The sequence below is a fragment of the Nymphaea colorata genome, chromosome 4 (assembly GCF_008831285.2).
Source record: "Nymphaea colorata isolate Beijing-Zhang1983 chromosome 4, ASM883128v2, whole genome shotgun sequence".
Taxonomy (NCBI): Eukaryota; Viridiplantae; Streptophyta; class Magnoliopsida; order Nymphaeales; family Nymphaeaceae; genus Nymphaea; species Nymphaea colorata.
In genome coordinates this window covers 3,810,336-3,954,514 of record NC_045141.1, presented here as the reverse complement: position 1 = coordinate 3,954,514, position 144,179 = coordinate 3,810,336, and the positions used below count along the sequence as shown (strand labels likewise).

General features: G+C 38.8%; 4 protein-coding genes and 2 long non-coding RNA genes across 10 annotated transcripts; 2 read left to right on the top strand and 4 right to left on the bottom strand.

Moving 5' to 3' along the window:
* The first annotated feature begins 32,066 nt into the window (after positions 1–32,066).
* Positions 32,067–32,631, top strand: LOC126410037 (uncharacterized). Its single transcript, XR_007573284.1, has 2 exons — positions 32,067–32,207; positions 32,330–32,631. It is a non-coding gene; the product is annotated as an uncharacterized LOC126410037 (long non-coding RNA).
* A 14,848-nt stretch (positions 32,632–47,479) lies between these two features.
* Positions 47,480–71,608, bottom strand: LOC116252724 (uncharacterized). 2 transcript variants are annotated; one of them, XM_031627199.2, is made up of 8 exons: positions 69,634–71,608; positions 67,488–67,767; positions 66,161–66,202; positions 55,927–56,061; positions 55,158–55,390; positions 52,991–53,027; positions 48,260–48,317; positions 47,480–47,969 (listed from the first exon to the last, which is right to left on the bottom strand). In XM_031627199.2, the coding sequence occupies exons 2-8, from the start codon at positions 67,602–67,604 to the stop codon at positions 47,890–47,892; spliced, it is 702 nt and encodes a 233-aa protein (XP_031483059.1). In that variant the 5' UTR covers positions 67,605–67,767; positions 69,634–71,608; the 3' UTR covers positions 47,480–47,889. The 2 variants fall into 2 exon arrangements, with proteins under 2 accessions (XP_031483059.1, XP_031483058.1); XM_031627198.2 differs by lacking the exon at positions 69,634–71,608 and having other exon boundaries at positions 67,488–68,270.
* Positions 71,609–71,921: 313 nt separating this feature from the next.
* On the bottom strand, positions 71,922–128,335 carry LOC116252725 (uncharacterized). Its single transcript, XR_004172287.2, has 3 exons — positions 128,048–128,335; positions 127,632–127,745; positions 71,922–72,139 (listed from the first exon to the last, which is right to left on the bottom strand). It is a non-coding gene; the product is annotated as an uncharacterized LOC116252725 (long non-coding RNA).
* Positions 77,262–88,249, top strand: LOC116252722 (putative pentatricopeptide repeat-containing protein At3g25060, mitochondrial). 4 transcript variants are annotated; one of them, XM_050077665.1, is made up of 3 exons: positions 77,262–77,275; positions 84,649–84,797; positions 85,112–88,249. In XM_050077665.1, exon 3 carries the CDS (start codon positions 85,273–85,275, stop codon positions 87,409–87,411), a length of 2,139 nt encoding a protein of 712 aa, XP_049933622.1. In that variant the 5' UTR covers positions 77,262–77,275; positions 84,649–84,797; positions 85,112–85,272; the 3' UTR covers positions 87,412–88,249. The 4 variants fall into 4 exon arrangements, with proteins under 4 accessions (XP_049933622.1, XP_031483054.1, XP_031483056.1 ...); XM_031627194.2 differs by lacking the exon at positions 77,262–77,275 and adding an exon at positions 83,912–84,329; XM_031627196.2 differs by lacking the exon at positions 77,262–77,275 and adding an exon at positions 83,912–84,329 and having other exon boundaries at positions 85,096–88,249.
* LOC116252723 (peroxidase P7-like) lies at positions 96,489–98,155 on the bottom strand. The gene is made up of 4 exons (XM_031627197.2): positions 97,922–98,155; positions 97,582–97,773; positions 97,299–97,464; positions 96,489–97,175 (listed from the first exon to the last, which is right to left on the bottom strand). Exons 1-4 carry the CDS (start codon positions 98,132–98,134, stop codon positions 96,784–96,786), a joined length of 963 nt encoding a protein of 320 aa, XP_031483057.1. The 5' UTR covers positions 98,135–98,155; the 3' UTR covers positions 96,489–96,783.
* Positions 128,336–141,844: 13,509 nt separating the features above from the next.
* Positions 141,845–143,391, bottom strand: LOC116252210 (peroxidase P7-like). Its single transcript, XM_031626330.2, has 4 exons — positions 143,153–143,391; positions 142,860–143,051; positions 142,575–142,740; positions 141,845–142,492 (listed from the first exon to the last, which is right to left on the bottom strand). The coding sequence occupies exons 1-4, from the start codon at positions 143,363–143,365 to the stop codon at positions 142,101–142,103; spliced, it is 963 nt and encodes a 320-aa protein (XP_031482190.1). The 5' UTR covers positions 143,366–143,391; the 3' UTR covers positions 141,845–142,100.
* Positions 143,392–144,179: the final 788 nt, after the last annotated feature.

Below are 144,179 nucleotides of genomic sequence, written 5' to 3'. Positions count from 1 at the left end.
AATGAGTATCTCTCCGTGGAATTCACACATCCATGAATGAAGTGTGAATGAGAATGATGCTTTATTTCTGAATTGCATGTGGTTATTGAATGTGGTATTGCGGCCTTTGTGTGTGGCCTTTGTATGTTGAGGTATAGGTGAGGGCTCCTTGATAAGTTATGTGAATGTGTGTCCTACCACAACATGATAGTAAATTGTTTCATAGTTAAAGTAAATGAGAAGAATGCGATTGTGAATGAAATGACATGTTTAAGCATGCCTTGCATGTGATCTAAAATTATGTGACTGTGGCCATTGAGTGGCCTTTGCATGTCGTGCCCTGACATGACATGATGATAGACTGTTCTGATGTTTGCTCATATATTTGAGTCTTACCTAAGAGGGTTTGGACTTTTCCTGGCTTGTTGCCATACTACGAAGGCTAAGCCTTCAGTTGTTTCTTTTTTCAGGTTTTGGCGGACCCGTGGTAGCAGGTTGAGCAGATGGCTTGACTAACGTCCTACTGGGGAGGTTTTGGGTCAATTGTAGCGCCGCCGCGTCTTGTTTTGGTTTTATTGATGCCTTATTTTTGTCAGGCATCAATGTTGTGAGTTGGGCATTTTTGTCATTGTACAGATGAACTGAAATTCTTATTTAATGGAAAGCTTGCCTATTGTTTTGCATTGCTTGGCTCATCTCTTTTGAAATTGTTGTGTAGTCGCACCTCGATGCTTGATGTTTTTTTTAAAAAAAAAATGTTTGAGTGTCAAAAGATTGGGGTGTGACACACCCTCACTGTCTTCTTCTCAGGGCAGACCTCTAATTTCCCCTTCTTTTTGTGGATTCTCATCATAGCTATTGTCGTTTGCATGGATTGCAGCTAGGGGAGTCTATCTTCCCCCTCTTACCAGCAAGGCGAGTGGTTAGCGACAACAACAAGCAATCTTGGGCATTGGCACTTGATCGAACCCTTGAGGTGGCTGCCTAGATCATCACAGCAGTCTAGACTCTTGATTTGGGCTGAGCAAGGCGTAATTGAGCCTATTTTCTTGTATATTTTCCTTTGGAACACGTATAATTATTGTTAAAGCATGCTAGAAGGTAGAAGTGATGATTTGAAATGCATGTTAGTGACTTTGCTTTTTGGGAAAAGTGCAGGATTATGTTGGAGAAGCGTTGATTCATGTATTTATTGATCTCTTAGGCTCGAGGTGTTGATTTTTGAAGCAATAGGGAAGGATGGTAGGGATTGTGATGTTGTGGAGAAGATTTTAGAACCGCCTTATTGAGCACGTGGCTCACGCTTTTGTGAGCGGGCGTATCTTGGAGTTATTTGGGAAAGTGTACCTAAGTTGGATGTGACAATGGGGTTGACGCCTAGACTACAGAAAGCATTAAAGAATGTGTTAAGGATGGACTGAGCGAAGCATTGAGTTTTCGGGTCTCGTGGCAACGTCAAGAAGTTAGGAGGAGGCCTATTGGAGGGCTTGTAGGTCGACACTACCCGTCGACACCCTCTTGAGGCGATGATATGTGCCTCAATGATTTTGTTTTAGCTTGGTTTGGATTGATAAGATAATTAGCAGAGATCTTACCTTTTTCTTTGTCTGCAGGTACACCGGGCACGTCCCATCGACCTTGAGCGACCATATTCGAAGCTCGAGGCATTTTGGAGAGTTTTCTGGACGCGTGGCAGGTATGGCGGCATTCCAGGCAAATCCCTGCCTGGGGCCAAGTTGTGAATGTGTGTTCCTAAGATCGTGGGATCCTAGGATTGTGATGTGAATTGATTGATTGTTTTTGTTAATGAATATATGTATGCCTGCATATGATTGTTTTGAAAGGCTATTAGAAGATTGTTTTGAAAATATTACGTATTTGCATGTGCATGCTAAAACTGATAACTGCTTATGACAGATGAGGCGGGGTATCGAGTCGAGTGTCTCCTCGACCCCAATTGTGCATTAGAAAGCATCCTAGAATGATAACTGCATAGGACAGCTACGAGCCCATCACAGATCGAGACTACTCTCTGTGGTTTGGCTAAGTTTTTCAAAGATGCGATTACTGTGATAATGAATGTGAATGTTGCATTTGTTGAATACACATTGTCGTGGGCAATGATGCAAATGATTGAACAGAGGGTAGTTGTAGCGATATTGTTGAGACAGCTAGCCAAAACTGTTGTTATGTGTAGCCCTCGTGTGGAGGCAATTGGAGGTGTGGGTTCTGTCACATCCCGGCCTCTCATGAGGTTGGTTCACTTCACGAGTGGACTCACACCTCCAATTGCCTCCACACGAGGGCTACACATAACAACAACAGTTTTGGCTAGCTGTCTCAACAATATGGGTACAACTACCATCTGTTCAATCATTTGCATCATTGCCTGCGGCAATGTGTATTCAATAAACACAACATTCACATTCATTATCACAGTAATCACATCTTTGAAAAACTTAGCCAAACCATAGAGAGTAGTCTCGATCTGTGATGGGCTCATAGCTGTCCTATGCAGTTATCATTCTAGGATGCTTTCTAATGCACAATTGGGGTCGAGGAGACACTCGACTCGATACCCCACCTCATTTGTCCTAAACAGTTATCAATTCTAGCATGCACATGCAAATGCGTGATATTTCAAATCAGACTTATAATAGCTTTTCAAAACACATCATATCAAATATCAAACCATTTGTCTGCATACACACATTCATTAACCAAACAATCAATCAATCAATCACATCACAATCCTAGGATCCTACGATCCTAGGAACACACATTCACACAGCGCCCTAGGCAAGGATTTGCCTCGAATGCTGCCATACCTATCACGTGTCCAGAAAAATCTTCAAAATGCCTCGAGCTTCAAAACTGGTAGCTCAAGGTCGACGGGACGTGCCCAGTGTACCTGCAAACATACACAAGTGGTAAATGACTAAACTCTACACTAGTTTAGATTCACAATCAAAACGATTATAGAACAAAATCGTTGAGGCATGCCATTGCCTCAAGAGGGTATCGATGGGTAGTGTCGACCTACAAGCCCTCCAATAGGCATCCTCTAACTTCTTGACGTTGCCATGAGACCCCAAAACTCATTGCTTCGCTGAGTCCATCCTTAACACATTCTTAAATACTTTCTGTATTCTAGGCGTCAACCCCATTGTCAACGTGGGGACCCTCTTGCGCGTGGAGATCGGGTCCGGGTCTGGACCCGCTCCAACCCGACCTGAAACATGAAACGAGCGTTACAGGGTGAGAGCGCGTGAGAGAAGAGGGAGAGGGCAGGTGCTGATAGAGGGAAACAGGCAGAGAAGAGAGAGCACAAGAGAGGCGAGAGGGTGCCAAGAAGGAAAGCCAGAGAGGGGGAAAATGGGGGAGATGGCGAGGAGGAGACAGAAGGAACGGGAAGGAGCTCGAGCAAAGAAGGAGAGGAAAAAGGGAATCGTGCGAGCAGAGGGAGGGCACTGGCGGAGAGGAAAGGAGGCTGCGCAGGAGGGACAGGGAGGGGAGAGGAAAACAAAGAGGGTGAGAGAAAGAACTTACTCACGAGCTGCCGCCGTCCTCGTCGCCGCTGCACCACCTCCGTCTTCTTCTTCTTCTCTGTGCTGGCACGGGAGACCACCAGGAGGAAGACAAGGGGAATAGGGAAAGGCGAGGGAGAAGGAAAAACGAGGGAGGAGAGGGTGGTGTCGGGCTCCTGTCGCACGTGGAGTTCGAGTTCGGGTCCGGGTCTAGACCCAGACCCGACCCGTCCTGCAAATGCGGAGCGTTACAGTAGGCACTCAAGCAAGGGAGCAAACAGCAACCCGCAGACAGGCCAATCACGGGACACAAAAGATATCGCCAATCCAGCATGGTCAGTGGCAGACTTCAGCAGCATTAAAGGTTGGAACACGGACAAAGGAGGACCAAGCCTAGATGAGCCAGTGGAATACAACCCCAAGCCGAGTCCGTCTAGGATCGAGTCTTAAGTAGCATCATGTCTTATTTACTCCTAGTCAGTTTAGCGCCAATCGTCTTTAAGTCGAGTTGAGTCCTTAGACAATCCGCCTAGGTAGCGTCTTCCTATTTCGGTTCGGGTCAGCATTTAGATTAGTCGGTCTGGTTTGCTTAATTGGAGTCGGGTCACATGTTCGTTCGGGTCTCGGATCACTGTTTGATCCGGTTGCACTTTACTATTTAAACTCTTGTACACCCCATTTGTGGGATTATGCTTTGTTAATGAAATAGAATTTGGAGTTTATCTCTCTTCCCCACCCGCGTGGTGTGTACTTCCTCGCCATGGAGGCATGTAATCCCCGCCGTGGAGACGTGTAATCCCCGCCATGTAGGCATGTAATTCCCCGCCATGAAGGTGGTGTATGAAGCTCTTAGCCCGTGTGATTCTGGCCGAGAAGAAGAAGAGGAAATCGACGTAGGTGGTGGTTGCCGAAGAATCACTATTGAAGCCGACGACCTACGCATCTTTCCCCGATGCGTGAGCAAGCTCTCCACGGTGCAGCCCCCTTGAACACTAAGGTGGTTAGAGGCTGGTTGAGTCTCAGAAGGACGTGGAGAAGAGTGGGCTGTGGTTATTCCCAGTTAGTATCCGCGTGACGACAATCCGGCGGCGTGAGAACAAGGTTGGTACCGATAAACTCTCCCGGTTCCATCCCTCTCGCTGTTCTTAGACTAGGTTGAAACCGACCCTAGTAGGCTGGTTTTCTCCCCGGGCACATCGGGAAGAAGGTTGGCCGGAAAGGAATGTAGATTCCGAGTCTTGGCGGGCTTAGTGAAGTTCAGCCCTAGTAGGTTGCTCTCTGATTCAGGGAGTGAGTGATCGGAAAGGCCTGGCTAAGCAATAGCTAGCCAGTTCACGTACGGAGCTAAACCAAGTGGTTAGTGGCGATCGCCGCTGGTAGACGGCCAGTAGCAGTTGCAACGGACTCTTGGCGGAGCCAAGCGTTGAGCCACGGTGCCGTGGGAGTTCTCATTCAAATCTGAGAGCGGCGCCGAAGTGAAGAGGGGATGAGCCATAACCAGCAGCCTAGTAAGAATCGCCCGGACACAAGTTGTCCAACGGGCCAAGCTGGGCCGAGACCGACCACAGACTATGGCGTATCTGAGTGGCCAGAAATCACCCATTCGGCGGCTGGAAGACTGGCCGTTGCTCCTTTTCTGGTGGTCACCCAACAGCCACTCGCCAGTTCCAAAACTTCCCCTGGCGAGTTATTTCGGCACTAAAGGAGGGCAAGTCCAAGAAGGGCAGATTCATCCTTTTTTCGGGCATTTAACACCTTGGTGCGGATGAGGAGGACATTAACTCCTGGGGTTCGTTCCCGAGCTCCTCGGTTCACTGCAGGGAACTTTCACTCTCCAACCATTCATCTCAACCGTCCCCTCCACCATGTGTCATCATCGTGCCCTTCGAGTTCCAAGCGAGCAATTTAAGGTGAGTCTTTAATTCTCCTCGCTAATCTCTCCCTTCTTCTTCGCAATACCCTCTCTTAGCCATTAATCCCTTCCTCCTCATCCGAGCCAGAGTATTAACTCCTAGCTTAGCCCCCTCGCCTTGGAGTCTCGTAGCTAGGTTCCCTCCAAGGCTAGTAAGTGTCGGCTGCGTATAACCCCGTGGCCATTGTCCCAGCCAACCTCCCTACACCACCAACATCAGCCAGGCGGGCCAACACCAAACTCCATCATCTTCCCCGGCCATGCGGGCCGAATACCGTAGGTGTCCTCACCACCGTTTGCAACTCTCCATCGCGGCCTCTCCGCACCCATTGCCGAACCTTCGTCACAGACATCTCGGCGACCTCGGCCAGGTGGGCCGACTCCGTCGCCACCACGCCACCATCGTCAACACTGCACCAAGGCCAATCGTGGCCCATAGCGGTAGCGGCCACCCTAGGCGCAACGTGCTTGCCCCTTCGGTGCACTCGACCCGGTGGGTCGAGCTTCTCGGATCGTTCTCCAGCGTCACCCTCGGCCAAGCAGGCCGAATCTCTTGAGGCGCCATTGGCAGCATCCTCGGACAGGCGGGCCGAGCCTTCGCAGCAGCAGCATCGTCCTCGGCCAGGCAGGTTGAGCCACAACGGCGTCAGTGCTACCCTCGGCCAGGAGGGCCGTGCTCCATCTCCAGCAGCTTCCGCCCCCGTCACCCTTCACCGTGGTAGACTACCCTCCTCATCCGGTAGTCTACGATTCTGTAAGTTTGTTTGGGTCAAGTCTTGTGAGTCGTGAGTGGATCCCATGTCCCTCGTAGTCGTGTCAGCCTTCCCTCCTAGTGCTTGTAGTAGGTCTAAAACCGGGATTGGGTTAACCGTACCTGTATCCTCGTCCCAGGGTAGAGTCAAGCCGGGGTTTCTGTCCGGCGGGTTATTTACTTTGTTGTTGTTTTTAGTGTCTTGAGTCTTAGGATTCGGTCCGTAGGCTACCCTGAGTGATCTTGGGTAGAGGATTCGGCTTAGGGCAGCGGTTCCACCGGCTTTAGGGTCTGGGTCCTCAACATATCTCTTGGTCGTGACATTCTGGCCAGCCAACTGATGGGTTGCAGCTACTATCCATACCCTCTACGAGGTGAGTTGGTGCGTCATCCCTGGGTTGTATGCCCTTTGCTGACCAAGGCAGGTGGAGCTGATAGAGCCTTGAGTAGGTTCACATCACTAGGCTCCTCGTTAACTTGTAAATTTGTGATAAAGTCATGCACAAGTAAGATTTTGGCTCTCAAAGTTATGTATTGGATGGGGAATGTCAGATCTTAGACTATTTTTTTTGCAGTTGGTTATATTATTGTTATTGTGCATCAGTAGTATGCATGGATAATTGTAAAGCCTAAAAAAGCTTATGGTAAACCTAGCTGATCAGCTAAGCTAGCCAGTTGTAGGTGACCTACCATTTGAAAGTGCGTAGAATGCTGCCTAAGATGCCTAGATGCTTAGTAGCCTATGCATTTCAGTTGACAAACTAAGTTTTGTCCATGTAACATGGGTATGAGAATCTGAGATAACTGATAAGGCTCTAGTACCTGCATTGATGCACCAAAACCACAACGCAGACACATGACAGTACATTTTGGATTGGGTTTAGGTTAGACCCAATCCAAAGCAAGTAACCTTTATCTTAACAAGAAGTTGTCGGTGGCCAATGTCCGTTTCCTCTCCCCTTTCAACCCTTCCACTAAGTTATAGATCCTTCAGTGAGACACAATTACAAGCAAGCAGCTTTGGTGTCTATCACAATAGCTTTGGTGGACCAACCAGAGAGATGGAGAGAGAGACCTGATGTAAATTTTGTATTATTTAACGATCTTTAGTTTTGTATTATTTTGTCAGTCTTTCTGTGACTGTATATAATCATGTATATGTTTATATATGTGACTGTATATAATAATATTTTGGTTGCATTTTATTAGCTTTTACATTTTTATTTTTTTATCTTTTTTCATTTAGAGCGCTTAGTCCAGCCTAGGCATGCCTAAGCTCTAGGGTCTACTCATTGCCTTGGCTCCATCTAGTTCTCTAGTGACATACACTGAGGCACTTGAGAATGTAGCACCCGCAACACCTATGAGAAGGCCAAGCATGAAGGCAGTTGGCAAAGACTTGGAATAATGGGCTGGACATTAGATGTTGAATTGGGCCAATGATGGAATGGCCATTTGATAGCAAGTTAGTGACTTAGCAGGTTGGCATGGCCTGGTGCTAAGGGCTTGGCCATGCTACATTGAGGTATGATTCATGATAGCATGTGGTGTAGCAGATGAAACTCATAACTTGGCTTGTGGGGACTGAAGATGGGTGACCAAGTGGGAATATGAAACCTGCGCATATGCACAAACTTGTTGGCAATTGAAGGCCAATGATGAGTAGAGACCATAGTCACAGAAAACACGTTTTTTCCAAAAAGAAAAAACGTGAAAAATTAAATGGCCGCCTAAAACTTAGAAAAAACATGGTTTTTTAAAAAAAACGTTAAAAACGAAAAAAGCACATTTTTAATGCGTTTTTTCGTGTTTTTTTCACTTTTTTTTAATGCCAAACAATTTTTTTTCATTTTCTATTTTTTATTTGTTGCAAATCTACTTATCTTGTGATGTTTGTGTTATTAGTTTCTCACTTATTTTATTTTCCCCCCATTTTTAGTATTTTAAAAATTTTAAAAATTTACCATATTTTCCCCTTTTTTTCACTTTTTTCAAGCTCTCCGTATTATACCCGAGAAAAACCTCGCTTTTTAAAACTCCGAGGCGTTATTTGTGACTAGAGACAACTCAGCCAATGCTTAGCACTCGGCTCCTAAAGAGATGGACTGAAGGGTACGTATTGGCTGGTAGTTGAGCAGCACAAAATGGTAATTAGCCATATCAAACAAAGAGGAACAAGGTTTCCGGCATTTGCTTGTGGCGCCAACGGCTGAATGAAGTTGCAGCCAGAGGAGGTACATACACTATGTAACTACTTTATGACTGCCTAGGTCCTATTTATGGTCGACATGGACATTTATGTGGCAGATTTTGGAGTGTGTATACATGTATTATGTTCTTTATATTTCTATTACTGATTTTTCAAAGCCCTAGCCTGGGTTGCCTAAGTGTGGAGATGGGGTTGTGCATTAAGTTCACTGAAATTTTGTTGGCTGTGTACTTGAAACCTTTTTTGGCTTTGAAGGGAACATCAGCTGCTAAGCTTGCGTTAGGTTCTGGAGAGCCTTAGACTACGTGGATGCTTATAAATAACCTAAAGGTTCCCATGACAGTACCAGTGCTTGGCAGACCTAATGTTGTGGACATGTTCATATGAGCTACAACCTCTCTTCCTCTTTAGATAGTTCTTTACAGATAGTGCTGTATATACCTCAATATGTTTCGTAAAGCTCGGTTTTTGCTTGAAATTTGTTAATTTCCTTTATTGGTGATTCTTTTGTATCTATGCATTTTTTAGATTTTATTGATTAATGTTATGCGGTTAGTCAAGGTGTGCAAAGTCAAAACTTCTGTAGGTGAATTGTGATTTAGGAGAATAGGGTGTTTCTGGTTCTTGCATACCGTCAAATTCATAAGCTTAGCTTAATAGTTTGGGGTCTTATGACTGTGTGTCAGCTAAAAAGTTTGTTTCAGGTGGTTAAGTTTTTCCATATTGTTGGTTGTAGAACCATTTTTCCCCGTTTTCGTTGACAGTGTAATTCATGAAAATGTCCTGCAGCGGCTCATTGTCTTTGATTTTGAATAGTTCTTTTTCCTGCTGTCTCGTACTGATATGCTATTATTTGCAGATTTATCTTCTCAATTTTCAGATTTTCTATGCACTCTTTTCTGCAATTGTTGGCTTCTTGCTTGGGGCAAGTGATGGTCTAGAGAGGTATGCTGTTCATCTAATTATCTTAGTGTGGCAGTGTTTAGCTTTTTGCTTGGAAATCATGAGTTTTGCTTGGTTTTTTGAGATATTGTTGCTCTAGGTTGATATTTTTACACCAAGTTATTTTATGTGTCTGAAATAATTAATTTATAAGAGTATGGTGTGCTTGCTTTATTAATTTTCCTTCTAGATTGATAATCTGCTGTTCCTTCAACATTTTCACTTTCTGGTTTCAGATTCATTCTGTTGATGCTGTTCATGAGCTTTTTGAGCAGTTTCCTGAAGCTTTCGTGAAGTATCTTCATGTGCCAACCAAAGAGTAAGTGCTCATTGCTCAGTCTTCACATTTAAATTCATGTTTCATTGCATGACCAACCTTCTTTTCTGCATGTTAGTGCCTAGTCTTCCTTTGCTTACCAAAATACTGTTTGTGGCAGGAGTCCTTTTTATGCTTCCAATCAGGTGAGTCGACCGTTGTATTTGGAGCGTTGTGATTACGTATTCTTCTAATTGAATTTATGCAATCTTTGCTGTTATATTTAACACTTTTTATGAATAAAGATGGAATGTCTTATGATTCCACATGTAATATGCTTCAATTTTTCCACTTGGTGTGTTAGACTTATCCTTTATTTTGTGTATATAATTGAATTGTCTGGGATGCTTAGGAGTTTTCTTTATTGCATGTTACTTGAAGACATCAACCATGCTTTTATAAGGGTATTGAGAGCTTTGTTGGTAGCTATGTGATACGTGGAGATGCCTTGAAGGGTTTCACATCCATAATGAGCTGGCTGGACTCAGGTTATACTTTATGCTTGGAGCCTATTTTGATATATATATATATATATATATATATATATATATATATATATATATACATAGCAATTTGTATTCTGTTTTAATTGCAAGTGTCTTTATTGTATTGTTGAGAGCTAGAGATGCATTTAGGTCATCTTATTTAACTCTTTTTTTTGGAAGACTCAAATATCTTTTAGTGTTCATTTCCTTAGAAAATGTTGTGCAGGTCTCACTTTTTTTGGAAAGACATTTAATAGTAAATATCATTTGGAAGAGAGGACTTCATATCATCTTACTAATACTTTTCTAGAAACTTGAGTATCTTGGAATGGGAGTTTCACTCACTCTTTCTTGGTCATCACAGAGAGAGAGGGAGAGAGAGACCATCATGCTTAATTAGCAAAACATCTAACTAATTTCTACTTTGGAAACTTAAATTTCTTTTCCCCATGTATCTGTGTGGCTAAATACAATTAATTGAGAATACATGTTAATCGGCAAGGGTGCTCCGAGGGTGTATAATTGTGTATATATAAAATATATTTATTATATATATATATATATAAATGTGTGTATTCATAATATATATAATTTTAGATTGTTTCTTAGCTTAATCTATCCTTTCTTTTTACTTTTATTACTATACAGAAAGAAAGAAAGGGACAGGGAGACGAAAAAAAATGGAAAATATTTTGAACTTGCATAAGAAAGGACACAAGGACACGGTGTTAAGATTGTACAAATTGGAGCGGGTCTACAGACCCGATCCATCTTGCCCATATACCTAAACATAATGGGCGGTGGCATACTTGTAAATACTTGTTGTTTTCTGTATTTACTTGTAGCATACATTAAGTTATATTGATGACAAGGAGGAAGGGCACGGTTGCTGCCCTCTTTTCTTCTCTCTCTATATTGCACATGCAGTCACCTCCTCTTCTTCTCTTCTCACATCTACAAAGGATTCAATCCAGTGGTTTGACGTAATATCTCAAAATCCTAGATGGTATCAGAGCCAGGTTGTTGCCACTGAGATTGTCCGGTAAGAAGACTCATTCTCTGCCCTAATTTATGTTTTCTGCCCTAACCCTAAAATCTCTGCCCTAATTTCTGCTTTTCTGCCCTAACCCTAAAATCTTTGACCTAACCCTAAAATCCCTTGATCTTTGCCCTACCCTAAAACCTCTGCCCTAATTTCTGCCCTAATTTCTGTTTTTCTGCCCTAACCCTAAGATCCTTGATCTCTGCCCTTATTCTTGACGTCTGCCCTAATCTAAAATTCTGTTTTTCTGGTTGCTATCATCTACCCTAGTATCTACTGTAAGCCTTCATCCTTATACGTTTAGCCTCAAAATCAACCATGGACCTCACAACCGCAATTCTTCCATATTGTCGTCCAGTTTCCTCTCTCAACTCATCTCCCAAAAGCTGAATCACATCAACTATTTGACTTGGAAACGTCAAATAGTCCCTTTCATCAACTATTTGACTTGGAAACGTCTCTATGTTCATCTCAATGGCACCACACCTGCACCACCCGAATGGATCATGCGAGAGGTGAAGAATGCTGCAGGGCAAATTCAAGAATCCATTGCTGAAATTAATCCTGAATATGAAACGTGGATGGCACATGATCAATCCCTCGTAGCATACATCACCTCCACATTGTCAGAAGAAGTTCTGGCGGAAGTTGATGATGATCTTTCAGCATTGGAGTTGTGGAATGTACTCGTTACCATGTACTCTCAAGTATTAGAAGCAAGATTTCTACAACTGAAGAGGCAATTTCAATATATCAATTGAGGAACACGTTCAATTTTAGAATACATACACGAAATAAAAAATGTCAGTGACCAACTTGCAATCATCGGGCACCCAGTCAGTGACAAGGACAAGGTACAACAGACTTTGAGTGGTTTGGGGTTAGATTTTGATGTTTTTTGCACTGCTTTAGAGGTATTACCTGTTCTTCCCTCTTTTGAAGACCTGAAAACAAAATTGATTCAACATGAAGCAAGTCGTATACAACGACAAGAATTATTTCCTTCTGGCAGTACAATGTGTTAGTCACCAGGACCCATGCTTTGCAAGTAAGCCGTCCTAGGGTTTGGAACTCACAGGCAGGCATAGGGAGAGGTATTCTTCCAACGCCAAATACAAATGCTCAGGCAAATGTAAAAAGAAGGATACCTACTTGCTTTTATTGCAATAAGAGATGTCATGTGAAGTTAGAATGTTGGCATAACCCTCAAAACAAGGGAAAACAAGTTAGGCGTGACAATAAGGCAGTAGGGTCAGCTGTATTGAACACGCTTCAACATCAAACATTCCTACTGATGTGCAACAGATTTTAATGACAGTCTTGTCTAAAGTCAATATTAAGTAAAATGAAGAAGGACAATGGTATGTGGATTATGGTGTTGTAGCCCATGTGACTAGTGACACAGGTAAGCTTTCTAGTGCTCTCCCTTATTTAGCTAAAGGCTCAGTTGTCACAGGAGATGGTTTCCATCACAAAATATCACATATTGGAAATGCACACATATCCATGGCTCATTCCTCCATACCTTTAAAGAATGTTCTTGTTGTAAACATCAAGAAAAATATCATTTCTATGTCAAAGCTTATTGACGATACTCATTCCTCTGTTGAGTTTACTCCTTCTTCTGTTTATGTCAAGGATGCTCGAACCAAGAAGACATTCGCTAAGGGTGTTTGCAAAGGAGACATGTACATCATTGAAGAAGCTCCAAAGGTATCCAAGTCTTGTCTTTGAGATTCATCTTTTCCCAGTCATAGTGAAGTCAATATAGCAGAGTATGATAAGCCATCCATTTGGCATGGTCATTTAGCACATTGTAACCAGTCTTTCATTCAAAGTCTTGTTGCAGACGGACTATTACAAAAGTCTAGTCTAAGTCCAGTAAATGAGTCTAGCATGTGCTCAAGCTGTCATATTTGTAAGAGCCAATGTTGTCCCTTTTCAGTCAATAAATAAGCGAGCTTCAAAGTTTTTTGATACCATATATTCTGATGTTTGGGGGCCTGCCCTTATTTCTTCTTCTTCCAGGAGTAGATATTATGTTGTTTTTATTGATTCTTATTCCCGTTACACTTGGATTCATTTCATGAAAATAAAATCATAGGTTTTCTGCTTGTTCACTCAATTCCATGCCTTGGTCCAAAACAAATACTCTAGTAATATCATGCATTTCCAATATGATGGTGGTGGTGAGTTCATTTCAAATGATTTTACTGAGTATTTACTAAATCATGGGATCACTAGACAGATTTCTTGTCCACACACATACCACAACAGAATAGCATTGCTGAAAGAAAACATAGACATATAGTTGAAAGTGCACTAAGTATGATGCATGACACAGATCTGCCCATGAATTCATGGACTGAAGCTTTTCATACTGTTGTTCATGTCATTAATCGACTGCCATTGTCTCTACTTGAAGGAAAATCACCTTTCTTTATTTTACACCAAGAACAACCAAATTATAATGAATTACGTGTTTTTGGGTGTGTCTGTTACGTACATGTTGATGTTTTCTTGAGAAATAAGTTTCAAGATCGAGCTGTTATGTGCAGATTTGTGGGTTATGTAGAAATTATAAGGGCTATAGATGTTACAATCCAAAGACTGGGCGTGTGTATATTTCACGACATGTTGTTTTTGATGAGCTTAGTTTGAAGGATTTAAAGGAGCCACATGCAACACTTAATGTAAGAGATGATGTATATGATTCATGGCTGAATGCTGAAATATTAGGCCAAGGGGCTGATACATTCCATGCACAAAGTGACAGAATTATTGATAAGTTCGAGACAACCACAGATACTTAGTTGGACAGCACAGCTTCACCTACTCAGACCAACAACATGTCTTCACCTACTTTGTTCTCAGGAGTAGTGTATACTCGACGATCAATTCCAACAACTGCTCTAGAAACTGTTACTGCTTGTCCATGTAGATCGGAACGTGTGTGGCACCCTATTTTATAGATGGGTAGGTTATGATAATTTCTCTTTGGATTTTCAGCTTGTTATGGCAGAATTGAGCAAAAAAGTGGAGCCAAAATGCTATGAACATGCATGCAAAAGCAAATATTGGGTGGAGGCCATGAACGAAGAAATGGCTGCCTTGAATGAATGTCAAACTTGGGAGATTGTTCCTCGTTCAGATGGTAAGAATTTAGTGGGCTCAAAATGGGTTTACAAACTCAAGTACAAACCCGATGGCAGCATTGATAGATATAAGGCTCGTCTTGTAGCTCGAGGCTTCACTCAGCGGTATGGGGAAGATTACGATGAGACTTTCAGTCCAGTCATCAAGATGGGAATGATCCGTGTTATCATCTCTCTTGCAGTCTCACATGGATGGACTTTATATCAGTTGGATGTTAAAAATGCTTTCCTTCATGGCTTTCTAAAGGAAAAGGTATACATGGAACAACCCCCAGGTTATGCTACCAATGATCCAACTCAGTGGGTGCGCAAATTACAAAAATCATTGTATGGGCTTAAGCAAGCATCTTGCTCATGGTTCAATAGATTTTCTTTTCATATACAGCAGGCTGGTTTTCTCCGAAGTTCACTTGATCATTCCTTATTCATATATCATGCGGGTGAAGTTACCACTTGACTACTCATATATGTAGATGACATAGTTCTTACTGAAAATTCTTCATGTCATATATCTCATGTTAAGGAGGTATTGAAACAAGAATTCAAGATGAAGGATCTCAACGAACTACGGTATTTCTTGGGTGTTGAGCTTGACAGAAAAAGTGACAAATTAACTCTTATGCAGCATAAATATACTCTTAATATTTTGGATAGAGCATGTATGACAAATTGCAAGCCCATAAATACTCCTAGTGTTCTCAACACAAAATTGAATGTCTTTGATAAGAGTGCTGCATACTCAAATCCTAGTTTCTATCGGAGTATAGTTGGCATGCTACAATATCTCACCTTTACACGTCCAGACATAGTGTATGCAATGAATCAAGTATCTCAGTTTATGCATGCACCCATAGAAGGGCATATGGATGCTACCGAACGCATTTTGCGTTACCTTAAGGCTACTCTTGGGGATGGACTCATTTACACAAGACAGTCAACTATTTTGAATGGACATAACATTTTCACCTAAATTGATGCAGATTGGGCAGGTGATCCAAACGATAGATGATCAGTTTCAGGTTATTGTCTCTTCCTCGATTCCAATCTTATTTGTTGGAGTAGCAGGAAACAACGTGCAGTTGCCAGATCCAGCACTGAGGCAGAATATAGGGCAATGGCTGCAGGCACAGTTGAAGCCTCATGGTTACGTCATCTGCTTGGGGAACTCTCCCTTCCCATTGCTCAGTCATCTTTATTCTGTGACAATCAAAGTGCGATCAAGATTGCTTTCAATCCTGTTCTACATAATCGCACTAAGCATATAGAGATTGATCAACACTTCATTCGTCAAAAGGTCGAGGAAGCCGAGATTGTTCCTACTTATATAGCCACGTCTCAACAAGTGGCTGATCTTTTTACCAAGGGGATCACAGGGCACCATTTCTGGGAATTGAAGAACAAGTTGTGCATGATCAAACCTCTTGCACAACTTGAGGGGGGCTGTTAAGATTGTACAAATAGGATCGGGTCTACCTAAACATAATGGGAAGTGGCATACTTGTAAATACTTGTTGTTTTCTGTATTTACTTGTAGCATACATTAGGTTATATTAATGACAAGGAGGAAGGGACACGGTTGCTGCCCTCTTTTCTTCTCTCTCTCTATTGCACGTGCAGTCACCTCCTCTTCTTCTCTTCTTGCATCTACAAAGGATTCAATCCAGTGGTTTGGCGTAATATCTCAAAATCATACACACGGTTGGGGTGCGTGTTGGAGCTGCACCAGCACCAGCGTCGTGTTGACATGGGTGCGGCCTCTTTTTTGAAGAGTCTGTCTGACATGGCATCTAATTAATTTCTCTTTTGAAAATAAAATTTTCTTCCTCACATAGCTGCGAGGTAAGCTATAAGCCTATATATAAATGGGAGTATATATATATATATATATATACATATATATATACATACATATATGCACTGACCTGTACCCACACCCAAGTCTCTTGACAATGCTCTGGACTGGTGGCCCCATCCGCACATGCGTAACATGAGTTGGTAGGGAAATACACAGGTGAACTCTAGAATGGATCTTGGATTTGTGAAATGTGGAAAAGATGATTACATATTATACTTACATAAATTCAGAGTAGAGTCGGATTTCTGGGTGCAGGTTCTCTTTTTTTCATTTTAAACTGTCCATGTCTTTCAAGATATCATGTGTGGACCCACCTTGAAATCTAATTAAATATAGGACATGCTTGCATCTATGAAATACTAATATGATATCTACCTTATTAAGGTTGTACGGGTATTAAACATGCCCTTTCAGGTGTTTATGTATTGTAAGTGTTGGGCACATGCGTTTGAGTTTCTCTCTATGAATTTTTGGTGAATTATTTGTCACCTGATTGGATCAGAGTCATTACCTGAATCTGATTTCAGGAAAATCGAGTCTCACCTAACTGAAGACAAGGAACTTTACCTTACCCTCTTCCTTTTTTATGATTTATCTGTCATCTACTATTCTCTGGGTTTGTATCATTCAGTTGTAGAATTGTTTGTGTTTGATGCATGTGGTCTACAATTATGATATGTGTTATGCTGTCCAAGCAGAAATGAATGTTTCTTGATGATTTTAAGTTTTTAACATTTGAATCATGACCTCTCTTTTGCGTTTTCTGTAGCACCTAAAATCACATAGTCCTGTCTAGTCATGAGGTGAAGTCTACTGCCTGGATTCCACCTAATGTGTTTGGCTGTATAGCATTTTAACTGGAAGGCTTGTGATCTGTGACACAGTATATAGTCGCTGTTTGTACACAATGGCCACCTCAGGCTTTACAGTTGCATCAGTTTTGATTCATGTATCTGAATATGCATGTTGTTTACTGTGATTTGTATATGTGTTGGCTTCATCACATGCACATATTATTTATCCTTGCATTTATGTACTCATCTCTGTGGGGTTGCATTTATTATAATGATGTATCTGAATGGAACAGCCATGGACAATGGCATGTGATTCTTTAAATCTGCATATTTTCAGGTGATTCATTCTTCTTTTCATTCTAGTTTCAATTTTATAGTTAATGGCTAATGATACAGGCTTTACAGTTGCATCAGTTTTGATTCATGTATCTGAATATGCATGTTGTTTACTGTGATTTGTATATGTGTTGGTTTCATCACATGCACATATTATTTATCCTTGCATTTATGTACTCATCTCTGTGGGGTTGCATTTATTATAATGATGTATCTGAATGGAACAGCCATGGACGATGGCATGTGATTCTTTAAATCTGCATATTTTCAGGTGATTCATTCTTCTTTTCATTCTAGTTTCAATTTTATAGTTAATGGCTAATGATATTTGGTGTAGGACTATATTTAGAGAGACAAGGCATATTATGCCAAGTTTGCTCCATTTTGGAATGAGATTGTGAAAACCTTGTAGGAGGAAGACTATATCGCTAATTTGTCAGTACCTAGTTATCCTTTTGCTTATACATATTATCTTGCTATTGTGTGTCAACCTTTGGTTTAGGCTAGCGATGTACTCTGGATAAGGCTGAAGCCTGATGGTTTTGTTATTTAATCAAAAGCCTTTTTCGTTGAGTTATGTAAATCAAATTATAACGAATCCTAGAGAAGAAATTTGTTTAGAAACATAAGGGAGGAACCAGTTCTTGACTAATTGAACGAGTGTTAATGTATAGTAAATCTGCAAGGCCCGACATTAATTTTATGATGTCCATTTATCCCGCGCCCAATTATGAATGAGGACTGGCCTGCATGAAGCTAGAATCGCTGGTCAGCCATATGGCGGTAAATTCATTTCCGGGCCCTGTACACTATGTCACATGAGTGCGGGGTGCCGATGCAAGTGCGAGTGTCAGTGCGACGTATCCCAAAAAATTTGGGTGCGAGGGTGCGGCGAGGGTGTATATATATATAAATGTATGTATTCATAATATATATAATTGTAGCTTTTTTCTTAGCTTAATCTGTACTTTCTTTTTACTTTTATTACTATACATAAAGAAAGAAAGGGATAGGGAGAAGAAAAAAAAGTGAAAACTATTTTGAACTTGCATAAAAAAAGATGTGGTTGGGGTGCGTGTTGGAGCTGCACCAGCACCAGCGTCGTGTCGACAGGGGTGTGGCCCCTTTTTTGAAGAGTCTGTGTGACATAGCTTGTACACACTGTCCTTCACACTGGGAGCTGGCCATGCCTAAAGTCATTACCTTCACCGCAACGTTGGCTTGCCAAACTCATGGTGTGTGACTTTGTAGTAGAATACAAGAAGGGGCCGGACAATACCGCAACCGATTCACTATCACGGGTGGGCGAAAACTTGATGACATTATCCGTGATTAGCACAAACCTATGGGAAAGGATTGCACTTGAGCAAGACTTGGTTGAGAATCTTAGATTGCTGAAAGCAACATTGAAACAAAAGGCAGATTCTATCCCACATTATTTGGTTAAGGGCAGCATTCTATGTCGAAAGGGTAAGGCAGTCATACCATAACAGTCCGAGCATACCCGAGAGCTAATACAACACTTCCATGACACCGTGACAGTTGGGCCTGAAGGAGTGGCCAAGACTCTAGCACGAGTCAAAAGCCAATTCTGGTGGGAAGGCATGAAGACTGAGATACGAGCCTATATTCAGGGCACTTATGTCCATTGCCTATTCCGCAACATCCATGGGTTGATATATCCATGGACTTTATAGAGACTCTACCTAGGGCTGAAGGCAAAGAAGTGGTTATGGTTGTGGTTAAATAGGCTAACAAAATATAGCCATTTTGCCTCTCTTCCTCGTCATTACAATGGACCGATAGTGGCCAAGGTTTATCAAGATTATGTGGGAAAATTGCATGGTATACCTCATACCATAGTATGCGATCGTGACTCTATTTTTTTGAGTAATTTTGGGAAGGAGTTGATGAGGCTGGTTGGAACGAAGATTCACTACAGCACTGCCCATCATCCTCAAACGGATGGGCAAAGTGAAGTTGTTAATAGGACATTGGAAACGTACTTGCGATGCTTCACGGGAGAAAGTCCAACGACTTGGGTTAGACCTCTTGCTTGGGCTGAATGGTCCTACAATTCCAGCACTCACTTATTGGGATCAGTCCATATGAGGCTCTCTATGGGTATCCACCTCCTTCCATACCACACTATGAGGAAGGCACGGCGAGTGATGATATGGTTGACTGTGAATTACGCAACCGAAATGAAATTGTGGACTCTTCGGAAGAACATGGCTAAAGTTCAAAACCGAATGAGTCAAGTCTACAATAAGGGTCGGAAAGATAGAGAATTTTCAGTCGGCGACTATGGTTGGCTGAAAAGATTGGCTATGAGGCAACGTTCACTCATGGGTCAGCCCTATTCCAAATTGTTACCAAAATACTATGGACCCTTCAAGGTAATCCAACGGATAGGGAAAGCTGCTTATATGCTAGCCTTACCGGCTGAGGCAAAGGTACACCCAGTCTTCCATGTGCCAAGACTGAAACCACATTATGGAAACTTACCGAATCAAATTGAGGACATGACAGGGCAGCAACCAGTTCCCCAGCGAATATTACGCGACAGACAGGTAGAGCATGGAGGCCAACAAAGATCAGAGGTGCTGGTGGAATGGGAGGGACAAGACAGAGGAACTCCATGGGAAGTATTAGAGGAATTAGTACAACGTTTTCCTCATGTACGAGCTTGGGGACAAGCTCAGTTCGAGGAGGGTGAAGTTGATGCACACCCAACGGGAACGCGGACAGAAGCATAGGGGCTATCGCAGAGTAGGGGTATTATGCGTATGTATAGCCGACGACGCCAAGGGATAAGCACACAATGGGCCAGCAGCCAGCAGATTAGGGACGAAGATCAGAGATGGACGGTTCGGGCTGAAGAAGACTGCGTCAACTGAAAGGAGCTGAGTCGGACTGGGCTCAACATGGTGTGCGTCAGGATTAGGTTTAGCTAGCAAGAGCTCAGGCTAACCTGAGCACGTCGTGGCTGGGTTCAAGCCCAGACCAAGTCATTGTAAGTGTTTTCTATTTTGTTGAGTCATTACAGGTTTTGTACTTGTCTCAGTTCGAGACAGCGGGTGGCACCCGAGACAGTCCTGTAGTATATAAACTGGAGACTACGCCAAAGATTATATCTTTTGAAATTGAATCAATGAAAAGACCCCTTTTCTCTCCCATGTGGAGTGTTTGAGCTGCTTAGGTGTGGTGCCAAAAGCTTGGCCAGCGGACGAAACCTCGCTGGAAAAGAAGAACGACTGTAGGACCAGAGGAGAGGAACTGGGAACTCTACCGAAAATGCAGGCAACGAATCTTGAGCAGATGTGCGATTCTGACCAAGGTGCAGATGTCTTCCATCACCGGGACATCTAGAGGCTAGGGCGGAGGACTGTGAGCTTGGTGGAGGAGCGTGGACGCCGATCACCGAGAGCCTCTCAGATCTGCTGCACGACAGCCGGAGGAACATCTTCAGCCAGTAAGAATCCTAACTCCGTGGAGATTCTACCGCGAGATCTTCCTGTTACCCGATCAGAAGTGGAGATTCTACCGCGAGATCTTCCTGTTAATGAGTTAGCAACTGGAAACGAATTTGGAGCTGGTTTTTGGGACGCCTAATCCTCGAGTACTTTGCTTCATTCATACCAATTTTCACTATTTTAGAAGCTTTGGATGCGAAGATATGAATTTTTTAAGGAGATCGACTTCTGATCTGAGCTTGAGCATCTGAGACAAGCTGTTTTAGACAGAAATAAGCGCAACTTTCAGTTCAACGAGCTAGCTGTTGGAATTGACTTTGGAGCTGGGTTTTGGAGCATCTATCCCTCCATATTTCAGCTTCCTCTAGACCAATTTTCATGATTTTAGGAGATCTGGACGAGGAGATATGATTTTTTGAAAGAGCACTGTTCTGGAAGCTGGCTTCACACCTGTGAGAGCGATTCTCGCCAGTTTCCCCAATTTCTATCTTAGATTTGGGTGAAACCAGAGATTTGGGTGAAACCGTGCATTCTCCATGACCTTGAATCGTGATTAATTGCAAGATATGCATTTGCTTTATTGGCTGGTTCATTTGCAACATCAGATCCATTGATGTAAGTCGCCGCTGCAACCTGTTCTTGAGCTGGACCTGCATTTTTGAAGAGCACTGTGCCGGCGCTGAACAGGACACCTGTTTTCCCCTAATTCATCACTTAACAGGGGTTCAATCGATCCTTGGTGACGCTCCTAAACCTTATGAGTTCTCTCGTTATCATTGTACCATTGCCTACAGTGATTGCTGTGCTTCTGTAAGCTGCTGTCACAGAACTGAACAAGCGAGGAGAGACTGATCAGCAAGAAGACATGAGCTGCTGTGGAGCTGATCATTGAAGGGACGAGCGCTGGCGTCTATCCAGTGTCTGCTACCAGACTGATCAGTAGGAAGACGTGAGCTGTTGTGGAGCTGATCATTGAAGGGACGAGCGCTGGCGTCTATCCAATGTCTGCTACCTCCTAGTTCACTCAAAATAGGGGTTTCTACTGTAATCCAGTGAAGTGGAGAACTTACTAGTTTCCTGTGATTTGATGTGACTGTGATCTGTTGTATTTCCTTGCGAGCTGAGGTGCTTCGGAGAGGAGGACTCAACTGGAGATCACCATCTTGCTGTGCGCAAGATCTGAGCCTGTGGAGAAGTGCTGAATACCAAGGATTGTATTGGCCTTCTTCCTCGGTGAATGCTAGACTAGCTCCAGCAAGGTACATCCGAACCCCCTTATAGTTGCGTGGGAGGGTGCATTCTATTTCCAGCCAACCTTTGTGTTTGTAGTTGTAGGGAATTCTCTAAAGCTCGTTTAGCCGAGGACACATTCCCAAGCTGCTGGACTTACCTAGGGCAAAGGGTGTGGATTGCTCGTTCTACGAATTGCATGAATGGTTTGGCATGGATGAATGATTGTTGAGTGAGGGAGAGTTCAAAATTGTATCGAGAATGCTTGTAAAGCCTCACATCCCCACTCTTGATTGTAGTAGGTTGAAAATTTGGGAGGGACATTCCACTTGTATTTCGGTCCTAAGGGATATATTCAGTCGGGGTTGTGTCCGACTTGGGATCGAATTTTGTATTCCCTATTCCTTTAACCTCCTTCGGCTTGTTAGTTCCCAATAGATCTTGGGAAGCGACTGCATCTTGGTGAGATTTGAGCAGCTACAAGGGCAGGGCGCATTAGTCACTTCTGTCAAAAATAAGTCAGTGCCATAATTCTCATTAAAATATGTTCAACTAACAGAAAATATGTTGAAATGCAGTACATAAGGATGTGTGGATCTGGATGGCATGTGGCTATGAATTTAGACTGGATCCAGTTAGATCAAAGTCAATGGCATCTGCTTAGCACTGGCACTTCTGATTGACATTAAAGAACTGTATAAAAGAAATAATGCTGATAGGGTCTACTTTTTATCTCTAAAATCGAAATGTTGCTTTCTATTTTGCATCTCATATTTGATACAACAAAAAGGATCTCATTTTTTTTCTTCCTGAGAACAGTAGGAAAGCTGACCTTTCTCAACTCTGGTTTCTTCCTGTATGAAGTTAAAAAATCAATAGCATTTCTGACAAAGGAATAAACAGTATGATACCTATAGCCTGCTTATTTTGAGATGTTTGAGTCACTGAAGTCAATTCCAGTAACAAAGAATGCTTACACTGAACTTGGGATCTCACTCTTGGCTTCCTAGTCTCCATTTCAGCAATACATCTATCTATACGTTTAATACTTTAAGATTATATTATTAGTAACCTATGTGTGCATTGTGGGTAAAAATCGCTGAACAGATTTGAATATCTGCATGTCCAACTCCTGTATTTTGCATGGGATTCTAATCCTTCTTCTTCTTTCTTCTGGTCATATGACAGCTGGTGATCAACCTGAGGCCTTTCTGCCAGAGGTATTAGAAGAATGGGTACCATTCTTCTCAAACAAACTACTGGTTCTCATTGCAATCCTTTCAAGTTATAGTTATGTAAATTTGATTGTTTCCACCATGGTTGTTCTTTTCTCTGAGCATGTCTACTTGTGTTAATAAATGTTGATCTCTTGAATGTGATGCTTACTCTTTCTTAGGCATTGTCTTTATAAGTGAAAATTAGCTAGTTGATCATAGTACTGGTTTTTTGTGTTGGATGTAGGAATTTTGCAAATATGCATATAATAATTACCTTGCGAAAACAATGAAGAAATTTTCTTTTCCTTTCTGTTACTTGTTTTTGTGAAATGCAGTCTATCATCAGTTATCTGATTATGCTTTCTCTGAGAGGAATGTCTTAAAGAAGTGTGGCAAAAACAAGAACCTGTAACCTTTTTATTTGAATGCAGCTGTGTAACTTAGTTGGAAAAGGTATAAATGTACCGATGTGACACATTTTTAAAAGGTTCGGATGCTAAAAAACAAGGACTCATGTCGTCTCATTAAAATTCATCCAGATTGTCTAGCCACTTATTGATGTTCTGGGATGATGGTCAATGTCTAACTCTGGTTGCATTGTGTATCTTATTGTTCAACATGCAATTGTGTGCATTTAAGCAAATTCCAAAAAGGATTATCTTTTTTTCTTCATACTTGCAAGACTGATTTGTGATATTTTGCATTCTGACCTGAGATCAATCACTTCCTTGTATTATTATGTGTGTTGACGGATCTTATGTTTTGGGTCTGGGTCTGACCCGATCCAGTATGTCCTTATTAGGGCATACTTATATCTTTGTAACCCTAATCTTAAGAGTGAATGAAAAATCTTAAGAGAGAGAGAGTCTGGTGGCTAGTGGGCGCCAGTTCCTCCTCATCCGTGGTTTTTTTCCTCTTGTTGGGGGTTTTTTCCACGTTACATCGTGTTCATCTTTTCTTGTCTCCCTCTATTTCGTGTTTCAACATGGTATCAGAGCCGTGAAGTTCCGGCATTACTCGTTGGTTATTTGTCTTTGTTCGTGTTGGAGGAGGGATTGCCTGGCACTGTTCATAGCCCGACGGAGTCCTTCCCACGCCCGACACTGTTCATCGCCCAACGCACGACCGGGCACTGTTCACTGTTCATCGCCCGACACACGTGCCCGCAGCCTCGCCCGTCGCCTGTGCTCGACGTACGCCTCCATCCAGCGCTGCCCGATGCCTGTGCCTCCGTCCGGCGACCCTCGTCGAGTTTCTTTCCGGTGCCAGACGCACGACGTCTGCCCCCTGCCTCCACCCAGCGCCGCCCGACGCATCTGCTTCCGCCTCATCCAGCGTCACCCGACGCGTCTGCCTCTGCCTCTGCCTCACCCAGCGCCACCCGATGCATCTGCCTCTGCCTTTGTCAGGCTCCGGCGATCCTCCGTCTGGTTCCAGCGACCTGGTTCCGGCCACCTGGTTCCATTGACTGCTCCTTGTCCGCTGTCACTGCTGGCTGCTCCTGTCCAGCGACCTGTTTCCGCTGGCTGCTCCCTGTCCGCTGCTTCCTATCGCTGGTGAGGCACAGGTCGCTGCACTTTGCCCGCTGACTGCCCAGGCTGCCTGACCCTGCCTGTTGTTCCGCTGCTGCGATTCCCTGCTTTTTTTTTTGCTCTCTTTGTCGCGCCAGTCGGTCATTATGGCAGCCTCTTCCTCGTCGACCGTCAGTCAAACTGAACTCGGGGTTGTTAGAACTGAGAATGTTCCCATGCAGGTTATTAATCTTCGCCTCACAAAGGAGAACTATTTCTCGTGGTCACCTGCTATGACTATGGGGATTGCTGGCCGCGATCGAATGGCCTATATCGATGGGAGCAACCCTGAACCAGCAAGAACAAGTGGTGTGTGGCGCACTTGGTTCCTTGAGGATAATCAAGTGAAAACTTGGATTGTCAACTCCGTCTCCGCCGAGATTCAGCCCCTTATCCATCGGAAGAAGACTGCAAGAGACATGTGGGTGGTCCTAGAGCAAATGTATGGCCAAAATAAAATGGCAATTCATACTTACCAAATAATGAAGACTGTCTATGGTCTTCGACAAGGGAACTTCTGTTGTAGATTACTATGGGGCTCTGAAAGCCAAGTGGGAAGAGCTTGACTATCATTCTGATATTCCTTGGCATTGTCCCCAAGATCAGGCGCTTCATGTCGCCCAGGAATGGCAAAATAGGGTGTTTCTTTTTTTGGCTGGTTTAAATTATGAGTTTGAAGGTGTTAGAAGCCAGATTCTGAATTCAGGAGAGGTGTCCAGTATTGAGGATGTGTACTCATGTATTGAAAAGGAAGAACAGAGAAGGTTGGTTACAAATGAAGGCAAGAGGGATCTTGTGCCCTATCATGAGAGATCCGCTCTTGTGAGTCGTGGTCCTGGAGGCCCGACTAGACCTCTTCGCAGATGCACCCACTGCAAGAAGACGGGTCACACCGTGGATTATTGTTGGGATCTTCATCCAGAGAAGAAAGGAAACAAAGCGAGGTCCTCTATTGGGAAGACACCTGTGTCTGAGGTGTCCAAATCTAGTGGAGAAAAACTCTCTATTTAAGCTTATCAGCTTCGTGAACTGAGGGCCTACTTGGGCCGGCTCGATGTCAGCCAGGCCGAGACATCAGAGGAGACTAAGGCTAATCATGCTCTTGCAGTTGTTGGCGATAAAGGTAACCCTTCTGTGGGGGAATGGATTGTGGATAGTAGTGCTACTCACCACATGACAGGTAATCCAAAATTGTTTCATGAGTATAATTTATCTTCGGGTAGGGAACGTGTTTCTCTCGCAGATGGTTCCTCTACCTGTGTGGCAGGTGAAGGGACTCTGTCCCTGTTGGACAAATTTCATGTGCGGGGCGCATTACATGTCCCCCAGTTTCCCTTAAATCTCTTGTCAATCAGTAGACTTACTAAAGAATTGAATTGTGAACTCATTTTTTCTGCCAATCGCTATGTTTTGCAGGACTTGGTGACAGGGAAGAGGATTGAGATTGGTTTGGCCTCTGATGGCTTATATCATCTTCCCATACGTGTGGCTACGGCTCTTATGACAGCGATCCGCAAGACAGATAAACGAAGAGAAGATTGTCTTCAGTCCTTCTTGTACTGGCATGAACGTTTTGGGCATTTACCTTTTGGGATTTTGAAACAGTTGTTTCCCGACTTGTGTTCTTCCTTGGACTTGTCTTCCATTTCTTGTGATGTTTGTCAGTTTGCCAAACATGTGGGGGCTTCTTACCCTATTTCTACTAGTTGTGTTAATGAATCTTTTTCCTTGATTCACTCGGATGTATGGGGGCCTTCGAGAATTCATACCCGTCAAGGTTTTCAATATTTTATCACTTTCATTGATGATTTCTCTCGTGCTACCTTTGTGTACTTGTTAAAAGATCGCAGTGAGGTCCCTCATATCATCGAGACTTTCATTATTCTTGTGCATACCCAATATGGTGCAACTATTAAAACATTTCGGTCTGATAATGCCCGTGAATATATGTGTCAGTCCATTGAGGAGTTTCTTCGACAAAGGGGGATTGTTCATGAGACGTCTTGTAGTTACACCCCCCCAGAATAGGGTGGCTGAAAGGAAAAATCGTCAGCTTCTTAATGTCACCAGGGCTCTGATGTTTCAGAGAAATCTTCCCAAACATTATTGGGGTGATGCAATTCTTACTAGTGCATATCTCATCAACCGCATGCCTAGTCGTGTTCTGAATGGTAGGACTCCCCACTCGTTGCTGCCTGGCAGTCGTCCACCATTTCTTCTCCCTCCTCGTGTTTTTGGTTGTGTGTGCTTTATCCATAATCACAGTCCAAATGTAAAGAAACTTGATCCCAGGTCTATCAAAGGTGTGCTTGTTGGGTACTGTCCTACTCAGAAAGGGTACAGATGTATTGACCCATCACTGGTCGAGTTTATGTTACGAGGGATGTTACTTTCTTGGAACATGCCTCTTACTTCAGTGAGAATTCTCTTCAGGGGAGCAGTCTGCGGTTAGGGAAGAGTATTCTCAAAGACAGGAACTTCAATTTACAGATTTTTTGGACTACAGGAAAGCAGAATCTCTCACTGTGGTTGATGTGCCTGAGAAGGAGCAAGGGTGTGACACTGGAATTGAGAAGGAAGGCCATCGGTTGTTTGGACAGGTCTACTCTAGACGAGGTACTCGGACAGAGGAGGTGACTTGTGATGCTAGATCTACTTTCAATCCCAATGTCACTCCTTCCCTGGATGAACCAAGTCCTACTGTGGAGACTCAAGATGAGGTTGAAAAGAAGAATGAAGACCTTTCCATTGCCCTGAGGAAGGGTGTCAGGTCATGTACTCAACACCCTATTGGTAATTTTGTGTCTTATTCCAGACTTGGCAAGGATTACAAGTGTTTTATTTCTTCTCTTTCTTTGGCTATGATCCCCAGGACCATTGTTGAAGCTCAAAGTGATTCCAAGTGGGCTGATGCAATGAAAGAAGAAGTGGATGCCTTGAGAAGAAATATGACATGGGAAGTGGTGAAGATTCCTGAGGCTGCTCTCTTAGTTGGATCCAAATGGGTATATACCATCAAGTACAAACCAGATGGAAGTGTTGAAAGATATAAAGCTCGTCTTGTAGCCAAGGGGTTTAGCCAGAAATATGGAATTGATTACTTGGAGACTTTTGCTTCCGTTGCGAAAATGAAGACAGTTAGAGTTGTTATATCCCTAGCTGTGATGAAGGAGTGGAAGATGTACCAATTAGATGTTAAGAATGCCTTCTCAATGGTGACCTTGAAGAAGAAGTTTATATGCGTATGCCTCCAGGATATGAAGAACCAGAGAAATGTTGCAAGCTAAAAAAGGCCTTATATGGCCTCAAGCAATCACCCAGAGCATGGTTCGAACGACTGAGACGAGTAATGCTACATCATGGGTACAAACAAGGAAACGGAGATCACACTCTCTTACTTGTTTATGTGGATGACATGATTGTCACAGGAAATGATGAGGAGGAGATCATCAAGCTAAAAGGGTTACTAGCTACAGAATTTGATTTCAAAGATCTTGGCAAGTTGAGGTATTTTCTTGGTATTGGGATTGCTAGGTCTAGTACTGGCCTTGTACTAAACCAAAGGAAATACACGTTAGATCTGCTGGAAGAGACTGGTAAATTGGGGTGTAGACCTGCTTCTACCCCATTTGACACTGGGCACAAGTTGAGTCTTAGAGATGGAGAGCCACTCTGTGAAGAAGACAAGGGAAGATTTCAGCGTCTGGTTGGAAAGTTGATCTATCTTACCCTAACGAGACCAGATATTACTTTTGTGGTGAATGTATTGAGTCAATTCATGCATGCACCAACTGATGCACATCTGAAGTCTGTGGACAGAGTACTATGTTACTTGAAGAAAAATCCTGGTAAGGGACTCTTGTATGTAAAACAAGAGACTGTGGAGATCGAGGGTTATTCTGATGCAGACTGGGCAGGTTGTGGTTATACCAGACGGTCTACTACGGGGTACTGTGTTTACTTGGGAGGAAATCTTGTCGTATGGAGGAGCAAGAGACAGTATGTTTGTTCTAGATCTAGTGCAGAGGCAGAATATAGGGTCGTTGCTATAGGAGTGTCAGAGTTACTTTGGTTAAAAATATTGCTGACTGACATTGGTATAGAGATTAAAGGACCTATGAAGATGTATTGTGACAACAAGTCTGCAATCAACTTAGCCAACAATCCTGTTCTACACGACAGAACAAAGCATGTTGAAATTGATCGTCACTTCATTCGTGAAAGGATTGATACGAAAGAGTTGATCTTACCTTACATGAAGTCTGAAGACCAAACAGCTGATGTTCTGACGAAAGCTCTTCCTTCAGCTTCATTTGAGAGGAATGTATCCAAGTTGGGCATGTTTGATATGTATGCCAACTTGAGGGGGAGTGTTGACGGATCTTATGTTTTGGGTCTGGGTCTGACCCAATTCAGTATGTCCTTATTAGGGCATACTTATATCTTTGTAACCCTAATCTTAAGAGTGAATGAAAAATCTTAAGAGAGAGAGAGTCTGGTGGCTAGTGGGTGCCAGTTCCTCCTCATCCGTGGTTTTTTTCCTCTTGTTGGGGTTTTTTCCACGTTACATCGTGTTCATCTTTTCTTGTCTCCCTCTATTTCGTGTTTCAACAATGTGTAATTGAAATTTATTTAGTTTCTTAAACTTTCAACTTTCAAGCCTCTTAAGTGCTTATATGTCTGTCATTCACTGTTTAATAAGGAGTAATTCACTGCATGTATTCAATAATTATTATGATGTTATATGAAGGTTTTGTGTACACAGATGTACATTTTATCGTATATATGCATGTTAGCTAATTTGTATCTATAGGTGTACCATTGTTTTTCTTTGTTGATTCCTTTTTCTGTACTGTTTCTTTATTTTTTGCTTTTTCTGTTTTCTATGTCAGCCATTAAATGGTGTCTGGAGCTATTAATTGGCTAGCCGCACAGCTTGAAGTCCTGTGGTTGGGACTAGCTCAACAACTATGTCACATGTGTGCAGGGTCTGAGTGTGTCGATGGGGTAAATGTGTGTGTGTGTGTGTGTATATATATATATATATAGTTAAATAATTATTTCGTAGTTTTATTTTTACAATGTTTTCTTTCCTAAAATTTAGGCAACCTTCTTTTAAAAAATAAATACCCTGGTCATCATTTTAGAGGTTTTTTTTTAAAGAAGCACTAATACTTTTAAAAATGATGCACCCTATCAGTACTTGTGGCAGGGTGTCTTGTTGGTGTATCTATTAAAAGAGAGACACCTCTGAACTCTTCTTTTTAAGGGCAACAATAATGTGAGAAATGATATATATATATATATATATATATATAAAGAGAGAGAGAGAGAGAATGGTGGTCTGGGTGCAGCAGACTGCATCGAACACGTGTTGACTGCATCTAGTGCCCAGTTGGGGTTGCACTTGTGGTTGCATATGCTCGCCCGTCTCTTTAACATGGTGCAGGGGCCATTTCAAAACACCCATGTGACTTAGCTCCACAGCTAGCACCTTTCCCATATATTGAGGCTGAGCCTTTGTATTCTAACTTTCTAAGCTTTTGTAGTTTGATTTTCTTTTAATGGTTTTTCGTCTCTGTTACTTTGGGAGCTTTGTTTTTAGAGCTTGAAGTAGCTCCTGTGTTTCTTGATTATTGAGATCCAACTTTTCATTCTAGGTATGTGTTGAATCTAGTTTCCATCTTCTGCTACTGTTTCATTACAAATGCATCAGTCATATTTCTATGTAACACATTTTTAGACCGATCATGCATGTGCAAACTTTAGGGCATCCTATGATGTATCATTACACACCTCATTTTTGTTGGACAAAGAGATGATAAGTGTAGGATGAGGATTTAGCAACTACATATTTTTCTTTCTATGGGCTTATGTTTCAAAAGATAAGGGAAACGGAATGATGGACAAACTTATTCATTGTTCTTCTCTCTTTAGTTTTTGATTGATTTTTTTGTTTTAATCTATGATTCTATACTGTTAAACTAGCAAGCTTTGGTTGCTAGTCCACCAACTAGTCCCTGGCCTCCAAATTGCCAGTGCATAGATTGAGGACTTGTTGGTTGACTTGGACATTCTTCTTCTTTCTTCCTTCCTCTCTCTCTCTCTCTCTCTCTCTCTTTCTCCCTCTCTTTCTCTCACTATGTGTGTGTGTGTAGCCTCCTCCTCCTTCTGGTTATTATTATTATGATTACTATTACTAATCAACTGTCAAAATTTTCTTATATAATACCTTTTGATCAGTCTGTGATCTACAACTATCAGTTGTCTTGGGAAGCAGATATTGTGTCACTGTGTGCATTTATAGTTTTTCTTTATTGATTTGGCACATGCCTGTGTATCTATTTGGTTTTGTTATCATCAGTTCAAATTTCCCAATACTCACTCTCACACACACATAGAGAGAGAAAGGTTCGTTTTGATGAATTATAATATTTTGCCTTATGTTACTTTTGGCACACCAAATATTGTGTTTCTACACCTTATTGATTTTATTTTAGTAAACCAACTAATCCCGATTAGTCATGACTAGTGTTTTTAAGCCCCTTGACTGACTGTGTCTGACTCACGAATTTTGACATCTTAGGTTTTAATAACTTCAACAAAATGTGGTCATACTATGTTACACTGATTCTGGTTGTGAGTGCATCTTCAAGGAAAAAAAATACATCAAGACTTTCATTATCTTCTTAACACAGTTTTTTGTATTTATGTTTCTTTGCTGTCTTACAGGCCTTGATATTCAAACATGTTGTCTCATTATCTGCTTTGACTTGCCATCAACAGTGGCCAGCTATATACAATCCAGAGGTCGTGCTCGCAAAGTAGAGAGGTAAATCTCCATTTGTTTTCTTCCTGCGGGATCCAAGTGTTCTTACATGGAACTCAGGGCATGTCTGAATGTTGGAATAAATGGTCTGAGACAAACCTTCTGTCTTGAGCATCCCCTCCACATTTTGACATGGAAACACCCTTCACCATCTCCTCTGATTTTTCTTTTATGGCTCGTCTGACACTGCACCCTCTTCCAGAATTTCTGTCACACTCTTAAGGGTGCAAAGAAAAGCGATAACAAAAGGTCATGGGATATGCTGTTTGAGACTTTTCTTACTGCTATTAAAACATATCCTTAATTTTCTCTTTTCTGTTGTATTAAGTCTCTTTTTCTTGTGGCTTACATTATAAATTTTGTCATCTGATGTAGGAACAATATCCATGAGCTAAATCTGGTCAATGATTTCATTTCTGTGAAAAACGTATGGACAATGAAATTTTGAGCAGGACATCTGATGAGACTTTTGATGCCACAGATGATTCAATTTATAAAGTCGAAAAGACTGGTGCTTCCATTAGTACTGCATGCAGTGTGTCTTTACCGCATCACTATTGTTCAAGACTCCCACATGATGAGTATGGGTTTGCTTTTTTCTTTTTTAAATTCCTCCATGTTTTCTTATCTAGGTATGTGCAAGCTTATCTGTCTGAAGATCCTTATTTAGCTTCTCAGGCTCTCTTTTTCCTGGTATGTGCAGATACTTTAATCCTGCCCCAGAGTTCATGATTTGGATGGTGTCACTTGTCATGTGGTTCTCCCTTCCAATGCCCCATTCATTGTGTTGAGGGGCCATCATGTGCTTCAAAAGAGGATGCAAAAAGAGCCGCTTCTCTTCTAGCATGCAAGAAGCTGTATGAGTTAGGTTCCCTGATGGACCATCTTTTGCCAACGCAAAAGGAGGAGATTGAAATATTTTGAGAAAATCCACATGATAAGCTTGTGAATTCTAGGGGTACAGGTTTTTTTTATGTCCATTAAGCTCTTTATCTTGTTACTTTAGTTGGTTCTTTTGAATGACCATGATGCTACATGTAGATGACTTTTCCAGAGCAAAGCTTCATGAAACAGTAGTACCTGCTGCACTTCAAATGGACTGGAGGGGATCTGCTTCTCATCTCACATTTCATTTTTATCATATTCCTAAGCGAAGGGATCGGTGCTACAGAAGATTTGGTCTCTTTTTCGCACTTCCTCTTCCCAAAGAAGCTGAAGATATGCAAGTAAGGTCCCCATACATCCGAATGCACTAATTCAAAGGTGCTTTTGCAACAAAATTTTTATTTCCAAAAGGTAAAACCTTAATTTTGGCTCTAATACAATCATCACAAGAGATCATTTCGTTGCATTTATCCTCCAAAAAAGGATACAAGACATTTTTCCTACTCTTGAATCCCAAGTCTTTGATGCCAAATTTGAATGTCACTTTTCTTGACTACAATGCAAGCAGGGTTGGAAAGATCCAAATAATCCACATAGTAGAGATCATTTTTCCTAGAACCTTCCCCAATCGTTCTCTTGGAAAGATGGTCCTGTATCAAAAATTTATTTTATGAGAAGACAATATCACATCCATGATTGGTTATTTGAGAAACCGACAAGAGATTTAAGTTAAGTTTGTGAATAAATCTAACTTTTGGTATTTTGAAAACTTTAGAATTAAAATTTTGATCAATATTTCCAACACATTTGGTTTCAAGAGGAGTTCCATCGACGGTTTCAACAAAAGGGCATGATTCTTCTTTAGTGCATTCGGCAAGTAATGAACTACAAGGGGTCATATGAAATGAAGCTCCGGAATCAAGTATTCAAGAGTACTTACTTGATGATGTAGATGCTACTGTTGCACCGAAAGTTGGAGAAGCCCCTCCTCCTTTGAAAAGTGGTTGAAGAGCATCAATAAGCTTTGGTTGAAGAGCACTTACAAGCTTGTCTAGGTCAAATCGATTGTTTTCTTCATACATTGTCCCAGCCGTACTTGTCTTTCTATCAAACTTCCTCAATTTAGGACATTTAGGTTTAGTATGTCCTTCTTCTTGACAATGAAAACATATGATCTTCTTGTTGCCTTTATCCTCCTAATTTCGATTAAAGTGAGGAGGCCTATAAGTTCTCATATGAACGCCGGGTCTTGAGGTAGCAACAACACTTTCACTCTTTTCTTTAGAAAAGTTGAGTTTATTTTCTTCCATTTGAAGCTCCGCTATAGCTTCAATCATTGATCACACTTTATGTCTATGGAGTAAGGAAGTTTTGACTTCATCATATTTCGGTCTAAGACCAAGAATGAATTTATAAAATTTTTCCCTTTGGATTTGTTTTTTCCTTACTTCAATGTCTCTTGGTTCATACCATTCAGGTTCAAATAGGCCAAGTTCGTCCCATAATTGTTCCATTTCTCCAACATACTCCTTAAGAGACTTATCTCCTTGTTGGAGACTTGCAACCTTCATTTGAATATTGCATATGTAGGCCACATCTTTCATAGTGTGGGTTTTCTTGAGGAATTCCCAAGCTTCATGAGCAAAATTATGCTTTGCTATTTGGCTCATAGTAATAGTATTGACACAAGCAATAATCCATGTGATAATCTTGTGATGTTCTATCTTCCACTCTTCCCATTTTCTTTCATATTCATTCATAACCTTATTTTTTTCGACTTCATCTAGTTCTTGGGCTTTTCTATCTATGGTTTGGTTAGGACTAATTGTGGTTCACTTTTAGAACCATCAACAAGTCCCCATAAACTTTTACTTCTAATGAAATGTTCAATAGTTTTTGCCCAAGAAACATAATTTGATGAAGTACGTTTAGGGAGAGGAGTAGAAGAAGTTATGTCATCCATAATGTGTACCTTGTAAGATGAAGTTGATGTAGCCACAAGAGTAGTGTCAAAATAGCTCTCAACATTGGTAAAAATCCACGAAATCAGCCACCACAAAACAGCAAAAAGGTAGCTCCAAAAATATGAAGAGCTTGTTGCCACAGGGAAGATATTACTAAGAAAACAATCACAACTTTGACAGCCACGAAAGCTTTGATAAGATGTGTTCAATCCCGTTACGTTGATCACTTTAACAGTATCTCTTTGAGTTAAATCGCAGCTAGCTCTGATACCATGTAAATCAGGCCCAAACTTGTCAAGACAAAATGCTTCAAGAGAAACACTCTTGAAGCTTCCAATAACTTCAATAAGTAACACACACAAAGAACCTCAAACTTGAGGAGAAGAAGAATGTATTAATCTTGACAAAGTATACAAAAAGAGGCTAAAAAACCACACATAAACAAGGGTCCCAAGTGCCCTATTTATACAAGAAATAAAGAAGAAAGGAGAAAGAGGAAGTGGCTGTTGGAGCTCCCAACGGCTAGAAATCTAGCCGTTGGGAACTCCCAACAGCTATTTTCGTTGTTAAATAAAAAGGAAAAAAGTTCATAAAAAGGCACGAAAAATAAAGGAAAAATAAATAAAAATAAATACAATAAGTCCTATGTATACATACATGTTTTGATATATACAAATCATACATGAAACTGCTAGGAGTTTAAGATATATGATAGTAGATATCAAAACATGTATGTATACTTACATTACAAATTCTAACAGCAGCGACTGTTGTGTTGAAGGAAGGTTCACCCATTGCATTCCAATGGGTAGACAACCCACGGTCTTCTCTAGCAATGTCGTAAAATGCAATAAGGTGAGGCTAGGCGTGGAGCCTATCTTGAGGTGAGGTGAGGCGTTAATTGAAGCGTAAGCTTTATGGACAAATTTTTGAATTATATAATATTTATAAAAATGACAACAAAACTGAAAAAAATGACTACAATACTAAGCATATCAATAAAGAACAATACACAACATATTACAAACTTAATGCAAAACAACTATTTAAAAAACACATAAAAATAAAAAAATGTCTACCACAATGCATCAATAATTTCCATGTCTTAACATGATAACCATAGTAAATAGAAGACAAGCAGCTCTTCAAAATGAAACTGTTAATCAAGAAATAAAGAAAAAAAAAAAAATGAAAATGAAAAAAAGCTTCCACAAAAAAATAAAAAAAAAAATTGTATAATATAAAATTCCTGTTCTTATTTATTAGATAAAAAAACAATAATAAGACTCGATAAATGATTGAACATAGATGTCTATCATAAACAGAAACATGAACTAAGAACGTAAAAAAAAAATAAAAGTAAACACAAAATGTGTAGAACAGTAAAGTGAGTAAATAGAGAACGAACACGAATGTAACGTGGAAAACCCCTCAACTAGAGGGAAAAAACCACGGGTGAGGAGGACCGGTGCCCACAAGCAACCAGACACTCTCTCTCTTAAAGATTTCATTAACCCTAAAAAGAGGGCTTACAAGGGTATAAATAGAACCCAACAACAAAGCGGATCGAGTCCAGACCCAGACCCGAAACAACCGAACCCGTCAACACTCCTCCTCAAGTTGGGCATACAGATCAAACATGCCCAACTTGGATACATTTCTCTCAAATAAGTAGAAGACAAGGCTTTGGTCAGAACATCAGTTGTCTGATCTTCAGATTTCATGTAAGGAAGAACAAGTTCTTTAGCATTAATTCTATCTCGAATGAAATGACGGTCAATCTCAACATGTTTTGTTTTGTCATGTAACACGGTGTTGTTGGTCAAGTTGATTGCTGATTTGTTATCGCAATACATCTTCATTGGTCTTTCACTCTTTATACCAATATCGGTCAACAATACTTTCAACCACAGTAGCTCAGAAACTCCCATAGCAACTGCTCTGTATTTTGCTTTAGCACTGGAACGAGAGCAAACGCCTTGTCTCTTACTCCTCCATGCTACGAGATTCCCACCCAAATAGATATAGTAGCCTGAGGTGGACTTCCTAGTGTTAATACAACATGCCCAGTCTGCATTTGAGTAACCTTCAATCCAAGAGTGTCTTGCTTAACATATAGGAGACCCTTGCCATGATTCCTCTTCAAGTAGCACAAGATCATGTCGACAGCCTTCAAGTGAGCATCCGTGGGAGCATGCATGAATTGACTCACCACATTCACAGCAAAGGTAATATCAAGTCTAGTGAGAGTAAGATAAATCAACTTCCCAACTAGACGTTGATATCTTCCCTTGGCTCTTCACAGAGAGGCTTCCCATTGTAAGACTCAGCTTGTGCCCAGCATCAAGAGGAGTAGAGGCAGGTCTACACCCCAGTTTTTCGATCTCCTTTAACAAATCTAGAGTGTAGTTCCATTGATTTAGCACAAGGCTAGTACCAGACCTAGCAATTCAATGCAAGGAAATATTTAGCTTACCAAGGTCCTTGAGATCGAACTCGATTGCCAACAGTTTCTTTAACTTAGTTATTTCATCTTCATCATCACATGTGACAATCATATCATCAACATATACCGAGCAACTTTTTGCTCATTTCTCTTCACAAAGAGTGTATGATCTTCATTCCTTGATGATATCCATTACAAGTCTAAGTCGTTCAAATCATGCTCGAGGGGATTGTTTCAGCCCATACAGAGCTTTCCTTAGCTTGCAACATTTTCCAGGTTTCTCATATCCTAGAGGCATACACTTATACACTTCTCTTGAAGGTCTCCATTGAGAAAGCGTTCTTGACATCAAGTTGGTACATCTTCCAGTCTTTATCACTGCTAAGGAGATAATGACTCTGACAGTCTTCATCTTCGCACCAGGGGCAAAGGTCTCCAAGTAGTCAATTCCATATTTCTGACTAAACCCTTTGGCAACAAGTCGAGCTTTATGTCTACTACACTCCCATCTGGCTTATATTCAATGGTATAAACCCACTTGGATCCTACTAGATGAGCGCTTCAGGAATCTTTACCACCTCCCATGTCTGTTTCATTCAAGGCTTCCATCTCTTCTTGCATAGCATAAGTCCACTTGGATCACACGGAGCCTCAGCAACAGTCGTGGGAATCACAGCCAAAGAAAGATATGAAACAAAACAATTGTATTCCTTGCTCAATCTACAATATGACATGAAGTTACCAATAGGGTGTTGAGTACATGACCTGACACCCTTTTTGAGAGCAATGAGTAATTCTTCACTTTAGCTTCTGCCTAAGTACCTTCAACTGACATCTCTTGAGCACGACTTGGGTCATCCAAGGAAGGAGTAGCATTAGGATTGGGAGTAAGATTTTTGTCATCAGAAGGCGTCACTCATCAGTGGGTCCTACCACAGGCAACCTTCGCCTAGAGTAAACCTGCCCAAACAAACGGTCATGTCCCTCCTTATCCACAGTTGTACATTCATTACCCTTATTGTGCTCTAGAGGGTTAGTAACTTTAATATCTTCTTTCTTGTATTCCAAAAAATCTGTAATTGAATTTCTTCGATTGAGAGAATACTCTTCTCTCATTGTAGACCTCTTCCCCTGAAGAGAATTCTCACCAAAATGGAAAGCATGTTCCAGGAAGGTGACATCTTTGGTAAATAGGCACGACCAGTGGAAGGGTCACGACACTTATATCCTTTTTGAGTGGGGGAATAACCTAGAAAAACGCCCTTAATCAACATTGGATCAAGCTTTTTTAATATTAGGAGTAGGACTGTGATTGTAAATAAAACATACACAACCAAAAACACTAGGTGGAAGAGAGAAAAGTTACGATTCCTCGGTAACATAGAATGAGGCATCTGCCCATTCAACACGACTAGGCATATAGTTAATTAGATAGGCACTGGTCAACACAACATCCCCCCAATACTGTTTTGGAACATGACGTTAAAAAAGAAGAGTTGAGTTATATTCAATAACTGATGATTCATGCAGCAACTCCATTTTGAGGAGACAGAAGTCTCATGAACAATTTTCCTTTTTTGAAAGGAGCTATCAACAGACTGACACATATATTCATGAGCATTATCAGACCGAAAGGTCTTAATAGAGGCTCCATATTGAGTTTCCACATAAGCAATAAAAGTCTCTATGACATTAGGTACTTCACTAGTCTTTTAACAAGTAAACAATGGTGTTCCGAGAACAATCATCTATAAAGGTGATAAAATACTGAAAATCGTGACAAGAAGGAATTCTCGAAGGCCCCCACACATCAGAATGAATCAAGACTGTTACATGAAATGAGATGGGAGAAGAGAAGAGGCGAGAAAGGGAGAGAGAAAACTGAAAAACGTATTCCATTAGTCTCCCCTATTCTCACGTTAAATGAGAAGTAGGGTAAGTTAACAAATTACAAGAATATTCCATTACTAGAACATTTATTTGTAAAGAGTTGTTCCTAAAACTCTTAAATATTCAAAACACCACCTAACACAAATATTATTCAACAATACTTTTAAATATTCAAAACACCACCACCCAACACAAATATTATTCAACACTCCCCCTCAAGCTGGAGCATAGATGTTAATCATGCTCAGCTTGTCACAACATTTAGAAAACTCTGCAATAGGCAAGACTTTAGTGAAGATATCACGGCTTAATCTTCAGAGGCTACATGTATAGTGGAGATGATTCCTTTTTGAACCATATCACGAATGTAATGGCAATCTACTTCAATGTTTTTGTCCTCTTATGAAATACATGATTATTGGCAATGTAGGTGGCAGCCATGTTATCACAAAACATCTTCATAGGTATAGGAGTAGAAATACCAAGACTCTCAAGTAAGGATCTAGACCATGTCATTTCAGCCATTGTTTGAGCCATAGCTCGATATTCAGACTCCGCACTAGACCTAGAAACAACATTCTGCTTATTGCTTCTCCAAGATATGAGATTTCCTCCCACAAACACACAAAACCCTGTGGTAGACTTCCTGTCATCAACTGAGCCTGCATAATCTGCATCGCTGTAAGCTTCAACATTAAGAGATGTACCTTTTCTAAAGAAAAGGTCTTTGCCAGGTGATGACTTCAAATACTTGACAATTAGCATAGCTGCATCTCAATGTGATTTTTTTTTGTTTTTCCATGAATTGACTTAATTTTCCCACAGAAAGCTAATATCTGGTCGAGTTACTATCACATAAATAAGCTTACCAATCAACGATCTGTAGGCTTGTGAAGCTATCTCTTATGAGTCATCATCATAAAGATGTACCCTTGGGTTCATAGGAAGAGTTGCAGGTTTAGCTCCTAGCATCCCTGTGTCCTTTAAAAGATCAAGAACATACTTCCTTTGTGATAACACCACTCCTTCCTTACTACGAGCAACTTCAATGCCAAGGAAGTACCGCAGCTGGCCAAGATCTTTGGTAACAAAGTGTTTTTGTAGAAATTTCTTTGTTTGAGCTACTTCCTGCTCACATTCACCTATCCAAACAATATCATCAACGTACACCACTAACACAACTATACATCTTGATCCTTTCTTGATAAACAACGAATGGTCTAGCTGAAAACTCTTCAACCCACATTCTAACACAACATCTGAGAATTTGTGAAACCAAGCACGAGGACTTTGTTTCAAGCCATATATATCTTTCTTCAACCTACACATCTTACCATACTTTCCTTCACGTTCAAAACCAGGAGGCTGCTGCATAAACTGTCTCATCAAGGTCCCCATACAAGAAAGCATTTTTGACATCCAACTGATACAATGGTCAATTATAATGTACAACAACGGACACAATAAGACATATGGTACACATCCTGGCCATAGGAGAAAAAGTCTCAAAGAAATCGACACCATATGTTTGAGTATACCCTTTTGCGACATGACGAGCTTTGTAGCATTCCACTGAGCCATTGGATAAGTACTTTGTGGTAAAAACCCATTTGGAGCCCACGACATCACAACCAGAAGGGGGATCGACTAATTCCCATGTCCCTCGTTGCAGTAGTGTCTCCATCTCATCCTGCATAGCTTGTCACCATTTCAGGTCAAGTAATGCATGTTGGTGACTAGAAGGAATGAATGCACTGACAAGGCTAACACAAATTGCTGTAAGCTACCACCAATATTGTCAGAGAAACAAATTGAAATATGAGATGCAGAGTACACTATCGTTTGCCTTTGGTAAGGCAATCAGTAAGTCCAAAGATATTTCAGAAGCATCTTGTGGAGGAGAAACAGTGAGGTTAGGTATACTTACATCCTAGAAGCAATTGGTGGGCTGTCATGAGCATAAGCACGTCAGCGGGTGTATACCAGTGGGGGATCATGGAATCTATTGACACTGGGAGGTGAACCAGTAATACACGGAATAGACTGCAGGGGAATTGGTGGTATAGGTAAAGGAATAGACATCGACTTGTCTGATAGTGATGGAGTAGAGTTGAAATAAGGACATGGCTCACAGAATGTAACATCCGCATTGATGTACTGCTTATGAGTATGGGGGTCAAAACAAATATAACCCTTTTGGTGTTTTGGATAACCAATGAAAATACATTTAATTGATTGTGCACCAAGTTTATCCCTATTAGGACCAAGGATGTGAAAAAAGCAAGTACACCCAAAGACTTTGGGTGGAAGGGAAAATAAGGGTCTATCTGGATAGAGAACTTGAATAGGAATTTGATTGCCAATGGATGCGATGGAAGACGGTTAATTAGGTAACATGCAGTGAGTATGACATCACTCTAAAATTGGGCCAGAACACAACTATGTATCATGAGGGTACGAGCCATGTCTAGTAGCTGATGATGTTTATGTTCAGCAATACCATTTTGTTGAGAAGTGTGAAGACAAGTAAATTGAGGGCAAATTCCATATTTGGTGTAAAATTACAACAATGTATTGGATTTAAACTCACAAGCATTATTAGTGCGAATGTTTTTGACAATGGAACCAAACTGAGTCTTTATTTCAATAATGAAATTTTGAAGAATACAAATATCTTCAGACCTCTCTTTTAACAAAAACACCCAACTAAGGTGAGAAAAATCGTCAACAATAACAAGGTAATACCTAAACTTGGCCCGACTTACAACCCGGCTAGCCCCCAAACATCAACATGAATGAGATCAATTATTGCATGACTCAACAGACTAATACGGGAAGGAAAACTACTTCTAGTGTGTTTACCCAATTGACAGGCCTCACACTGGAATGACTCAGACACAGAAATATTAGGGAGGCACCACGAAACTTGGAAATGAAGGATGGCTTAGTCTGAGATGCCACTGATATGGGGTAGGCTTAGATAGGCCATATATGCCACACCCTCCACTGGTCCCGACTGAAGGTCAACTCCCTTGTGCTCATGGCTGCCATCAATCGTCTTTCCATTTTGCAAGTCCTAAAAAATCATGAACTAGGATCAAATATGGCTCTACATTGCAAATCCTTTGTCAACTGAGTAACGACAGAAGGTTAGCAGGTTCTGGAGCATATAAAACATTGGAAAGAGATATAAACTAGAGAGTTTTACATCTCCAACTCCCATAATAGGAGAAAGTTTCCCATTGGCAAGTCTAACATGTTGAGGTTGTACAAAACGATACAATAAGGTAAATGAGTGAGGCTGACTGCAGAAATGTTTCGAAGCCCCAGAATCAATAATTCACACAGTACGTGGTTCATGGGAAGTACTATCAACAGACAAAGAAGAATCCACCACAACCGAGGATGCAGTAGCAGACGTCGAGGCAGGGAGAGGTCGCTGAGCCATAAGCTGATCATACTCTACCTTGCTCATAGTCACCATGGAGCTATCAATAGTCGTCAAGGAAGGAGTCTCTTCAAGTGGTGTAGTAGCTCGGGCAGACCCTACAAGAAACTGAGAAATGAATCTCCCTCTGCCACCTGAGGTACTGAATCCTTTTTCATGGGAACTAGGAGCTGGACGACCATGTTTGTCCCAACATCTATCTTCTAAATGTCCCAATTTGCCACAATATGTACACTGAAATCTCCCTCTGCCTCCTACACCACGACCTGAGCCTCTTCCCCTTGTAGCATGTCCACGTCCTCCAGACACTGCTAAGGCAGCAACAGGAGACTCACTCTGGAGCTGAGAGAGAGATACAACCAATCTACTGAGTCTATTATATGCAACAGCAGGATCTAGAATTTCTGCATCAGTAAGCATCTGAACTTTAGCTACCTCATATTTAGGGGACAGACCAGCCAAAAACTTTGCCACCATCGTCTGCTCAAAATGAGTTTTGTAACACGCTTGACATGGAGGTGGAAGAGCTTTCAATCGTTCATACGCTGCTTTAACTGAAGCAAAATATTGAGATAATTCTAAGTCTTCGCTACAGTTTGAGTAACTCCTCCTCAACTTGTAAAATTTTTGACACATTCTTGTCATGAGAGTAAGTCTGTCTCAAGAATGTCCATGTGTTTCACAGTCGTGTAATAAGCAAGTGTCGGAGCAATATCAGATTGCACACTGTTCATAATTCAATAAATAAAAATACTGTTATCTTCTTTTCATGTGGTATATTTTCCTGTTTTAACACTTGGTTCATCTTCTTTAATGATATGGTCTTTCCGATGTCCTACTACAGACATCATGAACATACGCGACCAAATTTCATAGTTGTGGCCATCTAATTTCACAGTAGAACTATAGAAGAATGGATTCCCAACAACTTTGTATTCATTATGAGACTCAACCTTAGGGCTGTCTGTCATATTAGACTGCTGTCCAAGGTCCATCGTTAAACACAAAACAAACAGAACTACGCCAACTGGTTGGAATATGCAGCAGTAAACCAATATGCAGATAATAAAGAACTTTATGCTGTAATAAAAATTTACTTCATAATGTAGAGGGCTGATTCACGGCAGACAAGAAACTAGTCATAACAGATATGCTGCAGCAGATAATAAAGAACTCTTCTGCTAGAAAAAATAAAATATCACTTCATAACATAGAAGGCTGATTCACGGCAAACAGGAAACAACGGATATTGCTCCATTTAACTCCACATGTAAATCATGACTGGTTGGTACCATATATCAGACTTAACATCCACGTCAAGCCACTACTTGAGGGCTGATCACACATTCCACAGACATGATCAGATGTTTCTAACACTTACTGTTGTTCCACGCGTAGCAGGGAGCCACTATATATTCGACCAAATATCCAAACTTAGCATGAAGTCTGCAACCACGTCCACTTCAACGAGGCATCAATCTAGGGTTTTAATCTTTTGTTGAGAAAACCTTAGATTGAGCCCAATATGCACGACCCAACAGTTGTATCCACAAAACCCACAATAAGAACAGACGCAGAGGATGGGCAGGATGAGATGGAGAGAAATAGAAATAGGTGTCGGTCCCAAGAAGGGTTGGGCTTTGATACCATGGTACGTGAAGTGAGATGGGAGAAGAGAAGAGGTCGAGAAAGGGAGAGAGAAAACTGAAAAACGTATTCAATTAGTCTGCCCTATTCTCACGTTAAATGAGAATTGGGGTAAGATAACAAATTACAAGAATAGTCCACTACTAGAACATTTATTTGTAAAGAGTTGTTCCTAAAACTCTTAAATATTCAAAACACCACCTAACACAAATATTATTCAACAATACTTTTAAATATTCAAAACACCACCTAACACAAATATCATTCAACAAAGGCAAACATCTCATTAGAACGATGGATAGACAGAGGGTATGAAACCCTAACATGTTTAATCAGGTGACAGACATCACAAGACACCATAATCATATCTAACGTAGAACATAAATCAGGAAACAACTGTCTAAAAGTTTCAAAAGAAAGGTGTCCAAGGCGTTCATGCCAACGCAGAACCAACTGAAGGGAGTCATCTCTACTCTTCTTTGTTTTGCTGACTGTCATCATGAGAGCTGTAGCAACATGCATGGGTAAACGATATAGCCCCTCAGAAACCAAACTAATCCCAATCCTCTTCCCTGTCACTAAGTTCTACAGAACATAGCGATCAGCAGAAAAAATAAGTTCGCAATTCAACTCTTTCGTAATCTTGCTAACCAAAAAGGTTCATGGGAAGATGAGGAACATGCCATAAAAACGGCCCGGGCTGGCCCATCCCCAACTTTTAATATATTTTAATATGTTTTTCTTATAAATAATATATATAATATAAAGATATTTTTAATCTTTTTTATTCAAGTTTGGGCCAGGCCCGGGTGGTTCCATGCCTTGGTCAGACCCAATCTATGATGGTTGGGCCCCAGCCCAGGCCATCAAAATAGGGCTTGGCCCAGCCCAGCTTGGCATGATGCGTAGTCCGATGCCCAACCCTATTCGGGAGCCCTTTTTGAGAATAAGAGAACAACAATGTAACATAAAATGATGACGTAGCACTATTCTTTCTGGAGCTTCGGTTGGTGCAAGAAGAAGGATGGAATGGATGCAACGCGTCGATTAAAGTCAGGTTTTACTGACACATGAATGCTGGCATCGATAATGTTTAAGTGGGGAGATAAGTTTCAATGACGCAAGTAAAGTCACGCATCGGTAAAACTAGATCAATACATGTACTTTTTTACCAACTGCCACAACTATAATATATATATAACATTTAAGCTTTTAAAAACACATAAAAAAAAACTGTTTCTAATGAGTTTAATTAGGAACGGTCATAAACCATTTTCTACTAGTAATTAGGAACACCACTTTTATGAATGCCTTAGAAATGATCATTCAAGTATTCTTAATTATTTTTAGGAATCGCTACATATGCTTTTAGAAACAGCTTAAGGCCATACTTAGAAGTACCATCCAACCTTTTGTAATTTTTAGTCATCCAACAACATCCAATATCTACATTTCAATTCACACAATATATAATTATATATTTGGATGGCTAAAAATTACAAAATATATGACGTAAAACAAATTGTTATAGAAAGATGGTGACGGTTTATGGTATGTCAACAGTACATACATGGTGCTTTTAACAACCGTTTATGGTGCTTGAACAATGGACTTTTAATTTTTAGTCATCCAGCAATTTTTGATATCAAAATAGATTTGAATCCTCCTCTTTCTCTCTCTCACGCGCTATATATATATAAACACTCCACTATTTATGGTGGTCTAGTGCCATTGCGCGGTTTGATAAGATTCTGACTTGTTTTTGTAAACAAAAAATTGATTAATTCATGAAAATTTGAAAGGCCTACATATAAAAAAAGTGATCAACATTTGACCCATTCATTGATTTTAGAAAGAAATCAAGAGTATGAAATTATTTTAAATTTAAATATTTTGGATGTCAAAAAATCCAATTTGTGTTTCAATAATGATTTTTAACCCATAAACTTGAGCCTTTTGACCTTGATGTTGGAGGACGTTAAAAAAACGTCTCAAATTTGGCCGAACTAATGAGATGGGAAGAGATAGCTGACTGCATGTTTTACGAAAATGCAAGGGCTATCAAAATATTTAATACAAAGTAAATGGAAAAGAAAAGTCAATGCTGTTATGCACCTGATAATTGTCAAATGGTTAGAATTAAAAAAATTCGATCACTAAAAGGACCGTAAATTATTGCTATATTAAAATCAGCGCACCAATGTTCATTGCCAGATAAGTTTTTTAAATTTTGCGATGCTAAAACTGTTGTAAATGGTGCATTCCGTGGATAGAAACCATGGCCAATGATTTGCCATTGTGGAAGACATTTTTTGCGATACTTTTTAGCGTCACAAAACTTAAGCCTAAGTTTACGAACATAATTATGGAGCTTTTCATACAGACGATCGTTAACCGCATAAACTTCGGAAATCAAACTGGTCTTCTGCCTAGCAAGTATATATGAGATAGCTTTTTGCTGAAGCACGAAACAATGCATGGCTCTCCTTGAAAAAGAAGAAGGTGGTGTATGATTGATTTGACGTTAGCAATGCATATGACAGAATTAATTGGGAGTTTCTCTTCAATTCACTTAATCATCTTGAATTCTGTGATGAATGGATCAAGTGAGTGCATACATACACGACCCGAGTATCTCTTATATTACTCATTAATAGTGGGGAATTTTTCCCCAAGCAACGACTAGGACAAGGGATCCCCTATCATATAGTGATAATGAAGATATGCAACTAGAGTACTTATGCCTATTTTAACATAAGTCTTGTTTCATTACCCAACACTGGTGGCAAATGTCCCAGCTTCCTCCATTTTCTATGCAGACAATGTCATACTACTTTCTGGATGCAACCCAAGAACGATTTGAAATTTGAAGAACTAAACATGTGCAGTATTAACTATCAATGTGGAGAAAAGCTTAGCATATGGATTCAGTCAAATGGGTGTAGATATGGCCAGAATTGCGCTAGATATGGAATGGTAAATTAAAACCTTCCTACAACTTGGGTTGCCATTATAGATAGTTGATCTATTGAAAAGTAAATGTGCGTGAATAATTAATAAGATGGAAAATTGTTGACAATGCCCAGTTCAGCAATCATGCGGTCAGTAGCAAGAGAGGTGGAGAAACTGATACAGGTACATAAGTTAGTCAGGTTGGAAGAAACTATATCAAAGCGATTGCCAGGGTGACAACAGGTTAAAGTTAATGCACTTAACTAGGTGTTCATTCACCATTAATTGAGTGAGCAGCGCAAGACCAGCCTGGTGGAAACTGCCCTTCTGCAGTGCAATCTACAGAGCTGGAAAACTCAGATGACGAGCTTATAGACAAATGCGGCTACGAGTTTTTTGAAAATAAAGGCTTCTCCCGAACATGTTTCATGGGAAAGGCCATCAAGTTCATATAGTTAGCATGACCGATCAACAGCGCCAAGTTGACGGGTTATCATAGATTCGATGCACCTAGGGCCTTACTGCAAGGGCAGTGATGTGCTTCCCTCAGGATCAGTCAATGTACAATTTTGCGACGAGAGTTTTTTCCTTGGATTCTCCAACAGAAGGAGAAAAGGGGAGGGGGAACAATTGTAAATTCACATAAATTTATTATAAATGAAAAGAAAAATAACCATAGCTCATCATCTCACTTATGCTACTTTCAATGGCCAACATATACTAGCTCAGCCAAAGCACCACATTCCGTGGTAGCAAATGCAGCTGAAGCATGACAGCAGCAGGTTGCATCTTTTGAAATCTCTGCTCTACCATCATGAAATCAAAGCTTAGGAAAATATGGGCTCTATGTACTCTCTTCTTTATGTACATCAACAACAGTATTGTGGGTCATCCTTTCGCCCCCTTGAAGATCAGGGCCACTTCAAGAATTGATAAATACAAAAAAAACGAGGCATAACCTTTGAACAGAGCCATGCCCCTCTTACAACATGGGGTAAATACAGTGGGTTCAACTGGTGGTCCTCTTAGAATTAGTTTCTCTTATTCTTTCTTTCCAACTTGATGGCTTCATAAGACGTCAGTACTTCCTTGAACTTTTCCTCGGCAGCCTCTGTAGCGAAAACACAAAAAGTGACTCAGCCAGTTAATGATCAACCAGGAAACGTATGCATTTTGCCATCACATCCCTTAGGCACGTTAAATGCAACCTGTATACTAAGACATATTCTGCAACTAATAAAGTTATTTCTCATGCACAAGAAGAGGTGGTCAGAATCACAAATTTATGTCCCAACCAGTAGCAAGCTTCTATTGTTCTAGATCCATTGGGCATGGTTAACCAAATTGAGAGCAAACAAGGACTACTGATAAAGATGACTCCATTTACGTGTTTGGACCAACCTTTGTTATTCTGGTTTTGATCAGGATGGTACTCCTTGGCTTTTTCTCTGAATGCAGTCTGCAATTATATAAGAAAAGAATTAGAATCTAAAGGAATCAAGTTCATAGTGAAATAAATGTAAAACTAAAATCAAAACATTATTTCAGTGAAAGCTACTCAACAGAAAAAGAGATCATAGAATGTTTTTAAGTAATAAAAGATCGCCTAAAATAAAAAGATGCATAACTATGACGCCTTATGAAAGTTCAAGATAAATAGAAATAGATCATTGGCAAGGTGAAGAAGCAAACAACATCAAACCACCATAGGAGAAGCATAAAAAAAGATTCTTCCCTTAGTAATGAAATAAAGAACTCTTTGAAAGGACAACAATCATATCATAACATAAACATAGTGAGGACCCAGTCCAGCTAGGTTCAAAGGGTATGACCATCACCAGCTAACCAGGATAACATTTTCTTTGTAATCACCAATACCATTCCCGTTCTGAGAAAAACCTTGGAAATTTACAGACGAAGAAACCAACAAAGTTTAACAAAATATTGAAAAAGACAAAATATGAAGCACATAGTTAAAAACTCAAAAATATTAAAGGGATTTTTTTTCCAAGAAACACTTGTGAAGCATCTTGAGATTCTTAAATTTATCCTACTGAAGAATGAAAGGTACTAGGACCATCCAAGTCTCTCTCTCTCTCTCTCTCTCTCTCTCTCTCTCTCTCTCTCTGCCACAGACACACACACACAGACATGCATGTACACGAAGACAAGTTTCTTATTCTCTCTCTCCACACACACACACACACACACACACAAAAACGAACGTTCACATTCTTTGGATTAACTGTCTCAAAGAGCTTATTTTAGTTTTCATAAATAAGATTTTACTGTTTAGTGCCCTTTTCATTTGTCCCATTCTTCAATTTTAAACAAAGGAGGAGAACCCACATCCATCAATTTTTCAAAAAATTGAGAAGTACTTATCCTTTTCATGTGTTCAATTGTATACATGCACATCTTCATATTGTTTTCTAATTTTGAGAAATGCCAAAAATATAGCCATTTTTCTTAAAAAAATGCAAAAAAAAATGAAAATTACAATATTTAAAAAACCGAAAATAAAATATCACATTTCTTCCATTTTCTGAGAGAATTGTTTCCTCATATATTTTAAATGTTTAGATTTCTTTTAACATTTTAGTAGTATTTTGAATTCTTATCAATGTTTTTGTAAGAAATATAGTGTAAAAGACAAAAGTTTCATAGAAGTTTTCTACTTTTTTACATTTTGAATATTTTGAATTTTTGAGATTTTCCTTCCTGAGAAAAAGCACATTTTCTGGATTGTTACCTGAGAATGGCCGTTCTGGTATAAAACCCAAGAACCGTATGTATGACAACTAACAATGATTTTGATAGAATTTCGTGTGAATTTAGATTAGTTACATGTCTATCTCAAGGTACCTTTTGTTTAACGTTTTTAATTGGCCCAACACTATACAACATCGATGAGAAATTAAGTACAGACTTGGGTGGGTTTTATTATTATTTGATACTTGCAGAAAATGATTCAGCTATAGGCACAGAGTTAACCAGTTCAGCATTGGTATCATTTTAGGATAGTGAAAACATTAGCAGCTGGTGCTTAGATGGTGGCAGGATGGCAATATTTTCAGTGCCTTGGAGATATTAGTGATTGTGAATTTCTACCCATGTCGATGAATCAGAAACTACCCATGCCTCAAGGAATCCAGGTTATGTCCACACGAAGGGAATGAAGGAAGTTCAGGAATCAGCAAATACCAATGCCCCATCAGGCTATGCCCACGTGAAGAAGTGTAGGGATATGAAAATTTCCATGGACGGAACAACTCAAAATCAGCATCGTCATTGATATGCTGTAACATAGGTATGAGGCTCAGTGCATCAGGGAATAGTTACCATTGTATCCTTGGGAATTTCTCATCGAAGTTTCTCAGGAGCATTTTGTAAAATCTTGGGAAGAACTCAGAAGTTCTAAACTTGAAAAGTTAAATATAACAGAAAACTATAAAAAGAATAAGTTTTACATTTTTTTTATTTTTTGCAACAACTCAAATTAACATAATAATTTACATAATTTCACACATGTTAAAAAAGCCTTTTCAAAGAAGTTAAATATTGTGATATTATAACAAAAGTATCATGATTTGACAGGGTTATATATTTTTTGGTGATGCTCTGAAAATATCTTCTTTTATTATCATTCGTTTAAAAAATGTTGAAGGTATCATGACATTTTTAAAATATGGTGGATATGGGTGCCGACGCCTCACGTGTTGAAATTAGGAGTGATCCCATGAAGATGCAACAAAAATGTTGAGAACGAACACGAGTGAATGAAAAACCCAGAAGTCTCATCAACTTCAAGAAAGTAAACAGTTCATGTAAGACTAGGTTTCCTGTTCATATCTTGGTTCACTTCTGTGTTCTGTAACACAGGCCTTCCGGTTTTGGAAGGCCGATGAACCCATGTCGACATGGCCGGATATAGATGCAGGTCTGGACACGGCCCAGAGATGGCTTTGACCATATCAAGTGCGGTCAACACATATGAGGCCGTATCCAAATCCTATCAAAACTGACCAGGTCCAATTTGGTCCAGAAATTGGGTGTTAGTTAACTGCTTATATATGCAGGAGGATGCTTGCCCTCAACCAAAGTTGAAGGTTCTCAGTGGACAGCTCCTGTGCTTTGCAACCCTCCGACATTTCCTGCATCCGTTGACTTTTTATAGTGTTTTCTCCCACAATATATCATCCAGTGTGCTTTGCAACCCTCCCTCAATTTCTGGCATCCGATGACTTTTTCTAGTGTTTTCTCCCTTGGATCTTTTCTCTTCAGCAGCACCCATTTTTACCCTCCTATCTATCGTGGGTTTTTTTATGCTCCCCAGGACAATACTCTATCATCTCTCCCTCTATCTATTTTGCTTCCTTTTCTGCTCTACAATGAGAGACAGTCCATTTCCTTCTCAGTTTAACTCAGTTGTCTCCCCTGTTCTTAGCTTCTCCATGTAACGTTTAGTTTTTCTGTTGGCATGCAGTGATATGATTATGTCATCAGTTTGCCTTTAATATGCATGCATGACCATTGCTTAGAAAACAATGTTATCGTAGTCGTTCTTAATTTATTTTTTTCCATCTGAAGTTATCATTCTAAGACCCTTACCGTCAATGTTGCATTGTTCTTCCTGTCTGCTAATTCTTTTTCTATGATGTAAAAAAGTTTGTCTTGTGCAGCCTTTGTAGTTTATATTTTCTTGATGTTTTGCTTTGCATTTTCTTTAGTGTGGCTGTTTTCAGTCCTATTTCCATGGTAAAATAGACTGTGTATGCATGTCAATGCCATTAAACGATTCTAGTTCTGGGTGTTTCTAGATTATGCCATGTATATAATGTGTGTATGTTCTTGCTATGGTGCTAGCTTCATATTGTTGCTTTTGAATTCTGAAATCTTCCTGTTTTTCTCCCAATGGAACTTTATAATTATCCTAGATAAGCAACAATGAGGTTCAGCATATGTGGCTGCAGCAACGCAGTTCAGCATATGTGGCTGCAGCAACGCAGTTCTATTTTGCAAGTACACTTCCTCCCAATATAGCTAGAACCTAGAAGTCCTTATTGGAAAGATATGGTGACAATTTTGACTATTAGCAATTTGGCTGGTCATGTGCCCCTAGTTAAGAGAAGTTGAGAATAGTAGTCCTTGCAGAAGAGAAAGAAAAGAATGAGAACTTATTAAAGAAAACGACAATTTTCATGAAAACAATATGGAGTCTCTACTATTTCCGATGGACAGACTGGTATACAAGAACAACAATTCATAAATTTTATTGTACATTCGTTTAATGGGCCAATTCTTTTGAAGTGTATTGATGCATTTGGGAAGTATAAAGATATTTAGCATTTGAAGGAGTTCTTCCAGTTTGCAGTCCTGCAAGGATGAGTTTGGCAAGTGATCCCAAGTATAGTCATATCTTCTACTCATTATGTGGTGCATAGCTTAAATCTAACATTCAAAAGTATTTGCAACCCATCAAAAGAAGTTGCCAATACATATAATTTCTGTTCATCAAATGAAGAGATTGAGTAAGATGTCAGGAACATCAGAAAACCATTAAATTTTGTCATAAACTATCAATATGCTCATTTTATTTTCAATAAGTATTTTAATTTGAAGCTATTGAAGGTTAGATTCGTTCTGCCTCTATCATTGAAATGATGAAAAGAATTAAGCAAGTCAAGCATGCATGGATCATGGATGTTGATGTTGACCAACAATGATTGCCTCTAAAATATTTTAATAATTCTTTCATGTTTGGTTTATTTTTATACATTTTTTCCTTTACTTTTAAAAAAACTTTAAATATTTTTGGACGATTTAAAATTGATTCAGCCAAATCAGTGAAGCGGCTGATTCACCAAATCGGCAGCTCTGCTGATTCAGTTATAATAACACAAACTTTTTATATTATCACTACATGATGATTCAAATAATTTCAGCACTTGTTCTTCATCTTTCATTTTTCAACCACTTAAAATACAAGCAATAAAAATTACAAGGCGAAAGTCTAAAAGTTGTAAGTTTTTTCATCCATCAATAAGACAATAAAATAAGGCAGCATAAAGAACACTCACTCCCATAAAAAAGGCATCCAAGTAAAAATACAGAAGAAATGAGCTTAAATACCTTAATCTCCTCCTCTGTGTAAGGCTTTGCCCTAAACCTGCAGACACAAAAATAATCAGGCTAATCTCCTAAATAAGATGCTCTCTCTTCATCTCTCTCTATCAGGCCCCAAACCCTGAACCTCATACTAGTAATTTACATTAGTCACCACTTAGCTATGGGGAAGCAGGTCTATCATAAATAAGATGCAAAACAAGGAAAAAACAACCAAAAATTAAAACCACATGTGCAATGTTTCTTTTTGTTTAAGAATAGGGATCCAAACCTCAACAGAGAAAATTTAAATAAAAATCTAATATCCAAATGAAGTAGCAATAATATAAAATTTGTGATCTATAAATAATCAATAAATGCATGAGTATCTGGAGATGCAAACTAACATTAAAGGTGCAGACAAATATAAAGCTATAAACATGTATTTGGTAAGGTTGCCAATGATGCAAGAGATTACACAACTAAGCAACCAGAGTTCCATAAAAGGCACATTGGTGAAGAGATTGTGCAGCCATCAGCTCAAGTGTAGGACTCTGCATGGCCCGATTCTCAAAAAGGACCAGTGAGCCCAGTTGAGTTAGTGTCGGGCCCATTACCTGGCCTGTTAATAACAGGGCTGGACCCAGGGTTTACCAGGTACCAGGCCCAAAAAACTGCCCACTACCTGATCCGATACCTTTTTTTAAAAAATGCTTTAGAGGCTTATGCCCAGTGCAGTGCACATGGTATACCAAAAGTCACATTTTATTTTTTATTGATTACTTAAGTGCAGTACAAAATTTTAGTCCTATATCTAAAATCTTTTAGAAAAGCCACCTAAGCAACACTTATAAGAAGGGGTCAGTCTATGGGATGAACATTGAAAAACAAAAACAAAAAAGATTATTAGGCCCCATCAGGCCGACTGCAGCACCCAGGCCTGGCCCATTCGGGTCGAGTACCAGACTAACCTGGCCCATTAGATACTTGGCTCGATGCCAGCCAGATCAAATTCGGCTTTACACACATCTGTGATTGAACAAGGAGCCAAAATGCTCCCACTCCTTCCTCTTCAATATAGGCTAAACAACATGTTCATTGTTTAGCCCCACATTGAAGAGGAAGGAATGGGGAGCTTAGCTTTAAGAAGCTATCAAAAGCGATGAGGAGGCATAGTTAATAATCCAATATCTTATACGTAAATCATGTGGCTACAAAATATTAAATTAATTTTTATTTACCTGATAAAATTATTTTTATTAATAACAATATATATGGGCAGGTGCGGGACATAAGATACAACCTGCTACTCATTTAATATTAAGGCAGGCCCGGATTGGGTCCAAATCAATATTGTGGATTTTGCAATCACAAATTAAAAGTTAGATCCAATCTGATTTGGTTGTGCATGGTATAGTCATTTCTTCATCTGTGTTCAAATCCAATATGTGAACATTTGATAAATTGAGTGGGAAAGGGTGCATCTTATTTGAATCCAATCAATTTGACACCCCTAACTAAGAGTAGGGTGTGAAGGTACAGGTAGTCATTGCATACCTCGCTCCACCTGAACCAAGTGCTAGAGTATTGGAATGGAAAACAATGTCCAAGTATTTACTTGGGGCAACCTAAACCTGATACGAGAAATATATTGACTCGATTGGTAGATACTTTTCTTTGGATATTCAACTTGACTCAATTGGCCCAAGAACGTTATATGTACTTTTAACGTAAAATATATGTCAGAATGCCCTTAGCATTACTTGGTCTAGGTTTGGGGTCATTTCTTAAATCAATCTGGATGAATACCGAAAAATCCAACCATTTGTTATCTAAGCAGAAATGAAAATCCTTGGGTCCAACACATACCTTATCCATCAGCAAACTAACTGGGAGCCTGGGAGGGATGAACATGCATGACCAACTGTTAGACTTTCTAATGTGAAAAGATACAAAGAGTAGAAGGGCTTAAAGAAAAAAATTATTGCCTATTAGATCTATAGGTAAGCAGTCACAAAAGAAGCCAAAGCTGCGAACCTTATCCTGGGATATTTTGAACTCATGTATGCACCAGAGCAGTAACTACCATTATATGAGAAACCACATGAATAGCCAATGCCAAAACCAAAAGGCAAAGGAGATACATGGCCAACTTCCAACCAATTGAAAACTTTTAAAGTCCACAAATGAGTACCTATCAAGGCCCAAAATAGAGTAATGGTGTGACAATGCATGAATTCCACTTTCCCTGCGAGCAGCTCCTGAATTGGTTCTTTGGTGTTTGTAGGTCGTGTCAGTCTTCCAATACCAATCATCCCGCTGAAATTGTTGATAAGCCCCTGGGCCACTATCTTTCCAGCTCTCATAGCTTCTCTTATATTTATTTCTTTCTCGATTGAAAACACTTTGCATTCGTCTTATTCTTTCCTGTCACAAGTTTGAGGAGTGAGGTGAATGTGAAAATTTTCAAACGCAGCAGTTCCTATTAACCTTCAAAGCTCTCTCCATCTCCTTCTCACAGTTTTCCGATCATAATATTTCCACGAAACAATATATGCTTTACACACAAATGCTCACATACACAACTATATATGCCTAATCACATCCTGAACAGTAAACACATCCAGCACACCCTCCTTGGCAATAGAAATAGTCATATTCAAATAACTCTTTTCCTACATAGAAATCCAAAAGAGAAGCCAATCCAGATTCCAAGTGGGAGAACAGGCAACTAGAAACCAAGCCATCAACCATGTCTAGTCACCAAAATAAAAAGCACATGCTGCAAAGTTAAGTATGTAAAGGCTCTTGATGTAAAAAAGTGTAACATAAAGAAGAAACCAGAAGTAGAGCACTTGTGAAGTACATGGATGCAGCAAAAAGCACTTGAAATACAACAGATGCAAATGGCAGGGAGTAATATGCTGAATGAAAGAAATTAATAGGTAGGGAATATTCCTAACCACTCTTTCCATTTCATCTTCATACTCTTCTTGCATGCGGCGGCTAGTTTTTTTCCAAGCTTCTTCTCTGAAACTTCTAGGACTGAAGCCACTAATAGCACTCCGCCATGATTCATATAAAGGCGACCTGCTCAGCTTTTCACAAGCAAGTCGGAAAGTAAAATGTCAATCACATAGCTATTTAATTACACATACATAAAGCAAGACAAAGATATTATTTACTGTTTCATGCGGTCCACCGGATTCATGACATTCTGCTTATTCATTAGCCTTTTGAGTGCAATAGAGTAAAGAAAACAAAGAAGACACTTGGTTTCACAAACATGCCACATGCAAAAGCTACTCAAATTTTCTCAAGCAAGTATTATAGAATAAGGAAAAAAATATATATATATAATGATGCAATGCTTCTGAAATTGTAAAAATGTGGCAACTAGATTTGCATAGCAGCTAAGTTCCAAACAAGAGAAATGAGATCACAAGAAAAGCTACCTGAATTCCATTTAATATATGATATCCACCAACATCCTTAAAACTTTACACTAATCCACATTATAGAGCTATCCGATAATATCATCAAAAGGTATCACAAAATCTCCAAAATATCATAAAAAAATGTACATAACCTTATAAGGTCACAAAAATATTGTAATAAGATCAATTTCCAATTTATAAAGCTACTGAGATTTTTCAAGGAAAACAACATTTGAAAAAGAAAATCCAAAGAAGCTTCCTGAAGCATTGCCAAGAATGATATTGGCAACTATGGCAAGGCAATAATTGCTAGAACCAAGCAAGAATCTAAGGTACATGCTTCTGGCCCTTGTTCAACTCATGGAAGTGATTTCTTATGAAGATGACCATAGAGTTCTATCATTGGTCAAATTAGGCTTATACAATGTGGTGTGAACAGTTACACCAAGCTTTGCCTGACTATTCTCTAGTCCTCCCCACACATAGGATGTAACAAAGGACTCCAAAGAATTTATGTATTTAATATTTGAACCATGTATTAATATCTGGAATAACGGCCTGCCTAGTCCCATTTAGTTAAATTTCTTTCATTTAAATAGTCTCCCTCCATACACATAGGATGCCACAAGGGATTATGAAAATTTATATATTTCATACTTGAACCAAGTATTCATATCAGGAATCACAACCCCCAAGTTTCATTTAGTTGGATTGATTTCACAAAATAGCCTCACTGTTGCAGCGATAAGATCTGTTAGAATGCTATCGATCCTCATTTTGGCGTCTGAGGCTTAAAATAAAGTTCCTCTCTCTGTTAGGCAATCTCCCCTCTGATCGCAGATCCCTTTTCATTTTTCTGACATACTCCTCTCTATCGATCCCCCCTCTGATGCCCTATCCATCTCCGACAACGTGCTTTCCACCTATCCCTTCCTCTGATGACCATCCATTGTGGTAGTTCTTTAACTTTTTCTTTAACTAGCTATGTAAATGTAAATGTAAATGTGTGCTTTCTGGTTACTGTTTATATGTGGTATTCCTTTTACTTTTCCTCTCTCCCTCTTTTGCTGTTTGTTTCTATTCCAGTATGATTATTTTAAAGCTTAGACAGTGGCTACTCATGGAAAGAGTAGTGTGATAACTTTTGCTTCCTATGCCATGGCAGAGGGTCATTGAGGAATCATGGTCTCAATAGCACTAAGTCATCTAGATTCTCAGATGGGGAAAAGTCTTTGAGCTTCATTCTTTTACTACTGATTACTGAAAATATCCACAAGGTGGGTGTGAAGTTGATACAAGGCACACACAGTCTTGTGGCTGTACACAACCAACAGAGGGCGTGGGCTTTGATTTGTTATGGCATACAAGTAGCGCTACTGGGAATAGGGGAAAGCAGCAGTTTTCTATAATAAAATCAAACTACTTGAACAGAAATTATGATAGACATGGCAAGAAAAATTTCAGATAGCAAAAAGGGAAATTGACTTTTTGGGTGTGATATTAAAAGAAGGAAAAATTATGATGCAGGAACATGCCTTGAAGAATGTAGAACGATTCTCAAATGAATTGAAAGATAAAATTCAATGTCAGAGATTTCTTGGGTGCATGAATTATGTTAGAAACTATATTCAAAGGTTATCAAAAAAGACCCAAGACATCAGAAAGGTAACAAATAAAGTAACATATCAATGGAGCAAAAAAGTCACAAAAGCTGTGATAAAACTAAAAAAAGAATGTCAATGCCAGCCTGATCTCAAAACAGCCTTTTCAGGACCATTCGTGTTGTTGACAGATCCTCAAATGATACATAGGAAGCTGATCTGATAAAAAAAATAGGAGATAAAAAAAGGTGTGCTTTAATGCAAGAGGACAATTCAAACAAAATGAGCTCTCCTACTGGCCCGCATAAAAGGAGATTCTTGCAGTAATCTGAGGGTTGGAAAATTTTCATCATTATCTGATAGTAGAAAGTTCATCCTACATAGAAAAAAGAGGATGACTCCAAGCATGTCCATCCAACGGTCCTACCTATTGCAGTACAAGTAACCTCTGTGTCAAATGACTCAAATCATCATATGACCTGAAAAATGAACCTAAAGGGGAATTCTTCCCTCATGTTTCATTGACTAGAATACAAAATGAAGCTTTTGTGTACTGAAATTCATGCTCCTTGAAAGCACTCCTATTATTGTGCTCCAAGCTCATGATATCTCAAATTTCTATCCTTGATCAAGCTTCCTTGTTGCTGGACAGACCTGAGATCTTCTATTTAATATTTCTAAGTATTTTTGTGCTGACACCAACACCCATTCATAGATTTGGTCAGCATCAGTCACGCAGAGTAGAATGGAGTTCTTACAAGGACCTTTTTATCAGCTCGCGCCCACTTTGTTATGAAATCATGTAGTTTTAATTCAAACTTGGTTCTACCTGGGATCCATAGGTATAATGTTTCCTAATAATGTTTCTTAATGACATCGCAAAGATTAGTTGGGACATTGATTATTGTGGGTTCACTCATTTTGTTGAAATTTAATTCTTTTATTTTTTTTGGGAGCTTAATCTCATAGTCAGGATTCCATCCAGGTTGCTACGTAACATTTCACAAATATTGTGCAAACACTCTATAACAACCAGCTTCGGTAAAATAACCCCAAGGCATCTAATTGAGTTTTGATTCTAGCCGCACCAAAATGAACATCTCCAGATACAAGAGTTTGTATGAGAAAAAAGGAACATGTTATTTGTTTCACTCATGATGAAAAGGAAAGATGATTAATACAGCATATAGCAACACCTAATTCTTTTTGTAAAGGTACTTGTGCTTTACCATTTCTATCCATTACAAACAATTATGAACAGCGTAAAGAGGATGAGAAAGAAGCTTAGTTGTTAATGTTAAATCCAACAGTCCCAAACATAGAAAACAAGAAGATTCAATGTTATTTCAATCTGCACGGAAGTACATTAGCAGCAGCTCTCTTCATGTCATCTTCTTCCTGTGTAGAAAAGAAAGATTACAGCAATAGGGAACAAAAACCCTAACTAATACTCTACTAAAGACAATAAAATACAAGACTGCCCTTAGTTAATAAATGACTGACCTCACTTACAAGGGCTAAAACTGTAAATTAAGTTAAAACATATTACAAGTTGGCATGATTAAGAGAGATCATACCAAGTTTGCCAACAAAATGTTTAAACTTAGATGGTGACAGACTCTTTGTAAACTATCAGCAACTTGGTCTTCAGTCCTTATATGTTCTAGAGATATTAATCTTGTTTCATATGTTTTTCGTATAAAAAGACAATCAATCTCAATATGTTTAATTCTTTCATGAAACTCTGTATTTTTGGCAATATGAATAGCACTCATGTTGTCACACATCAACCTGGTCTTATTAACAACCAGAACCCCAATCTCAATTAGCAGCCACCTTATCCAGGTTATCTCAGTTGTAGTTTGGGCCATAGCCCTATACAGCTTCAATTGTAGATAAAGTCACTCTTTGTTGCAGTTTGCACTTTCAGGAGATCATAGAATTGCCAAGGGAAATACAAAATCCTGTTCTGGAATTTCTGTTACGAACTGATCCACCAAAATCAGCATCACAATAGGCCACAAGGTCCTCAGAATTAGATGATGAAAAGAACATGTCATAGTCCATAGTATCTCTTATATATCTAATAATCCTCAAAACAACAGCTAAATGTGTTGATCTGGGTGCATTCATAAAATGACTAAACACATGAACTGGATACGTTATGTCAGGCCTAGAAATAGTGAGATAAATCAGACTGCCAACAAGTTGCCCATAAACAGTCTAGTCTTTCAATTCTTTCCTTTCACAAGGCTTTAGTTTCACATTTTCCTGCATAGGTGAAACTATTTTCTTCTTTTCATCATATAATCTAGCCTTAGTCACCAAATCAGCTGCATACTTATGTTAGGACAAAAAGAAACCTCTTTTTGAGTAGGCAACCTCAAGACCCAATAAGTACTTTAGAAATCCCAGATCCTTCATTTCAAACATTTGTGCTAATTTCTTCTTTGTTTCATCAATAAGTTTGAAACCATCACCTGTAATAATCATATCATACGCATACAAAAGTAACAAATATTTTCCTTTTTTTGTGGAAGATGCAACAAAGCTGGATCATGAAAACTCTGACTAAATCCAATTTCTTTAATTGTTGAGCTGAACTTTTCAAACCAAGCTCTTGGGGCTTGTTTCAGCCCATATAGAGCTCCCTTCAGTTCACACACTCTTCCTTCTAAATCTGAAACACCTTGAGGAAGCTGCATGTAGACTTCTTCATCTAAATCTCCATTTAAAAACGCATTCTTTACCTCAAGCTCCCATAGATTCCATTGTCTAGCTGAAGAAACTGCAAGAAGAGTTCTAATAGTGGTCATATGAGCAACTGGAGCAAATATCTCTAAATAATCTATTCCAAATTGTTGATTGTAACCTTTTGAAACTGATCTTGCCTTGTAACGTTCAATTGATCCTCTGATTTTGTCTTAATTTTAAATACCCACTTACAACCCACAACATTCTGCCTTGGAGGAAGTTTCACCAAGTCCCAAGCTTTCATTCTTTCTAGAGCATTCAGTACCTCAGACATAGCAAGTTGCCATTCCTCCTTATATGTTGCTTCTTCATAAGTCTTGGGCTTATCATAAGAATGAATCAAGGCAAGGTGGGCATGACAGTTAGGAGAAAAAGAATCATAAGAAACAAAGCAAGAGGGAGGAATTGAGACTCTTGAACTATGACGTACGTACCTGAGGAGGAGAAGGGGCCATGTGGGAAGAGGATGAGGAGGAATTCTCAACATGAATTGGAGGTTCAGGATCAACAGAAGGAATCAGATCAGAATTGGCCTCATTTGGTCCTTCTTCATATAGCTCAGACTGCTCAAGAAAGGCACATGAATAATGTCATTTTCCCTTCTTTGATAGACTTGGCTGATGTCATTTTCTTTTTCAGAATCATCATAAGAGCTTCCTCTTCTACTTTCTGACTCTCATACTCTAAGGGATATGTCATTATAAATGATAGATCTACATATCAATTCTTTATCTTTCAACTTTCTTGTATAAAATATGACTCGTACTCATGAAATATTACATGCCTAAAAATCCATATTTTTGAAATATTACATGCCTAAAAATCCATATTTTTTTTCCAAATGGATCATAACATTTGTAACCTTTCTTATTTTCTAAGAACCCCAAGAAACAACTTTGCAGCTCTAAGCGAAAGCTTGTCTCTTACTTGCTTTGGTATAAGTACAAAGCAAGTACATCCAAATACTTTCATCATGTTGTAATTTGGCTTATGTCCATACAATAATTTCATAAGGATACATTCCACTAAAGACTTCTGATGGCAGACAATTTATTTGATATACCGCCATACAAACTGCATCAGCCCAATAGTCGTTCAGAACATTAGTAGCAAAAAGAAGAGATCTAGTAGTCTCAAGTATGTGCCTATTTTTCCTTTCAGTGACTTCATTTTGTTCAGGTGTATAGGAACAAGATTTTTTGTGTAGCATACCTTTCTTCTGATAAATTATTTTCAAACACCTGATTAATGTATTTTCCCCTTGAATCTGAACATAAGATTTTTTTATTTTAGCTGAGAACTGAGTTTCAATCATAACACAGTACCTTTCAAATATATCATAAAGTTTGTTTCTATTTCTCATAAAAAACATCCAAGTAAACCCAGTACAACCATCTATAAATGTTACAAAATAAGATGATCCCCTTCTATAAAATGGGAGATGGGCCCCAAATGTCTGAATGTATCAAGTCAAATGGTTTTACTGATTCAATTTCTCAAAGGTAAAGCATGATTTGCAAGTCTACAACTTTGACAATTTTTCACATCATCAGATATCACGATTCTGGAATCATCAAAAAGTTCCAAAATATGTTTCAACCTAGATCTTGAGACATGTCCTAATCATTGATGCCATAGCATTGATTCATCTCTTAATGATGCATTTACCGAATTCTTGTCTCTCCTTAAAGAACTCATGTCTAGCCATTCAAGATAGTATAAGTCACCTCTTCTATGGCCAATTCCAATATTCTTCCCAAACTGTTGATCCTGCAGAACGCAATCCCAAGAGAAAGAGTGATAGTGCAATTTTGCTTAGTAATTTGACCAACAGAAATTAGGTTTGAAGTAAGAGAGGGAACATGATACACATCATCAACATGTAGTTTGCTCTCAGGATAAGAATTGGGAGTGATTGAACCTGATTTGATTATAGACATGGAAGAACCATTCACAGTCTTAAAAAACCCAGAACAAGGATGACAGTTCGTTAGAATGGCCTCATTTGATGTCACGTGCCATGAGGCACCAGAATCTAGAAGCCAAGTCGGAATTGCACAAGGTATACCTGCAAATGCATCACCGGGAGAACATGCAGAGGACGTGGGAACAACAAACTGACTAGGTGCAAGAAGTTGTTAAATGCTTTGTAGAATGTTAGCATGAGACATATGATCCTTATCCCCAGCAGAAGAATCTTCCTTTGATTGCACTCTAAATGTCAAAACTCCCTTATTTTCATTTTTAACTCCAAGTGAATCAGCAACATATACTCTTTTCTTCTTCTTTAAGATAGGACAATTAAATTTCATATGTCCTAGTTCCTTACAGTAATGGTATTGTATATTATTCATCTCTCTTTTATTCTCAAGCATCCTATCATTGTTTCCATTTCCACCAAAAGACTTGGTCACATCTAACACCTGCAACACTTTTCCCTTACCCATATTTTACAGCCCAACGAACAAAATAATCCCAGCTACAATGTCAAGAACCGACTACAATCAACTAGCCTTCCAACACTTACAACAACTGATACTCAAACCAGACTTGATGACACCAAAACAGTAGGCAGCAACAGCACAGTCAGCAAGAAGCAAATACTTGACAATATTCAGCAGCACAACACTTTCTTAAAGCTGTCCAAGAACAACCTTTAATTCAATCCTTCCAAAATTGCTGCGAACAAGACTCTTTCTTCTCCAACGATCAAGTCTTCATTAACTTTAAAGCTGCTTGTACGCTAGCAGCAACCACAAACGACCAACATAAAGCATGATAACAAAACTGTACTAACCTGATTCGCAGTTTCATCATCTTCACGCAGCTCCAAAAAAGCAGCTGCAGCCTCCCATCGGCTGCTACTTCAGAAAAACTATCATAACTCACTAAAGGGCCTGATGCCCTAGTTTAAGGCTCACTTATAAGTACAGTAAAAGACTATCCCATCCTTCACTTATACAGGTTATAACAATTAGAGCTTAAAACATTAGTTTGGAAACATAAGGGCATTCACCAACTTAAGGGACTAAAGAAACCACATACTTTAACACTCCCCCTTAAACTTGGCATGATTAAGAGATATCATTCCAAGTTTGTCAACAAGTATTTTGAATTGGGAAGGTGGTAAGTTTTTTGTAAATATATCAGTAACATGGTCTTCAGTCTTTACACACAATATTCCTTTGTCAACCAGAAGAAAGCTTCCACCGGAGGAATAAGAACAATCATGTCACTAAAACGCACAGCAAATGGCTAATCCAAACAAAAATGCATCTACTAGCTCTGATACCATGTTAAATCCAACAAACCCAAAAATAGAAAACAAGAAGATTCAGTGTTATTTCATTCTGCACGAAAGTGCAACAGCAGCGGCTCTCTTCACGTCATCCTCTTCTTGTGTAGAAAAGAAAGATTACAGCAATAGGGAACAAAACCCTAACTAATACTAGACAGTAAAATACAAGACCACCCTTAATTAATAAAAGACTGACCTCAGTTGCAAGGGCTAAAATACAATAAGGAGGACATAAATAGACTTTGACTGATATGAGCAGAATTAGACCTATTAATTTTAACAGATGAGGCTTCGCCTATGACTTAGGCGACGAGTGTGGACTCACGCCTAGGCTGGACTAGGCGCCAGCACACCTAGTCCATGGGAAGATGAAAAGTCACCTTCCCTTCAAATTAAAGTCCTGTAATTTTGTTATACATTGTTATACCGTATAATACTTATATTATGTAGAGTTACCCATGTTAAAAGTTAAAACCTAAGTTTATGGTAAAAAGACCACCAGTTTCTCTTGTTCAGTGCATGCCTAGTAATCAGAGAAAGACGTGCAGACCTCACTTCAACAGTCTGATGTTAGAGCAGCAAAAAAACAATATGAACTGTGCAGATGATAGTCCACACATGAACGTAAAATATTTCCTAAATAACTATGTTGTAAAAATCTCTTTGATGCATACACTTATCAACTTATGGTCATCAAATATTCAGTACACAAGTAACAGAATAAAAGTTTGTTAAATATGGGTAAATTTCTTCATCTTCATTTACAGACTAAATGCAATTATTCATTATGGGTTTAATCCAGTCATTCCAGTGTCACAAATATCAGATATTTTTAACGTCAAAAATAAGAAAAACAAAAAAAAGGAAAAAATTGTGAGATTTTGGAAAAAAAAGGAAACATTTTTATCACGTTATTATCAAGATTTTTCCTGATTTTTTCATTTTTATTATTTTTTAGCATTAATATTATCATGGATTTAAATATAAACTTTAACTAAATTATTTTCATCATTTTTATTATCATTAAAACATTCCTTTTATCATTTTTATATAGTTTTATTTATGTTTTCTCATTAATTTCTCATTTTTTCATTTATACTTATTTTTTATTTTTTAAAATTTTTCGAGTTTTTCCAGAGATATTCCCAAACAATACAACTTTGCCATTAAAAACCCAACAAAAGTCTCACTGTTAAAAACCCAAGAATGATATTTGTTACATTGGTTTAATATTTACCTAGATATGACTTAATTTTAGAAGAGCTCTCAAAGAACTGAAGAGTCAATAACAAAATAAAGTTTTCTTAAATATTGGATGCCTTTTTTAGGCTAGGTGCATGTAGGCGCCAGCCGTTGGCCGGCACCTAGTCAGCACCTAGACGCCTTAACAACTAAGGAAAGAAGTAATGTCTATGTGGTCAAAAGCACGCCTACTTGCTGGTTGCCTTCCTAAACACCTAAGCTGAGGCACCTAGACACCTCAAACAAAAAGATAGTAAATATTTCAATTTTGAATTCTAACAACTAAAAATTAATTCTTTTTGTCTGTTCTATTTTATAGTTTGCTGTTTGAGATGGAGGAATTTCAACACCCAAAACTTTTCCCCATTTTCCTACTTTACTTCTTCTTTCTTATTGTTTTCCTCATATCTTGTGTTAAATAGGAACAACTAGGGCCCACGTGAGCACTGCCTAGACTTTTCTGATATCTGCCGCCTAGTGAGTTTTACTGCAAAGGCAATTACATGATTAGGGTATCCAGGAGACGGTGAATTTTGCAAGTGATGAGGAAAAAGGTGGCTTCTAATGTAGTAGGAATATTTCCAAGCAAAGTGGGGAAAGAAAAGCGATTTGCCACTGGCTAACAATAGCCATGCCAAACCAAACCACAACATTGCCTACATCCAAGTGCTCAATCAACTTATTGTTTTCCAGAAACAGTTATATAATTTTCTGATAGCATGATGAGTGAAGCCTAACTTAACTTGTATTTGCCATATAAAGTTGTACCAAAAGAATAAGCCACACACCGAATTTTGAACCGTCAATGATTTTCCAAGACAATGAAATAGAGAGAGACACAAATAATGCTAGCTGAACATGATACCTGATTAGAGAACCAAGTCATTGTCTGCCGCAATTGTGCAACCTGTAGAATCAGACATCAAAAGACCATAAGGATGTCACTCAAAAGTCAACTCCTTCCACCAACAAGAAGGCCTACCTTAACCAACAATTACAAGATAATCAAATGCAAATTCTGCATTAACAAACTCCAAAACGCAGTTGACAAACAACAAAATCTCTAAATTGTTTCCGTTCAAAATTAGCACAACTAGAAATTGGTGCCCATGAACCCTAATGGTCAAACAAATTAAAATACCACGTACTGCAGGTGACTCTGATAACATAGTTTAGCATTTATCTGAAGAAGCCACCCAGCCATGAAAATCAACTAAACCTGATCCCAAAAATCCAACCCAAACTAAACTTACAAATATCACTCGTAGGACACCTTTCATCAAAATCTTATCACAAACATTCTGAACCTTGTACTAGAGCCCTCAAAGCATCCTAACGATATGGAAACGTTTGCATACATTACACTGGCATGGACAACTATGCCGTCTCATTTCTGGCCAAACCTTTTTCTTAAGCAGCCTATTCGGAACCATAAAGGCTGGAACGTACATATGAAGTTTTACTGCTTACGACGGAAAAATATAATAAATATGTTCGACCACATTTAACCATGTGTCAAATTCCACTCTATGGAAGGGGAAAAAAAACATTTTATCTTTTTTGTCATCATAAAGCCCTTCATAGTTGAGATGTCCAATATACTATATATTGAATGACAGGAACAAGCACTTGAAGTAAAAACACATGAATATCAATCGTAAGCATGTAATATTCATCAATGAACAGAAACATAGCAAAGATAGAAACTAGATTATACCAACAAAATGGAAAAAGACTGCTAAAGACAGCAGAAACTTTGGTTATTGACGTTCAAAATCAACCTCTAATATCGCCAGTAAAATGCTAATTTGTTCATCCATGAATAAGGAGAAGAAGCACTCCCAGGATCAAGAAGCATTCCCATTTCGTGGCCTAACTTCTTGGTAGATCGATCAATTCTTTTACGGAATAATTCAAAAAGGCTGAATAACTGAGAGGCATAATTCTGGAAAATTAACACGAATTGAGAGGTATGGTTCTCAGAAATACAGATGATGAAACCTGAACTAGTCGGCCAAACGCGATTGATATTTAGAAACCAACCGTTTGTCGTCAACCAAAAGGGACAAAGGAAAAAAAAGGCAGAGAACAGAAAAAAAAAAAAAAAAAACTCCGAGAAGATAGGAACTCCTAAGAAATCCAATTCTTTTGGTCGTCAAGAAATAAAAATTGAGAGAGAGAGAGGGAAATACCGCGAAGGTGGTGGCAACGGTGGCTCCGATAGTACCAAAAAGAAGGACCTTCCATAACCTCCCACGGTCCCCACCCTCCTCGCTTCGATCCTCCGTCGCCTTCTCCGGCGGCGGCATCCTCTCTCTCTCCCTCCCTGCAGAAGAAGAAGAAGAGCACCCGACCCACAACCGGAACCCGAGACCGACGTCCTTTCCGGCGATCTAGCCTTCACACATATTGCGGTTCGCCCTCTGCAGGACCCCAACTCCGGGTTTGTTGTTCAATCGTTGGACCCTCAACCTGCTTAGATGGACCTTTTTCAGAATCCAAACATCACACTCGCAAGTCCAAATTGGATTTCAGTTCGTTCGTTCTATTCTGCTCTGATAAAAACAACCAGGAACAGGTAGTGGAGTAATGAGTCGTTAAATATTAAACTTGAAATTTGGTTCCCAAGCCAAATAGTCGCCGACTTTATGTGCCTGAAACGGCTAGAACAAGAAGCTTTAGTTTCATGCTTCTTATTGTACCCGAGTAACCCGACCCGATGCTTGTTATCGTACTTGATCCGTTGGATAACCGTCGGTACTCATGCAAGAAGTACATGAAAATACATGGTTCATATTTATGCAAAGCCGGAAAATTGAAATCTGCGGGATACACACTTGGGTACAAGCAACATAAATAATCGTTAAAAAAACCATATACCATCACTATACAGTAAATCATTACTAGTGTTTTAAAAGGATGGAATTTTTAAAGATGGTCTTTAAATATTTTGTCATCCAATAAGATGCGGCAGCTAGCTGATTTCGATTCATCATACAAAATCAACAGTGTGTATGCATGCAAAATGTTACATCATTTTACCTGTCACAGGAGACGGTTGTATAACATGCAAACATGGGTTTTGAAAATGGTTAGAAAATCCCTAACTCGCCTAATTAAATATATGGGACCAATGAAGTGATGAGATCCATCTTGTCGACGATACAAGGTGCCCGACTATTTCTGGTGTTTTACCAGTGATAATCAAATCAATGATTAAATTTGTACCCTTAAAATCTAAATGATTTAAATACTTCTCAAAGATACGACACTCAAAATGTGGAGTTGCAAAAAAAAAGTAAGGTCTCCAAAAAAAAAAAAAAAAAAAAAAAGCTCTTAAATGGAAATTGAAAAGAGATGCAAGTCGAGTTCTTTTAGAAATGGTAAGATTCTTTGTGGGAAAAAGAACGAGTTGATCTATAGCATATTGACTAATTTCTGATTCCTCTCTGTTTCATATTTTCTTTTCTATTTTAATAATACTAGGTTGGGTTCTTCTTTTAGCAGTATCAAATAGAATATGTTGAACAAAAATTCATCATGCGAAACATGTTCAATTTAGATTATGAAAATTGTATGGATTTTATGAAACCATGTGTTGTGGCTCAGATCCGGTAAAATTTCATGCATTAATAATGGCTTTAAATCACCATAAAAGATCTTTGTTTTGAGATAAAAGTTTTTGAACCAAAAAAAGTTCTGAAAGTGGCTAGTTGAATCTCAAAAGATATTAGTGACGTTGTACCTTTACTGAATTAGATTTTGACTCACTCAATAGTCCGGGCACCTACCTTCCAATTTCTCAAGAAATTGTGGTTTGTGTAGACCTGAATACAGTCAAGTCGAGCTCTAGCTAGGCCAAGCTCGTGTTTGGCTTGACTAACAAAACCATGAGCTTGAGCTCAGCCCAAATTTGAGTTGAGCTCCACGGAATAGGCTGAAGCTGGACTTGATGGCACATTGTCAAACTGGACCTCGAGCTCGACTTGTCAGGCTCATTTAAAGCTCGTTGAAACAAGCTCCATAAACCTTCATTGATGATTAACATAGTGAAATCCCAGTCACCCAACTGACTGGGTAGGTTCAATTGGTTGCATTATTTATTTGAAATAAAAGGAGAACAGAAGGCGAGTTCCCAAAACAACGTTACTGACAAACTCCACCAACAAACGCCAGATCAAAAGCCTGAACACCCAATTCCATAAAATGTTGCCCAATGCAAATGGAAAAAAGTAGGATGGCATTGAAAAATAAAAAAGCAAAAAACCTAATATGCAGTCAAACCTACGCCCAGCGATGAACAATGATAAAAGGGGAGGGAAGTGGTAGTTTTAGTACATGTGGAGAACCGCCAGCGCAAGGACTTGCTCGAGCAGGAGGGCTAGCTGTTGCCAAAGCTTCCATATACACAGATCGGCTAAGGGAGTTATACCACTCGTCGACCTCCACCTCATTGGAGCTTCCTGTCTCCAGCCCTCAAAGTCACCATGGACTGGGGTTTTTCCAGCAAAAAAAGCCCCTTCATTGTCAGGGGCAAAGCCACGGTAGGGTTTGGGGCTCCACCTTAATTTTTTTTTAAAAAATTACATATAAATTTTTAAACAATTTAACTTGTTTTATATAAAAATTTTAAAAATTGATATTTTAGCTTTAGTAAAAATTTGTGAAAAATTTCTGGTTTCGTCAGGGAAAGAAATTACATATAAATTTTTAAACAATTTCACTTGTTTTATATAAAAATTAAAAAAAAAATGATATTTTAGCCTTAGTGAAATTTTTTTGGTTCCGTCCTTTAATGTCAGGCCTTATTGACTTTATATCTCCAAAGAATCGAAGAAGATTGACATGTAGACTCTTTCTCTCACTCTCCCTATCGCTTTCGGCGATAGAGCTCCACGAGAGATCAAGGCAAATGAAGGTGGATTTTCCAAAAACCCTCATTCCTTGGGGTGATATTATCTATAAGCATCCCTAAAAGAAAACCTCTAAAAATGAGCCTATCGAGCTTAACTGAGTCAAGTTTGTGTAACTGAACCTTTGTCCGCGATTTTCTGTCCGACCTGAACTGGTCCGACAATGATCCGCGGACAAAATTTCTGCCCCGGTAGGGCATATTTTTTTTGTCGTCTCTCAGCACACCTCCGCAGCAGCTCCTTGTCCTCCTCCAGGTGTGAATATGGAAGGCAATCTCTCAGTCAAACTCTCTTTGGGTCAGCTTCTGCCTCTCTCCTAACTTCTGCGCTGCTCTCGGATGACCCCTCTTTTCTCGTTTGAGTGTCATGTTGAAGTCATTAATGAACACTCGAGGCTTGAAACTTCCGTATCCAAACTTGCCCTGCCTTGGCGCAAGCAAGCTAAGGCCCCTTCTCCTTGTGACTCCTCCAATGGCATTCAAGACTGCTGCAAACATTAGATTCAGTAAATTAAACAGGAGGCTTGCGGCAAGGACAAGTGGCCGTGCTGCCACGCGAAAACGTTTGTCGACATGCTTTCTTGCTGTGGTGGTAGTCGGCATACATAATTCCTCCATACTTTTATATTCAAGAGAAATGCAAGACTATATCACTTCCCATAGAAATCGGATTTGTGCACTAAAATGACAAACGACTGCCTCAACATTGCAACCATAATTCCTATTTCCAGCCCCTGTCTGTTGTATAATAAGTGAAGGTTGCAACACAAAAATTCTCTGCACGTTGCTTCACTACTTCTGTAACTTCTGAGGTGGCTGCCTCTTTAGATGTTTGCAAGACAAGAGTAGACTCCATATCCTTTATAAGTTGACATCTAAGTATCTTTTTCGCATGATAATCAAGCAAGGGCATGTGTCCTTCCTTCTTGAAGTGCTCAGGTAACTTTTCCGAAAAAAATCTGGTGACTGAAAAAATCTCTGCCTAACATCGTCAAAATTGGTCCTTAGCTGTGGTAAGAACATGCGCAGCACTGAACGTCTCTAGCCACTTGGTGAGATAATGTTCATCATCACCCTTTTTGCGGAGATTTCCCCTGCCCCCAGTGCAGCTTAAATGATGTTGGATAGAATGACAACATCAATGGTCCAAACATAAGTTTAATGGCCAGGGTTGCTCTTCCCTAGCCATCTGCAGCTTCCTCCTCCACTCGAGGTACGTGAGGGAAGCCATGGAGAGGTCGACCTTTTAACCTTCACCATGGAAGAATTTAGATAAAGGGTCTAGGACAGGTTTAAGAGCAGTCATAGTGATGTGCGACCCTGCTTGTTCTATGGCAACCTAGACACCAGCATCCCCACTACAGCCTGCTTCATTTCCATTTCTAGAGCAGTTCTCTTCCATAACCGAATGCTGCTTCTACCTAGTTCATCATCACAAATGTTCTTGCACGCTATGAAACATCACTCTGGCACCTCCATCTTCCATCCAAGAAGACCTAATCTGATTGAGGATGGCTGGAATGGGTTGCGTAGAAGTCTATCAACTCTAAAGGACAAGAAAGCAGTGTACCTCAGATTTTTAATGAGTGGCAAAGTTCCACAGTTGCCAAAAGCATCTCTCCCATGCATAGATTGTAATGGTAGACCGCCTTTCACTTTTTTATTTTGACTGTTTTCATCCTAACCATGTACTTCTTTCACCAGGGGCGACACCTTCTGATCTTCAATCTCAATGGTTGACCCTTCATTATCTTCTCTTGTTGATGCCATGGCTCGATTCCAAGGGGCTTCTCTTGCTGCCTCACTGGTTTCTTGCCCCAACCATGCCATCGTCTTTCAGGCATCTCTTTCTTTCTAAACAGGTGTAGTCTCTGGTTGTCCAATTGATAGAGTTTTTGCAGTAGAATGGCGCCTTTCATCCCTTTACGTTTCCTAAGCAAGTTCACCAACGAAGTCTCGAGGATGAGTGCATGAACAGTAAAAGCACCAAACAACAGGTAGCCAGTAAGAGCACCAAAACAACAGGTAGCCACATCAACTGAAAGAGAACAAATAGAGAGAGAGAGAGATCGAAGCCAAGAGAATTTGCAGGTTTGCTTCTATGAGGCACAAAGCAAGTTAATCTCTCTATTTTACCTTAATTTTAGTGTTGATGGGCTTATGTAACTAGCCTCATAGGTTCTCCCATATGCCCATCATGTGGTTAGGGCGAGTGAGAGATTTCAGGAATAGATAATGTAAAATCAAAATTTGTTTAAATGAAATTCTTCAGTTTAAAAACTTTTTTTGCAAAATTCATCTCATAATTGCAAGTGAACCCCCTCACAGTTACCAGAGGAATGAATTGAGCACATAACTACTATCCAACATCTCCCACTTGTCCATGAGATTGCTAGTTTGCTTTCACTATTGTGGGTTTCCTTAGATTCCAGCTACATGACTTTTCATATATCCAACATAACTTAAATTTGTTCAAGGTTTGTAGCGAGGTTTTTCTTTTAATGGCTTTCCTTTGCAACCTTTCAAACATATTTTATCCCCATATGAGCTACATGTTTGGTAAACAAATCTTTAGAAATTCTCTTAGTTAAAGGGTCAACTACCATATCATTGTTAGACATCTAATCAACTGTAATTTGATTTTTCTTAATCATTTCATGTACGTAATGATATTTCACCATTATATGCTTAATCTTTGAGCTAACAACTCTATTTTTCATTAGAGATATCGTTGCATGATTATTACAATATATAGTTGAACTCGTTCATGATTAAGATATAACTTCATGTCTTTCAAGAACCGATTTATCCAGACAACAAATGTAGTTACAACATTACATGCAACATACTTTCATTCTTGAGTATACTGAGCAACACATCTCCGTTTCTTATAGGGCTAAGCTATCGCTCATTTTTCAAAAAGAAACACATATCCAAATATGGACTTACTATCATCTTTACAACCCACAAAATCTGTATCAGAATAACCAACTAAATTTAATTCATCAGCTTGGTAGGACAATTTCAAGCTTTTTGTTCCTTTAATATAGCAATTCTTTTACTGCTTGCTAGTGAGGCCAACCAAGATTACTTTGGTAGTGACTCAAAAGACTAATACAAAAACTTATGTCAGGTGTTGTGCATAACATTAGATATATTAAGCTGCCTACAACCTGAGCATATGGGGCATTTAATTTTTATTGTTCTTTACTAGAACAATCACTTCTACTTAGATTGCTCCTTTGGCTATGAGAGTCTCAATCGATTTGCAATATTGCATTCAGAACTTCTTTAAGATATAATCAATGTCATTCTTGGCTCAAACTCAAAATCTCTGAGTTTCTATCTCGAGTGATCTTTATACATAAGATATAAGATGCTTCACCCATGTCCTTCATTTCAGAGTTTTTGTTCAGCCAAGTCTTTGTTTTGAATATCATTTTGTTATCATTTTCAGTCAGTAAAATGTCATCAACATATAAAGACATGATGCAAAAAAGATGCATTTTTCAGACATATACACAGTGGTTTACCAAATTTGCTACATATCCAAGCTTAGTTATTGTCTTATGAAAAGTAAAATACCATTATCCAAGAGATCGCTTCAAGCCGTACAAGGATTTTTCCAACTTGTACACTTTATCTCTATTTTTTTTAATGACATATCTTTCTGGTTGTGTCATATAGATAGTTTCTTTTCACTCGCCATTTAAAAAAGCAATTTTTATATATATCTACCAAATATCCAGGCCATAGAAAGCTGCGATAACCACAATTATTCTAACTGAGGCAAATTTTACAACTGGTGAATAGGCTTTTGAATAATCAAATAATTCTTCTTGGAAAAAACTTTTCGCCACGAGTTTTATTTTAAATTTCTCAACTGAGCCATCAACAATATACTTTTTTTAGCACTCATTTACACCCAATGAGTTTTCTTCCTTTAAAAAGATCTATTAATTCTCATACTATATAATTTTCTATGAAAACATTTTCTTCAGCCATAGTTTTTAACCAATTTGACGACTCATGTGAATTTATCACTTCATCATATGTCAGATTATCTAACATTTCATCAATATTAGCTAAATAGCATAACTTCTTTGTCAAGTATATATAATAATCATTCAAATAGAAAGAAAGAGATCTAGGTCTTTATGTCCTGACAAAGTCTGAGAAGATGATGCACCCAAATAAGTTGGTTCATTATCAAACTGTTCCCCAGTCAGTTTGTTGCTAGACTATTCCCCAATTGGTTCATTGTCAAACTATTCATCTGAGTAAATCAGATCATCTAGTAGATCAGTTTGATCTTCTACTGGCTCATTGTCCTCATTATTAGGTTCTTCTAGGAACTCTACATTCTTACCTTCAATAAGTCTGATAGCCGAATGATATAATCTGTAGCCTTTGGATCCTTTCAGATATCCAATAAATAAACATTTTACAGATCTACTATCCAGTTTATCCATTTTTAGATCTAGGATTTTAACATGAGCTATATATCCTCATTTCCTGAGATGACTCTGATGTGGTTTCACAACAGTCTATCTCTCATAAAGAGTGGTCTGGACTGCATTCAGAGTACTCAATTTATAGTATATATAGTTGTTAATACATCTTCACTCCAGAATACTTTGGGTAAGTATGCATTTGCCAACATGGATTTTACCATATTCAAAAGGGTTCTGTTACACCTCTCAGCTACACAATTTTGCTGTGGCATTAGACATTGTTATTTGCCTATTAATTCGAAGGTCTTTACAACATTTGATGAATTCATTTGATATATACTCCCTACCTCAATCAGACCTTACAACCTTGATGTATTTCTCAAGTTGTCTATTAACTTCATTTTTGTATTCCTTGAATTTCTCAAGGGCTTCATATTTATGTTTGATCAAGTAAAGATAACCGAACCTTCAGAAATCATGAATGAATATAATGAAATATAACTTGTCACTATGTATTTGGATCCTAAAAGGTCCACAAATATCTATATAAATAATATCTATAGATCAGTGACTTGAATTACTTTAGATGGAAACAATTTAATTTCTATTTTTTCATTTCATTAAGCTTAAACATGTCATGTTCTTTTACATATTTGCCTTCAAATGTGATCTTGCCATGTTTTTCCCTAGAGTAAAATGAATTTCAAAACCTTTTCCAGTTAGAGCAAGGATAGACACTAGATTCCTTCTCATATAAAGAACATAAAGAACCTCATTCAGAATGACATTGGTGACCTGACTCCCATGACATCACAATATGAATTATTTCCCATATAGACATTTTGTACACCCAGACTTAGGTTTTTCATATGGACCACACATTCCTTTGTTTTTTCTATGTGACAGATAGCCCCAAATTCTACCCACCAACCAGTTAGTTCTTCATTTGCAAACAAACACTCTTACACAACACATATGACTTCTTTGATGTAGTTCTGACTTCCTGCACTTGTAGCATTTCACTACAGTTTCTTAAAGTCTCTGTATAAATTTGCCCTTAAATTTACCATCAGTTTTCTTTTTAAATTATTTGGGTCTAACTGCTATATGACTACTAACAGGTTTATCTTGGGCTATCATAAATTCTGTATTCTTTCTCTTAGTAAGGTGTTATTGCTGAATAGTTAGTTGAATGGGGAGATTTTCTAGAGTCAAAGTTTGAAAGTAAAGACTTAGGACAGTGACTACCATGTCTTTAAAAGGAAGAAAGCTATGCAAGATCATATAGATCTGCATGTTGTCTGAAATCATGTTTCCCACTACAACTGTCAACGACTCTATCTGACTCTTTCATTTTATGTGAATTATATTGCTCTAGGAGTAATTGAACATGCATCGTAATAGCAGTGTTATACTTTAAGGTGATAGCATCAAACATCTCCTTAGCTGTTGGATAGTCCTCAAATACACTGATCGTGTCATCTTCCATGAAAGCTAACATAATAGTTTTATTCATCAATTCATTAGTCTCAAAAGCATCATAGGTCTTTTGTTCCTCATATGTGGGATTGTCACCTAAGGTAGGAAAGAAATTGGTTATGACATGAATCAACCTCTTATGTGTCATGACCAACATGATCCTACGCTTCCATGCATGAAAGTTGATTCCACTGAGTTTTTCAATCTTGACAAGTTCAGAGGCTCCCACTCTAAAAGTCATTTCTAAATTTTGAGTTATTGATGACAAGTAAAGAAAATCACTGAGAAGAAGATAAGCCACCATTTGAGTATATACGACATAAAAAAACATGCATATTAAGCCAAAAATACTCTAACAATATTCTAAAATAACTTAGAATCAAGGAGGCCTCAATTCAAAATTTTATAAAGAGGTTTTCTTTCTTATTTTCAAAATAATTTTTGAGTCCCTTTTTTGTAATTTTGATAACTCAGAAGGGTATCTTTTGTAACTTTAACTAAAATTATGGTTGTAAACCAAATTTAACTTTTGCAAGCCTCTTTCTGAACAAGTTTTTAGCAAAAATGCTGCAACATTAATTTTTATTAATTCTGACAGCATTTTTGAAAATATGGCAAAAATGGTGGACTAAATCTCTTTTTTTTTTTAATTCGAGACCATAATTTGGCTTCCATTTTTGTTCATTTTTCGCTTGTTCTTCTCTCTCCTCTTCAAAAAATCTCTGCTAGGGTTTCGTAGAGCCGGTTCCAACAGCCGACGACCTACTAACCGGCAAGCTTCGGTGTCCTACTAACAAACGCAGCGTGGCAGCTAGAGTAGCAGTCGAGTAGTCGTGGGTCTGTCTGAAAAAGTGACAGTGGCAGAGGCCTTCGTGGCCCAGAGAGCTGACTAGATCTGAGGTCTGGTGAAACGTTCAGCAATGATTGAGGGTTGCTGTGAGTTTGTTGAAAAAGAGGTAGCGGCTGATCTCCGGCTGTGTCAAAGGGGAAAAACAATGGTGGCTTCTCCGACCACACCTGGTAGAACAAACAGCCATGGTGTTCAGTCACTCAAGCAGCAGATAGCTTGAAGGAGAGACCGCAGATTCTCTGGTTGAGCTTGGAAAACTAGTAGAGTGGTTTTCCAAGCCATCGAGTAGACTCCTTTCCATTACTTTTTTTTCATTTTTCTCTTTTCTTTCTTTCAAGCAAAGTAAGCTCGGCTATTTGTTTTAGAAGCACCAAACATCATACAACTTATTGATTCAAGAGAAATGCAAGACTCTATCACTTCCCATAGAAATCAGATTTGTGCAAAAATGACAAATGACTGCCTCAACATTGCAACCATCATTCCGATTTCCAGCTCCCGCCTATTGTACGATAAGTGAAGATTGAAAAACAAAATTCTCTGCATGTTGCTTCCGTATTTTTGTAGCTTCTGAGGTGGCTGCCTCCTTAGATGTTTGCAAAACAAGAGTTGACTCCATATCCTTTAAGTTGACATCTAGTATCTTTTTCACATGATAATCAAGCAAGGGCATGTGTCCTTCCTTCTTGAAGTGCTCAGGTGACTTTTCAAAAAAAAAAAAAAATCTGGTGATTGAAAAAATCTCTGCCTAACATCATCAAAATTGGTGATAAAAATGCCATCCACTTTGCTATTTCCTTCATCTAAAGATATTTAATTGCTACAAGTGTGGGTCGACAACATAGAACACAACATATGTCCCACGAATCATCCACTTTTACGAACTGGTTATGACAAATGTCCTTAACTGTCATAAGAATATGTTCAACACTGAATGTCTCTAACCACTTGGTGAGATAATGTTCATCATCGCCCTTTTTTGCAGAGATTTCCCCTGCGCCCAGTGTAGCTTTGACCAACATAAATGATGTTGGATAGAAAGACAACATCAATGGTCCAAACACAAGTTTAATGGCCAGGGTTGCTCTTCCTAGCCATCTGCAGCTTCCTCCTCCACTCGAGGTACGTGAGGGATGACCAGGATGAGGCTTGGGTGAAACTAAGTGGAGGTCCGAACTGAGTGATGTTGAAGAATCAGCGGATGACCTTATGACCTTCACCTGGAAGAATTTACATAAAGGGTCTAGGACAGGTTTAAGAGCAGTCATAGTGACGTGCGACCCTGCTTGTTCTATGGCAACCCAAACACCCAACGTCCTCACTACAACCAACTTCATCTCTCCCTTTTGTTTCTCACCGACTGCCTACTTCATTTCCATTTCTATAGCAGTTCTCTTTTGTAACCAAAGACTGCTTCTACCTAGTTCACTATCACAAATGGTCTTGCACGCTATGAAACATCTCCCTGGCACCAGCATCTTCCATACAAGAATACCTAATCTGCTTGATGATGGCTGCAATGAGTTGCGTGGAAGTCTATCAACTCTAAAGGAAAGGAAAGCAGCGTACCATAGTTTTTTAATGGGTGGCAAATTTCCACAATCGCCAAAAGCATTTCTCCCTTACATAGATTGTAATGGTAGATTGCCTTTCACTTTTTTATTCTGATTTTTTTCATCCTGCCCACGTACTTCGTTCACCAGGGGCGACACCTTCTAGTCTTCAATCTCAATGGCTGACCCTTCATTATCTTCTCTTTTTGCTGCAATGGCTCAGGGCTTCTCTTGCTGCCTCACTGGTCTCTTGCCCCAACCATGCCATCGTCTTCTAGGCGTCTCTTTCTTTCCAAACAAGTGTCATCTCTAGGTGTCCAACTGATGGAGTTTTTGAAGTGAATGACACTTTGTTCCTTCTACTTTTCTTGAGCAAGTTCACCAATGGAGTCTCCAGGATGAGTGCTCGAACGGTAGAAACATCAAAACAGCAGGTAGCAACATCAACTAAAATAAAAGAACAAAGAGAGAGAGGTCAAAGCAGAGAGAATTTGCAAGTTTGCTTCTATGAGGTACAAAGCAGGGTAATCGCTTGATTTTATCTTAATTTTAGTGTTGTTGGACTTATATAACCAACCTCATAGGTTTTCCTGTATGCCTAGCATGCGATTAGAGCATGCGAGAGATTTCAAGAATAAATAATGTAAAATCAAACTTTGTTTAGAATGAAAATCTTCAGTTTGAAATTTTTTTTTGCAAATTTATTTTGTAATTGCAAGTGAGACCCCTCACAATTATGAAAGGAAGGGATAGGGCTCATGGTCACTATCAAACATCTCCCGTTTGGCCATGAGACTGCCAGTTTGCTTCCACTATTGTGGGTTTCTTTAGGCTCTAGCTACATGGTTTTTCATAATTGGTTTATCCAATGTAAATGAAATTTGTTCAAGGTTTGTAATGAGGTTTTTCTTTCAATAGCTTTCCTTCGCAGCCTTTCAAATATATCTTAGCCTCATATAGACTACATGCTTAGTAAACAAATCTTCAGAAATTCTCTTAGTTAAATGGTCAACTACTATATCATTGGTAGACATGCAATCTATTGAGATTTCATTTTTTTCAATCATTTCATGCATACAATGACATTTCACTATTATATACTTACTCTTTGAGCTAAAAGCTCAATTTCTCATAAGAGATATCACTGCCTGATTATCATAATAGTTGAACTGGTTCATGATCGTGATCTAACTTCAAGTCTTTCAAGAACCGATTTATCAAAACAACAAAGGTAGTTGCAATATTGCATGCTACATACTCTGCTTCTTAAGTATGTTGAGCAACACATCTCTGTTTTTTACAGGGCCAAACTATCGCTCCTTCACCAAAAAGAAACACACATCCAGATGTGAACTTACTATTGTCTTTACAACTCACAAAAATTGCTTCAGAATATTCAACTAAAGCTATGTCACCTGAGTGCAGGGTGCGGGTGTCGGCACGGCACATCTCAAAAAATTTAAGTGCGGCAGTGTGACAAAAGTATTTTATTACTATTATTATTATTATTAAAATAATAACAATATGTATATAATATATATGACAAAAAATTGTCTATAAACTACAAATTATTAAATAACAAGATCAAAATTGCAATTTGCTAATCATGATATCATTATCAATCATTAGTTCAACATTCAACAAGAAATATACCCTAGTTTTGAGCTCACAAAATCATAGTTCATACAGTCGTACTTCATACGAAAATCAGAAACCAGTAATAAGGATGAAGAATTAAAATATAAAGAAACCAGTAGAGTAGAATCAGAATATAAAGAAACCAGTAGAGTTCAAAGAAACCACTCAACCAGCATAGACTATATACTGCATAACTACAGTTTGCAACTATCCAGATTTCACAAAAATCAGAATATAAAACAAAAGCAACACTGTTTTTTTAATCAGAATGAATGCCTATAAATAAGTTTAAAGAGTTATCTGCTATTCTAAAGAGCTATCCACTATTCAGTATCATAAATTGCAATGCAAAAAAAAAAAACCAGTGAAAAAATTTAATATCAGTAACAAAAACAATTTATTTTGTGAAGCTGCAGAGCAAGAATCACAAAAACATTCAATCACATAAGAATGAAAACATGGACGAAAACGACAAAGACCACAAATTCTAGAAAAAAAAATAAAGGAAAAACGACAACGCCTAGCCTTATATATATAACGTACTGGGTCAACCCGGGCCTGGCCCGGCGGCGGCCCGGCCCGACGCCTAGCCTTACATAGGTGTGAGGCCAAAAATGGCGCACCCAAGTGACTTAGAACTAAAGTTAATTCATCAGCTTGGTAGGACAATTTCAAGCCTTTTATTCTTTTAATATAGCGAAAAAATTCTTTTTATTATGTGAGGCCAACTAGGATTACTTTGGTAGCAACTCACAGAACCAATAGGAAAGCTTAGCATTAGATACATTAAGCTACTGAATACCTGGATATATGAGACATTTAACTTTTAATTTTTATTGTCATTCACTAGAACAATCACTTCTGCTTAGATTTGCTTCTTTGGCCATGGGAGTCAAAATTGATTTGTAATCTTGCATTCATAACTTCTTTAAGATATAACTAATATATTGTTCTTGACTCAAACTCAAAATCCTCGAGTTTCTATCTCGAGTGATCTTTATACGTAGTATATAAGATGACCCATGTCCTTCGTTTCAAAGTTTCGTTCTGCCAAGTATTTGTTTTGAATATCATTTTGTTATCATTTCTAGTCAGTAGAATGTCATCGACATATAATGACATGATACATAAAAGACTTCCATTTTTTTAGACATATACTGGCACGTTTGATACATATCCAACTTTAATTATTACCTTATGAAAAGAAAAACACCATTGTCTAGGAGACTACTTCAAGTCGTACAAGGATTTTTTTCAACTTGTACACTTTATCTCTATGTTTTTTAATGACTTCTAGTTGTGTCATATAGATAATTTCTTTTAATTCACCAATTAGAAAAAATAGTTTTTACATCCATCTGCCAAATATCCAAATCATGGAAAGCTACAATAGCCAAAATTATTCTAATTGAGACAAATTTTGAAACTTGTGGATAAGTTTTTAAATAATCAATTCAGTCTTTTTGGGAAAAACCTTTCGCCACCAATCTTTCTTTAAATTTTTCAACTGAACCATCAACTATATACTTCCTTTTAGCAACCATTTACACTAATGAGTTTTCTTCTTTCAGGAAGATCTATTAACTCCTAGACTTTATTCTTTTCTATAGATTCAATTTCTTCATTTATAGTTTTTAACCAATCTGACGATTCATGTGAATTTATCACTTCATCATATGTTAGATTATCTGACATTTCATCAATATCAGCTGAATAGCATAGTCTACTGCCAAGTATACATAATAATCATTCAAATATGAAGTACTCGAATCAATTTGTTTATTATCAGATTGTTTTCCAGTTGGTTCATTGTTAGACTGTTTCTCAGTCAGTTCATTGCCAGACTATTCATTTGAGTAAATCAGAGTATCTAATAGATCAGTTTAATTAGGTTATTGTCCTCATTATTGAGTTCTTCTAGGAACTCTACATCCCCACTTTCGATAAGTCTTATAGTCGTTGGATATCAATAAATAAACATCTTACAGATCTATTATCTAGTTTATCCATTTTTTGATATATGATTTTAACAAAAGGTATAAATTCTCATCTCTTGAGATGACTCAGATTTGGTTTTATACCAGTCCATCTCTCATAAGGAGTGGTCGGGACTACGTTGCAGGACATTTGATTTATAGTACACATAGTTGTTAATACAACTTCACCTCAAAATACTTTGGGTAAGTGTACACCAAGCAACATGGATCTTACCATGTTTAAAAGAGTTCTGTTACTCCTCTCAGCTATACCTTTTTGTTGTGGTGTTCTAGGCATTGTTCTTTACCGATTAATTCCAAGGTCTTTACAGTATTTGAGAAATTCATTTGATGTATACTCCTCATCTCGATCAGACCTTACAACCTTGATGTATTTGTCAAGTTGTCTCCCAACTTCATTTTTGTATTCCATGAATTTTTCAAGGGCTTCATATTTATGTTTGATGAAGTAAAGATAACTAAACCTTGACAAATCATCAATGAATGTTACAAAATATAACTTGTCACTATGTGTTTGGACCATAAAAGGTCCATTATGGATAATCTCCAACAGATTAATGACTCGAATTACTTCAGAAGGAAGGTTTTTCCGTACCATCTTTTCATATGAATATGACTCACATTTCACAAAATTATTTATATTAATATCGGGTATTAAACATAGCTGTGCTAGAGTCTTCATCTTGTTAATACTTACATGGCTTAATCTTTCATGCCATAAGTTCACAATCACATTCAATACATAGTCAATATAAGCAAAAACAGAAATTTTATTCATTTCATTGTTACATATTTGCCTTCAAATGGTCTTACCATGTTTTCCCACTGTGACTTTTCTTAAAATAAAACAAATTTTAAAACTTTTTCCAGTCAAAGCAGGGACATGCACTAGATTCTTTCTCATATAAAGAACCTCATTCATAATGACACTAGTACCCCCAATATTGGGTCGATATGACCGACACCCATGACATCACTATATGAATTATTCCTTGTATAGACCTTTTGTACACCTAGACCCAGGTCTTCTATACTGACCACACTTTTTTTTTTTTTGTTTTTGCAATGTGACGGGTAGCCTCAAAATCTACCACCAACCAATAAGTTCTTCATTTGCAAACAGATACTGTAGACAACACATATGCCTTCTTTTATATAGTCCTGACTTCCCACACCTGTAACATTTTACTATAGTTCCTTGAGGTCTATAAGAACCTGTAGATTTGCCCTTAAACTTACTATCGTTTTTCTTTTTAAATTGTTTGAGTTTGACAGACACATGACAAATAGTGGTTGATGACAAGTAAAGAAAATCAGAGAGATGAAGATAAGCCACCATTAGAGTATATATAATATTAAAAAAAATGCATATTAAGCCAAAAATACTCTAACAATATTCCAAAATAACTTAAAATCAAGTAGGCCTCAATTCATAATTTTATAAAGAGGTTTTCTTCCTTTATTTTCAAAAATAATTTTTGAGTCACTTTTGTAATTTTGATAACTCGGAAGGGTAACTTTTTGTAATTTTAACTAAAATTCTGATTGTAAACCAAAGTTAACTTTCGCAAGCCTCTTTTTGAAAAAGTCTGTAGCAAAAATGTTGTGGCATTACTTTTCATTAATTCTGACAGTGTGTTTGAAAATATGCAAAAATAGTGGACTAAATCTATAATTTTTAATATGAAATATAAATTGACTTCGATCCAAGTTTTCTCTCATTTTTCGTTGGGTTCCGTCCACCCCTTTCCATAGAGCCAGTTCCGGCGACTAGCGACCTGCTAACCCGCGAGTATCAGTGACCTGCTAACAAATGCAGTGCAGTGGTGGGAGCAGCAGTCGATTAGTCACGGGTCTCCCTAAAAAGGTAACAGTGACAGAGGGCTTCACTGCACTGAGAGCCAACCGGATTTGAAGGTTTGGCGAAACCTTCAGCAGCGATCGAGGGTTGTGAGTTCATTGGAAAAGAGCCTTCGACTGATTCTCCAACTGCATCAGAAGGGTAAAACAATGGCGGCTTCTCCAGCCGCACCTGGTAGAACAAACAACTGTAGTGTTCAGTTCCTCAAGCAGCAGACAACTTGAAGGAGCAATAGTGGATTCTCTGGTTGAGCTTGGAAAACCGGCAGTCGTGGTCTTCCAAGCCATCGAGTAGACTCCTTTATATTCCTTGTTTTTTTTCGTTTTTCCTTTTTTTTTCCCCTTTCTAACAGGATAAGCTTTGCCATTTGTTTTAGAAGCACCAGACTTCTCCCTATCTTTTCTTGACGTTTTTAGAGCAATAAAAAATGGTATTCTACTGAGCAGACGGCCTCTAAAGACTGAGTGCCTCTGTTTTTAACTAGAACTACTCGCACATGTATTATCTTCTCGCATGCTGCAAGTTATTTCATCTATTGATGTATCGATTTTTTTCATTTTCTAGCATGCTAGTAAGTTTCAGAGTCTAAAATTTACTTACTTGTTTCAGATGATATTGATCTCCTTGACTCTGATACCACTGATGGTGCCTTTGGTCCATTCTACGTTTCTTGAGCAAGTTCACCAATGGATTCTCCAGGTAGCAGCAGCAATTGAAACAAGAGAACAATGAGAGATCAAAGCAAAGAGAATTTGCAGGTTTGCTTCTATGAGGCACAAAGGAGGGTAATCTCTTGATTTTACCCTAATTTTAGTGTTGTTAGCGAGCCTCATAGGTTTTCCCGTATGCCTACCGTGCTGTTGGGGCCACTGAGAGATTTCATGAGTAAATAATGTAAAACGACTGGAGGCGATGATATATGCTACTCAAAACAATGACAGAGTTGAGCATATATCTTTTAAAAGTTTCGCATGCTCATGGTGTGCATATCAAGCGCACACAAACATAGGTAATAGCAGGCTTCACAAACGTTAGATTAACTCACCGGTTCGGTAGTTTGATTTTTTTGCAGGTTGACCATCTGGCCCCGATACCAATGTTGGGACTTTGTGGGTTCCATCCAATTTCTCAACCCAGCATCAACATTAACCGGCGAGAGTAAACCTGCAACCAACAGGATAGCAACGCAACAGCGTAGGGGAGAGATAGAAAGAGGTATTGTGGACTTGATGGATGATGCGCAGCGGTATTGTGGGTCTTTTAGCGTCTACGCGTCTTCTGCCATGCCTTCTACACGAGGCATCAGCTGTTGGGGTTTTTTCCTTGTGTCATTCTTCAACGGTTTTACACAGGCGTCGACTTCACTATGGCTACCTTCTCCGCTCCTGCACCAATGTCATGTCACTTGGGCAACTGCACGCTCAGCTCTTACTAATTGGAGGATCTTCGAACCCCGCAATATGGGGCCAGTTGGTGAGTCCGTACATCAAGTTTGGGTGCCTGGACACTGCTCGAAAAGTGTTCGACGAAATGTCTCAAAGACATATTGCCATATGGAATGCCATGATAATTGGCTATTCGAGAGGTGGTTTTTGTTTGGAAGTTGTCGACTTGTATCATAGGTTGGTTGCCGAGGGGGTTCGGCCCGATAGCTCGACGTTTACTCTAGCGATCCAGGCATGCACCAAGCTTCGAGATTTGGGGATGGGAAATGAGGTTCTAAATTTTGCACTACAGTCCGGATATGGCGATGATGTGTTTGTTGCGTCTGCTGCTGTCAATATGTTTGTTAAATTTGGCAGAATGGATAGTGCGATTAGAGTGTTTGAGAAAATGCCGAGGAGAGACCTGGTTACCTGGACGATTATTATTTCTGGTTATGCACAATGTGGAATGGGAGACAAGGCTTTGAGTTTTTTCCGGAGAATGCAGTCGGTGGGCATTGGTGGTGATGCGATCGTCATGGTGGGTCTGCTTCAAGCTTGTGCCAGGATGGGGACACTTAAACTTGGCCTCTCTGTTCATGCACATATCTTTAGGAGGGAATTCCCCATGGACGTGGTGTTGAGCACGAGTATTGTTGATATGTATGCTAAAAATGGCGCATTGGCTGAGGCTCGCCGCTTGTTTGATGCGATGCCTCATAGAAATGTGGTTTCCTGGAGCGCGATGGTGTCTGGATATGCACAAAATGGGTATGCAGGCGACGCACTTAGCCTGTTTGTTGCAATGCAACAAGAGACATGTGAGGTAGATTTAGTTTCTCTTGTGAGTGCACTGCTTGCTTGTTCACACATTGGTCTCCTTCAACAAGGAAAGTCTATACATTGCTTCATAATCAAGAAGCTTGATTTGGATGTGATTTCGGCCACTGCCTTGATTGATATGTACGCAAAATGTGGTAACTTAGTGACGGCACGTAGGTTATTTGATTGGATGAGCTTTAGAGATTCAATTGCTTGGAACGCAATGATCTCAAGCTATGGCGTTCACGGTCTTGGAAGGGATGCAATTGCGCTGTTTAAACAGATGCTGAACAGCCAGGTGAAGCCAGACGATGCTACATTTGCTTCTTTATTATCTGCGTGCAGTCATACAGGCCTTGTTGAGGAAGGTCAGCATTGGTTCCACCTGATGTCAAAGTTCTGCATTCAGCCTGGTGAGAAACACTATGCTTGCATGGTTGATCTATTGGCTCGTGCAGGTCGACTCCACGAAGCGCACGAGTTAATCAAGTCAATGGTAGTAAAGCCAGGGATCTCTGTTTGGAGTGCGCTGCTTGCTGGGTGCAAAAACTATCGTGATACTGAACTTGGTGTGGTGGTGGCGAACATCATTTTTGACATGCAACCGGATGATCCAGGCATGTACACATTAGTTTCCAATGTTTATGCCTTGGGAAAGAAGTGGGATGGTGTTGCTGAAGTTAGAACGATAATGAAGAAGAAGGGGATGAAGAAGACACCGGGTTTCAGCATAACACTTGTGAATGGGAAGCTTCATGGATTCACAGCGGAGGATAGGACGCATCCTCTGCACAGGGAGATGATGACACTTCTAGAGGCTCTAGATTATCAAATCAGAAAGGCTGGTTATGTTCCAGATACTCGGTCTGTGCTGCATGATCTGGCGGAGGAGTTGAAGGAAGAGATGCTCTGTGGTCATAGTGAGAGGCTAGCAATTGCTTTTGGCCTTTTGAACACGAGTGCAGGTTCACGGATCACGGTGACAAAGAACCTGCGCATTTGTGGCGATTGCCATACTGCCATCAAATTTATCTGCAAGATTGTGAATCGGGAAATCGTTGTGAGGGATGTCAAGCGTTTTCATCATTTCAAGGACGGAAAGTGTTCCTGTGGGGATTATTGGTGAATTGATGCTGGTTTGGACCTTTTTCGATCTCCAGCCTGCTGGTGCTCGGTGTAGCCTCGTCATGGTCTTGTCGAGCTTCTGTCTCATCCAAGTCAATGTCAAGTTACTCAATGGTCTGTAAGAAGCTGCCCATCTCACGCGTTTAGTATAACTGATTAGGCGAGTGGACAAGCTTCATGCTGAGGACGAATTGTTTCATTCAGATTAGGGTGCGAATTTCAAGGGTTGACAAGCTTCTTGAAAGAACATGGAATAGGCCACCGGATACCATGTCCACATGCCACAACAAAGTGGCATGGTAGAAAGAAGGCACTGACAAATATCCTCCTCCTATTGCTCGCTTGTCTTAGCCAGAACCCAAAAATGCATAGGCTGTTCAAATTCCACATTAGTATGAAGCTATGAAGTCTGAACTTAAAGCCTTGTACCAAGATAAAACTTGGACATTAGTCACACCTGACTATGGTAAAAGCATTATAAGGTCAAACTGGGTGTTTAAAGTGAAGAGAAAAGCGTATGAGTCTCTTGAATGGTATAGGCACGGTTGGTTGCAAAAGAGTATAGTTAGCAAGAAGGACTAGAATACTTCCAAAGTCAAGCCAAAAACCATAAGAATAGTCTTTATTATCACTTTGCGCAAAGGATGGTGCACAAGATAGTTAGATGTTTAAACACATTCTTACATTGCAGCTTAGAAGAAATTGTTTACATGCAACAGCCACCGGCATTTGAGGACCCTTATCAACCCAATTATGTGTAAACTACACAAGACACTCTATGGGTTGAAACAAGCACCAACATTCTTGGTACTCACGTTTGAGTGCTTTTCATTCTTAATATAGAGTTTGTCCAAATTTTTATGTTAGTTATGTCGATGACATAATAGTTATTGCAACAAGGAAAGTGAAGTTAATAGACTCATTTCTCTTTTTGGAAAAGAGCTTGCGTTAAAAGACTTGGGTCAACTTCATTATTTCTGGAGTATTGAAGCAAAAAAGGAAAAAAAAAGGAAAAGAAGTGGACTTGTTCTAAGTCATAGAAAATACATTATGGATATCCTTTGGGAGTACATATGGAAGGTGTTCGTCCAAGGCCTGGCATAAGTTTTGTAGTGAACATAGCTTATCAGTTTATGCACTCTTCAAATGAACATCATTGGCCATTGGTCAAAAGAATCCAAAGATATATGGAAGCTACTATCGATGAAGGACTATATTTTTAAGCTTCATATAACCTTTTTTTCTAATGTTTTACACGTGGGTATGCTGTTTGCTTGGGAAATAATCTTGTCCCAAGGAGTTCCCAAAAGCATAATGTAGTCTCCCAGTCAATTACAGAAGTTGAATACCAGACACTTGCCAATGCTACTACAGAAGCTTTGTGGATGAGCTATATAATGCTAGAACTTAGAGCAAATGTCTCACACACCAATTATTTGGTGTGATAACATTGTTGCTACCTTTCTTGCTTCTCATCTTATTTTTTATAATAGAATGAAAAACAAATTTGGATTCAACATATCTCTTCAAAAGATCAGACATCTATATTTTTACCAAGCCACTTCCAAAGGATAGGTTCTCATTTTTGAAACACAAGTTACATGTAGTATCTAACCCCATGAACTTGAAAGTAGATATTAAAACATTAAAATTTGTCTCTATGTTGATTTCAGAGGTCTAAACAAAGCCAATCCCATGGATGACTATTCATTACCAAACATTGATTTATTGGTAGATAGTATAGCTGATCATGCAATGTTTGCCTTTGTGGATGAGCTTCTGAATATAATCAGATTAAGCTGGCTACTCAAGATCAATCTGAGACCAAAGATCAATCTAAGACAACCTTCACAACCCTTTGAGATACCTTTTATTATATCATAATGCTTTTTGGTTTAAAAAATACTAGAGCAACAAACCAGAAGACTATGGTAGCCATATTTTACGATCAGATGCATGACATCATGGATGTTTATGTGAGTTACTAATCATGTTAAGAATAAAAGAGAATCATATTGGTATCATCTCTCAAGTATTTGATAGACTTTTGCAATATAAACTGAGGTTGAATATACGAAAGTGTGTTCAGAGTAGAATCTGACAAGCTATTAGGGTTCATGTCAAGCAAGACAGAGATCAATATGGATCTAGCTAAAGCAAAGGCAATTATAGAAATGCCTCCACCAACCGATTTGAAAAGGTTGCATAGTCTGCAAGGCCAGATTCAGTCAATTAAAAAATTTATTTATAACTTGGCTATGAGATGCAAACCATTTAATAAACTCTTGAAAAAGTGAGTCAAGTTTGAATAGGGACCTAAATGCCAAATGTCCTTTGAAAGATTCAAGAAATACTTTCTTGACCCCTGAGTACTAAAACTCTCATTGTGGGAAAATTATTATTGCTTTACATCACAATCAACCACTTAGCCTGTGGTGTTTTCTTCATCTATTATGTTTGTAAGACATTTGTACAATACGAGAAGAATTATTTTCTTATGGAGAAGATTTTCTAGGCACTAGTCTAGATGTGTCAAAAATTGAGACACTATCTAATGTTATAAGAAGTTAAAATCCTATTCAAGTTAAACTTACTCATTTACATCTTTGTACAACCATTCCTAAATGGGAGGATAATAATTATATGTCTTTTTGATACACTACAATTTAGAGTATGTACTCCAGAAATCAATCAAGGGCGAGCTATTACAGATCAGTTGGGAGATTTCTCTTCAGTGAAAAAATGAAAACAAATGATGACTTCCCAGATGAACATAGAACTAGCTCCACTATAAAACATGTATTTTGATGGTTCCAAGAGCACCACAGGAACACACATTGGAAGATGGTTCATCATACCGAAAAAGTTAAATGATCCCATATTCGTCAAACTAAGCTTTTCTTGCACATACAATGACTAAATACGAAGTCTTGTTTCACAAGTTCAAAATGCTTCTCAAATTTAAAGTGTGCAGAGTGCATATCTTCGGGAATTCCCTCCTAGTCATTAGTAAGGCTAATGGTGACTAGCAAGTTGAGGATCATAAAATGATCCCTGTTAAAAAATTGGCAATATCCCTCATGCAACAATTTGAGGAATGCCAACTTTCAAACATCAAATGGGAATTAAACCCGACTGTAGATGGTTTGTCTAGTCTAAGCCCCACCATCAGTTTCAAGCTTAATGAGTCGATCAGGTCTTTTGAAGTTGGTAGACTCGAACAATCGATATATATTATATCAGTGTTGGTACCCCAAATAAAAAGTGGAGAAGTACCTTGAATTAGAGTATCAAAAACTACATTCAAAATGGAACATTTTCACCAGAGATGTCTCACAAAGAGCAAAATGATCTAAGAGACATGCCTACAAAGTATTTTATCCTTGCAAGAGTTTTTTACAGAAGAGGGCTAAGTGAAGAGAATACTAGGTGTCTCAACGATTAAGAGGCATCAACAATAACCCAAGAAGCTCGCAAAGCAATTTGTAGAGGACGTGTAGGGTACTAAACCTTAGCCCAAAGCAGGGTAATATTGGTCTCCCATGCATAAGGTTGTCATCAATTCGTAAAAAAGTACATCAAATGTCAATTACATGCACTGTCAATTTTTGCTTCTGCATGATACTTACATTTAGTTAATTCACCTTGGCCATTCTCGATATAGGCTTTCAATGTGGTCAGCCCAATCAATCCACATGCCACAAATACACATAGGTATTTCCTAACAGCTTCTGACTATTTCACCAAGTGGATTGAAGTAGTCACCCTAAAAATAGTTGAAGGATGACATGTGGTACCTTTCATCTATAAAAATTTCTTACATAGATTCGCCATCCCCTATGAAATTATCTTAGACAATGACACTCATTTTAAAAATGAGAAAATATGCAACCTCTGCTAAAAGTACTACATACAATATCACTTCTTTGCACTATATTATCCCAAGGACAACAAACAAACATAAGCTACAAACAAAATTCAGATACAAATTTTCGAAAGAACTGTACAAAAAGGTTGAGGTTGACACAAAAAATTCCTTGATGCATTTTATACATACTGAACTAACCTTGAGACACCCACAAATTGGACGTTGGTCGAATTGATGTATGGAATGAAAATTATCCTTCCATTACGCATCCAAAAACCAGCAATGAAGTTTGTTCCTGTCATTAAACTTCACATCAACAAATACTAGAGAGGGAGGTTGACACAATGCAATCGATGAATAAAGGACACAAGCAGCTGAACATACCGAAGCCTATTGCAAAAGAGTGGCTCACCATTACACTAAATTTATCATTGAAAGAAAATTTTAATTAAATGACTTAGTTTTTCGACTTAAAACACTTCTCAAGGACATGCACAAAGGCAAATGGTGCCAAATGGAAAGGACCTTACGTTGTTAAGAGAGCCTCACCCCACAATTCTTAATTGCTAATCAATGCTGATAGGGTTGAAATTCCAGATCAAATCAATGCATTGCATCTCAAGAAATTCTATGCTTGAAATCACAAGTCAAACTTACAAACATTTGAACACTAGTCCTCCAACAATGTCTTTTACATTCTTTCAAAACTTTTAGGAGCTTCTTACTTCCTAGAAAAATTTCAATAAAAAATAGTTTTGCAAACTGTCTCCTTAAATGAATTTCCTAAAAACAATTCAAACAATCTTACACAAAACAATTTCAAATTCTATGATTGAACACACAATTCAACTATGAATGAGCTACACAAGGGGTATTGGTCTGCAATGTACAAGAAATTCAAATAAAATCGAGGGATCAATGTTCAAAAGTTACTCTTGATCTTGATAATCAAATAGTTGTGAAGGTCAAAGAATGAGTTGTCGTGAGGAAGAAGACTTTCGTGACCAAAGGGACATTGGCAAGATGAACAAAAAAAACTATCAAACAAAATAAGTTGAGTGATAAGCCCAAAGTGAGTGTAATTTTTTCTCAGGTTCAAGACTTTGCAATAGCGGCCGGATGTACCACCTATGCTTACATCGTAAAGCAAAAAAAAAAATCCATGAACAGTTTGCATTTGTGAAGCCTCCTATAGCCTTATGAACTTAAGTAATAAGTCCAAGGGGCATCTTACACTTGAAACTTTAAGGCCAACTTGTCTGAAAGCCATCACCCCAAAACTCACTATAAAGGTTCAGAAGAAAGCTTGATAAGCATGACGTTTCACATAACAAAGTTAAACAAAACCACCAAAATGGTGAACTCCGTAGTACCCCTTGGAGTGGTGAGGTATATTTCCTGAAAGTAAAGGGTAGTACAAAATCAAAACAAAATTCAAAAGAAAACTGAAAAGGTAATAGAAGCAAAAGCAAGCAATTGCCAAGGAATACAGGGCATGCCGATTCCCCCAAGCATAGAGTGCAAAAGCTTTCCTAAAAGTGCAAGATTTTTTGATCAATATCAATTTTTTTATAGTGTTTCTTATGAGATCGAGGAAACATTTCATAATCAAGCCTTTACCCTTGACTTTTTCTCTTTGCAAGGGTAATAGGAGTTGACACAAAAAGCAAAATTTTCAAGTTAAATTTACAAAATTTGTAAAATTTTTGGTGTGCATGTTTTTGCCACTAACCAAAACTCAAAGCTAACTCAGCTGCTAAAAGGGGCATTTGTTGACACCTCGAAAATTTTTAGTGGCAATTCTGAAAATTTTGCAAAGTATTTTAGGCAAAATTTGAAGTAATCCACTTCAGCACCTTCCCAATCCAACTAGAACCGAAACTAGAAATCAATCACAATTTTCAGTTTAGAATTGCAAATCAAATCTTCTATCAAATTTGAATCAAGATTTTAAATTCAAATTCAATTAGAACTAAAATGAACCTCTAAGATCAATCAGGATCAAGGCCAAAGATTTAAGTTTGGAATTCAAAATTCAAATTCAATTTAGATTTAAAATCTAATCTAAACTAAGTTAAGATTTTAACTTAGTCAATTTCTCCATTACTGGAATTTTGGATAAAAATGTCCACGACAAGTTCAAGCATCTTCAGCGGCCATCTCCAACAACTGTCCTCAGTTCGATGCAATAGAAGGCTACTTCCAACCTGCACCCCCTATTTCTGCTCCTCTTCAGCTCGATCCAGCAGTCCTGCTCATCTTCAACTGCAAGCTGCAACTCCCTTGGATATAGCTTCTGTTGCTCCTCCAACATAACCCAGCTACTACTGCAACTTCAATGAGCTGCTGCCTTCTCTAGCAGTCTTTCTTCAACTGAAGCGGCACCAATCTGCTTCCCCATCTATGGCCACCAGCTCAAGTGGTTCCTAGCTGACTTGTAGTTCATCTTCAACCATCACCAGCCCTTGGTACTTCCCCGCTCAGGTTAGCTCCTTCCAAACTGTTAAATCTAGTTTTACTTGAGCTGTCCAAAAGCTATACCTAATGCAGTAGCCAACCTGCAGCTCTTTCAATCCTCAACTACCGGTACTGATTCCGTTTACTGGCCATAGTTGTTGATCTCCAATGTGGTACTCAACCCACTGCTTCCAATCTGCAGCACTCGGCCTGCTATTCCTAGCTTGCAGCCCCTTAGATTGCTTTCAATCCGTAGCAGCGTGCTGCTTATTGTCAGAGTCTCCAGCTGCATCCGTTTGAATCAAAGCAGCAACCATGCTGCTTGTTGTTACAACAACATTTCCACTCATTGATCGCAGTGGTAAATCATATGAATGTACCACTAAAAACAGTGGTCTCACCGCAAAAGGTTGAGCTATTCCCCAATTAAACTAGGTGTGTCCCTAGGGTTTGCTCAATCCTCTTGGTTTGAACAAGGCAAGTATTCTATTTGATGTTCATTTTTATTTCCTTGAATGTCATGAATGGAAGAGCCATCATGGAGAGGATTTTCGTTCATTTTATAAAGGCCAGGAACGATGTCTATCTAGGTTGCTGCATGTGAAAATGTACATACTAAATCATTGATGCATGTATTCTTGCGATTTTGATAATTACGCAACTAAAACCCATTTTCAAACAAGGAAAATAAGGTTTTCTAAATTAGCTCACCTAAAGACTAAAATCCGATTTATGAAAAGTCCTAAATGGTGTAAAGCCATGGTGAGAAAATCCCTAAATCAAGAGAGGATGATCGACTCATTTGTTTAAGTGTTATGCTTTTCTCCAATTTTATGCTATATGTTAGAAAGGGAGGCAAGAAGTGTATGTATGACAATCTCACACCAATGACATTATAAACCCGATAAGCATATCCAATCAACTACTTCTAGTCAATCCAAGGTTGGATTCACTCAAACAAGGAGTTTAATCTGTTGTGTGCACTACTAAAATAATTCAACTGAGCTTGTTTCAAATCCTATTATTTCTGAAATTTTCAGAAATCACTACAATTGTACAAAAGCGAACTTGCCAAAACAACATATCTAAAATTATATTTCAAAAACATAATTGATCTATGCAAAAGAAGAGACAAGGTTGCCAAAATCAATCCAAAGTGTAGGGTGACCAGAACATCTAAATGAAGATTTCTCAAAATTCAAAAACCCGGATTCCAAATCTACATATTCAAGCAAAAATATCTTTGGAGCAGATTCTAGGTGTTCCAAAATGCCTCGGAGTCCTCAAAAAGAGGCTTGAAGAAATACAAGTATTCTAAATCTTCCACATTTTGGCTTAAAAGCTGAAAGCAATTTTTACAAATAAACAAGATTTTGTCAACTAAATCCACTAGATTTTCAAATACAAAACTCTACAAATTGTTTTGAAATAGGAATTCCAAAACCTTGGTTTCTAAGATGAAGCCAAGCTCAAGAACTATGCACTAAGATGCACTTTGGATCCAAAGTACCAAGAGTGAGTTTAGAAGCCATCCAACATTTCAAAAACTGTCAACACTAGGAAAACCAAGTAAATTATGCATTGAGAGACAAACGAGTGAAGTATGTAGTTTGCTTTTGTTAAACATACATTCACTCATTACAATAAGCATACACCATTCGTTAAGACTAAATCAAACCAATTCGAAGTTGTTATAGTGACCAAGTCATATTGCAACGAAGACTAGGTTCATTCGCTTGCGTCAGAGCAAACAAACACTCTAAAAAATATTTTTAAGATCTCAAAGTTTTTAAAACCGAAAGTTTTCCTAAAAGGAATTTCATCTTCGAATTTCTTCAAAATTTCAAAACCTTTCAAACTTGATTCACAAAATTGCCATTCGCATCTCATTTCTAAATCAGTCTAAACAATCAATTATCAAATTTCCAATTTTAAGGTTCAAAATCCAAACTCAATAAAATTTCCAAATTCCTAATTCAAGCCAATCGCTTTGGTTGAAGCCAATTTTCAGTTCATGCTCGAGATTAAATCAATAATCTTGATTCAAATCAATTTCCAAAATGACAATAATTTAAATGAATTTTCAATTAAGTCCACATCTCCAACCAAATTTCCAAACAAATTCAAAATTTTTATTGTTAAAATTGAATTGCAAATTTTCATTCAAGTTTAAAATAAAAAACCAATTTCTGCACAATCATATAAGAGGATCAATCAAATGATTGTACACTTGATCACCGCCTGTTAAAGGTGGCAGGAATAGTCGAGCCTCGTACCAACAAGCAGATCCAGTATTCCTAAAAGTCTTCCAAACCAAAAAAATTCATATTTTCTATTGCTTCACACGGTGTTCCCCACTCTCATGCGGGAGGGGTGCAAATATTATGATATATAAACAAGATTACTGAACAATCACATAGTTCTTTTGGCATATAGATATTTATGAATTTTTGGCATATAGATATTTATGAATCAGTTGTCCAATTATATTATTAAACTAGGAAAGTGATTTAAGGTTTGCTAATAGACTTGTCCAGAAAGTATCAACTTGTCCAAGACAGTTACATATTATTTTATTTGATCATTATGAAAATGTAGCAACTTTTCTGTGGATTTATCTTGCATTATAGTTATTTCAGAACAGATGTAGTTTTGAATAAGCTATGCCTCGTAAGATCATTTTGTTGCACTGACGAGGTGAAACCATTTGTATAGAAACGCAACAACATCTAAATTATTTAAGACAAATAGCAAACTCTTCAAACAGGTTAATTATACATTCTTATGGAGCAAAAAATTGCCGGTCACATACCTGAGTCCTGGAAAGGCTCACTAACATTAAAAAATGGCAATAAAGCCAAAACGGTATGGTTCCTTGCACACAATTGGCATATTCGGAAGCTGAATAATGTTATACAATAACAGAAAGTCGAAAATAAATCCTTACAAACGATTCACACATCCAAAAAACTAGACAATATTCTATAACTAACTGAAACAAATATTATTCTTAGTTGGAGTTCTATAACCAATTGAATTCAAGGCTTCTTAGTTGACCCTCCTGCAGTTCTTCCTGATTTCACCATTGTTGCCAGTGAGGGGCTTGATGTCTCCCATCCTGATCATGGCTGCAACAAAGTCTGCATTGAAGGTGCTGCTGCTCTGGCTGTAGGACCTGACCAGTGAATCCGTAGATCCACCGTTGAAGAGCTGCTGGTCGGAGTGGAGGAGTCCCCTCTTACTGACAAGGTTCTTGAAGTAGCCGTTGTCGAAGGATGTAGGTGTCTGTATATCAAGGGGTGCCAGGTTGTTGTCCCCTGACCCTGATATGCGGGGGCACCTCGCCTGTCTGTTCCTTGAAAAGAAGCCGTCTATGTTGGTCTCATTGTAAATGCGAGCCCTGAAGGTGGTGCACCTTGCCTGTCCAATGGTGTGAGCCCCTGCTCCCAAAAATGTGGTGTCAATATACTGTTTATATACATATAATCTATATATATAAGAGGAAGAAAGAGAGGGACAAATGACAAACGGTCTTATAGAAATAAACTTGGATGGATGTATACCTGACAGTGCAACTAAGTCTTTGACAGAAAGTCCTTGAGCTTGGAAGCTGGAAATGAGACGATTGAGATCAAATGTGGGGGCAGGGATGCTAGTATTCGCAGCGGCTTGGCTCGCTGTCCTGGCGTCCCTTCTTCCAACCTTGACATTCCAGCTAGGCCCTCCCAACTATTATATGTTGCAGAACAGATGTGCTCAAGTTAATTGCACATTTGAGCATATAAAGAGAAACTTGATAATGGCCAAGATTAAATACAACGGGATATACAGAAATTCAGAACTTACTGCAACAACGGAGTCCCTAGCACTTATGGCTAAGACGTCTGCACACGACACAATTCCTGGGCAGATCCGCTCCACAGACGCCTTAATGGCGTCGATCACTTCAAATCCTCTAGCAGAATTCCTGTTGGGAGCTGCATTCTTCTCTCCAGTAAACGTCGCCGTGTCATCTAACAGAATTGAGCCATCACACCCCTAATCACAAATTAAAATATGTCAGTACTTACTACTTACATACATTAATCGGATAAATTTCTTATAAAGGGTTATATATATATACACACACACAAGACAAAATAATATGTAATTTCACAGTAAGATTGACCGGTTATGGTTAATATACATTGACAAAGCAGTCGTGGAAGAATAAGCGGAGAAGCGATGCGCCCATTCTGGGTTCTCTGGCCACAGCGCCCTTGACCTGAGCTCTGACTGCGGCAAAAATGCCGGGACAACGAGAATCATAGAAATTAGTAGAGAGTTGAGCAGAGGAGCTTCCGATGACGATGGCAAAGGCCAGGAATAAGGCAACAAGAATGTTTGCAGGGGAAGCCATGACTGGGTAGCTAAGGGGGCGCACAAGATGTGGTTTCAAGTGTTGCCAAAGGATCCGTTTATATAGATTGATTGACTATTGGAAGTGGAATTGAGCAAGAGTGGTCGGTCACGTAGATACCTTATTACCTTGACCAGTTCAGACAACTCTGCGGCATTTATTGTCTTGTAGCTAACGCGGCTTCCACCTAACAAGGTGGCTGTCTGCATGATATTGCTCTATCCGTTCATACGCTTCTTTTCGTTTTTCAATTAATTTCACAGGCTATTAGTAAAATATAGAATAATACAATTTTTCAACTCCATTAATTCGGTAAGTAGTAAGTAGCATGTGAAAGTCCTCAAGTACTTTTGATGGGATGTGACAAGGGAGGAAACGTGCGAGAGGCGGACTCTACCATAGGTTCAAAGATGACTCTACCTGGCTTTGCTTAGATTTGGGATTGTTTATCAACCAAAAATCTTTTTGAAACTGGCGCAGATTCGTTGTTGATCCAAAAGAAAACTTAAAAAAAAAAAATCTATTTGCCTTTTATTTGCAAAGAGATGCGCAAATGTTTTGTTTTATTGTTATCACTGCTTGATCGAAGTCAGCTTTAATTACCTGATAAAATCGAAGGTAGTGTTGGTCGACTAAAAGACTTAATGGTTAAGCTGAACATCGGACTGGCCCGACTTAATATGGGTCGGGTTGGGTAGGCTCGACACCCAAAAATCAAATTCGGGCTCAGTTCGATGCCCAACATTCGTGTTCGGCTTAGTTGGTTCAGTTAGAATAAAAATATTTTTTAAATATAAAATAAAAACTTTTAAATATAAACTATATTTTTAATAATAATATATGTATATATAATTATTAAACAAAAATAATATAAAAAATAAATCAAGTTGAATCAAACCCCATCAAGTCTACTCGCATTGATCCAAAGCTGATTTTTTCAAGTTCAGGCCCAAACTCTACTAGACCAGGTACTAGGAACCCGTCATACTAGTGGCCTAACCATACCATTATGTGGATTTGATCCACCGAGCAGGCTAATGATGTGAGGCATTTTCCATGACCTTTTGGGCTTGCATTACAGTCCCATGAAGGGGTCTCGTGTCTGCGTATTTCCTAACGTAACCCATACTGCTGACAACTCCCAGTCAAGGTCCTCTTAAAACTTTCGTTTAGAAAAATATTTAGACTCTTCAAACATTATCACCCAATGCATTGATGGATAACGAGAAACCTGACCAAAGGAACTGGAAAAAATTAATATCTTACATAGTTCGAGGAAATTCGATGGATTGGGTTGGAACGAAGAAAACGATCACTTCTTTCTATTATTAAAAAAAATCGAAAAGAATAACTAATTACAAACATATTCAAACAGGTTTCTAGAAGAGATACTAACAGTTTCTGTGAAAAGAAAACGAAGATTGAAAAATTTTATAAAGGATGATAATGCTCGTGCCTCTTTTGAAATTTTACGAAACAGGTCATTAAGTGATCCATGCGTGAAAATGTTTTAAGGATCATACGTGAAAATTTTGGCTCTTCGCTGCTAAAATATACATCTGATCCTTGTTTAAGGCGGCCCGCTCATTGCTACAAGAAAACCCACTTTCTTTTTGATTTTTTTGGATTTTCTTTTCCTTTAATTTATGTTTGATTGTCCTTTCACTTACTCGCTTGCTTCTGCTATCTAGTTAATTTAATTGTGGTGGTAATATATATATATATATATATATATATATGAGAGAGAGAGAGAGAAAATTGCATATATATGAAAGGTCACCAGTTCATCAATTTAAAGTTTCACTCTGTTGACAAAGGCGGCAAGATGAGCCACACAATCAACAAATCTATCCTTTCATGGCCTAACCGTGGACTGCATGTTGCGTTTGGTAAAAAATAATTAATTTATAGAAAGCTACTGTTGTTGTTGCATATTGACCATATATGTCTATGTTAGAAAAGTCAAGGACATGAGAAATTAAGTTCGTCTACGCTAGGCATTGCTTGGAAAGCAGGTAAAAGCAATCAATGAAAGTCAAACAGAAAATTTTGCAGTTGGGAGTGTGTGTTGTGACATGTTGATACAGCAAACAAGAGGACATCTTCTCAGTCCCGCGATCAACCAATAGAACTATGAAATAACATGAATAATTACGGTGGTCATGTTGGCATGTTGGGAGTGTGCGTTGTTCTGACACGAACTGCGGGAGACGTTGGTTTTGCTTTTGCAGTCCTTTTGTGGAATTTTGCACTTTTTTGGAATTTTATAAATTTTGTAGAATTGTGGAATTTTGCATTTGTTTTGTGATGTTTTCCATATTTCTTGTGGAAAGTTGCTTATTTTTTAAAGAATTTTGAATACATATATATATATATATATATATATATATATATATATATATATATATATATATATATATATATATATATATATATATATATATGCCTTGTTGTATCCCCATGTCCACACGAATATCCCCATACCGGTACTAGTATCCGTATGACTTTAACCATGTGCTCTGGCCCTTTCCCCTGCACCCGTGTGTCCTCAGTTATGACTCATGCAAGAATCCACATTGGTGCTCTCCATTGGCACTCTCGTCTAGGATGACTCCATGCATGGACCTAGCAAATCCAGACCTACTAGGCCCAATGGGTTCGGTTTGCATCATTCTCCCTTGGTCGTAAAGAATTCAGACTTTGAGAAATTCAATGCATCTTGAAATACAAAAGAAATCAGGAATACTAATCAAGTATGCTTTATGGTCGGCCAACCCTATAGCTTTCTTAAATGGTGATGTCTTTAGGGCAGCAACCTGACACTTATCCAAGGATTTTGAAGGTGTATATATTTGTATGACCATTGCAGACAACCTTACTATCATACTGCTAAAGCCACTCTAATAGAATGTGACATACAACCTTAGGAAAAATGTCACACCAAACACTGTTGCATGGTGGTCAGCCCATGCTGGCTGGCTGGCTGGCGTGCTCTGGTGATTAGAAGGGTCGACTGTCCTCTTTCATGTCGGCCCATCACATGCATAGTGGTAGGAAGAGGGGTTTACCTCTTCTGGCAAGCCATCGCCAGAATCTCAAGAACAGTAGCGGAATCTGGTAGTGGTGGGTCGACTTTGGCATTAGATGTCATCCCTAGGTGGCGATGGTGATGGATTTCATCCGATTGGTTCCTCAAGAACCTCAAATTCATTGATCGAATTTTTGGTGTTCCTCAATACCCTACTCGAACCTGAACATGCGAAAAATTAGGCATTTGATTCTCCCAAACACCATCATGTTCATAGTCTTCAATTCTCCCCGTGCCATAATATTTTTTCAATGACTTGAATCTCTTTTCAATGTTTCATCTTGTTCTTTGCACATTGTGTGTAACTGGACAATTGATTCCACCAGCAATTGTGAATTTTCAGGTATTACGTGCATGCCTTCCTGAAAGTTCTTGAGCATCCTGTTGCATATTGACTGCATTTTGTCTTGACATGTGTCCATAGACTCCTTCATCAAAGCAATCTGCTCCATGAAATCTTCTTGTTGACTCTCAGAACTCTTCCTCAGACTGCATGGCATCAGGAACACAATCTACGGAAGATGCACAATCTAGGGAGGATGAACCAAGGCTATAACACCAAATTTGATGCAGAAAAAGAGAGGACTTATATTCAATCCTGAATCAACTAATAAATTGATGAAATAATCTACAGTTCAATTGAAAATCATGAGAATAATCAGGGTTTTTCTCTATGAAAGTCATCATCCAAAAAAAAGCGAAAAAAGTGACATGTGAGTTTTTATACCCACTAAACTCAATAACTTAATGGATCTACTAATTAGATCCAAAGGAGAAAAAGATCTAAATATTTCCATGTAACTCAAAACAGATTGAAAAACAACTATCTGACAACAAAAGTAAGCCACAATCCGCATCACGGCCATCCTTTGGTATTCCCAAAGCCAGATGGAGGACTTCTTTTCCTTTGGAAGTTTGCACACACTTCAGGTTTAATTGAATATAACTAAAAGTTTCTGTAATTGAGGTTTTGATATTATCAGGTTTAACTAGAGTGGTCATAATCCAAGATGAGCTGAAATAATCAAAATAACATTTTCATAAATTATATTCATGCATATCAATTTTCAAGATTCTCTTAACAGTTGTATCTGACTTTCTCTGTACATATTTTGCTGTGTTCTAAATCGACTATATGCATGTTTCCTTTAATATATCTAAATTTGTCAATCTACTTGGACTTTTCCCTATTGATTATTTCTGCCCTCTAATTTTTTGAATTAAAGTCCACTTTCAATCTAATCTCTAATTATCTTATGGCTTTGCATTTTCCAATTTGAAGTTCAACCTAGTAATGAGTGCTAAATGCTTATGAAGCCTGAAGTTGTTCTTGCTAATGAAATTAAGCATTCACAATAAAGGTTAGTTTTTTATTGCTTTTAAGCAATTAACTGAATACTTTATTTACCGAATACTATAAATAATTTGTAAATGGGTTGAGTTTGAACTTTTGACCTTCTACAAATAATTTCATCTTGAATATATAGGGCTGCCTGATCTCTCTACCTATAGTTTAAACATGTCTCAACAATGTCAATCTCGGATTGGATATTAACTTCTCTTTAGAATGCGGCTGACATATAGTTTTGCATTTTTTATTCATCTTTTAAAAATTAGATTACTTTAGTTAATCTATTGTAAGACAAGAAGTATGCAGAATCTATTGGTTTCTATTGTTCTTATTCATATTTTTTTCAATCTTTGAATTTCTAAAATTTTCCTAAGTAAACGACCTTTCTAGTTTATGCTTGAGAAAAACCTTACCGATGAAAACCCAACAAAGATAGTAATGAAAATTATATGTCAGTAAGAATGCATGGAAATAAATTCATAATCATTGCAAAGGAAAGATTGTTTGCATGAATTTCAGTACATTGAAGCAACCTGAACAAAACTCAAGATAGAAAATTGACAATGAATGCTTGATTCATGGAGATCAATCCCACCATCACTATTGGTGCCCAGACCTAATTCATGGAATCAATTCATCATTTGCAGGTGCCATGTATCTAGAATGATAGTGTGTAGAAAATGAATACTAAATAGTACTTCGCAAGATAATGGCTGGTTGCTGCTTCTAACCCCAAAATATGAAATTATGTCAGTTTTAGTACATCTGGGTAGCCCTTTATTTGATGTATATTGTCCTTGAAGACGGACCTGCATTTTTCATTTGGTAGGATTCATCTCCCCTATTCCTCCAAAAGGCACAATTGAGTACTAAACAAATAAATTCCCAAATAGTACCACATTGTTCACTTTTATTAAAACAAGTAGGAGCAATGAATTGTTTTTCTCCTTTGATTTGTAACAGTAAGGAATAGTGCAGCCATCTATTTTTTGCCTTTTTATGGCGACCAACTTCTTGTGGGTTCCTATGTAAAAACCTCCTCTATTAGTCTCATTGAAAAATTTAATACAAGCATGATATGTGAATTTTATGTCAGATATGGGATTGTTACATTATTTTCTGGGACTTCAAGTTCAATAAATTGATAATGGTACGTTTATTTTTCAAGAAAAATATGCTTTAACTATACTTGAGAAATATAATATGTTATCATGCAAATCATGTTCAACTCTTATAAACATTAAGGATAAGTTAACTATAAATGATGACACTATGTTAGCTGATGAGAAGTTATACAAGAGTTTGATTGGAAAATTGATTTACCTCATATAGACACACCCATATTTTGTTAACTAGTTGGTCTGATCACAAGGTTTATGCATTGTCGATTAATATATCATTTTGAAACAGCAAAGCGGATCCTCTGTTACATCTGATCAACAACCAACTATGAGATTTGATACCCATCTAATCCTGATTTTAAGCTAATTAGCTTTTCTGACATCGATTGGGATAGTTTTGTTGATGATATGAAAAGCACAAGTGGGTGTGCTTTTACCATTGGCCGAGGGGCTGTGTCGTGAATGTTGTAAAAACAAGCAACTATAGCCCTATCATCTTTTGAAGTAGAGTATGTTTAGACATTTGCAACCACATTTTAGGCAATATGGATTCAAAGAATTTTGACAGACTTGCATAAAAACAATTCAAGGCAACAAAGTTATTTTGTGACAATAGAACAACAACCGCTATGACAAAATCCGGTATGCCATGGAAGAACTAAACACATTGTGTTACAACATCATTTTATCCGTGAAGTTGTTGCTGATGGAATGATAATAATGAAATATTTTTCCACAAATGTTCAACTTGAAGATGGGTTTACGAAATCACTCAACGATTCAAAGTTCATAAAATTAAGGCCATCCCTTGGAGTATCGAGTTTTGCATCAAGGGAGAGTATTAAAATATTATGCAAATGAATGAACATGCAAGGAGTTTAAAATTGATGTTATAGTAATGCACAATAATGCATATGAGAGTTAAAAAATTAAGTATTACACTAATGTGTAGCAGTTTTATTTTTTTAATATGGTCGAGTTAAAAATAAGTTACCAAGGTTAATGACATTATGGTTTACCCTTAACTGATGTGTTAATGTCATGAATGTAATGTGCTTTATGTATGTAATGTGCTTTATGTCATGAGTTACACCATCATTATGATGGAAGTTGTGGGTCATAAGTTACGGTCTTGAAGTCTTATAAATAGGTGATTGAGAATGTGCATATTGTACCAAGTGTAAGTTGTGATATGGTGGTCTCGTGGGTGTCATCAGTTGTATGAGTGCTCTCATCCTAGAATACAAAAGTTGTTTTGCAAGTTCATGAAAAAAGGAAAGAAGAAGAAGATGACCAGAAAAATTAACGTGGTTCGGAAGATTCCTACTCCACGACTCAGTCATCAATTCTTTTGATGATTTGGTTTCCTTTCTTAATCAATGTTTTATACACGGTATTGATGAATTCAAATTTGAATTCATCAATTTTTATTGGTTTACAACATGTGTCCTTGAGTTTCGCCTCCTTGAATTTCTCCTTTGGTTTTAAACAGAGGAACCCGACGTCATCCTGATGCATTTTTGTTGCTCGTTTGATTTGCTTTGTTTCCATTTTGATTACTCATTGTTCGCTTGAATGGTGAGCCATTGCTAGAGTATAATGAAGAGGCATTTTTGTCTCTCGGCTGATTTGATTTCCTTCTAAATTGGTGGCGCCTGATTTGTTGGAGTTATGATTCATTGAAACTGATGCATTGTTTACACCTGATTTGTTGGAGTTGTGATCCGTTGAAGCTGGTGCATTATCATCCCCCCTCAACTGAAGGGAAGGTGGGAGATGTAAGCCAAGATGCCAAATGAGGAAGGTGAGCCATTGCTGAGACAAAGGTTTGGTAAAAAGATCAGCAAGCTGACCTTTGGTTATCACGAATTGAGTGTCCATATTACCCAGCGCGACTTGTTTTCGAACAAAATGATAATCTAGTTCCAAATGTTTCATACGTGAATGAAATACTGGCTTGATAGTAGTGTGTAATGCCGAAAGATTATCACTCAATAAAATAAGAGCTTTGGAGAGATAAACACCAAGATCCTACAGAATAAATGTAAGCCACTTAATTTCAGCAGCAGCCCCAGCGAGAGCCTTATATTCAGCCTCACATGACGAACAAGCAACAGTTGGTTGCTTCTTAGAGCTCCAAGATATACAATTTGGACCAAGAAATATACAGTAGTTGGAGGTTGAACGATGAGTATTAGGTAGCTAGCTCAATCCGCATCAGAATAAGCCTTGAGGGTCAAATCTTGAGATTCATAAAACTGAATGCCATATTGACATGTGCCGTGAACATATCAGAAAATCCATTGCAAGAGCTGGAAATGTTTCATCGTTGGGGCATGCACGAATTGACATGAAAAAATTTATTGACTGTGTAATTGTCAGATATTGTAGTGCCCCAACTAGACTTCGACATGTTGTAATAGGGAGGATTGAAGTTGTCAAACGATTTTGATATGGAAGTAATAGGTGTGGTCACCGTTTTACAGTGCTGCATTTGTGCTCGAGAGATAATATCTTGAACATATTTAGACTGATGCATAAACAGGCTAGCAGAAGTGTGTACAACTAGACATCCCAAAAAATAATTCAGACCACCCAGATCATTCATAGCAAATTGTTGTCTGACAGTCACTAGAAAAGATGATATGAATGAATGAGAATTACTCGTAAAAATGATATCATCAACATACAATAACAAAATTGTGACAAATTTTTCTTGTCTGCGAACAAAAAAAGATGGATCTGTGATGCTGGCAATGAAGTCCATAGAAAATAAAAATTTGACAAATCTGTCATACCACGCCCGATGTGCTTGTTTTAATCCATGGAGAGCTCGATTTAATCTGCAAACATGATGTGGCTTGGATGGAACTTTAAATCTAGGAGGCTGCTCAATATACACTAGCTCATGTAGATAACCATTCAGAAATGCATTCTTGACATCTAATTACTTGAGAGGCCAATCAAATGCAAGAGCGAGAGTAAGGACGATTCTTATAGTAGCAAATTTCACCATTGGGGAGAAGGTTTCCAAGAAATCCAGACATTGAACTTGACTATATCCTTGTGCTACAAGTCGGGCCTTAAGCCGTTCAAGCTGTTCGTCACCTTTCAGTTTGGTTTTGAAGACCCAACGGCTACCGATCACATGCATATTTGGTGTAGAAGGCACAAGATTTCAGGTGTGATTACCCTATAAAGCAGCCATTTCCTCTTTCATAGTCTGATACCAACCTGGGTGCTTGAGAGCAAGGGTACAATGTGATGGTTTGGTTGGAATGGATGAGGTAGTAAAGACATACTTATGATTAGGTTTGTCAATGCCGGATTTGGATCGAGTAGTCCTAGAATGAGTTGAAAGAGAGGGGTTCGTGGAAGGTAATGGTGGGCTAGGGAGGGTGAGTGGGATCGGTGATGGAGGCAATGGTATTGGTGAGGATGGCGGTGAAGGGGGGTCTTCGGATAGTGGTGAAGGAGGGTCTTCAGAATTGTGCATTTGGGCTAGACGTTGAGATTCATGATGATGGTTAGTGGACGAGTCTGAAAAGGATACAAAATCAGCATTGGAGGTGATGGCCCTAGGAGTTGGTGTGGTATTTCGGTAGGGAAAAATGGTTTCGTCGAATACGACATGGCTTGAGATGTACATCCAGTGGGAGGATACAAACATCAATATCCTTTATGATGGTTGCTATATCCAAGAAACACACATGGTAGAGACTTGGGCTGAAATTTATGATTAATATATCCTCTAATGTAAGGATAGCATGTAGATCCAAAGGCACGAAGACAGGAATAATCATGCCGTTTTTTGAAAAGCAGTTCATATGGACTTTGCATGTATAAAACTTGTGATGGAAGTCTGTTGATAAGCCATACCGTAGTGGAGAATGCATCGACCCAATATTGAGCTGGAAGATGGCTCTGAAACAACATAGTAAGTCTCAATTCTGTAATAGACCTATGCTTTCATTCCACCGTACCATTTTGTTCGGGCGTCTTAGAACAAGATTTTTGATGTTTGATGTCATTCTCGTTTAAGTAATCCATGAGAACCGAGCTATTAAACTCACGTCCCTCGTCACTTTGAAACACCTTGAACTTCACATCAAATTGAGTTTGAATCATTTTATGAAATTCAAGAAATTTGGCAAAAAATTCAGATTTTTGTTTCAGAGGATAAATCCATGAATATCTAGAGAATTGATCTACAAATAATGCATAATATTTGATATTTTAACAAGAAGCAATAGGAGCTGGTCCGCATAAATCATAGTGAACTTTAGCAAATAATGAATCACACTAATCATCAACAGAAATAAATGGGAGTCTACACGGCTTCCCCATCTAACAACTAGCACAAGTAAAATATTTAGGCAAATTTTTTGTCATAGTATTAAACTTATTTGCAGTCATAAACTCTAATATTTTGTGGTGTTGATGCCCAAGACATCCGTGCCAAACTTCAAAGGGAGCTGATCGGAATCTCGTTGAAAACAACACCTTCATCAGTTTGGCTTTAGGGCGTACAAATCACCTTCTCTAGACCCCATTGCAATCACTTTCTTGGTCTCCTTGTCCTTAATAGCAAAAAAATTGAAAGAGAATTCAATCACATAAGGCATAGAAGAAGTAAGTTGGCTGATAGAAATAATATTTTTCTTAATATCGGGCACTACAAGCACGTTGTCGAGAGAAAATCATTCGGTTCCCCACATGAATGTCAGCAACTCTGATGTGTGTAATATCAAGATGTTGACTATTTCCTACCATAATTTTTTTTGTTCCTCTATATTGAATACAACTTTTGAGCTTTCATAAATCATCGGTCACATGAGAGCTTGCTCCAATGTCAGGGAACAAATCTTGAACAATAGGATCAACAATTTTCATAGCAGCAAATGCTTGTGGCATATCGCGTGGCTGATAAGCGTGATCAAATATGTGATAACATTTAAAGATATTGTGATTATTTAGGCCACAAATTTGACACGGTACCTTCGATTTATTTGTCTCTCCATTGACCGATCTTTACTGATTTGTGTTTGGGTTGCTGGATTGAACCCACGTCCCTTGGAGTTGAACCGATTATTGTTGTTATTGGTATTGCGCCTACTATTGTTGTGTCGTTTTTTGTTGTTTTGATTGCTGGATTGTTGAGTGAAGACGGCCATTTGGCTGTTCAACCTAGTCTCTCCTGCATGTAAGTCCTTCATCGTTTCATGCCCTTGAAATAATGACAATGCGTCAAGATATGAAGGAACTGGTGGCTTGAGGATAGAAGTCATGAATGACTCATACCCTGGTCCATGACTGTTAACAAGCCAAAAGTCTTTGTCATCATCCTCAAGAGGCTTCTCTATTGCTGAAAGTTCATCTCATACAGCTTTGAAACCAGTAACATATTGAGTGACAAGTTTATCTTGTTTGCGGTGGAGTTGTAGCTTTCCTGTCAGCATGATTTCTCTATTCTTTGATTCATGAGCAAAAGCTCTTGTCAATGTTTTCCATACTTAAGTCGGACCTCTTCTATGAGAGACCTAGTGACCCAACCTCTTAGAAGGCGGTCTGATTTTTTCCAAGCATAATAATCAGGGTTTGGTCGTCTCATGGTTTCACCATTCTGAATGGATTCAATGGTAGAAGATGGCATGAGAATCGTCCCATCAATAATATCTTGGCTCTCTATCAGACCAAGGATTTGCGTTTTCCACAACAAGAAATCCTTGTGTTATAGTTTGATTGAAGCAAAATTGGCCACGTTAACAGTTGAAGGATAATTTCTGCAGCTACTAGGATCAACAATCTGTCGACTAGAGCGTCAAAGCTCTGATACCATGAAAAAAAGAAAGAAGAAGAAGATGGCTAGAAAAATTAACGTGGTTCGGAAGATTCTTAAAATTAACGTGGTTCGGAAGATTCTTACTCCATGACTCAGTCATCAATTCTTTTGATGATGTGGTTTCCTTTCTTAATCAATGTTTTATACACGGTATTGATGAATTCAAATTTGCATAAGGCTCATCAATTTTGATCGATTTACAACGTGTGTCCTTGAGTTTCGCCTCCTTGAATTTCTCCTTTGGTTTTAAACGGAGGAACCCGATGTCATCCTGATGCATTTTTATTGCTCATCTGATTTACTATGTTTCCATTTTGATTACTCCAGATTCGTTTGAATGGTGAGCCGTTGCTAGAGTATAATGAAGAGGAGTTTTTGTCTCTCGGCTGATTTGATTTCCTTCTAAATTGATGGCGCCTGATTTGTTGGAGTTATGATCCGTTGAAGCTGATGCATTGTTTACGCCTGATTTATTGGAGTTGTAATCCATTGAAGCTGGTGCATTATCAGTTCATTGTGTGTAACATAAGGTACAACATTATATTATTATTTATTTTCAACATTCACCAAAGGTTCTAAGATGATCAGCCTACTCCTTAAGGGGGGCCCAATGCTGTTTATCAACCAAAAGGCTTGTGGTTAAATTAAGTTGCAAAAATTAATTTTGCATGACCAGCTTTTAGCTGCGAGCAAAGTCTCAACTCATGAAAGCTTGCAGTGAAGGGAATATTTAGTAGTTGCCCATCTTTTTAGATTAGAGTCCCAAAAAGGGGTAGTCCCACGTCTATGAAAATTGTATAGGCTAAAGCAATCAAACCTGTATGTACTTGGAGCTAAGAAGAGTTAACACATTGAGCATAACGGCGATCAAAAAATCGATTCAAAGACCCTTTGAGTGTGAGTCGCCTTGCTACCCATGCAATTTGTTCATTTTCTTATTTTGTTTGACCCGGATATGCAGTCCTTTGTGGGTCTGTGTCTGTATTCTGATTTGGGCTTGGGCAAGGGATTCTTACATTGTTAATTAGTTGGGTTGCCTTCAACTGTCAAGTTAGATGGGGTTTAGAATTTGACGTTCAAAGTGCCTGCCTTTTACTTGATCAAGATCTAATGTGCATGGAAGCTTGTCTGCTAGAGGAAGAATACCCAATTAAAATTGTTCCGTGCTTCATACAAGCTATACCTCTAGGCCAGCAAACTTTGACAAAAAACTGATGATCGAGCAACCTTCTGTCGGAATCTCAAAGCGCTCCAGTAATCCAAGCCGATAAAAGTTCCACACTGTTTGACGAATGGCCTTTTAGCAATTAAGCAGAAAATGCTGACAACCTTAGTAAGAAATTCCAAGAAAAGCCATTGAGAAGATATGTCACTCGATTTGGTCGACTGACCTGGAGTGAAACAGAGATATAGATCGCAATATTTAATATTGCCCACAATATTTTTCTAGGCTCATATTTTCCTCTAGTCAAAAAGGGTGTGCATAACAAGTACGAAAAGGATCGAGTAGGAGTACTGGCTAGAAACTTAGATGCACTTGTATCCATGAGCTAAGGCTTTTCCTTCGTTGACGAAAAGTGGGTGGAACAGAGTCTACCTAATTGATTTCAACTCCTTTCCGGGCAGTGTTCGATGACCATTGACAGGGGCCCGACCTGGCCAGCCTGACCCGATAAAACCTGGCCCGGATTGGCCCATCGAGCCCAAAACCCGGCCCGATGGACCGGGTCTCAGCCCACGGCCTGGCCCGTTTGGTAATAAAAAATAATTTTTTAATTATAAAATAAATTTTTAGTAATATAAATATATTTTTACTAATAAAATACATATTATTAAATTTTAAAAAAATTTTAAAAATTATTTTTTAATTTATAAACGGGCCGGGCCGGGCCATCCCGGGCTGCACATCAGGCCCGGCCTAGCCCACCGGGCCGTTTTCTCGGCCCGAACCCAGACCCGACCGGGCCGGGTACCCGATGGCTACCCGACCCGTTGCCCAAGTCTAGCTGCAGAATGTAACACTTTGCCAGCAAACTATCATCACTTTTGCTAGTTAAGTTCCTTTGCTTTTCTAGTAGGGGTGGGCATCGGGCCGGGCCGGCCCATCGGGCCTGAAGCCCGAGCCCGAGCCCGACCCGATAATCTTGCCGGGCCGGGCTGGGTACCGGCCCTGGCCACCAAAAGTCAAGCCCGGCCCGGCCCGACCCGCCGCAAAGAGGGAGACACGGGAAGGGGGAGCCGAGCAGAGAGGGAGACGGAGCGGGGCGTGGGGGCTGCGGGGGACGGAGGCGGAGAGGGAGAGGAGCGAGCTGCGGGCTGCGGGGGACGAAGGTGGTGTGGGAGCGGAGGCGAAGAGGGAGCAGAGAGGGAGAGGGGAGGGACTCAAAGAGGGAGAGGGAGAGGGAGACGGAAGGGATAGGGAGACGGAAGGGAGACGGAGAGGGAGAGGGAGACGGAAGGGAGAGGGAGACGGGAAGAGAGAGGGAGGGGTCAGGGGAGCGAGCGGAGGGCGGAGGCCGCCTGACCGCCCGAGGGCGGGAGTCGGGCCGCCGCCGGGCCGCCCTTCCCCCCGGGCCCGGCCCGATTTGATTATCGGGCCGGGTTATCGGGCCCGGCCCGAGCCAGGTTTTCCCTGGCCTAGGCCCGAGCCCAAAGATCGGAATTTGGCTTAATTTAAAAGCCAACCGCATTAACTGCGACCTTTGATAGGCGGACCAACAACTGACTGTGCCTTTGATATGTCAACCGCGGCCAATAACTAGGAAAATCGTCGCTAAGTCCTCACCAAATCGCTACGGATGCCCTCACCTAGATGGCACACGTGGACATATATATATATATATATATGTATATATATATGCTAGAATGTATTATGTCTATATCGGCGAGTTATCACCGGTATAAGTACATACAGGTAAGCTTTGAGACTGCCATACATTATACCGTTGTCATTTTCTGCTCGAGTAATTCTTTTTATTAAAGAGAACCACTTATAAAACTCCAGTCAAATTGCTGAAACAGTCATTTTATAAAGATTACCAAGTTCCTTTAAAATAGAAAAAAAAGACAAAGTAAACATATAGTCTAATATGCAAATATGCATGCTTAATATATATATATATATATATATATATATATATATATATATATATATATATATATATAGAGAGAGAGAGAGAGAGAGAGAGAGAACCATTTCCTAAATTATTGACAAAAATAATTTTAAGCAATATTCGAACATTTTACTACGTTACAAATACTAATTCAACGTAAAACATGTCTTAACTGAAATTATTTGTAAGAAAAGCACATATTTTTCTATCATTAAGAATTTGATGTCATGATAACCATTATTTTTTTATTATTACTACTAAAACATGTTAACCTCAAAAGGTGACGGCCTTAGTATACGATTATCATCAAGACAATATATTTTGGGAGGTTTTGTTTTTGTCATTGACCTAGCGGTCTCCAAACTAACAATTACTCTCTCTCTCCCTAGAAATTTGATTGGTGACTTTTAGAAGCATGACCCATAAGAAATCATATTGGCTGGTGATTCCAAGTTGAAGGCTGTGATAAAAAGTTGCTAAATAATGCTAGATGACTAAAATATTTTATATCTTTTTCTTCTTGATTTCCCCTCAGCCTTTATTTTGGAAAGATTAACAGCCTTACAGGTCATGGACCTGAGAGTGACATACTTCTCTCTCTCTCTCTCTCTCTTCCCCCCCCCCATTAGAGAAAGGTTAGTAAAAATTAAACTATTTGTGTAAGTGACAAAAATCAGGCCAATTAACATTAATTGTTATAGTATTTTTTTCTGCAATCTAACCTCATAAATATGATTGTAAGAGTGATTTGGTGAGAAACATATATTATGTTAGTCATTTTTAATAATGTTATTTTAATAATAAACGGAATGAATGGCACAACATCAAAATCTTCATAGTAAAAAAGATTATTTTTTTAAAAACAAAAATAACTTGAAACTAAACATGTCCTATATAAAACTAGTGTCCAGAAACACATTAGGACGTTCACATTTTGTTTAAAACATTATTTAACATAAATTTAAGAGGTATGCTTTTTACCCCTTAACCAAGATCTGGTAGTTACCAATTACTATAGACACACACACACACAAACACATATATATATAGGATGATTTAATCTTATCAGATGGCAGATGTTGTCATATGGTTAAAACTTGTACTATAAACAGCCACTATATTCGCATAAATGACGGTTTATTGTGTGGAGACGGTTTATAGCAGCTTTAGTGATGACGAGTACTTCTAATCTTTTTAGCTATATATATATATATAGAAAATTGAGTGGTGACTTTAGCTATCCAAAATCACCTACATCACTCATGAGGGTCATACCAATATATTCGCATAAATGACGGTTTATTGTGTGGAGACGGTTTATAGCAGCTTTAATGATGATGAGTATTTCTAATCTTTTCAGCTATATATATATATATATATATATATATATATATATATATATATTTGAGTGGTGACTTTAGCTATCCAAAATCACCTACGTCACTCATGAGGGTCATCTTATCCATCATGATAAACGGTTGGGACAAAAACAAAAGGAAAAAACCATGAAAATTTTAGTAATTCAGTGTTATTCTACTCTTTTTCCTCCTTGCTTTTGTTTCAATTGTCCATGATGATGGATCAAACATCCTTTATTAGTGAGTCTAGTACTTATGGATAGCTAAAGTCACCATTCACATACTCTGTATTAACGACATTTCTGATGCAACAACGGTTCGTAGTGCGTTTAGTGATGGATTTTTTATTTCTAGCCATTCAACAACATCACACACACACACAGGCACACACACACACACACACACACATACATATATATATATATATATATATATAAGGTATGAAATTAACACCATTCATTGCATGTGTTTGTGTAAGGGTGTTTGATCCCCTTCAATATTTAGCACAACATACCCCATGTTCTGGGGTGCATGAAAGACAATACCTCAGTAAAACCAGCAAGGAAACTCCATGTATTGTGGGGCACATCAACAATCTCCTTACCAATGACTAACATAATGACAACCTGCTGAAAACCATTTAGCCTATACAGCAAATTGGTCTGCACTAGGGATCTCATACCCTTTCACTAAATGTTAAAAAGTTTAAAACGACTATATGTAATAGACTTAAATAACCTTCCCTCAGGGCGGAGGGAAGGGAAGGGGCCGGCAGGGGCCTTGGCCCCCCTTCTTAGATTTTAAAAACTCTAAAAATTTATATGTAAATCTAAAAAATTTAGTTTAATATTTATAAAAAATTTGAAAATTTCTATTTTGGTCCTTGTTAAAATTTTGAAACTATAGTTTGGCCCTTGCGACAAAAAATTTCTTGCTCCACCCCTGCCTTCACTAAAGGTTAAAAATTGCAAAGATGTATAGATTTATATCACCCACATATAGGGGCAAGGCGAGGATACACAAGCAATGAAGTATCCCTCTATGATATGTGAAAAAGCATGAAGTATTACGTCACTCTAGTAAAGTTATGTCTAAGAGAAAAAAGGAGAAGTGCAAGTAACTAATCATTGCACTACATAAATAAACGAAAATATGAGTACAAAGAAAAATGTTTATGAGTCGCTGCAATAATATGCATTAAAGCAAAAACAAAATTACCTCATGAGTCCAAGTGCATTAAAATTGACACAAGCTTCAAATCAAATTCAGGCCAATAGAGAAGCTACCTCAAATCATCCATGTAGAAATACGAAGAAGAAGACGAAGAGAAACAATGATCACGATATAACGTGGAAAACCCTCAACACGAGGGAGAAAAAACCACGAATGAGGAGGAGTTGGTGCCCACTAGCAGTCAGACACTCTCTTTCTCTTAAGATTATCATTAACACTTAAGGATTAGGGTTACATGACTTAAGTAGAGCCCAAAACTCTCTCTTTCTCTTAAGATTATCATTAACACTTAAGGATTAGGGTTACATGACTTAAGTAGAGCCCAAAACTGGCTACAAGGCAGGTCGGGTATGGATTTGGACCCGAAACACACAATCTATCAACACTCCCCCTCAAGTTGGGCATACATATCAAACATGCCCAACTTGGATACATTCCTCTCAAATGAAGCTGAAGGAAGAGCTTTCGTCAGAACATCAGCAGTTTGGTCTTCAGACTTCATGTAAGGTAAGATCAACTCTTTCACATCAATCCTTTCCCGAATGAAGTGACGATCAATTTCAACATGTTTTGTTCTGTCGTGAAGAACAGGATTGTTGGCTAAGTTGATTGCAGACTTGTTATCACAGTACATCTTCATAGGTCCTTCAATCTCTATTCCAATGTCAGTCAACAATATCTTCAACCATAATAACTCTGACACTCCCATAGCAACTGCCCTATATTCTGCCTCTGCACTAGATCTAGAGCAAACATCCTGTCTCTTGCTCCTCCATACAACAAGGTTTCCTCCCAAGTAGACACAGTACCCTGTAGTGGATCGTCTGGTATCACCACAACCTGCTCAATCCGCATCAGAATAGCCCTCGATTTCCACAGTCTCTTGTTTCACATACAGGAGTCCCTTACCAGGATTTTTCTTCAGGTAGCATAGCACTCTGTCCACAGCCTTCAGATGTGCATCGGTTGGCGCATGCATGAATTGGCTCAAAACATTCACCGCAAAAGTGATATCAGGTCTCGTGAGGGTAAGATAAATTAGCTTCCCAACCAAACGTTGATATCTTCCCTTGTCTTCTTCACAGAGAGGCTCTCCATCTCTAAGACTCAACTTGTGCCCAGTGTCAAAAGGGGTAGGAGTAGGTCTACATCCCAATTTACCAGTTTCTTCCAGTAGATCTAATGTATATTTCCTTTGGTTTAGTACAAGACCAGTACTAGACCTAGCAACCTCCATACCAAGAAAATACCTTAGCTTGCTAAGATCTTTGAAGTCGAATTCTGTAGCCAGTAACCCTTTTAGCTTGATAATCTCCTCCTCATCATCTCCAGTAACAATCATGTCATCTACGTAGACGAGCAGGAGAGTAACCCTGCTCTCCTTCTTCTTCACAAACAGAGTGTGATCTCCATTTCCTTGTTTGTATCCATGACGTATCATCACTCTTCTCAGTCGTTAAAACCACGCTCTGGGCGATTGCTTAAGGCCATACAAGGCCTTTTTCAGCTTACAACACTTTTCTGGTTCTTCATATCTTGGAGGCATATGCATATATACTTCTTCTTCGAGGTCACCATTGAGGAATGCATTCTTAACATCCAGTTGATACATCTTCCACTCCTTCATCACAGCTAGGGATATAACCACCCTCACAGTCTTCATTTTCGCAACAGGAGCAAAGGTTTCCAAGTAATCAATTCCATATTTCTGGCTAAACCCCTTGGCCACAAGTCGAGCTTTATATCTTTCAACACTCCCATCTGGTTTGTACTTGATGGTATACACCCAGTTGGATCCAACTAGGTGAGCGGCTTCAGGAATCTTCACCACTTCCCATGTCAAGTTTCTTCTTAGGGCATCTATTTCTTCTTTCATTGCATCAGCCCACTTGGAGTCACTTTGAGCTTCAGCGACAGTCCTAGGAATCACAGCCATAGAGAGAGTAGAAACAAAGCACTTGTAATCTTTCCCAAGTCTGGAATAAGAAACAAAATTACCAATGGGGTGTTGAGTACATGACCTGACACCCTTTCTCAGGGCAATGGGAAGATCGTCATTGGGAAGATCGTCATTCTTCTTTTCAACCTCATCATGAGTCTCCACGGTCTCCTTGGTAGGACTTGGTTCATCCAGGGAAAGAATGGCATTGGGATTGGAAGTAGATCTAGCATCACAAGTCATCACCTCTGTCCGAGTACCTCGTCTAGAGTAGAACTGTCCAAACAACTGAGGGCCTTCTTCTCAATGCTATTGTCACCCCTTTCCTCCTTCTCAGGCACATCAACAGTATTAAGTGATTCTGCTTTCTTGTAGTCCAAAAAATCTATAAACTGAAGTTCCTGTCTCTAAGAATACTCTTCCCTGCCCACAGACTGCTCCCCCTGAAGAGGATTCGCACCAAAGTAAGAGGCATGTTCCAAGAAGGTAACATCCCTCGTAACATAAGCTCGACAAGTAATAGGATCAATACATTTGTATCCTTTTTGCGTAGGGGAGTATCCAACAAAGACACCTTTGATAGACTTAGGATCAAGTTTCTTGACATTTGGACTGTGATCATGGATAAAACATACACAACCAAAAACACGAGGAGGAAGAGGAAATGGTGGACGACTGCCAGGAAGCAACGAGTGGGGAGTCCTACCATTCAAAACACGACTGGGCATGCAGTTAATAAGATAGGCACTAGTAAGAACTGCATCACCCCAATAGTGTTTAGGAAGATTTTTCTGAAACAAAAGAGCCCTGGTGACATTAAGAAGTTGACGATTTTTCCTTTCAGCTACCCCATTTTGAGGGGGGGTGTAACTACAGGATGTCTCGTGAACAATCCCCCGTTGTCTAAGAAACTCCTCAACAGGCTGACACATGTACTCACGGGCATTATCGGACCTGAAAGTTTTAACATTCGCACCATACTGGGTATGCACAAGAAGAATAAATGTCTCTATGATGCGAGGAACCTCGCTGCGGTCTTTTAACAAGTATATAAATGTAGCACGAGAGAAATCATCAATGAAAGTGATAAAATACTGGAAACCTTGACGGGTATAAATGCCCGAAGGTCCCCATACATCAGAGTGAATCAGGGAAAAAACTTCATTAGCACAACTAGAAGAAAGAGGGTACGAAGCCCTCAAATGTTTGGCAAACTGACAAACATCACAAGAAATGGAAGACAAATCAAAGGAGGTACACAAGTCTGGAAACAAATGTTTCAAAATCCCAAAAGGTAAATGCCCAAAACGTTCATGCCAGTACATAAAAGACTGAAGACAATCTTCTCTTCTCTTATCTGTCTTGCGGATCGCTGTCAACAGAGCAGTAGCCACACGTATGGGAATACGATATAATCCATCAGAAGCTAAACCAATCCCAATCCTCTTCCCTGTCACCAAGTCCTGCAAAACACAACGATCGGCAGAGAATATAAGTTCACAATTCAATTCTTTAGTAAGTCTACTGACTGATAAGAGATTTAAAGGAAACTGGGGAACATGTAAAGCGCCCTGCACATGAAATTTGTCCAACAAGGACAGAGTGCCTTCGCCTGCCACACAGGTAGAGGAACCATCTGCAAGAGAAACACGTTCCTTTCCCGAGGACAACTTATACTCATGAAACAATTTTGGATTACCTGTCATGTGATGAGTAGCACCACTATCGACAATCCATTCCCCCACAGAAGAGTTACCTTGATTGCCAATAACCGCGAGAGCATGATTAGCTGTAGTTCCCTCTGAGGTCTCAATCTTGTTGACATCGAGCCTGCCCAAATAAGCCCTTAGTTCACGAAGCTGGTCAGCAGAAATGGAGACTTTTTCTCCACTGGATGCTTGCACCTCAGACACAGGCGTTCTCCGAATCGAAGATCTCCCTTTGTTTCCCTTCTTTTCTGGATGAAGATCCCAACAATAATCCACGGTGTGACCTGTCTTCTTGCAGTGAGTGCACCGGCGAAGGGATCTAGACGGGCCGCCAGGACCACGACTCACGAGAGCAGATCTCTCGTTATAGGGCACAAGTTCCCTCTTCCCTTCTTTTGTAACAAGCCTCCTCTGTTCTTCCGCTTCAACACAGGAGTACACATCTTCAATACTGGACACCTCCCCTGAATTCAGAATCTGGCTTCGAACACCTTCAAACTCATCATTTAAACCTGCTAAAAATAGGAACACCCTGTTTTCCCATTCATGAGCAACATAGAGCACCTGATCATGAGGACAATGCCAAGGAATATCAGAATGATAGTCAAGCTCTTCCCACTTGGCTTTCAAAGCCCCATAGTACTATGCAACAGATGAGTTCCCTTGTCGAATGCCATAGACTGTCTTCATTACTTGGTAAGTACGAATTGCAGTCTTCTTTTGGCCATACATTTGCTCGAGGACCACCCACATGTCTCTAGCAGTCTTCTTCCGAAGGATAAGGGGCTGAATATCGACGAAAACGGAATTGACAATCCAAGTTTTCACTTGATTATCCTCAAGAAACCAAGTATGCCACACATCACTTGTTCTTGCTGGTTCGGGGTTGCTCCCATCAATATAGGCCATGCGACCACGGCCAGCAATCCCCATAGTCATAGCAGGCGACCACGAGAAATAATTCTCCTTGGTGAGGCGAAGAGTGATGACCTGCATGGGAACATTCTCGGTTCTGAAAGCCCCTATTTCAGTGGGATTGGTGTTGACGGTTGACGAGGAAGAGTGAAGCCCAGTAGGCAGCACGGGCAGCAGGGAGCAACAACAGAATACAACACCAAAAAAGGCAGAGAGCAGGCAACGGACAAAACGGAGAACGCCTAAACCTCACCGGCGGAAGAGACAGCGCCGGAGAGAAAAAAAACGAGGCAGAGCGGCGCGGCGCTGGGCGGAAACAGACCGCCGGAACCAGGCAGAGCGGCGCACCGGCAGAAGCAGACCGCCGGAGCCAGGCAGAGCGGCGCGGCGCTGGGCGGAAATAGACCGCCAGAACCAGGCAGAACGGCGTGGCGCCGGAAACAGACACGGCGGTGGGCGATGCGTCGGATGACAGAGAGGAACGCCGCTGGACAGGGCGTCACTGGGTAGGCCGACGCTGGGCGGAAGCGGCTGAACAGGAATGGCGCTGATCAGGGCGTCGCTGGGCCGGTCGTCGCTAGGCGGAGACGGCGGAATCCTGAGCGGCGCTGAACAGGGCGGCGCTGGGCGGAGACGGCGATGGGGCGACAGACGAAGCTCGGGCACGAGCGTCGGGCACGGGCGTCGGGCGAAGCACGGGCACGAGCATCGGGCACGGGCGATGAACAGTGCCGGGCGAGACGATGAACAGTGCCGGGCGAATCCTCCTCCAACACGGGCAAAAGACAAACCAGAAACGCCGGAACTTCACGGCTCTGATACCATGTAGAAATACGAAGAAGAAGACGAAGAGAAACAATGATCACGATGTAACGTGGAAAACCCTCAACACGAGGGAGAAAAAACCACGAATGAGGAGGAGTTGGTGCCCACTAGCAGCCAGACTCTCTCTTTCTCTTAAGATTATCATTAACACTTAAGGATTAGGGTTACATGACTTAAGTAGAGCCCAAAACGGGCTACAAGGCGGGTCGGGTATGGATCCGGACCCGAAACACACAATCTATCAACAATCGACAAGCATAACATACATTAGCATTGTTCTAACTTGAACACAACTATGCCCCCTTACTGCAGAGTTAGACAGAATTTTAAAAACTAAATTAGAAATTGATTCCCAATTTTATACACAGGCAAGTGTCATTCATGTCATATCTAGATCTCAAGTTTTTGAAGAATGCCCAGCTAATGCAGCTAACCAAAATTGCTGTCATCCACATATTACATGGTGACTGGTGATGCTTCAATATCTTTAGAAGGAAGATTAGGCACACTAACCACTAAAGAAACACAAGATTAGAGAAAGAAACAACGAATTACATGGTTCAGCTCATGAGAGCCTATGTCCATGGGAAAGGCACAACGAAAAATATTATTGATCTTGTTGATTAAAATGAGAGTTTTTTTGCCCAAATATATCCAGCAATGCTACAAATTTGCTAAGTAGATTCAGTTGAGAGTCATTTTAGCTTTAGAAAGTGGTTCTAGTTTCTTAGGTTCCAATAGGACATGCTTGATGTTGCTCTTCCAACTTTTATTGCTAAATGAATGCTTTGTATAGGGCAATCAACAATAATACCACAAAGAATGAAAGAACAAAAATACATAAGGGCACCTTAAAAGGAAAACAATGGAATCAACATAAAGCAAAGGACTTGGCTATCCCAAACCGTAAAATACAAAACTCTAGCCATAGCTAGCTGCAAACAACTTTCATTTGCATAGTCAGAAATTGACTAAAACCATTTTCATATCTGTTGTCAATGCACTCGTAATTCATGTCTTACCCACTTCCATAGAGACCACATTCCTTCTTACGGACACAACACCACTTCAGTTTTGCAATAAACCTCTATTGTCTTCTGCATTTTCTGGCAATGGACTTCTTGACTCAAACATCCATTGAAAACATCTCAATGACATTGCATTGTTTGAGAAGCATATAAACTACTCACCCCCAATGATAGCTCGTGAAAACTTTTTTGCAATAAGCTTGAACCAGAACCTACTAAACCAGCATTGATTTTATTCCAGTCTCTTCCCCCCATCTCCATGAATCGACACCAATTCCACCACTCTAACACCCTTCAAATTATTCGTTATAATGAAAATAGCATAATTTGGGTCCAACTCCAAAGGGCCTTCTTCACGCACTAGCCCAGACTTAAGCCAAATTTTCAGTAACTTACTATATTCTTCACTTCACTTCATAGCAGAAATGCCTCCTTACATGCCCGCCAAACCATGTGAGGCACCTTTTGCAGCTCACTCTTTGTTTTCTCCATGCAAGTAATTTACCAATTTCTTTCCCACCACATTTTCCAACAAACTATAAAAGACCACCTTTCAACACTTTGACAGCCATTTTCATTGGAACTTTATTGAATTCCATGCTTGAAGATCCTGAACAACTCCTAAAACAAGGAATTTTTCTCTTCCCAAAATTCTTTATCACCATGTATCAAACCAGCAATCTTGCAGTTAAAAAAAATATGAACAGTACTTTCTTCTTCATTTTTGCACAACATTCAACAGCTGGCCAAACTCACACCCATTCTCTTAAGGCTATCTTGAGTGAGAAGTTTATTCTTACATGCCAAGCAGACAAACCAAAAGGCTTGCACAAGTGCTTTATTTTTTCAAACCAAGTTATGCCATCTTTAACTTTCATTCATATTTCTCACCTTTTCATAGATCTCTCTAGATTTAACTTTTGCAATCCTCTCACACACTCTAAACTATTTGATTATAACATTCCTCTAAACTCATAATCTGTAGAATTTGACTACTCTTTGTCCTATCAATACACAACACTCAACATACTACTCCCTTTTTGCTTTAAGTAGGTTTAAGCCCATATCTCTTAAAATTTCACCACAGTACATACAATCTGTTCTTCCTCCTATTTCCATATGGTACCATTTATTACACCAAAATTTTATTCTTCTTCCATCTCACTTTTCATCTTATATATTCTTCAATTAGTTACCAGCCACAACCTAGACCCTTCCCCCGAGATCCAGCACAATGCTTTTTTAAAGCTCCACATCTAAAGCTGCTCGAATTTCTAAAAGCCCCACCTTCATTATCATTAATTAAAACTGAAAAATAAGTCATGTTCATATAACATATCACTCTTTCCACCCATCCACATCAGATCTTATTTTCAGCATGCTGTCTTGAAGAAACCCCCAAGAAACCTTATCATAAACATTAGATAGGTCCATCTTGAGGCTTGCTACTTTCCCTTTTCTTGAAGAGAACCAGTTAAGAATCTCATTAGCCAAAAAAATACTGGTCAAGAATGTGCCTTCTCTTAAGAAAAGCACTTTGATTAGCATCCATAATCCTTGAAAGAAAACCCTGCATCCGAGCAACCATGATTTTTTAGATACCATTGCAATGTGTAATATGTCTATAATTCTCAATTCTTGTGGCTCCCCTAAACATTGGAATAAGTATCAAGTTAATTCTATTGATACTTTTGAGTATTGTACCTGAACTGAAGAATTTTACGACTGCTTTGCTATCTTGACCAACTATATCCCACATATCTTACTATATCCCACATATCTTGGCACAAGTAGCTCAAGAACCCATCCGGGTCAGCTATGCTATCAATATCTTGGGCTATGCTCAACATCTAAAGTGCACACTACATTACCCACATCAAACTACTATTTTCTTCAGTTTTAACCTTCAGCTTTAGCTTTCATATTCAAACAAGACATATGTGGCTGAATCATCATCCATAAATTGCTCATGGAGGTTAGATGCTGCATTTAAATATCATCATCATTGACATAATGCACACCCTCCACCACTATCTTCTCCACTTGATTCCTAGCCTCTCCATTTTTGGCAATATATGGAAAAGTTTGGTATTTCTATTTCTTTTTCTTGTCCACCGGGCTTTGACTTTATTATCCAAAGTATCTATTCTAGTCTCAACAATTCTTGCAGCTGTTCTCTCACCTTGAATTCTTTATCAATATTCACCAAATTATCCTCTTCCATTTGTCCTTGTAGGTATTGTAACTCAGCCATGAGGATTTTCACATTATTGGATATCTTACCAAAATTTTTCCTATTCAAAGAGTTTTAAGACCAGCTGATTCTTCTCAACTGCTCCATCCCTTAATCATTTCACATTTTCTTTCCACTTTATTCCACTAAATTTGAACTATATTCTTACATCTTCCAACTTTACCCAAGTTTTAATGAACATGAACCTATATCTAGCCTTTCCTCTACTACATGCACCTATCCATAGAAAGTAGTAGACCTTTATCATCAGAAGATGGTTTTGCTATTGCTTGAAAACTATAGTTACAATTAAGCTGCCACTTTGTTCTTCCGCTATAGAAATCCCAATCAAAATTACATTAGTGTAAATCAGTTTCCATCTGTTGGTTAGTCTAAGTAAATCTATGGCCATTATCTTCCACTTTTAAAAATTGACAAGCATCTATAAACTCATTCAAATCTCTATATCCTTTATCAATATGACTTATACACAACAATTGGATATGTCTGATCTTATATATATGCACAAGAAAAATAATATGTAATTTCACAACTAGATTGGTTGGTTATGATTACTGTATACTAAAAAAGCAGTCACGGAAGACTATGTGAAGAACAATGCACCCATTCTGGGTTCTTTTGCTAAACTCCCTTGATCTGGGCTTTGACTGCGGCAGAAACACCGAGACAATGAGAATCATAGAAATTAGTAGAGAGTTGAGCAGAGGAGTTCCAATGATGATAGCCAAGACCAGGAAAAAGGCAACATGGATGTTTGTAGGGGAAGCCATGATGTGGTAATTGAAAGGGAACATAGATGTGGTTTGAAGTGGCACCAAAGCCCTGGTTTATATAGATTGATGGAAAGGGAAGTGGTTGAGCAAGAGTGATCGATCACCTTGATTAGTCCCAATGAAACTGGGGCATTTAGGGTTGTTTGATTGTTGTCCATTGGGACAAGATAGAAAGAATGTTCTGTCCATCACACTACTGTCCTGTCTTCATGGACAATAATGTTCTTTGTCTACTGTTTGATGATTTTAAGCACAGAACATTATGTTACTCTTGTCCAACATTTGTTTCGCATATGTATGTTCTGTCTGTCCTGTTTGATGTTTGTTTCTATTCTGTCTGATCTATCCATTTGCCCGATGTTTGTGTCTTCCATAGTCAGTTCTATCTGTCCTGTCTTGTGTTTGTTTATGTTCTGTTTGAATGGTCTATTATATTCGGTGTTTGTGTCTTCTATGATTAGTTTTGTCCATTATATTTGTTCTATCCACTATATTATGAAAAGAATATCTTATTTTTTGAACATGCTTTATCAAAGTAAATATAAAATTCATAACAATATGTCATATGCAAATCAGTACATTCGATAACATGATCCATAATATATAGCAAAATCAACTCTTTCTTTAGATTTATATATATAACAAAAAGGTTGTTTTTAGAATTTTTTTCTCTAAATTTTTGCACCTATTACTCAGTATTGCATAGAAAATGCTTAGTTAGTATTGGAAAATGAGATATTAAATACAACATGGACATGAAACAATAAAATCTCTTTCTATTTCTCCTTAATTATGCCTTTGGTGATTCTTCAAGGAAAGGATCTGAATGATTGGCCCATCATTGTGGATGCAGTTAATCTCCCCTTCACAAATCACTCATAGGCAACGGTAGATTAGTAGCTTTTCTCTGTCTGTAGCATTCCAACTCCAGCTATTGAAGATAATCCAGCATCTATTCCACACTCTAGAACAAAACTGTTGGTTGGGAAGGCAATATCTTCCTGTTATGAGCTATCAAGTTTCTTCTCCACCATATGCACCAGACTACTATATGAAAATTTGCCAACCAACATGCTTGGAGCCACCTGGTCTTCTGCCCAACTCTCCTGCCAAGGAGTGTGCCTCTTGCCAAACTTGGTGACTTGTGCCACCAGGTACCATTATTATATATATATATATATATATATATATATATATATATATATATATATATATATATATACATACTGGTGGCCTCCAACAATTTGTTTACTTATATACTGTATGTCATTTAATTATTTGCATAGTGTTCCTCAATAATTTTATTATGTCTAAATTTTTGCGGAGAACGTTCTTGGAATTATTTTCTTCTTTGTATCTCATTACTTATAACCATGTGTATCATTAATCTCACTTGAGTGCAAAATTAATACATTGTTTTCTGTGGATTAGGAGCTAAAAAAAAGATACCTAAATGAGTAAGATGGCTACTTGTGATGCTATCAATCGTATTTTGTGTTTGTAACTTGGTCCATAAATGCATATTTATGCACACTTGGATGTTATGTTGAAGAAGATAACCCTGTCTTTCACTTGGCAGTAGAAAATAAGTGATAGAGAAGGGAAGGAAGCACATATATCACATGCATCTATTCTAAAATCAGTTAAATTATGTTATGATATATACATTCTTTTGTCTTTGGAACTTCATATGTAAGAGCCCATATTGACGTTCAAGTAGGAGCCATCTTAAACTCTCATCGTGTATGCAAACCCGAAAAATTATAGAACATGAGAATGTTAGTTGTTAAACAAGTGAAAATAATTCAAACATAGAACCGCAAATTGGCTTGTCTATCTCTGGTTCCAGTTTATGCTCCTTAGGATCATAAACTCAGCAACAAGAATACAGTAAGGCTCTTTTAAACACAAGCAGAGTGTTATCAAGCGTAGTAGATAGTAGCTGTAGAAAAATATGGGAAGCGATACTTTTCTTGCTACTTGAACTTCTGGAAAACACTAGATTTTCTTCTGTAGCAAGATAACTCAGCAACAAGGAAATAGTAAGGCTCTTTTAAACACAAGCAGAGTGTTATCAAGCGTAGTAGATAGAAGCTGTAGAAAAATGTGGGAAGCGATGCTTTTCTTGCTACTTGAACTTCTGAAAACCGCTAGATTTTCATCTGCTGCAAGATAGCTCAGCAGCAAGAAAACAGTAAGGCTCTTTTAAACACAAGCAGAGTGTTAGCAAGTGTAGTAGATAGTATCTGTAGAAAAATATGGGAAGCGATGCTTTTCTTGCTACTTGAACTTCTGAAAAATGCTAGATTTTCATCTACTGATGACTCTCACTAGTAAAGATCTGGTTAATTGATTTTCAACCAAAATGGTAGAGAGAATGTCATCGAACTAATTAATAGAATGAACGAGATTAATCTACCAACAACACAACAAAAAAGTTTTCTTTTATTGCTGTTTTTATTCCCCCCCACACTGACTTTCCTTACAAGTTGAATTTCAGGGTTAGTGACCTATATCATAGAAAAGGAAGTCTTAACTTTCTCGACATTTATATGCTTGATTGCCATCAAGAAAAAAGAAAAGAAAAAAACAAATCAAGCAATCAAGTGTCCCCAAGACAAATTAGTGGGTCGTTTTCAAGAAAAACTAAGGACCAGACCATGTGAAAAAAATATTAGTAGCTGAATAAGGAAAAAAATGGTTGGAGGAACAACTGGTTGGAGGGGCTCCTCCCCACAGTTTAATTTACACTTATAAGTGGAGTTGGAGAAAAGCAGAGGCTTGTTTTGGAAATGCCAACCTAGCATTATTTGTCCAAGTGCAGATAAAAAAACAGGATTGCCGTTAGGCTTTCCAAAAATCCACATCCACAAGAAGTACAAGAAAATCAACAAGATACCAGGAAGGGAAGAGCAGAAAGTTTATGAAGAGAATGGGCGTTAGCTTACCGTTGATGAAGGCACAAGTGAAGCCCATGAGGAAGCTTATGGAAACCATAAGGAAACTGAGTAACACAAAATTGAATGGTTGTTTTTGCCGACAGATGTGCAAGGGGATCAAAACTAAAACCAACCAAAAGGAAAGAACAAAATCAATTCAGTCAATAAATTTCTTAGAAATGACGAACTAGCAGCAGATTCAAGCAAGATACATTCAGTGATGCCAAGATCATCCACGACCAAGAAGCTAAAAATTAGAAAGGAAGGCAGAAAAAATGACAAAAATCGTTAGGAATATGAGAACAATTGAAAAATAAGAAATAGGGGAAGGGTGCAGCAGATGATCGAGAGAGGCGCAACAAGAAGAGACAGAAAGTGAGAAATTTTTGCTGGAAACACAAGAAGGAAATGAGAGTAGTACTCACTGATGAAAGGCAGAACACAATTGACAATGGAGATGGCGAGTCTAAGGGTTATCGTGACTAAGAAGTCAGCAATCGGATGAACGGCTACTACGACGGCACATACCACGACGGTGAGGAGGATTTGCATGTGAGGATGGAATAGATCTTTTGGATGAGAAAGAGAAAGAGAAAGAGAAAGAGAAAGAAAAAGAGAAAGGGCGAGGGCAGCTCGGGGGTAGAGACGAAGGAGAAGGAGAGAAAGGGTTAGGGAAGCTCAGGGGCAGAGACGGAGGAGAAGGGGCAGCTCGGGGGTGGCAGAGCGGAAGAAGAAGGAGAGAAAGAGAAAGGGTGAGGGCAGCTTGGGGTTGGGGGACTGACCACGGGGAGAGACTGAGATGTTCCTCGAGGCACTGTTCCATGGTAAACCACAGAACGCATTGGAACACCTCAGCCTTTTGTACTCTCCTGATCATTCTTTGTCCGACGTTTGCATCAAATTTGCCTAAATATAACGCATCTGTTTCGTTCTGTGGTGTTCCAATGCATTCAAATGACCTCTTATTGTCTTGTAGGCAACGTGGCTTCCGCCTAACATAGATGGCTGCCTGCATGCCATTGTTCAGTGTTCATACTCGTCTTTTTGCTTTTCCTTTGTAGCCTAGATTAGTATCACTAAATTTTCATTGATCATTGGTAATATAAAGCAAAACTTTCCTTTCAGCTCCAATTTGGTGGAAGTAACATCTGAAAGTCATCAAGTTGATGAGAGAGGAAACGCTTGAGAAGAAGACTTTACCACAAGTTCAAATATGAGCATACCCCTTAATTAAAAGTGGGGCCCAAAGTTGCTTATCAACCAAGTCTTGTGGGTAAATTAATTAGTAGCGCAAATTAATTCTTGGTTTTGTGAGGAATTCTTGCATTGTTAATCTGATTTGCATGGAAGCTTGCCTACTGGAGGACGAATACAAGACATACCTCTAGGTCAGAAACCATAACAAAAACTGATGATCGAGTAACCTTCTCTCAGAATTTCAAAACTCTCCATTAATCCAAGCTGTCAAAAGTTTCCCGTGTTTGAGGAAATTAATATGGAGTATATTACAAATACTGGAAAAATATGGCTTCTTTATGAATTAAGACAATTTTGCTGAGACATTAGTGAAAAATTCAAGAAAAGCTATTTGACAAAATTTGTCACTCGGTTTGGTCGACTGACCTAGAGTATAACAGACAATATTTAATATAACCCACAATATTTTTCTACGCTCACATTTTTCTCACCTCAAAAAGGTGTGCATCTAACAAGTACTAAAAGGATGGAGTTGGAGTGGTTAGATGCGATGGTATCCATGAGCGAACTTCATGTATGAATCTTTCTGCAGGCTTTTTCTTCGTTGACGAAAAGGGGGTGGAGCAGAGTCGACTTACGTGATGGATATTAATCATTCAACTCCTTTCCGGCAGTGTTCGGTAACCATTGACCGGCTGCAGGATGTAACTCTTCACCTGCAACCTGCAACGCCAACATGTCAACAGCGCATTGCATATTCCTATATTTCTGGAACTTACGAGACGGCCTGATGCACACTATCATTCATTTAATTTGCTAGTAAAGCAATTAGCTGATTTCACTTTGTCTGCTAACCTGGTTATATTTGATGCACTATTTTTCATATGCTAATATAGAATATTAGTTAATGACTAAAATGCTTTTAGTTCATACGGAAGGAAAACTTTTTGCAAAGACAAAATTAAAAATAAAAAAAGTAAAAAAGAAAAACTATGAAGGACATTTCTTTTTAATAAATTATCAGAATGTCGTTCCCTCTTTTACTGCACACGGTGCATCCAGCGCACATGACTTTTCCGCCATCCACTTTAAGTGCGTTAATTTTGCCATCTAGTCGTATTATAGTCGTATTATGTGAATCTACTTCACAATAAAACCATTAGAAAAAGCTACTTGAGTTAAGCAGACGGGAATTTGGATTGATCTAATCGAAAAGTCAACTGCGCGGAGTCAGCTGCTTCATATATTTAAAAAATTATATTTCTTTTGACGTTTTTTATGTTTTATGTTTATATTTATATGTTGAGATCAATCAATGAAACTTAGAAATACTACGTCGCACCAGACAACCAATTTTGAACTACTAAAGTTAGCATCATTTTGTTTACGGGATGGATAGGCGGACTGAACAACTGACTGTGGCTTTGATGTGTCGTCGCATGCGACTGTGGCTTTGATGTGTCGTCGCATGCGGCCCCCTTTCTCTAGAACGTTGGCAAATAACCATGAAGATCGTCGCTAAGGCCTTACTCCTTAGCAAATGGCTAAAGCTGCTCCCACCTAGATGGTGCGCGTTCCAAAAAGAAAAAAAAAGAATTCTGCAAAGATTTTTGTCTATATGGGTACTGTATCATCATCGGTAAAAGTATATATACTTGAGCTCCGGCATCTGTTATAGATTATGGCAATCACATTTGCCACTCCAATAAATTTTTTTGTTAACTAAAAAAATTGTCGCTTGTAAAGCTCCAGCCCAAAATTTCTAAAAGTCATCTTATAATGACTACCAAGATCAGAAGTAGAAAAACAACAAAATAAACATACATCCTAATATGCAAATACGTTATATATATAAATATGTTATATATATTCATATATATATATATATATATATATATATGAATTTCATTAAACGAGTCAACATAGAAAGAGAAATGGATGCAGAATCAAGGTACAAAGGCGATTACAAAGAGTAGCCAGCAACAAGATTATAAACAGACTTAGGTTACCAACAAGTTTTTACAACCGCAAAAATATTCAGCCCAACATTATGGTGCATGAGTTGGAAAATCATAACATTCCCCTCCAAAAAGCACATTGTTCCTAAACTAGATTTGCCACTAGAAAGTGCACAACCAAGTTATCCAAAGAAAGCACCCTTTTTGTTATCTCCTTATAGCTGTTGCTCCAGAGAGAAGATCACGAGCAAACGATTCCTGTGAGACCACTGGAGAAGGATGCTGCCAAGATTCGTGATAAAGTTTCTGAACTTCTTTGCATGCCTAGAAAAGATGGGAGGTACTTTCATCATCCTGTTCACATATAGCACAACAACTAGCGAGGTGTAAACTGCATTTCTTCAAAATTCAAATTGCACTGGGTGTAGAACTTATCTTGCATAATGAACCATGCATGCAACTTATCTAGCTCTGGGTGAAAGGCCATATCCCCAAAGAAAATGCTTTGGTCATGGGGTTCAATTGAGCGACTTGCCATACATGTCTGCTGAATAGAGAGCCTCCATCTCATGCTCGTCAAGGGAACTGGATGAGGATACAGAAAACTCAATGCAATCTAACTCCGCACGAACAATAATATCATTATAGCGGTATGAATTCAACTCTGCCAACCACCGCTGGATGACCGACTGCAAGCGCAAATCTTTGCCATCATGGTCCACGCCGGCCAACCAAACTGAACCACCAGGCCTTGGAAACCTGGCTCTTGAAGCCAAACTTGTTCAAAAGTGCACATCTTCACACGAGAGAGAGAGAGAGGGACAATTCAATCCTCTTAGATGGTGGATGTTGCCAGATGATCAAAATTTAAAAATTTAGTGCCAAAAAACAGTCACTATATTTGCATTAGTAACAGTTAATTGTGCACAAACGGTTTATGGTGGCTTAGAAACAACTTTTAGTTATTTAACAATAATTTTTTAAATTTTAGCTATTCAACAAATATACGGCATGCGGCAGCATTGTCTTTTGATATATATATATATATATATATATATCACACACACGTGTCTTGGTCAAGTTATTTTGTGTATGTATATTTATTTATTTATTTTTGTGCGTCCGTGTGTGTGTGTGTTCAATCAATTTTCCTCTATCAATGACCATTTTTAACCGCATAGATATATGTTTGTCTCATCTTCATTGCATGTGTTTGACTAAAAGTGTCCAATCCCCTTCAGTATTTGGTGCAACATATACCATGTGTAGAGGTGTATCAAAAACAATACCTCAAGCTAGCCAGCATGGCAGCAACACATGCTGTGCACATGTCTAGATCGGCAGCTCAACAGTCTCCTTATCAATGACTAACATAATGACAGCCTTTTCAAAACCATTATAATCTGTATGGCAAATTAGACTGCACTAGGGCGTCTAGGTTTATTCCTTGTTCTTCAATGGTACCAAAAAACTGAAGTATGTAACATTATAAAAAAAAACCATGAAGTATTCTTTACGTAAGAAAAATGTGAAGCATTATGCCATTCTTGCAAAGCTTTGTCTAAGAGAAAAAAGAAGAGTAACTACTGATTATACAACATAAACAAGCCAAAATAAAAGTACAAAGCAAAAAGCTTACGAGTCCCATGCAATAAAATGCATTAGAGCAGAAGCAAAATTCAACTCATGAATCTCAGTGCACTAAAAATTGACAAAAGCTTCAAATCAAAATCAGATCACTCACAACTCTACTTGTTACCATCAAGAAGCAACTCTACTTGTAACCATCAACAAGCATACCATATGTTAGTATTCCAACTTGAACACAACTGGTACCCATCAATGTATTGATATTATTCTTTTGAAAAGGACGTTGTCGTGGAGGACATAGATGTATTGTTGTTGCATGATTCATGGGCTAACCTATCTGAGATTAATGACATGAAGAATATCTGGGGCGCTATGTTGTAAACAACTGCGGGTGGGTGGTAGTGAAAATGAAAATTGTAGATAAGAATGTAGTGGTGAACGAGAAAGGAGTGAAAGATAAGAAGAAAGGGAAGGAAGTAGCAAACGTTGAGGGAGGAAAAGTCAAGGCGGTTAGGGGAAGAAGATGAATGCAAGATCAATTTAGATGAATGAATCTAGGAGATACTTGTCTCTTGGAGCAATACATCGTCAAAAGGAAAGAGGAAGAGGAAGAAGAAACTGACTGTGCTTCCTTGGGAACAGGCAAACAAAGTAGAAGAGGAAAATGAAGAAGTCTAACGGAAAGGTTGTTCGGTAGATAGAGGAAGACAAACAAATACAAGAGGAAGATGAAGGAGTTTGGGATGAAGATAGAGTAGAGGAAGACATACACAAGAAATAGAAGAAAAGGTAGAGAGGGCCACCTATGTCCATATACTAGAAAAGGAGGAGGTTAGAGAGAAGAAGAGGCTGACACCTAGTCATCAGACAATGGAGATGACCATCGATGGAGGCCAGAGGAAGATTGAGTAACAACAACACCAAAAGATGGAGAGGACAAGGACTGAAGGCACTGGGATATATGCCTGCCTTCGTAGAAGAAAAGTGGCAGAGTATGATGAAATACAACAAAGAATGCCGGTGTTAACCGAAGCCAATGCCTCATCGAGGTATAATAGCTACTTGCTTTATAACTTGTGCAACGTCTGTGATCATGTGCCAAGTGCGATATTGTGTGTTGATAGTGCGATGGTGTGTGAGAAAATGAATGATTTGTGTGATAGTATGAACAATACTATTTCATTTGTGAGTGACCGGTTGTGTATTTGCAATAATATGTTTTTGATTTGACATAAATAAAGGTGCATTCAATGGCACAATGCATTGTTTTGGTACGATGAGCTAAGCAACTATAAGAAGGACAAATTTGTGGAGCATGCATATTGGCAGGATCCTGGATAATGGCTGGATCGGCATGTCCTATAGGCTTGTCTATTCTCTCGCCAAAAAGGGAAACTCTTAGACGAACACATTTGTTTTCAGTGGATTTGAGATGACCATGAAGCTAAAGGACATTGCAAGACTAAAATGTATGAAGTGTCAAGAGAATGCAGTTGTTGGGAGCTCCAAGTACGATATGATAAGGAGGTACATGGAGCTACTTGGCTTGTTCAAAGTTTAAGTTTGCAGCTGTCTATTTAGGAAGGGGAAGTCGAAAATGTATCTACCATGCACAATTAAATCAATGAACCGTCCATCACAAGAAACTTACAAAGAATTAGTATCCATTTTTTTTTTTTTGGACTGTCAATATCCAATGATAATTATAGCACAAGAATAAGCTAGATTACATGCAATTCTTCAATGACTTGGTAGTGTTAGACAATTATTCATGGGGTGCAATTATGCTGGACCATTTATTTATCCAACTACACCGATTGAAACAGGGCACTCATTCCATCGAAGGATTGGCCATTGATACTGATATAGTTTATATCAAACAAAATATTGCACATATTACCATCTTAGTACATAATTTGTGCTTAAATATGCATATGTGTCATCTTTGCAGGTCTGGATGTGGAAATATGTACCTTTTTTGTGTTTGAATTTACGCCACCAAATGCTGGTGTCTTCCCAATAATGGTACAATTTTTTATACATCCTACACGAGAGGAAAATAATAAAGGGCAGAGGATCAAACATGTATCTTACACCTGCATGTTGTGCGATAGATGTGATGCAATAGTTACTAAATTTGTAAGACTTATTTCATGTGTAGGTTAGCTGGAGACCATATAGGGAGGAAGAACACAACGACATGACTAAAATTCTTCAGGTTATGAAGATGTCATGCAGAGATATATGGCTATTATGCATGAATGAGGTTGAGATGTAGCAGGACAGTAGAGTTTCTTCAGTGTATTTCAAAGCCAATGAAAGAATATGATAAAATAAAGAACACGTGATTTCTAGCATAGAGATGAATGGAGACCTCTATTGGCTGGAGAACTAGAGGATTGGGAAAGGGGAGGTGTGAGGCACGTCCATACGCTAGGCAGGGGTTCACACCAAGGTACCTCAAGCTTTACTGGCAGAAAGTGCACTCACATCCTACTATGAGATATAGGATGAAGTACCCCACCAACCAAAGTAAATGCAGGCAACTACATTCAGTAGTCAATGTCAAACCCGTGGAGCCCCCAAGCACACTGATTTCTCCATAGTTCCTGTCATGGCTGCAAGTTAGTCTAGTGGTTGTGTTCTTTATAGGCACCCTAGATTTGTCCTCCTCTATTGCATGTGCATGTTCCCTCCTCAAGCTAACCTCATCCCTTGGACACACAACACGAAGAAACCAATAACTTGAAAGACATCTTTTTTAATTTGTTGCAAGAAATAAGAAAACGGAATAAAAACATGGAAGATATGCATCGAAGCAATGTATAGTTAAATAGTTGGCTGATGAAACAGTTGAATGATACAAAATAAATGCCAATTACTTTCGTAATATTTTATAATATTTAAATAATTAGTTACCAAAATATTCTTTGCTTTAGACTTGTTTGAAATAGATTGATCTCATCTTAGTTCAAAACAGATGCATTGCAATCATACAAATACAACACATTGCACTGTTCAAAATCAATGGATTTGATGAGTGGCAAATAGTATTGCTCACTGAATTCCACGATATATCACACTGTGCATTGTAAATGCCATCACACATTTCCACTGCCCTGCACCCACATTCGTCCTTCTCCATTGCCTATGCATATTCCCTCTTCAAGCCAGCTTCATCCCCAGACAGGCAACATGATGAAATCAATAGGCACACAAGTTCCAACACCTTTATTTGTTTTGGCATCTTCAATTACAGTATAATCCTTCTTGCATTCATGGGAAACATCACTAGGCAATATGTTTTCGATAGAGAGTTCCCTCCAGCAACATCGTAACATTCAGCTGCAGGCAATGAACACTAGTTTTATTTGTCATATTCGTACTTTTTTCCTGCCAATTCAGATTATTCACTACTGATTTTAGCTAATGATGAAAGGACAATAGCTATGCCATCTAAAGTGTGTGAAGTTTAACGATTAATATCACACATATTAGCCTCCAACACTATGTGTATCCAAGAAAAGTGTAATGCAGTGAGCGACATAGGACTGTTAATACCCTCATCACATATGATAGTACGAGTATATTATGTAAGCGACAAAGTATCACACATAACCTGCACGATAGTGTATGTGAGCGTGTGCAAACATTATTACATTTTCAATTACATTTGAACTGTGTATGCATTAATGAGCGAGAGTGTATAGCCGAGAGCCTGTATGATAGTGTGTGGGAATCATATCCCTGTTGCCTGCATGTTTTCTTCATGTCTGTGAGCAGTGTTTAGGTTTATAGAGTATCGAAGAGCTTGTTTGGTTTCTTTCAATGACCATCCATTGAACATTACACAAAATATGCTTATTGACAACACATTATTCCCAGCACATACATGTAACCCCATGTGTTAAGATCAACTCAGCTGTTGAACCATCTCTTCAATCAAAGGTTCCAAATTGACATTCTTCTCCTTTCATCTGAAAAGTGACAAAGCAACAAAAAAGTCCCATTTGACATGCTTACCTATTTCTAAGTACCTCAAACGTAGCAGTACTAAGGATTTTAAAACACTTTTTTCACTATGCAATGATGAAGGGTCGGATCTCTCTATCCCCTTCAAATCTCTCTCCCTTCGTCCTGTGGATGCATTTTTGTTGTTTGTTGATCTCACTCTCTTCCCCAAATATTGTTGGTCAGCAACAACCGGGTGCCGGCAGGAATGGAGATTTGGCAATGGGGTGTTGGCAGAAACGAAGGGTCCGCAAGGTGTGCTAATGATAGCGATGTGAGGTGTCATGTGACAGTTTCTCTTTCTCCATTTAAAAGTTTTTGCCTTTTAAGTAAAACGCTTGGAGATATAGAGAGAAGTTCTTGTTTGTCCTCCATTCGCTTGCTTGATTTGTTGGGTATGCCAGAGAATTGTGAAAAGAAAGGGAAGAAATGGAGGGAACTAGCAACGATTCTACATTGACACTCTTCTTGCTTCATCTTCTTTTAATTGATTTTGCTAATGGCCATGTATTTTGGAGAGAATTTTTGATCTAAAACCGTGTTACTCCTAGACAAAGAAAGTATGGGATCTCTCCAAATTTTTGATATATTTATATATTTCCTTTGCATTTTGAGTGAAAATTACTGTTTCTGGAGTGGAGTTCCATTCTTTGTTCATGATTTTATGATTTTGTATCTACCATCTCATAATCCAAACTCAAGGAAAAAGAAACCTAAAAGCTAGTCTTGTTGATTGTTTCGAACGCCTTATGTTCCTGCATTTTTTTTAAGCCTCTGATCCTCTTTGTTTGTTCTTGATGAGGAACTCACTCAAACATGAAGAGAGAGAGAGAGAGACAGAGACAGAGACAGAGAAAGACTTTGGCATTAATGCTGATCGACCACTACTGAGGGGAAAAAGGGGAAAGCGTCACAAAGTTTTCCTTTTCTGTTCTTCATTTTCGTTTTATAGTGGATGCAGGAGCCATCTCTTATTGATCTCAGCCACTAGCGAGATCAATGATCATTGATAAGAACTTAGCCTATTTCAAAATGCATCATCCATAGTTTTATTGTCGATCTTGATCACAAGGGTTTTATGGAACAAAATGCATCAGAGGTGCTGTCACCGGCCAGCGGTGATTAGATTTTCTTATCGGTCCCATTCATGGTCTGTTGTGTTCTCTATCATGTCTTCTTCTTCTTTTTAAATTATAATTTTTTTCTCTACATATTTATTTATTCTCTGTTACTTCAGTTCAACAAGTGAGTGAAATGAAATGTGATAATTTGGGTTGATTATCCAAAAAAATGCCATAGAAACTCAACTTACATTTCCTCCCCTTTGTGCAGGTCATAGCTAAATTTTGGATGGCCATTCAAAGCTTCAGGTGCAAATAATTGGGTTGGGAGGCAACTGTTTGATTCAAAATGATTTCGCTATCCCTATCTAAGTTATTTCATATTCATATGTGAGAAGAACGAATTTGGGGAGCACATTCATCCACTTCTCGAGAAAAACTGTACAGTGTTGTGCCCTCCTTTCTTTTTCCTGATCTTTGCATTTTTTTGCCTTTTTGTCAATATTAGTTGCTGGAGTTTTGTTCCCTTCCAGCCAGTTTCTTGTGCAACCGCAAGCTATATGCATTTTACATTTTGACAAACTGATACATAAAGTACATATACTATTCATTCATTTCTATCTAGTGTCTAAAAAGAATGATGGTTAACGACACACACAATGATAAGGATGCCAACATCATGGTAAGGATCATTTGGAAAGGATCATGGCAAAAATCAAGGCGATAGATTATGGAAACAGTTACAGCAAAAATCAAGAAACGGTTTTGTTGATAATGAATATCTTGTAACAGCTCCTTAAAATAAGGAGTTATCTCAGCTGTAATGCCTATATAAGAGATTGACATACTTTGTCAATTTTAAGGCCGATGGCCTTCCATGGGTAAAAAAAATATGTTCCACGTTAATCCCCTAAGTTTTTTCTGTTACTGCTTCATATTTTTCAACATGGTATCCGAGCAGGATGCTTGAAAAAGAAGATCAACACCCAAAGATGACTTGCAGACGACCAAAGAGATCGCTGCCTTCTTCACCAAAGCGAGGAATCGATCCTTTGTGAACAAAATCTTCAAGAATCAAGCTTGAGATTTCTGAATTGCTGTCAGAGCATGATCTACCTCCACAAAATCTCCATGGCAAATTTGGAATTTGTGAAACGCCGTCCAATTTGAGGGAAGATGAAAAGAATGATGGTTAACGACACACACAATGATAAGGATGCCAACATCATGGTAAGGATCGTTTGGAAAAGATCATGGCAAAAATCAAGGCGATAGATTATGAAAACAGTTACAACAAAAATCAAGGAACAGTTTTGTTGATAATGAATATCTTGTAACAACTCCTTAAAATAAGGAGTTATCTTAGCTGTAATGCCTATATAAGAGATTGACATACTTTGTCAATTTTAAGGCCGATGGCCTTATGTGGGTAAAGAAAATATGTGCCATGTTAATCCCCTAAGCTTTTTCTGTTATTGGTTTATGTTTTTCAACACTGTCTACTGATTTTTTTTCTTTCTTTCTTTTTTGTTTGTTTGTTAGTGATTTACTATAGACAGCCTTTGGTTGAGTGAAAAAATGTTTATGATTGCCATCTTAATCCAGATTGCATATTGGTGATCAAAATCCTCCTCTTATTCTTGATAAAAAAAGAAAAATTATTACTGTGGCATACTTATGACACGGTTAAAACCTACGGAAAATTATATGAATGGTATTTTGGAAGTATCTTGTCATTATCATAATAAGGAAAAAGCTTAATAACTTCCAAGGTTTAAGCTACTACGTATTTGGGAATCTTGATTTCTTGTACAACGTGCACCTTTTGGCTTTCTGATTTGGCTTTAATCTTTTATCTGTAGCAGCATATCATAATGAGGGGCATTTTATGAGCTCACATATCTATCCATTCTTTTGTGACTACTAAAATATAGGTCTAATATAGTGTAAATATGACTTGTTTTTATTCCTTGAATATGTTAACAGAATCTAGACCGGTGTAGAGGGCCATCTACTTCTACAAAAAGTGCTACACTGAGATCTTGGAGCAGAACCACTTGAGCCGTCTACAAAAGGTCACAAGTATTTGAAGCCTGTCCTGTAAATTTGATTTGCAGTTCGGGTTCGTTATCCAACTCAATCTATTAAATGACCTTCTAATATCCTAATTTTAAATTGCACAAATGATTTCAACTTTTATATCATTCGTGAAAGACTCCCATCGATGATGGTAATGATGTTTTGGAGAAAGATGGCTACAGAATAAGGCAGATGGCTCTTGTTAATACAGCTTTGTTCAACCGTCTTCTTACTAGTGCATGCCATTGGTAATGACAACATTTTGGATTCAAGAGCAAATCTATTTTACAAATAATGAAGCCGACAGGGGTTATCTTTCTAATAGTCGATATATGTTGTTCTCAAGAATCTTTTATATACTGCATTTTAGCAGCATGAAGACCAACTTATAATGTTTTTTGCTTTTTACTTCAGGTTTTAGATATGCTTGAAGATGCTTGTGAGTCACTACTGGATAGCATTGTTGATGAAAGTTAATGCAAAATTAATGCAGCTGCCTTTATGAAGAAGGTGAACGGTTTAACTTTTGGGTTCTCCAAAAGTTCCATCGTTCCAAGACATGTGCCCTATTTTAAATTTCAGTTTTTTGTTTTTAATATGGTCATTATATTTTCAGTTTTCTGTTTTTAATATGTCCATAATGACCATAGTGGAGTTACCAAGAGTCAATGTCATTTATTTTTTCAGTTTTTTTCTTACATGTATATATATGGCCCTTTGGGTTGGCTAAAGTAGTGTGAGAAAGCATTTCAAGTGTGCTCTAAATTTTTAGTGTTGTGTGCTCTTATCACGTGTCATGCCTTTGTGATCACTTGTAGAAACAAGTGCTTGATTAGTGTGTTGTGTTCTTGTGTTGTGTCATTCACAGGAGCATAAGAAGAGGAAGTGCAGACAGGTCATTCCTTTTGCTAACAATTGTTTCTCAGAACCAACACATCTTGGATCATGTATCAAGGGAGGCCAAACTGGCTATCTCTATCTCAAAGTAGGGTGGGAGGTTTTGGTATGACGTTATCAAGAGAGCAAAGCTAGCTATCGGAGGTCTCTCTCTCTCTCTCTCTCTCTCTCTCTCTCTCTCTCTCTCTCTCTGTTGTCTTTAAACCTGAGGGTCTTAGTTACAGGATTTCAGTTTTAGACTCACCCATCACTAGTTTGATGAAATTGTTAAGTGAAAAGCTCTTTGAGATGTTGAGCTCTAAGGTCTGTTGGCCTAAGTGCTTGCGTTTCCTCAAGGTATGTGGCGCTTTACCTCGCTATTTTTCTTTTTTTGGCTGCTGCCATTTTTTACTTGTTACAATGTAGACATGTGCTATTTTGTTTTAACAAGGTGTTTGTATAAGAGACATTTATAAAGTTGAAAACATATGGGGAAGTAGATGTTTCTTATATGACTTTCATGAGATAACGTTGATGGTTTATTAAAATTTTTCCTGAAGTTCTTGCATGTTGATAAGTGTACATGTGTGTGTGTGTGTGTGTGTGTCTACATAAAATTTTTCCAGTACGTAAAGCATAATTTAGATGTAAATTAAAAGAGAGGTCGAGGTAAAATTATGTGTTTTACCAAAGAGGCCTTTCACATTCGTCAAAGATTACTTCCTATATAAAAGGTAACTAACCGCATAATAAATAAGGCACGAGTTTTGTTTTGAGATTGAAAGCTTTTAAAATAGGATTAATTTGCTGGAACATTAATCAGCTAGCTGTGTAAACATCAAGCAATCAAGCTAGAATACATGCTAAGACGGGAAATACTGTACTCAGGATTCGTCTGATCTGATCTCCATACGGCAGAACCAACATCGTCCATTTGCATATTATCTGCTTCTGCTTCAAATTACAAATTTGTTAAGTCCAATTTCTTTACGTAACATGTCATGTATAAGAAAAACTGCAAATGCCCAATTATTATTTCAACTGCTTAATTGGGTTTTCAGGCAAATTATCTCATGCCTTACCGTTATCTGTACCTTCGGTTCAGGAGCCAAGGGGGAGGCAGGGGCCCATCGAAGTTTGAAAAAATTGAAATTGACCAGATAAATTTTGACAAAATTCTCACTTCGCCCCATAAAATTTTGAAATTAACTATACAGTGAAGAATCCTAACTCTGCCGCTGCTCAGGCTACAACATCACCATTTCCTGTGGAAATGTTAGGATCGCAGTGCAATTCTTTGACGATCCATTTTGATCTTTCGAACAAATTAAATTCAATGCGCACGGCATAATGCTCGCACAAGATACAGATGCATGGTAAGTGGTATCAAGGGAAAGTACCACCAGTTACACACTAGGAACTGTGCTTGACATGAAGAAACAACACAAGAAACAAAAAAGATCAAGGAGATTCTGCCTACGATAAATCCATTACAGGTGGTGACGATATACCCTCATGAGGGAAAGCATAAAAAGGTTTTTTGGTGATTGGCTCACTAAACAGTAAGAAATGACAAACACGGCAAAACAACATAGTTTGCCTCCAAAAGGAAACACACGTATAATATCTTGCTATTGTAAAAGCTCTGGGGCGCATAATCAGAATCAAAGTATTAATCTACAATCGATAATCGAACCCAAGCCTTCTTAGTTGATCCTCCTGCAGTTCTTCCTGATTTCGCCGTTGGACCCAGTAAGGGGCTTGATGTCTCCCATTCTGATCATCGCCGCAACAAAGTCGGCATTGAAGGTGCTGCTGCTCTGGCTGTAAGACGTGACCAGTGAATCCGTGGATCCACCATTGAAGAGCTGCTGGTCGGAATGGAGGAGTCCCCTCATACTGATAAGGTCCTGAAAGTAGCTGTTGTCGAAGGAGGTAGGCGTCTGTATATCAAGGGGTGCCAAGTTGTTGTCCCCTGCTCCTGATGTCCTGGGGCATCCCGCCTGTCTAGTCCTTGCAAAGAAGCCATCTATGTTGGTCTCATTGTATATGCGAGCCCTGAAGTTGGTGCACCTTGCCTGGCCAATCGTGTGAGCCCCTGCTCCCCAACATATGGTGTCAATGACTGTTTATATATATATACACACACACAAGACAAGCAAACTTGGATTGATCCGTACCTGACAGTGCAACTAAGTCTTTGACAGAGAGTCCTTGAGCTTGGAAGCTGGAAACGAGACGATTAAGATCGAAGGTGGGAGCAGGGATGCTAGTATTAGCAGCAGCTTGGCTGGCAGTCCAGGCATCTCTTCTTCCAACCTTGACATCCCAGCTAGGCCCACCCAACTATATATATTGAAAAACAGATATATTCAAGTCAATTCAGTTAATTTCAACATAATAATGTTTTATGTGTATATATTGACGTGAAAGCTTAACTAGCGGATCAAAATTTCAGTACTTACAGCAACAACAGAGTCTCTGGCACTTATGGCCAAGATATCGGCACATGACACATCCCCCGGGCAGATCTGCTCCACAGCAGCCTTGATTGCATCTATCACTTCAAATCCTCTGGTAGAATTCCTGTTGGGGGCTGCATTCTTCTCTCCAGTGAACGTAGCGGTGTCATCCAACATAATGGAACCATCACACCCCTAATGACAACAAGCGAGCCATATATAACATGCACTAATTAGTTCTCTGTTTGATTAAAGAAAGCTGCTGGTATGGCATAAGTCTTGGTTAATTGACATACGTTGACAAAGCAGTCATGGAAGAATAAACGAAGAAGCGACGCGCCCATTCTGGGTTCTTTGTCTACAGCCAGCTTGACCTGGGCTCGGACTGCATCGAGCAAACCGGGGCAACAAGAATCGTAGTAGTCGGTGGAGAGTTGAGCAGTGGAGCTCGCAATAGAGATGACAAAGACGATGAAGAATGTGGCAAAGAGGTTCGACGGGCACGCCATGACTTGGGGAGTTGAAATGAGACAGATCAAAAGCGGTGGGTTGAAAGAACACCAAAGGACGGGCTTATTTATATACAGTGACAGACTCGAAGTGGTTGAGCTCACCTTGACTAATGTGCTCGGACCAAATCGGGGCATTTATTAATTGTCGTCTAGGCTTCCACCTAACGTAGGCCAAGGAGCATGCATCACGTTCCTCGATGTTCACACACGCTTTTCTTTGTCTCATTTACGGTCACTTTTGTTAAATCTGGTTTGTTGAGTAGTAGGCAATAAAATTTCCAAGATTGAATATCCCTAGCTAGTTTGGTAAAGAGTGACATGCACTTAAATTTGTTGCAAGTTGACTAGATCACATCACGGCATGAGGAAAGCTTGTCACGCGGTCAATGGCAAGTGCACCCCTTGATTTGAAGGCTGCTTTTTAAGAAGTTCACCAGTCGTAAACGTTCTGATTTTGTTAATAAAAGGTGGAAGGCCTAATCCTCAACCAGGGGCTGGTTTTTGGAAAGGCTTGTCAATGTGTGTTAGGGGTTGGGTACCTTGGGTTTGTGGCAAAGAAGAAAATGAGATTCATGTGAAAATATCCATTTTACGAAAGTGATCCCAAGGATTTGAGGTTATTTCATTTAAGTGCAGATAATAAAATTATATTTGTTAAGCGAAAACACGCTCACTTACGATTTCCATCAAATAAATTAATAACAAGGGGACTTGCAATCACCTTTTATTTTCTTTTTCCAATTATATAAGTCGATGACAAAAGAAATTTAAATGTGCGTGGGCCATTTGAAAAGAAAACGTCCGCTTTTCT

Bases quoted from the DNA above. Each gene is read 5' to 3' on its own strand.
- LOC116252724 (XM_031627199.2), bottom strand. From the start codon at position 67,604: ATGCCGCCGCCGGAGAAGGCGACGGAGGATCGAAGCGAGGAGGGTGGG. The intron at 66,203-67,487 runs GTATTTCCCTCT...CTGATTCTACAG, and splicing joins CCGTTGCCACCACCTTCGCG to GTTGCACAATTGCGGCAGAC. The intron at 47,970-48,259 runs GTTGGTCCAAAC...TTTTCGCTACAG, and splicing joins TCAAAACCAGAATAACAAAG to AGGCTGCCGAGGAAAAGTTC.
- LOC116252722 (XM_050077665.1), top strand. From the start codon at position 85,273: ATGATGCGCAGCGGTATTGTGGGTCTTTTAGCGTCTACGCGTCTTCTG.
- LOC116252723 (XM_031627197.2), bottom strand. From the start codon at position 98,134: ATGGCTTCCCCTGCAAACATTCTTGTTGCCTTATTCCTGGCCTTTGCC. The intron at 97,774-97,921 runs GTATATTAACCA...ATTTGTGATTAG, and splicing joins TCCACGACTGCTTTGTCAAT to GGGTGTGATGGCTCAATTCT. The intron at 97,176-97,298 runs GTATACATCCAT...TTTTGGGAGCAG, and splicing joins AGACTTAGTTGCACTGTCAG to GGGCTCACACCATTGGACAG.
- LOC116252210 (XM_031626330.2), bottom strand. From the start codon at position 143,365: ATGGCGTGCCCGTCGAACCTCTTTGCCACATTCTTCATCGTCTTTGTC. The intron at 143,052-143,152 runs GTATGTCAATTA...TGTTGTCATTAG, and splicing joins TCCATGACTGCTTTGTCAAC to GGGTGTGATGGTTCCATTAT. The intron at 142,741-142,859 runs GTAAGTACTGAA...CAATATATATAG, and splicing joins CCAGAGACTCTGTTGTTGCT to TTGGGTGGGCCTAGCTGGGA.